The following is a 144,179-nucleotide window of genomic DNA, read 5'->3' as shown; positions in this document are numbered from 1 at the left end:
CCAGGTGGGTGATTTCGTAATGTTGAAGGTATCTCCATGGGAAGACATTATGCGATTTGGGAAGAAAGGAAAATTGAGTCCTAGATTTGTTGGTCCTTTCAAAATCATCCTGAGAATTGGTAAGTAAGCATACCGCTTGGAATTGCCTGAAAATCTGGCAGATATTCATGATGTATTCCATTATCCGAAGTGAAATTGGATAATAAATTAATATATGTAGAAGAGCCTAAAGAGATTATAAACGAGAAAACAACTGAATTGTGTAATAAAGAAATGGAGTTGGTACTTGTCAAGTGGAAACACCATCGGGGCCTAAATTATTATTAGTAAAATAAGAATAAGATAAGAGCGAAATATCCCAATTTGTTTAAATCGTTGTAATTTTGGGGATAAAATCCTCAAAAGGATGAGGTAATTGTAATATACACATTAATAACCTTGTATAATTATCATGTTTTAAGCTTGATAACTTAAAAGTGAATATTATTAAATAATATATATGAATTTGAACGTTGAATTCTAACAAGATAGTTTTATGAGATTTGAAGTAAGACTATGTTTAGAATCATTTGGAAAATATTGGAAGTGATGGGAAGTCTTATGAGATTTCGATCAAAAAGTCAATTATTGAAATTAACGAACATATAAGTTGGAAATAAGTAAAACTAATGTTATAGAAAGTTGTAAATTATCTTGTTAGAAACGTTTAGGTGAAAACCTCATCGAAATCCGAGTTATAACGAATAAATTATGACATATCAAAGTTTCACGACAAAACCGGCACGACGTTGTATGACGTAAAAAGTGAGTTTACGATTAACTAATTTTTATCTTTAGTGATCCAAATGAAAGTAGTAGTATTCATTAAACCGAGAACTTTCATAAAAAGAACGTCTAAATCTGACTTCGTATGAGGAAATTATGATTTTTCTAAGATTCGGCATAGCAATTTACAACTTGAAATTTGAATTATTGATCGAGCGATTTTCAGCCGACACAATCTAAACGAGAATCGAAGATCTTGTCGATTGTAGTTCAACGGTAAAATGATAGACAAAAACGGACGTCGGATGAAGAAGTTATGAATTTTTAACGGACTTTTCCTATCCCGGCCTGTTAAAAATATAATATTATAAATAAATTCAAAATTAGCCGACGGAGTCTAAATGAAAGTTGTAGAGTATAGTTTCACCTACACGTGAATATAAAGAAAATAAAAAACGGAGCGCGTATGCGAAAGATATGAATTTTGGTAGTTTTAGACACAAACATCGAGGCTTATCCAAAGAAGTAAGCCCAGCGTACTCAGACTAAGCCCCACGTACTCGAAAGAAAGGTCCGAGATAAACCACGTCGCCACTTTCTTCGGACGAAGGACACTAATCTCTTATCATTGACACGTCCGAGGCTTAAGAACCGAGCAGACTCCAAGTTAACTCCTACACCCAACGTACAAGATTACGCTTAGCGTAGAAGTTCTCAAGGCAAAACGCCCCGCGAACAGAATTATGCCATCGTAACTCAGAGCGTCGGATACTATAAATACGAGGCTGCCTAATTTAAGTTTACAATTTTCACACTTTTACACCCTCTACTTTCTCACAAACTACCCTAACACCCCCCTAAAGCCTAGGGAACCACCCCAACACCCGAAGTAAGCCTCAGAACACCCGAAGACTCGAGAAAATAATATTTTCAGTTGAAACTCTGCCCGCGCAAAGCCCTGTTTTCAACAAAAACTCCCGATTTCATCAAATAAAGTTATTTTTAGACACGATGTGCTGCCTAAATTATCATTTTATCATTCGGTTATTTTAAGGCGAGTTCAATATAGGGACAATTGTATGTTATGTGTTATATGTTCAATGTGCTTTCCTGTGTTATTCTCGTTTTTATACTTTTGATCATGTAGAGCATGTCTTGTAGCTCTTTCGGTATTGACTTTGAGCGATTGGCCATGTAGAGCATGTCTCATATTATTCTGGTATTGGTTTTATGCATTTGGCCATATAGAGCATTTCTCGTATCACTTCTGGTATTGGCTTTATGCCTTTGGCCATGTAGAGCATGAATCGTATCACTTTTGGTATTAGCATCGGGCTAGGTAGGGTTGAAAGCCTGTATATTTTAGCAAAATCATAATAAAAAATTGTTTATTTTCTGTGCCACTTGGGTTGAAGTCTTATTGGTGTATATCATGTTGAAATTTTTGTATCTCATTGATTTAAATCTTTGAATCAAATTATTGGTTGATACGGAAAGCCTATGATATGATACACATATGCCTTTGTTGTTATTTGTCCATCTTTACTTCTGTCATATTGTAATATATATGGCATAGTGTTATGTTGTATCTATTTTTAAACTAACTAAGCATCACCCACTTATCTCTCTCAGTGTTTAACTATTGCAGGTGATAAGCATCTAGTATAGTCATGTACTGTTGGAAGATTTAGAATAGTTAATATTATCACTTTTGTACTTAGTGTATAAATTCATGGGAAGTTATGTAATATATAAAACTTTGTGAAAATCTTAATAGATGGTTTGTATCCAGACTTTTGTTAATCATATTATGAATATGCATGTAGCATGTTTGTAGTAATATGGTAAAGTTTAGAGAATGGGTTCTCTCATTATGAGCATATGTTGAATATCTTTTGGTAGAGTTGTTACAAATCGGATATAAGTAACAAGGAATATTAATACCACATATAGATAATTTTATTTTGGTAGGAAAATCGTCTAAGGCAGCTCCCTATCGAAATATATTAACTTTATTAAGAAGGATTTTATTCTATTTGGTATTTATATAGAGCTATGTCACTTTGAGAATCCTTTATAAGATATTTCATACAATTATTAAGATTTATAATCTTAAGGGTTTCTTTGCGAAATATTTGTACAGTTAAGAATTTTTTTGGCAAATAATATTTCATGCTAACCTGGAAACCTGCTATTATAGGTAAAAAAATGTCAGACAAAAAGAAATAGCAAGTTTGCGGCATAAGCGAACCAAAAATCTATCGCTGGGTAAAACCGACATTTTCGGTCGAATTTAAGGTTTTTTATGGCGTTATGTTTATGTTTGTGAAGGAAAACATTGGATCTTGCTTTGTCTTTGGGAAGAGATATTGCTATTTCCTATCCATAAAAGAGTATTTTTACCATATCAAGTGATTATAAAGCTTATTTTGCCAAAACACGATAGTTTAAAATTTATTTACTAAAAGGAAGTAAATGTTGTGTCGGCACCAACTTATTACTAAAAGAACCACGTTTTTTTTCGTTTTTTTATAGATGTTGCATGTCCTTCTACAACGGTTTCTGTAACATAAATTGGCTAACAATCAATAGATATAAGGCTAAATTTATCAGAGAACTCAATGACGTTGGTTATGAACATTGAACTCATAAGGTGAAAAGCTACATTTCGGAGGCTTTGTACGAATATCAAAGTGAGGCCCCATAATTTTTATTTTGTAGAAAATTACTAGTTACTTTGTTACTGTTAAATTTAAAAGTTAAAGTTGCTAAGATAATATTTCGTAAATTCACTACTACAACATCATACCTTCAGTCATAAATAATAAGTTGTAATTGTTACGAACACCGTTTCAAAAAAAAAAAAAATCAGTGGATTATTATTTTCTAAGAATTAATCCTCTAACATTTTTATAAGAAAATTCATTTATTATATTTTCGTAATTAATATTATCAAGAAATTCGTTTTCATGTGAAATTAAAGTCAAAGTGTTTAATTTCTCTTAAGACATTGCCGAGTATAATTTTTTTTAAAAGCTTTAATTTAGAAAAGTTCTTTTTAATGATGCAACGAGAACAATCAACAATATTTTATATGCTAGACAAAAAAAATAGATAAGTGTTTATTAGTTTTAGGAAATTTAATATTTTGTTAACTTTGTTATATTCAACTACTAAATTTTTATAATAATTTATGTTTGTTGAATAAAACATCAACATTGATGTCTGTAATATGACCATGTCGCAACCTTTTTTAAAAATTTTTACAACTTTCATTCAACTCATAAGTATTCAGTGACATCAACTTTTCTGTTATAAATAAAATACCAAAAAATGTCTTCATATTGTTTGTGTCGTTCAAATATTCTCTCTAACGAACCAATAGTTTGATCCATTATATCCACACTATATTGAATCATAAATGACTCATGAAGGGAAAGTTCATATATCGGTTGTGATGACCCAACGTCACACTAGTCAAAAAGTATATTTTTTTTCCTTTTAGAACAGAAAAATATATTAAAAAGACACTTGTGGGAAGCTAAACCAATTAAATGCATATTAGAAAAAATATTTATTTGTTACTCTTAGTATTTTACATTTGAAAAAGAGTATCATTTATGTCATGTTAATAGTTATTTAACTAAATATCCTTTGAATTCTTTGTCCAATATCTAATGTCATTGTCCAATATCTAATATCGTTGTGAAGATCTATATGCCAAATACGTACATAGATATCTTGAAATAAAATATTCAAATTTTTGCATATTATGAGTATGTTTGTAGGGATAATGCCATAAAAAGTTTTTAGTTTGGTCGACAATGTTGTTTATACTCTTTGCCAGATTCTTGGTTTGTTTATACAGTAAATTTGTCACTTTTTTTTCGGTTTGCCCTTTTATTATAGGTTCCCAGATTACCATAAAATATTATTTTGAAAAACCCTTTAAGATTACAAATATTTTGCAAAAAATACCCTTAATATTATAAACATATAATATATATATATATATATATATATATATATATATATATATACATATATATATATATATATATATATATATATATATATATATATATATATTCAAGTTTTGATAAAACTAAATAATTTTTAAAATTTAACTATCAAATGTTTATATCAGTCCAATATAAATTTTACCGTGATTATATTATGAAACCAAAACCTAAATATATTTTTATCTTTAAGTGCGATATAGTTTATATTGGTTTGATATAAACTTTTATTATTTAAATTTTAAAAAGTTATTTAGTTTTATCAAAATTTTAATATATTTTTTAATTAATAATTAAATTATTCAAAACAAAATTAAAGAGACGTATGTTAACTAATAATTAACTATGCTAAAATAGTTAAACCTTTTATACATATATAATATTTATGTTTGCAACTTTCCTTTATGCTAGATTTATTCAAAAGAATTCGATTTAGCATTTTTTACTTAGTCAAATTTGCAAAACAATTACGGATTTTTCAATTAGATAACTAGAATGATCTAACCCTAATTCAAATGGCCAATAAGAATTACGATTAGAATCAAATATTCGATTAACACAAAAATAAATTCACTATATAGAAATTGAAAGCAAACATCAAATCATATGATTGAAATCACAACTAAAATGCCAAAACATGAAGTTAGAGCAACCAGGGTTCTAGCCACAGATGGCTAAAACAATCAACAAGAATATAAAAGATGAAATAATATGCATACGAGTCTTTCAAATCCAAAGACAAATGTTTCCAAATGATTACAATCGAAATGTGACATCCACAAATTCAAGGTCTTTTTAAAAATTTTACTTATGGTTATTTGAAAAGTAGAGTATCCTTTTTAAAGAATAATATTGCGGAATTTGTTCCCAAAAACGCATGATAAATATATTATCAAAGCGTTTCCAAAGAAATGTATTTTATTTATATTAAAACTTTGGGATGTCATTGTTAAATCAAAAACATATGTATAAACATACCTTACCTTCATTTACACTAGCGATCTATGTTTCCTTTAATCTCTCAGTGTAAACTAGCCTTGTATCGATACCTATGATACAAATAAACTAAGTGGGTCAAGTTGGGAAAATTGGTGAGTACATAGGCTTTTCAACCTACAATAATAAAGTTATTATGTTTCATCAGCAAACAATTAACCTAATTACCCAACCCCATTATCTTCTTTATTTCTTAAGGATCTACCCTAAGAATTATCAATCATTCACTCATTCATTCCTAAGGATTGTCCTAAGGAATAGACACGAAGTCCATCGCTGCCAAGGTTTATTTAACAGGTACTAAGTCCATAGCTACCGATGTTATTTGTTAGGCACTAAGTCAATAGCCGCCAATATCCATTTATAGGGCACTAATTCCATCACTGCCAACGTTCATTTCTAAGGCACTAAGTCCTTAGCTGCCAAGGTTTATCTAATTGACACTAAGTCCATAGCTGGTAGGGTTTATTTATCAAGAACTAAGTCCATATCTACCAATGTTCATCTATATCATCTTTCATCTCTCATCATTCATCTATCCATCTTTACCCAATATTTTTATAGGTATAAAATACATATACAGTCTAAATCAAATAGAACATATAAATTTTTTTCATCCAACATAGATATCAAGAACACAAATAATATGCACACATAGTACATAATTTACATTAAATACTTCATATCTATGTGCAAGATGAATGTAACTATGCACTCACTTGTTAAAGTGATGATCCCAACTAGGGAAACACTGTGCTTATAATAATTATATTTTCCTTCGACGAAACCTAGTATCGTCACCACTAGATTTCAGTCTAATATTTATTGCGACTATTTACGAGCGATATTATTTTATAAGTGTTAAAAAATAATTTTCAACCACTATGTACAAACAGGGGCAGACATGAAACATCGAAGGGCGGGACCATTTGCGCATTATAACACTTCTGAAATCCAACAACCCTATGCAGCACTTCACACCAGATTCCCCATACCGCAAGTAGTTAAAAGATATTATTACAAAACTTTGTATATTATATTTTATAATATATTTATTGTTTATAAGTTCATAATAACAATATTGAACTTAAACATAAACTATACTTGAAGTAGGGTAAGCATAACTGACTTGTCGGGAGGTTTGGCTAGGAACCGGGCTCTACGGGAGCAGAAATTTCGAGCCAAAAAGCTCTTCTTTTCGGAGCCTTCGTGCACTACGGGGCTTTCCTCTAGAAATTAGAAGTTACTAGGGCTTTGGGAGAGGTTTAGAGAGAAGTTAGAGAGAGATAGAGAAAGAGAGAGAGAAAGGTTGAGGTGTGAGGAAAATAAGTGAGCATTGCATTGTATTTATAGGCTAAAAAATGGCTTAACTTGGTGAGTTTTGAGCCTCCAACTCTTCGAGTTAGAGTGTCACATGTCACCATCCGGTGGCAAGGCATGGGGAGAATACAAGGGCTCAGATCGTGCATCATCATCCCCATCGTAGCAGTACCATTTTGACTGTTCAATTCTGTAACTTTTGCATACGAGCTCCGTTTTGGACGTTCTTTATATCCACACATAGGTATTGACAAGATCTACAACTCTCCTTTTGACTCCATCAGCTAATTCTCGACTTTATTAAATCTAACAGTATAAGAAAATTACACTATTTAATGACGGTGTAAAATTCATAACTTCTGCATACAGGCCCCGTTTTCGACTGTCCTTTTATTGTTGAACTCTTTTTAACGAGATCTTCAATTCTCATTTAGGTTGTGTCGGCTAAAAATTGGTCGATCTAAAATTCGAATCCCGGGCTGCATACCATTATGCGAAATCTTAGTAAAATCATAACTTCCTCATATGAAAGTCAAGACACGTTAATCTAACAATTAAAATACTACAAAGGATAAGAAATTCCGGACTCAGAGGTTGGAGGTGTCCAGAAAGTTTGTAGATTGAGATATGAGGAAATACAGATATTATTGGGAGCATGCAATGCCCTATAGATAGGTGCATTGCATATTTTGGCTATGAAGATCCTGTCAAATCGTGCCATGTGTCGGTATTGTGCAAGTATGCGCCATCCTTTTAAAAGTTGCAAGCCGTGCCGCGCCTTGCGCGTTACGTGTATGAATTTCAATTTTTCTACCAATTGTATCTTTCACATTTGAGCTTTATTTTTGATGTTATTTATATATACATGTCGGTATTGACGAGTACTATAACTTTCATTTAGACTCTATCAGTTAATTCTTAATTTATTTTTTTTATTTTTATAAGCTTAGACTGTTAAAATCTATATAAAATCACCACTCTTTCATATAAATTTTGTTCTCAACTGTCTTTATATCGATGATTATTTATTTACGAGATCTTAAACTCTCGTTTACATTGTTTGGCTAACCATCAACCGGTCTTAATTTCGATTTCAATTCCGTGAACTATTGTACTGAAACTTCAAAAAATCATACTAACTTCCTCATACGAAGTAATATTTTAATGTTCTTTACATGTATGCACTCACTTTTAAGATTACTAAGCCTTTTGTTTAGATCACTTTTACATATATGTACTCACTTTCACATTTTTACGATGCACTCTGCTATATGGGCTAAACATGAAACTTCGAGGAATCATAATTTCTTCATATGAAGTCAGATTTAAGGGTTCATTATATCACCGAGATCGCTATTACAACTACTACAACTTTAGTTATGAGCATTTATTCTAGATAATATTTTAATTTAAAACTTTATTTATTGCTCCTAACGCATACGACGAATAATTATCCGATTCGAGGATTTTAATTATAAAAATCGTCACTTATTATATTTTAATGTCTAGCCCGAACTTGCGGGCGTTATACTTCATACCCAAGGGAAACATTTCTCCTAATCTTTTGGATTTCAAAATTACTTTCTTTGATTCTTTATATGTTATTGCTGAACCTTCCTCATAAAATGAGACTTTTAATCTAGTAACTACAACCAATTTAGAAAAACTAATTAGATTATGTTGTAAGCATTCAACATATGCTACCTTGCGAATCATGAATTCTACATTAGTTATCATGTCATATCCTTTTATTTTTCCAGTTGCATTATTTCCATACATTACTCTCCCTGTATCATTCAAGCTTCTAAATTCTCTCATTTGTGATTTCCTCCCATTTAAATGACGAAAACAACTACTATCAATATACCACTATGAATCGTATTGCTCGTCACAAATCACCTACACAACTATGTTAATTCAGGAACCCAAATAATCTTGGGTCCATGTGAAAATTTTCTTTTGGAATTAACAACAGAGAAATTGTTGATCTTATCAACCCAAAATGATTTCATAACAAAATAATTATTCACATTTTGCACCTTTTGAAAACTTGAGTCTTTTTTCACACAAATTTATCTCAATAATGGTGTTTTCTTTTGAAAAAAAAAGCATTAGCTTTTGGAATTAAGCTTTTCAAAAAAAATCGCCATACATTCTTTTAAGTCGACATCTGTATCTAACATATTTTTCTTTTTAACATATGTTAGTTTAGATCCATTTTTGTTTGAAAAAGAACTTTATTTTTCAACAAACTTGGTTGGTTTCTCACTTTTTGAATAAAATGAATTTGGACATAAGTTAGATTTTGAATTTGTAACATGTTGTGAATAATCCTTCTGATTAAGAGGTTGTAATAGTTTGTTAGGCTTATGATTTTGAACATAAGATGCCGAACTGGTACTTTTATGAGAAACATCTTGAGATTTATTTAATGATTTACTCTTTTCTTCCAAAAATTCTTTCTTTCTTTCATCATCTTTTTAAATATTGCTTTTCTTTCTTTGAGCTTTTATTTTCTTACTTCATTTTTGTGATCAAAATCAACATTTATTTTTGATTTTTCCTTTCAAATCATTTGTCACACATTGTTTCTTTGAAACCAATTTCTCATTATCAACCACACTTTGTTGAATAGAGGTTACATTCAAAGATTCAGACATATATCTGTTCTTCACTCTCCATGAAGTATTCTTATAAAGCCCTTTTTTTCTCGTCGCAATTATCTATAGGTTTAGAAAAAACACTTGCCTTTTCTTTTAAATTTGTGTCTGATTTGTCAAGTCCTTTCATAACAAACACCTAATTAGGTATACATTTGACTTTTGAAAAAACACTTGCCTTTTTTTTCAAATTTGTTACTCCTCCATTTTCAACAAATATCTCAAATTCAATAGAGTCTTTAAAAATCAATTTTCTTTTTGGTTCATCAACCAATTTTATAAAAGAAGAACAATCAACTTCATCCTCAACTGAAATTTCACTAATTTTGCTTTCATCAAATTTAGAATCAGTCTTAGAATCAAGATTTTCTTATGAGTTCAATTTCTTGCTTAACAAGTTATATTTCTCAATTGATTTCTTTTTAATTTGTTCTTTATCTTCTTCCATTAACACATGTTTCATCATGGATTTATTTTCTTTTGGTTTCAAGAATACCTCAATCTTTTCTTGTCCAACTCTATATGTGTCACTCAAACATTCATCAGATGAAACTAAGTATTCACATTTGTGACACTCGACATTTGTTTCCTCTTCTTTAAATTCTAAGAAGGGAAACATATTTGTATGCATCTTTTTCAAAAGATGTCAACTTAAATAGATGTAACATTCCAATGATGAGGTACATCTAAATTTGACCATCTACTTGAATAATATTGCGTTTTGACCCCCCTGAAGTTGAAAGGATTGCAAGATTGGCCCATAGTAGCATTGTGGTAATTTTGGATAGGAGGTTTGTACGCTTGGCATACGATGTGTATGATGAGCAGACTAGGGAGTACCTTAGTACGTTGGGCATACATCTCGTACGAAGGTCATACGCGCAGTGTAATGCTCATATATTCAGGTTAGTCAATTTAGAGACAATAAACGTCAAAAATGAGTTTTTGACAGAATATTATTTAGAATAAATAATCTTAACCAAGTTATTGTATATGTCACAAGGGTAAAGTGCATATAAATAGCGCTGAAATCCAAGTTCTAACGAAGATGTTATGACCCGTCAAAGTTTTACGGCTAAACCGACACGACACCACATAATGTAAAAAGTGATTTTTTGATAAATTACTTTTCAGCCTTAGCAACATAAAACAAAGTCATAGTATACATTAACCTGAGAACATACCTAAAAATAACGTCCAAATCTGACTTCGTATGAGGAAGTTATGATTTTTCTAAGATTTAGCACATAGTACATAACCTCCGAAATTCAAATTTTATATCGATTGATTTTTAGCCGACAAAATCTAAATGAGAATTCAAGATCTCATTAATAAGAGCTCAACGATATAAATACAGATGAAAATGGACGATGAATGAGAAAGTTATTAATTTTTAACAGACTTTACCTGTCTAAGCCTGTTAAAAATAATTTTAAAAATAAAGTCACAATTAGTCGACAAAGTCTAGACGAAAGTTGTAAATCACGTCTCCACCTATGCATGGATATAAAGAACGTTAAAAACAAAGCTTGTATGAGAAACTTACGAAATTTAGAGACAATAAACGTCAAAAATGAGTTTTTGATAGAAGATTATTTAGAATACATAATCTTAACCAAGTTATAGTATATGTCACAAGGATTTCGTACATATAAAAAACACTGAAATCCGAGTTATAACGAAGAAATTATGTGTAACGACCCAATTTTCAAAAGAATAGTTTCATTTTTAAATAGTCAAAACACTTTTCTATAACCCATGAAATCTCAATACAATTGTTTTCAAATTCATATCCATAACAATATTATTTCCAAACATCAGAGTGTCCCATAAAAAATTGCCCGATAGATTGTACGCCACACTATCAAGCTTTGCCCTTGCCCTTGGGCTCAGATGTACCTAAAACAAATCCACAAACTGTAAGCTAATTCTTAGTGAGTCCCCCAAAGCATACCCCACATACAATCCACATAACACATCATATTAGCTATAAAAGCTACATATATCACATAAGCCATGCATACAACATATAGGGATGTCGTGGGATCGTCCGCAGGGTCTTACTCCAGGATGCCATGGGCTCCCCACATGGTCTTACACCTAAATGCCATGGGCCCTCTATGACATCCCCATTTTCACAGCCAGAAAAGACCGATTTCGTTTATGCTTTTAAAAATAAAATCAGAGTAATTTTTCAAAAGGTGTTGCGGAATTTGTCCCCAAAACAAAATGTAATAAATATTTATCAAATTATTTCTTAAAGAATCCTATTTTCATTTCATTACAAAACTCGGGATGTCCACTTCAATACAGACCAAAAGCATAAACAGAACTTACATTTATTTACATTAGTGATTTACATCTCGTTTAATCTCTCAGTGTAAAACAGCTTCCTATCGATACTTGTGATACAAATAAACTGAGTGGATCAGGCTTGGGAGCCTGGTGAGCATATAGGGTTTTCAACACACAAATAATAAATTTATTAATTTTCATCAACCAACAATAAACTTATCAACCCACAATAAATAAATTTATTATGTTTAAACATCAAACAATCAACCCGATTCCCCTTTCTCATAAATCCTATTTATTCTTAAGGATCCACCCTATGAAATCAACTTTTCCTCGTTCATTTATTCCTAAGGATTAACCTAAGGAGTAGACATAAATTCATCTTTGCCTATGGCGCAGCTGCCAATGTTATTTATTAGGCGCAACTACCAATAACATCATTTATTCTCTATTAGGCACAACTGAAAATGTTATTTATTAGGCGCAACTACAAATTACATCTTTTATTTTCTATTGGGCACAGCTGCAAATGTTATTTATTAGGTGCAAATACAAATAACATCTATATCATCTTTCATCCCTCACTCTTTATCTACCCATGTTTTACCCAACATATTTGTAGATATAAAATACATATACAGTTTAAAACCTGTATAAAACATTCTTTCAACATCAATCTCAAATAAACAAACAACATATATACACATAACACGTATTTTATATTTAAAATACTTCATATCTATGTGTAAGATTAAAGTTACTATACAGTCACTTGATAAGACGATGATTGGACAACACCTCGTCTCTTGAAATAACAGTTTCCGATAAAAACCGGGATGTTTTCTGGAAACTGGGCTTCACGCAGGGCAGAGTTTCGTCTTGAAAACTCTTTTTCTTAGGATCTTCGGGGCTTCGGAACTTGCTTCTGGTGTTGGGAATGGTACTAGGACTTTGAGGGGTATTTCTTGCAATATTGAAGAAAGTATAGGGTGAAAGAAGCAAAAATTGTAACACAAATCCAGATGGCCTCGGTTCCTATTTATAGGAGGCTGAATCTCCTTAGTATGTTGGGCGTAATGCTCAGGTACGCGGGAGTAAGGCTTTTTCAACGAGTACACTTGGCGTACGCTCGTACGTTGAGTATACTGGGTGGATCAGCTTGGTATCATCAAGGATACGACACGTGGCATTCATGCGATGGAGTAGGGCTACGTGGCCAATCTCCGGCCGTGAACACTCACAAGAGTACGCTGGGCGTACTCCTCCGAACCAACCTCGAAGTTTGTGCCCAAAACTTCAAAAATTCACCGAGCCCATGCATAAAACCCTAAAAAAAATCATATAAGTTAATCAATACCTGGAACAGGTGTTACATTATGACCCACGGAAGTTTTACGGCTAAACCGAAACGGCACCGCGTAACGTAAAAAGTGATTTTTTTTGATAAATTACATTTTAGCCTTAGCAACATAAAAGAAAGTCATATTATATGTTAAACTAAGAACGTACATAAAAAAACATCCAAATATGACTTCGTATTAGGAAGTTATGATTTTTCTAAGATGTAGCATAGTAGTGCATAGCCCCCGGAATTCGAATTTTAGATCGATCGGTTTTTAGCTGACACAATCCAAACGAAAATTGAAGATATCGTTAATAGGAGCTCAATGGTATAAATGCAGATGAAAACGGATGACGGATGAAAAAATTATGAATTTTTAACGGACATTACCTATCTAAGTCTGTTAAAAATGTAAATTTAAAAATAAAATCAAAATTAGTTGACGGAGTCTAGACGAAAATTGTAAATTATGTCTCTACCTACGCGTGGATAAAATCAATGTTAAAAACAGAGCTCGTAGGAGAAAGTTACGAAATTTAGAAATCAGGAATAGGTTGATGCGAAAGAGGGTGGCGTAGCTTAATCTTAGCTCTTGCTTCCTCCCCACGGCCTTGCTTTAGATGACTAACAGCTGCCACCTCGTACGCATAGCGTAGCCTCGTACGCGCAACATAGCGTGGTATGCGCTTCATACTGAGTAGGTGCAACATACCTCGAGGAGTACACCGAACGTAGTCCGAAGCCAGCTCTTATAAATAGGTGCGAGGTTTATCCCATTTCTTCACACCATAGCCTTTCTTTCTCTCTTAAACATCTCTCTGAACCCCTCGCAGTCCCTAGCACTTCCCTAGTGCTAAGAGGTGAGTCTCAGAGTTCCAAAAGGCTCCGAGAAGAAGAGCTTTCGGGTCAGAAGTTCTGCCCCCGCAGCACGGTTCCTCGTTAAACCTCCTAGTAAGTGAGTTATGATTACCCTTCTTTTAGTATAACTTATATTAAATTTATTATCATTATTATTAACCTATAAGAAATATATGTGCTAATTATAAATTATAAAAAGTGTTATTATAATACCTTTTAACTGCTCGCGATACGGGGAATCTGGTTTGAAGGGCCGCATAGAGTTCTCTGATTTCAAAACAACTTAAATGAAAAAATTGTCCTGCCCTCCGGTGTCTTATGTTTGGCCCCTGTATGTACATAATAATTGAAAAGTATTGTTTAACACTTATAAAAACAATAACACTCGTAGAACTTGAGTTAATTACTCACAATAAATTTTAGACTAAAACTTAGCAATATTAATGCTAGGTTTCGTCGAAGGAAAAGACGATTGTTAGAAGCGAAACGTTGTCCGAATATCGAATTATCACTTTAAGAAGTGAGTGCATAGTCCCTTTCATGAACATGATTTAATACAATTATTGATTAAAGTATTAAATATATATTTGTGTATGAAATATTTGTTATTACTTGAGATTTATGTTAAGAGCATATCTTGTAATATATGATGATTTAGGATACAAAACAAATTGAAATTAATTGAGGTGGATATCGGGTAGTATCTCCTTATGAGTGTAGTTAAGATATACATGAAGTGTCAAACTTTAAGATTTGTCATTGATCCGAGAGCATGGATTATACATAGTCATGTGTCCTTAGTCCGAGAGAATGGAGAGAACATAATTATTTGTCATCAATTCGGGAGCACGGATTAGACATAGTCAATTGTCCCTAGTTCGAGAGTATGGAATGAGCATAATTATTGATCTGAGAGCATGGTTTAGACATACCTTATCCGGGAGTATGGATTAGGTAAAGAGGTTAATTTCAGATCCGAGAGTATAGATCGTGTTGTCATGAGGATCGACGGGGTGGGGTAAAATAGCTTATATGAGGTGAAATTTTATATATTGTGATTTCTAGAACATATATATATATATATATATATATATATATATATATATATATATATATATATATGATGTAATATTATGGGATTGAAATCCGTATGTACTCAGAAGGTATTCCAACCTGACCTACTCAATTTATTTGTATCACAGGTATCGATACGAGGACATATTACACTGAGAGATTAAAGGAGATCTAAATCATTAGTGTAAATGAATGTAAGCTCTGTTTATGCTTATGTTTATGTATTGACAATGACATCCCAAAGTTTTAATATAAACAAAATATTTTTCTTCGGAAATGTTTTAATAATTTATTTATCATGTTTTCTGGGAACAAATTCCGCAACATATTTCTTTAAAATGGATACTCTGGTTTTTAGTAAGCATAAATAAAATTTTTAAAATGATCGTGAATTTGGGGATGTCACAGCTGGTATCATAGCATTAGTTTAAGCGAACTAGGAATAAGGATTTATTTCTCGACATAAACTTAGAATGCTAAGCAATGATTGTGAGATGAGTGCCTACTATATTTTAGACATAAGCACTAGCTTATTTTAGGAAAGATGCCTAAAATGTTTTTATGTGCTAAATGGATTGTGTTATAGCTATAAAGATGCCTTGTATGCTATTTATTGATTGGACCTATGTTCTGTTGCTAACAGGATCTGGAAACATAATATGTTCAGATTTCTAAACATTTAATTATGATATTAGAACTGGTACGTAAATTTTTAGAGTGATAAGGGGATTTATATGTCTATCGTAATTTTTTTCCTAGTTTAATTCTCGTCACTGCACACTGAATGTATGATTTGGTGTATAGATCGACATGATGAGCACTTGAAGCGGATTGGAAAGAGGTAACCTGCAGCCTGAGACACAAGTGATTGAGCGTGCACCAGAAGTAGCAGCTGCACCCGAGTTAATCACGATGACAGGAGTACAAGCAATGATGCGGATGATGTTGGATCGTCAGATGGAAGAGACAAGGCGTTTACTTCAACAAAATAAGGACGAACATACTGTGCCAATACGCGAGACACCTACTCTTGAGGCAACCATCTAGGTTTCTATGTCTGTTGAAGAAATGATCAAAGGAAGAACTGCCAACAAGGTTGAAGTTGGGAAGAAGAGGAAAACTGAGGGATTTTCAAGGTCCAACAAGAACTAGATGTTCTCAAAGTCTGGAGGAGGAGGTAAAGAAAAATGGTGTGAGAAATGCAAAAAGGAACACTCTGGAAAATTGGTAGCAAGGTGACTTGTTTCAAGTGTAGGAAGACTGGGCATTACGCCAATGAGTGTACATTTAACAAGAAGGTGTGTTACGAATGTAAGGAAGAAGGGCATATATCTAGGGACTTCCCGAAGAAAAATGAAGCAGCAAGAGCGAATGCGCCTCCAAAGCCAAAGGCTAAAGCATCTCAGATGATCCTTGACGAAGCAGGTGACAATGTAATAGTTTAGGAGTAAGGATCTATATATCCAAAGATCGGGATATGAAGTAGCCATATTGATAGTATCATGTGGTGTAGCCTATTATAATAGGCCTAGTGTAGGGTGAACTTAAACATCTATGTAATCGTTTCAAGAAATGATATAAACCTTAGTAATGTTACCCGATGTGTTAAATGACTATGTGAAATACTTGTATGGTGACTTGGAGAACTGCGAGACAATACTTGGGATGAGTATGAGTAGGTATGAAAGGTAGTAGAGGCCTATACTACCAGAAGCATAGGACTCATACTTGGATCAGGAAAAGTCACAAGGTTCCCAAGGCTCTAGTAATAGATTACGTTTTATTCATGTATTTCATTACCATCATTTCGGTAATGACTAAGAAGAAGATTTTTATTCCGACCCTAATGGTCATATCAAATCGATTCCGACTAAGACGAGTATGTTACGTGGTTTAGAGAACCAAGAATGATGTAGCATCTGACTTAAGCCAGATGATTGAAGTGAAAGATAATCGAAGCGATAAATAGAAGTATCGTGATCGTTGTAAGAGCTTGTATCTAGAAGTGCTACATGCTAGAATATGATTATATCATATTAGAACATGAAGGAAGTAAACTTCCATTCTGGAATTTAACTCTAAAAGACTCGATTCTAAGCGTTGCATCATACAATGAGAGTTCAGGACTTATCTTAATTCTGTTAAGAAAAAGAAGAAGGAGTCTCCAATAAGGATTGATTTGTAACACGAAGGTTACAATTGAAAGTCAAACATAGGTTAAAGAGCGGGTGCAAGATTGAGCACCGCCAACAGTGAAGATGTCCAAGAGTTAGAAACTCGTTAGAAAAGAGGTCAGAGTTACGGTTATTACCTAGGATGAAAAGATAATGTATGGATTCATTATGAAAACCATGTTTCGTTGACGACGTTGGGACGTAATCATCCTAAGGAGGAGATAACTGTAACTCCTGCAGATTCAGGCTAGTTAATTTAGAGACAATAAATGTCAAAAATGACTTTTTCATAGAAGATTCTTTAGAATAAATAATCATAACCAAGTTATAGTATATCTCACAAGGGTTCCATACATATAAAGAACGCAGAAATCCAAGTTATAATGAAAAGTTATGACTCGTCGAAGTTTTACAGCTAAACTAGCACTACACCGCGTAATGTAAAAAGTGAATTTTTGATAAATTACTTTTTAGCCTTAGCAACCTAAACGAAAGTCGTAGTATATGTTAAATCCATAACTTACATAAAAAGAACGTCCAAATCTGACTTCATATGAGGAAGTTATGATTTTTCTAAGATTCAACATAGTAGTGTACAACCCGAAACTCGAATATTAGATCAATCGATTTTTAGCCAACACAATCTGAACGAGAATTGAAGATCTCATTGATAGGATCTAAATGATATAAAGACAGATGAAAAGGAAGTCGGATGCAAAGTTATGAATTTTTAATGGACTTTACATGTCTAAGCCTATTAAAAATATAACTTTACAAATAAAGTCAAAATTAGGCAACAGAGTCTAAAAAAAGTTGTAGATTATGTCGCCACCTACGTGTGAATATAATTAACATCAAAAACAGAGCTCATACGCGAAAGTTATGAAGTTTAGAAGTCAGGAATAGGCTGATGTGAAGGAGAGTGATGTGGCTTAATCTCAGCCCATGCTTCCAATTTATGACGACTGACTAGTTGAACAAATCAAATCAGTCCAGGCTTGGCCAAGCACTTATGGGTGTCATCACTAAATCATCAAGGAGCCCACAGATATCGCTTTTATCTCGAAGGTAAAGGGAATGGAAAAACTTCGACTCATATGCTTGTACTGACTACTTGTCGAATCATACACAAAGGCACGTTTTGTAACATCAAGTTACCAATGCGTTTTCGTGCAATCAATGTATAACCAACTCATAGTCAACAACTCATATCTCTAGGTTTGAAGAATATAAGATATTATCGTCTCATGACTCACTCGTGATAATATCTATGAAGGGATTCAAATGAGCGTGGGTTTAATCCAATACTCAGAACTTATGAGTACTCATGAATGTTGTAGGAACCATTGCTATGTCTAATGCACATTAGACAAATCATACAAGCCGAATTCATGTCTTAAATCAATACCTACTTCCAAAGTATGATTGACTGTGGAGAGTTTGAATAACTTAGTCTTTCAGGAAGAACGACCTAGCTATTATGGAAGTCAAAACATGCAAATTGAAACACAAGAATAATACTAATCCTATATGGTCCCAAACTCTTGAGTGTAAATAAGAACCCTTTTATCTAAGCACCATATTGATTACTCATTATTCATTGTTTCAATTTATCAACTTTATACTTGAATTCAAATACTAGTTGTACGATGCTCCAAGCATGTACACTATGTTTTCCAAACAATAGTTATGCCATACTTCAAGTATGCACACTATGTTTGTCTTTACTTTGTGAAATAGACAAATTTGAACATAATTTCAATGATTCTAATTTCACAATCCCAAATCCTTTTTGTAAATGTAAGAATACCAAACTCTTGCCATTTACTGTAATCTGTTAGATTCTAAACTTATATGCAATGATCCCCTTGTAATGAGTATGCATAGAAGTCACAAAGACTTGGCAACAGACCTTACAGAGTACTCTAATGGAAAGCAATTTCATGAAAATGAAGTCTCAAATTCAAAGTACACTCCTTTGAATATCCTTCTTTGCATTAAGTTTTTCTAATCTTATACAGATTCAAATAATAACTTCCACCAATGGAAACAATTCCATATTACCATTTTGACTATCAATTCTGAACAAGAGTTGCCTCTTTTCAGAACATGTCAATATGGTCCTACCTATATACTTCCAATTGTCCATGACAATTGCTTAATCAGTTTAGTCATGTACAGTTCTATTCTCTTTTCCCTCTTAATGCCCTATGCATTTGGAACAATTTAGAATGGATAAATATTATAGCACATGTAATCGATCCTATACCCAAAGCATATGGGACACGATTCATGCTATAAAATTTTTGTTTGCCATGTTCTGATAATTCTAACTATGAAGAGGGATGCCGTAATCATAATCGAATTTTGAGAATGCAACATACATAGAATTTCCTTATGTCGAACCATTCCAACATCACATTCAAATATATTCTTGACTAAAGTTGATTAAAATCTCAATGTAAGCTTGTAGAATTGGAATGACGTATAAAATCCTTTCCCTTAATTATAGGAAAACAACTTTTCAAAGTGAATTGAAACTTTTGTTTCCTATAATTAACATTGCTAACTTGCAACATGTAACATAATAATCATACTCCTACTAGCATAATGATTATTATCTTACTAGCATAACACTTAAACTCCCATTAGCTTTGACATGTATCAAAAAAATGAACTGGACTTCTAGAAATCAATATTTTATTGATTTTCCTACCAAAGTTTAGATTTCTGATACGAGATTGCTTTGATAAGACTTTATCAAAATCATACACCTTTCCTTAGATAGCTCACATGTGTGTCTAAACAATTATGAAGAGGGATGCTGTAATCATAATGTTTAGACCTTTTGTCATTCTCACTAGTCCAAGTTAGTGTGCCGGTTAAACACACACGCTCCACTAATGACTTTGAGAATGCAAATATCATATTTGCTATCTACTGAAAATCTACGTAGTGAAAAACTTTCCTCACCATCATTTTCTTGAATCGGAGAGAAACCTTATGACACTTAGATTTTATGGTGTAAGTGTTCCTATCTATGTGAATTTGTCATAACCATAATCACAAGACAAGGTTAGTGACAAATCCAGAATCATATTGGAATTAAACTTGTGCAGTCTTATCTTCTTGCCACTTGGTAGCTCAAGGGCTTACCATTGTTTCCAGGTTGTTATGCAAACAACTGGGAACTCTTAGAACTCACATACATGGTCAACATAATTTGGAATAGACCAGAACAAGAAAATTTCAACATGATAGGTTACAAACCTCAAGTCGTGGGCTAGTGATTACTAATGCTCTTGATTAGTTCTTGAAACTATCTCAAGACTCCCACTGTCCTCTTGACATATAAGATTCTCTTTTTCAAGAACCAATCCTTGACAAAACAAATATCCAAGAGTTAGAGTAGATTCTTATCAGCTTAAACACTTCACACAATTGGACTTAATTAGTCTTTGTTTTATCCAAAACATCACAACTTACCAATTTCAAATGTACAAGAGTAAGAAAACATTTTACTCTACATTTGACAAGTGTTTTAAACCTTTCTTAAGATTATGTCACTCAAAGCTCAATCTTGGATTATGACTCTAAGATTTAACTTTAGAACGAAGTATGATTTATCTTTTGATTTAACCATTTCAACAATTCATGATTCCCCTCCTAAGGCAAACAAATGTACTAATGTGTCCTTAGAGGATCAATTGTGATATGGTTTTCCATAATCAATAAGATGATCACAAAACAAGATACTCAAGTACTCTCCCATCTCTTCAGATTGGAGAAACTTTAATCTTTCTGCCTTATTTGATTCTTCTCATCCATTCTACAATACATTGAAACTTTTCCAATGTTTCAGAATTACACTTAAGCTTGTAAGTATAACCATGTTTACTAAACTTTAGTAAATCATAATGAATAATCTTATCAACCTTTGTGGTGGACCTGACCAGTACACAACCAAGTGTACACAATCCTTTACTTGAATCATACATACATGTGAACAAGTACTTAGTCTAAATTTCCCAAAGATGAAAAACCTCATTCATATTATAATACAATTTACATGATTCCAAGTTTCTATCCAACTGAAACTTGGGAGATGAGAATCTTTCCATATTCGGTAAATTATGACACTACCATAAATAACATAATCAAATCCATTTTCCAATATTGCTTATCAATGGAAACATGTAAACAACAATTTTTCACAAATGCCATTGTAAGGATGATTAAAAATAAATAAAACAAAATTTTTCCTTTTATTTTAAAACTTGTGGAAAAACATATCCTTACAATGAAAATACATATGAAAAGAATTTTTTTGTCTATTCCTAAGCAATATATATCTTAACTCTTATGCAGCAACTCAAAATTCTGATCATCGAACCATGCGATCGAAATCCATCTTCGCGATCAGAATCAGCATACTCCTTTTCTTAAGCTTCCTTTGATTCTACAAAACATCAAAATGTAATTAGATTAGATTATGTCTTAAGAATCTCCAAAATAGGCTTAATAGAGTTAGATAATGGACGTTAACCAGAAGCAAAGTGAAACTTTTTGACTTTTACCATCCTTATGAACTTTCAGGTAAATTCGGCAGCTTCGCAACCAATGCCTCTTCTTTTGGCAAAAGAATCATATGGACTTTTTGGAAATGGTACACTTGATTGTCTTAGACTTAGCCTTTCTCTTTACCATCGAGTCAAACGACTTGACCATGGCCGATCCCTTTCTATTAGGAAGAGAAAGTTTTTCTTGACTTTTAAGGTTACCATTGTCAATGTCCATGGAAGTTTGGGAAGTAGATCTTCCAATATAATTTGCTTTACTAATGCCCCAAATCATTGCTGATTTAGCATCATCAAGCAAATAGATAAGATCACTAAGGGTCATGTCTTGATCTGTCATCAGGGAGTGACTAAAGAACCAAGTCAATAGCCAGTTACCTCGAGACTTCGACACCCGACTCTCCCGGCTTGCTAATAGGGATTAACTGACCTTGAACTTTTCAAGAACTTTTGGGATAGGGAGAATAATTAGAGGAGGTGGAGGAAGTGAAGTATGATTTCCAGTCCCATTAATGCTCATCAAGGGATTAATCTTTCACTTTGATTGCCATATAGGATATCAACTTTATTAGGAAAGCTTGTTCCTAAAGATTTGGGAAAATCATAGCTGTTTAAACTAGACATCTATAATGGGATAAATTCAAGTTTAGTTTATTTAAAGTCCTTAAAATAACACCGAATATGAAATATTAAGGCTAGGACCCAACAACCTACTTATAACTGGAAGAGGGATGCTGTAATCCGAGTTATAAAATAGCTAAAGGAAGGTAAATGATGATTTACCAATTTCCACCATTAAAAACGAAATATAATTAAGTTTTAATTGGATTTGAAACTCCTAGATCTTTTGAGGTACATTGAACTTTCAATGGCATGTTTAAATCTTGAATGTTCCCTCTCAAGTTTGTGACTGGGATGCCGAGGATCACAAACAAGGTGTGAATAACCATGTAAATTGACTTGGTACCCTTAACTATATTACCTAATCGATGTGCCGTTTAACCATACACGCTCCACCGATCTATAATAAATTCAAGTTACCCTTTGCCACTCTTACTAGTCCTTATTAGTGTGCCGGTTAACCACACACGCTCCACTAACGACATGGTAAGGTACAAAGTGTAATTTCATGGGTTAGCACCTTTTCAAATTTTCCTATGTAACTAAGATTGGGAATTTATAAGTGTTTAGTTACTTAGTATTTATCATTATACTTCTAATGAAGGGAGAATTATAGTCCTTTCCTACCCGTTCGGCTAACGACCCTCCACCAGTCAAGGAAGCGGTGGGTGAGAGTGGACACCCATTAAACTGTCATTTTATAGGCGGTAACCTTATACCCCCCTTATAGACGGGCTTCGTGAATGAGGCCTACTAATGGTAAGATTGACTTTGTCTTATACATATATATAATAATTAAACTCTTAATATTATAAAAGTACAAGGGTTGAATTTTAAACCCTTAAAATTGTAAGGCTTTAATTTAGAATTAAAGTATTAGGATATAAGACTTTACAAATTCCAAAACTTGAGGGCAAGTTTTGAATCTATTCAAAACCTTTCATATTCATAACTTATGAGTTTAATGTACATTAAAATGAAGACTCTTCATTTTATGTTACTCCTTATTCTTTAATAACATCTTTTAAAGAATTGACTCTTTAACATCCATAACTTGAGGACAAGTTAGTCATAATACTATTTAATGAAAAAGACTCTTCATTTTTTATGTAACCTATGACACTTTTATGAGTTTTAAGATTCATAAATATGACTTTTCATATAATTTGAAGACAAGTTACAAAAACATATTTTATGAACTTCTTTTAGATCAATATGGATTGAAAACAACTAAAACACAATTTTTTATCATTAATCTAAACTAACTCATAAATCAAGGAAACATAAAACTTTTGGTAATCCATAACTTGAGGACAAGTTATGGAGTTCATATAATTTCATTTAAATCAAGAATTATACTAACAAAACAATTTGAACATAATTCCTATGATCTACCAAAGCTCATAAGCATGAACATTCATAATCAACATTTTTTAAGAATTACATAAACACATATAAAGTTGAAACTTTGAATATATCATTGAAATTGGTTTAACATAATCATTACCACATTAAAAACAGGTTTTATAAGTCCAAAAAAGTCAAAGGTAATGATTCTAGACCAATTCCAACACCAAAACGCAAAGATATGCTGTTTGGGGGTCCAACTCGTTGAGTGCACGAACCAACTCGACGAGTTGGATGCATCTTTCCTTGGACTCGTATCTTGAAAGCACTTTGGATATGAGATTCCCTTCTTGTTTGGAACCTCCAGGAGGTAGTAAGTTTGCATCTTGAGCACTCCATCTCGTAGATCCAGATATTTCACTCCTTTAAGGCACTATTTGTCCAAAAATGATGATTCTTGAGCATGGCTTGTTCTTGACCCATTAAGTCATCCTTTTAGACCTTAGGATGGTATTAAGTCACAAAAATGTGGTCTTGATGGTTGGTTTTGATTCATGAATTCTTTAGAAGGTCTTAATGCATTAAGATGTTGAGTTAAGCACTTATTGGACATGCAAAATCATACAGGTTGAAACTTTATGACTCTTAGTGATATTTTGTCCTTGGATCTTCAATTGGATGCATTAAGTTGATGTATTAAGCTCTTAAGGTGAAAAAGAGAAGTTTTGTGAGTATGTCGTGCATACATATATGTTCGCTGAGCATACTCGATCAACAACCCTGATCATATTCAAGCTAGTGTATGCACCGAGTACCTCTAAAGTATGCCCCGTGTATGTGTTTTGTGTTGACTCGGCTGCATCGACTTGGATAGGTTGACTCAGTTGACTTGTTAGCTCTTACCATGTTTATGTTGGGCTTTGAGCATTCTAACACTTCCTAAGTGTACATGCAACCCTAATAAACCTTGGATCTATGTTTGTCTAAGGTACATGCAAAATATTATTTTCCAAGGTTTATAACCTATCTAGCATGGCATGGGGTACTTTTAAACATAAAAGAACTAGATGAATTACATACCTTTTGTTGATTGTTGATTCCTTGAAGTTTGAGAGCCAAGCACCAATAATGTGAATGCCTCAAATGGAAATCACAAATCACCACAAACATGGAAAATGTATGAGAGAGTATCCTAACACTTAGAAATCGGCCACCACTATTACACACACACTCTAGGGTGCTTTTCATGCAACATAAGCTTGTTTATATAGTGTGCATGGTTAGGGTGAAACCCTAATAACCCATGTCTTTTCCTCTTCCAAGGATACATGGGTTAAAAGCTCCATGGATCATCCATGGACTTCCATATAAGCTTAGCCCATTCCCTAATGAGTGTTAGCCCACACCATATAAATATAATAGCCCATTGTTTAATTAGTCTTCCTTTTAATCACTAAATTAATTCATAACTAATTCAAGATTAAAACTAATTAAGTAACACGACTTTTATACTAATATATTATAACTTATAATATATTAATAAATCGTAAGTATACAACTCTCATAAAATTATCCAGAAATATTTTGGGTGAAGTGCAACCGAAATGGACCATGCCGGGTCGGGTCAAGTATATACCAAATAAGTTATGAACTTAGACACCTTATCCAACAGACTCCCACTTGGATAACTCTAATAACTGTATTTTCCTATATTACTTTAGGAACCAACTGGCAATCGTAACTCTCGAAAATTATGTTGAACTATGAAGCGCCATTTCAGATAAGTGATCACATAATCCTCTGTTCTTATGATATCAGCCGGACAAATACATGGAACAATGTCTTACTTATTGTCTGGAAGTTGTTTCTCGATTTCCGATTTGTTTGACAAAGAACTTAACTGAACACATCAATTTAGTTCTGACCGGGCCCGGTACATGGGTCAACACAAAATCATCGAGGGGCCCATATATTGCTTCTATTTCTAGAAGGAACAGATAAACTTCGACACATATGGTTGTTCTACTACTTGTTGAATTGTACACAAAGGCACGTTTTATAACATCAAGTTACTGATGTGTTTACATGCAATCAATGCACAACCAACTCATAGGTAACAACTCATATCTCTAGGTTTGAAGACTTATATGACATTATCGTCTCACGATCACTCGAGATAAATTCCATGAAGTGATACAAGTGAGTGTGGGTTTATTCCAATACTCATAACTTATGAGCACTCATGAACGTTGTAGCAACCATTGCCATGTCTAAATACCTTTAGCCATCTACAAACCCAATTCATGACAATCTTGATTCATACCTACTTCCGATGTATGACCGATTGTGGAGGTTTGAATAAATTAATTATTCTGGAAGTCAAAACATGCAAAACTAAAACAATAGTAAATAATTGACAATGATAGTAACACTTTACTCATAAATAAATCACAAATTTTATTCATCATCAAACGTCGATTACATTTTACAAGTTTCAGAAAAGGCTATCTAATCTGTAAAACTAATATCATCCCTTAGCCCGATGCGCCTCGCATGCTGCAAATGCTTAACCCTCGCCAGTCCCTTCGTAAGGGGATCTGCAGGGTTCTCATCTGATGATACCCTCTTTGCCACGAGGAGCTCTTCTTCAATCTTGTGTCTTATGAAGTGATATTTTCTGTCAATGTGTCGGGATCTGCCATGATCTCTTGGTTCCTTGGCTAAGGCAACCGCACTATTGCTGTCACAGAAAATCTCCATAGGCTCCTTAATAGCTGGTACAACTCCATGGTCTCCGATGAAGTTCTTCAGCGATATCGCCTCTTTTGCTGCTTCACTCGCTGCTATATACTCTGATTTACAAGTCGAATCAGCCACTGTCTCCTGCTTGGAACTCTTCCAAGAGATTGCCCCTCCATTTAAGGTAAAGACCCAGCCCGACTAAGAGCGGAAGTTATCCCTATCAGTCTCAAAACTAGCATCACTATACCCTAATACTCTCAAGTCATCACTCCCACCAAGGGTAAGGATCCAATCCTTAGTCCTCCGCAGGTACTAGAGAATGTTCTTTACCGCGATCCAATGAGCCTTGCCAGGGTTCCCCTGATACCTGCTGAGCATGCTCAAAGAAAATGCCACATCAGGGCGGGTACAAGTCATAACATACATGATCGAGCCAACAGCGGAAGCATACGGTAATCGACTCACTTCTACTATCTCGGCCTTTGTACTCGGACTCTGAGTCTTACTCAGTTTGGCATTGCTTGGGATCGGTAAATCTCCTTTCTTGGAATTCTATATGTTGAACCTTTTCAACACCTTATCCAAGTAGGTACTCTGACTAAGCCCAATTAGTGTTTTACTCCTTTCTCTTAATATCCTTATCCCTAGGATATAGGCAGCTTCCCCTAGGTCCTTCATAGCAAAGCACTTCCCAAGCCAGGACTTAACCTCTTTCAATGTTGGGATGTCATTTCCTATAAGTAGTATGTCATCTACATACAGTACAAAGAAGCTAACTATACTCCCACTAGCTCTGACATACACGCAAGACTCATCTTCATTTCTCGAGAAGCCAAACTCTTTGACCTTCTCATCAAAACAAAGATTCCAGCTACGAGATGCTTGTTTTAATGCATAAATGGATTTCTCAAGCTTGCACACTCTATTAGGGTATTCTGCACTGACAAAAACCCTCTGGCTGATTCATGTACACATCCTCAGCCAACTTTCCATTAAGAAAAGCGGTTTTGACATCCATTTGTCATATTTCATAATCATGAAATGCAACAATGGCTAGCATGACCCTAATAGACTTAATCTTTGCTACCGGTGAGAAGGTTTCATCATAATCAATACCCTGAGTCTGAGTAAAACCCTTCGCGACCAGTCGAGCCTTATATGTGTGCACTTTTCCTTCCATGTCGGTCTTCTTCTTGAAGATCCATTTGCACCCGACTGTTTTACGGCCTGGTACATTGTCAACCAAGTTCCAAACTTGATTGTCATACATGGACTGTATCTCGCTATCCATAGCCTCCTTCCATTTAGCAAACTTCGGGCATGCCATGGCTTCCTTAACACTGCTAGGTTCATCCAAATTTACCAGCGTACTATCGCTGATAAATATATCACCTTCCGTAGTAATATGAAAACCATAATAAAACTCAGGTGTGTTCCTAACCCGTTTGGAACGCCTCGGAGGTACATACTTGTCAGCTGGCTCAACAGGAGTTTCCTCCTCAGGTTGATTGCTAGTGTCTGAGGTTCCTTCCCCAATTGATTCATGCATTTCTTCAAGATCAATTTGCCTCCCACTGTCTCCTTGGCTCATAAATTCTCTCTCACGAAAGACCCCACTTCTTGCTACAAAGACCACATTCTCACTGGGTCTGCAGAAGAGGTAACCAAAGGATTTCTATGGGTAGTCGATGAAAATACACCTTTCACTTCGGGGTTCGAGCTTATCATGAGTCTCACGCCTCACGAAAGCCTCGCAACCCCAAATCTTGATTTGGTCTAAATTGGGAACCTTCCCAGTCCACATCTCATGAGGTGTTTTCGTAACCTTCTTTGTTGGGACTAGATTAAGGATATGGGCAGCAGTCTCTAAGGCATACCCCCAAAAAGAGATTGGTAGCGAAGCTCGACTCATCATAGAGTGAACCATGTCTAACAAAGTTCGATTGCGCCTCTCAGCTACACCATTTAGTTGTGGTGTCCTGGGTGGAGTCAATTGTGAGACAATCCCACACTCCTTAAGATAGTCAAGGAACTCGGTACTAAGATACTCACCACCTCGATCGGATCGAAGCATCTTAATGTCCTGCCCAATTGATTTTCTACTTCCTGTTTGAATTCCTTAAACCTTTCAAAGGTTTCTGACTTATGTTTGATCAAGTAGACATAACCATATCTACTAAAATCATCAATAAAAGTCACATAATACCGATTAGCATCCCTTGTGGCGGTTTTGAATGGCCCACATACATCAGTGTGTATTAGGTCCAACAAAGCCTCACCCCTTTCACAAGTACTAGTGAAGGGTGATTTTGTCATCTTTCCAAGTAGACAAGATTCACAACTATCATCCGATTTAAGGTCGAATGACTCCAAGACTCCACTCTTTTGGAGTTGGCGTATGCGTTTCTTGTTTACATGTCCAAGACGACAATGCCACAATGATGCTTTATCTAGGCTAGTAGAAGAATCAATATACAACACATTATTTCCTAAGTTGTCTACAATCGACACAGTTTCATACACACCATCACAAGGTAATGCTTTAAAGTAAAACACATTATTAAAGAAAGCATTAATACCACAACATTCATTATCAAACGAAAAGGTAAAACCTTGTTTGTACAAAGCATGAAAGAAAATAATATTTCTCGCCATTTCAGACGAGTACACACATTTATTCAAATCTAATTTCAACCCATTATTCAACAACAAAGTATAAACTCCAATCTTGGAAACAGGTGAAGCCTTCCTATTCCCCATGATCAAGTTTATCTTTCCGTGCTCCACATCCTCACTTCTTCTTAGGCCCTACAAATTTGAACATATGTGAATACCACATCCTGTATCAAGCACCCAAGAGTTTGAATATGGTGAGTAATTAGACAATATTGTGTAAATACCTGCATGGGTGGGTTTTACTTTCCCATCCTTTAGATCCTACAAGTACTTAGGGCAGTTTCGTTTCCAGTGCCCCTTGTCCTGACAATAGTAGCAATCAGCATCCTTGGGAATGGCAGAATGAGTGACAGAACCGCTCTTGGTCCTTGATGAGGAGCCTTCAAGAGACTTTCCCTTGGTACCCTTCGAAGGGGACTTCCTCTTTTTCCCTTTGCCTTGCCCGATAGCCAAAACAAGGGTAGATGTTGGAGTAGGAGTAGTAGAGGTAACAACCGCCTTGCGCTTAAGACCGGTTTCAGCGGTCTTCAAGAGTCCTTGAAGTTTGCTAAGGGTAACCTCCTCCTTGTTCATATGATATGTCATACGAAATTGGTCATAACAAGAAGGTAAGGAGTGCAAAATGATGTCAATTGCCAACTCCTCAGGGAAGTTCACATTCAGCTTGAGCAAACGGTCCACATACCTTTGCATCTTTTGCATGTGGCCTATGATGGATTCACCATCCTTCATGCGGGTTGTTATCATGGAGTAGATTATTTCATACTGCTCCTGACGAGCACTCTGATGGTACCTTTCCATCAGGTCTTGGTGCATCTCAAAAGGGTAGAAGTCCTCATAGGACTTTTGGAGCTCGGCTGTCATCATGACCATCATGATGCATGCCACCTTAATAGCATCTCTCTCATGTGTCCTGAATTCAGCGATCTCCTCAGGAGTAGCAGTGGACTCATCAAGCTCCTTTAACTCCTTATCGAGGACATATTCCTTGTCCTCATAACGAGTAACCATCCTGATGTTCCTGATCTAGTCCATGAAGTTGGAACCATCAAAGATGACTCTCCCACAAAGATTCATGAGAGAGAAAGAGCCAGTTAGGTTAGAGCCCAAAACATTAGTGTTGGAAGACATCTGAAAGAAGAAAGCAAGTTTAGATTAGATATATAGAGTCCTTAATAAGACACACAAATGTAATATTAAGGCTAGGATCCAATCACAATATATTATACATAGAAGAGGGATGCCGTAATCTAAGTAATAATATATTTGAAAGGTAGGTGAATGACGATTCACCAATTTCCACCATGGAAAAACGAAATGAATTATTAGGTTTAATTGGATTTGAAATTCCTAGATTCTTTTGAGATTCATTGAACTTTTCAATGGCATGTTTCAATCTCGATTGTGCCCTTCAAGTTTTGTGACTGGGATGTCGAGGATCACAAAACAAGGTGTGAATAACCATGCTAATTCACTTGGTACCCTTAATATTATCACCTAATCAATGTGCCGGTTAACCACACACGCTCCAATGATCTATGACATACATTAAGTCACCCTTCGTGATCCTTACTAGTCCAAGTTAGTGTGCCGGTTAACCACACACGCTCCACCAACGACTTGGTAAGGTACAAAGTGTGAATTCCATGGACTAGCACCATGTTCACTTTTTTCCTAAAGTAACTAAGATTGGGAATTAAAATATTTAGTTACTTTATAATAATCATTATACTTTTAATGAGGATTTAAAGACATTGTCCTACCCGTTCGGCTAACGACCCTCCACCGATCAAGGAAACGGTGGGTGAGAGTGGACACCCATTAAGCTGCCATTTTATAGGCAAAAACCTTATACCCCCCTTATAGACCGGCTTCGTGAATGAGGCCTACTAACGGTAGAACGACTTATTCTTATACATACATATATATATATATATATATATATATATATATATATATATATATATATATATATATATATATATAATAATTAACCATTAATGTTATAAATAGTATAAGTGTTGAATTTTAACTATTAAAACTCTAAGGGTTGGAATTAAGGTTTATTAAAGTGTGTGAAACTTTACAAATTCCATAACTTGAGGGAAAGTTTTGTAACTATCTAAAATTTTTCATTTCATAACTTATGAATTAAAGGTTCATAAAATGAAGACTCTTCATTTTCATGTAACTTATGTGTTTTAAATGTGTGTTTAAAATAAGTGACCTTTGGATATCCATAACTTGAGGACAAATTATGGACTCCATTAAAACACATAAATGATCAAGAATTAATCCTAAACAATTCAGCAAATAATTCCTATCATCTTCTAAATTCATAAGAACATGAACATGATTATCAAAGTTTCAAGAATTATATGAACACATAGAAAGCATGAAATTTTGATATATGCTATTGTAAATGGATTAGAACAACCATTACACCAATTAAAACAAGTTTTAAAACACCAAAATAGTTTAGGGTAATGTTTCTAGTCCATTTCCAGCAGCAAAAGTCGAAAATCTGCATTATAAGGCTCCTACTCGCCGAGTGCACGAACCTACTCGCCGAGTAGGATGAATTTACACATGAACTCGGCGAGTCCCCCCATGGAATCGGTGAGTTCATCAGGCAGACAGCAAAAATTCGACCTTTTTTCACTATTTTGCATCAAGTATCAAATAAACAAGCCTAGGCTCTGATACCACTGTTGGGTTTTGAGCATTCTAACACTTCCTAAGTGTACATGCAACCCTAATAAACCTTGGATCTATGTTTGTCTAAGGTACATGCAAAATATTATTTTCCAAGGTTTATAACCTATCTAGCATGGCATGGGGTACTTTTAAACATAAAAGAACTAGATGAATTACATACCTTTTGTTGATTGTTGATTCCTTGAAGTTTAAGAGCCAAGCACCAATAATGTGAATGCCTCAAATGGAAATCATAAATCACCACACACTTGGAAAATGTATGAGAGAGTATCCTAACACTTAGAAATCGGCCACCACTATTACACACACACACACACTCTAGGGTGCTTTTCATGCAACATAAGCTTGTTTATATAGTGTGCATGGTTAGGGTGAAACCCTAATAACCCATGTCTTTTCCTCTTCCAAGGATCCATGGTTTAAAAGCTCCATGGATCATCCATGGACTTCCATATAAGCTTAGCCCATTCCCTATTGAGTGTTAGCCCACACCATATAAATATAATAGCCCATTGTTTAATTAGTCTTCCTTTTAATCACTAAATTATTTCATAATTAATTAAAGATTAAAACTAATTAAGTAACACGACTTTATACTAATATATTATAACTTATAATATATTAATAAATCGTAAGTATACAACTCCCATAAAATTATCCATAAATAGTTTGGGTGAAGTGCAACCCAAATGGACCATGCCGGGTCGGGTCAAGTATATATCAAATAAGTTATTGACTTAGACACCTTATCCAACAGTTTGACCAAGGGTAATTTAGTAAATTGTGATTATTTTATTAATAGTAAATGTTTGGACATTTAGGATTTAAGTGGGCTAGTACTCGGGATCAGAGTATTAACCAGTTTTACGTCAGGCTGTGAGGTGAGTTTTCCTCATTGTATTTATGGGTCGAAGGCACCAAGGCCGACCCACTGGATTGATATCCTTCTATCCATTGATATGTTGAGTATGGGATATATCTATATGATTATATGCTGGTTGCTGATATGCGTGGACCGATAAACCTATTGGACTAAGCGTGATTTCTGATTGCATGATTATCTATCTATTGATTTTATTGTTATCTGTTACATTTCAACATATTGTATGGGGTTAAGGTTGTACTGCTTTGTGTTGTAGTCAACAAATCCAGGAGCATTCCAGAATATGAGTTGAGGATTGATTGGCATGCCAGACTTATACGGGCTGAGGGCCGGTTGGTTTGCCAAAATTGTACTGAGGGCCTGAGGGTATTCCAGTCTGATGACTGAGTGGACCCGATGTATATTGACATTCCAGTAAGATGACTGATTGAACCAAGGGTAATCCAGACCGATGGCTATGGACCCGGGGGTATTCCAGTTCGATGACTTATTAGACCCAACATGCATCTTCATTTATGTTATGTGTTCTATCTGGTGGAACTTTGGGGGAACTCACTAAGCATTGGGTTACGATTTTTACTTTATTGTTTTACGTACTTCTAATGATCACCGGAAGGCGAAGGCATGACCGTACACATCCTTTATTAATGGCTTTATGTATAACAACGTGAATTATCAAAACAATTTTTCGTTTTTCCAATAACGTAACACTCATTCGATATTCTCAATTCTCAAGTTTAACAAATGTCATTATGATAAAAACATATCCCAAGATCATAAAATAAATCTCCTGCTAGTGTGTATGGATCATGCTGGTGCCTTCCCGCGATCATCGCTAGTACCTGAAACACATAACACATAACATTGTAAGCATAAATGCTTAGTGAGTTCCCCAAAATACCACATACAACACATACGCCACTCAAGGCCATAAATCTATGGGATCTTCCGATCCATGTGTCTCAGGGGACTTCCATCCCAACTCTGGTAGACCATCCGACCCTACTCGTATGACCTTCCGGTCCTCATCATCTTGACCTTCCGGTCCATACAATGTTGATCTTCCGGTCTATATCATGGTACTCATAACATAGCATAGGACATACATATCACATAGCAACACATATCACATACTCTGCATAGCATATAAGACCTTGCGGTCACACATAGTTACCACTCTAGGTAAAGTATAGTGAGAAGACTCACCTTATATGTTGTCTAGTAACTCACGTGCTCGGTATCCTAGAACCTCGTAACAATGACCTAACCCCACCTAAACATATAAGCAATCATCTCAAATCAATAATGGCTCTCCAGGCTAGACTAGTTCGTTCCAATGTTCTCTCAGAAGGCTAAAAGACCATTTTACCCTTCTAATGGCCCAAAAGTACAAGTGTTGACCTAACCCTAAAAGTTAATGGTCAAACTTTGACCAGACTCGTCGAGTGCACATAAGTGACACGGCGAGTCTAAGCGTGCCTTCTGGATCTTTCTAAACATCACTCGACTTGTCGAGTGAACCTTCCACTCGATGGGCTACAACCGGTCACGAGTCGCAGGGCAACCCGACTTGACTCGTCGAGTCCCCTTATGGACTCAGCGAGTTTCTTCCATGACAATCACCCAATCGAACTTCTGAGGTCAGATCTGCTTCTCTAACCTATAGATCTGACTTCCCCATGTCTAATAATCACATACAGGTCAAATCTTGACACTTATGCAATGCATCCAAAGCTTCTTTTGGTGAAATGGCTTCTAAAATGGCATCCTAGGTTCATTTCCTCCATGGAACAACATAAAGCTTGATAGATAATGCTCTCTGGACCTCTAAAGGTCCATATCCAAAGTCTAACACTAAAAGGGACAACATATGCATCAATTCAAGCCAACAAAGGGTATAGAAAACCCTAGATTCAAGGATTTGTACAAAACAGAAGAAGGGATCGATTTTCTATCTCAGCAATGAAGACCCAAGCTTGAAAACCACATAATCACAATCCCCTTGACCTTCTCTTGTTGGAAACACCTTCTGTAAATTAGGATGTTACAGTTCTCCCCCATTAGCATTAGACTTCGCCATCGAAGTCTCATTATGCAAACAACTCTGGGTGCTGCTCCCGCATCTCCGCCTCCGGCTCCTAAGTCAGCTCGGACCCTTTTTGATGTTGCCACTGGACCTGAACCAGGGTCACCTCCATGGTTTCCCAAATACAAGGGTAACCAGACCCTAAGTCAACAGAAGTCGAACTCGAGTCAACATTCCATGTTGATCCTACTCGTCGAGTGCACTTATGGGACTCGACGAGTCTGCTTGCCATCCACAGAATCACTCAAAAGTCTGGCTCAACTCATCGAGTTGACCCATCAACTCGTTGAGTTGCTGCACATTGAAAACCACCGGCCAACCCCATCCGACTCGTCGAGTCGGATCGTTGACTCGGCGAGTCCATTTAGACTCATATCTCATTTAGTCGATTTCATGGCAGAGAAGCTTCCTAAACTCTAGATCTACACTCCCAAGGCTCATCTATCACATAAAGTCACAAGCTTTACGTTCATGCATGACATTTTTATCATAAAATGCCAAAACACACCTCAAAAAGGGTTTTTCACTCAAGATTACTATTATGGTTGGATAAAGCAGGGACATTTGGACTCTACGGACCTCACATGGTCCAGATCTGAAGTTCAACCCTCTCAATGAACATAAAACACTCAAGGTACTCATATTTGGGTGGAAAACCCTAGATTCACAAAATCATGAGATCTATACCAAATAATGAGAAAGTTGCAAGCTTTATACCTTTCCCAGAAGCTCTGAAGTGAAACAACCTCAGATCTAGCAATACCTTCTTTTCCCTTGGCACAAAATTCTTCTCTTCTCTTCACAAGATGCACCAAACACTCACAATTAGCAAAGCACACTCTCTCTAAGCTCAATGGCCGTTTATGGTTTTCTCTCAACGAAGTGTACCCGCAAATGAGGCTATAAGTGCCTTTAAATAGGCCCCAAACCTGGGGATTTAGGGTTTCTCATCCCAGAGCCTACTTGGCGAGTCAGCTCCTCGGACTTGTCGAGTAGGTCATTAAACCCACTTGGCATATCGCGACTCTACGTGACGAGTTTGAGAACTGACTCGTCGAGTAACTCAAGAGTTAAATTAATAAATCAATAAAAAATAATATACATGGAAGCTCAGATGTTACAATTTTCCATACTAGTATCAGACTTCGCTGCTGAAGTCATGATTTGAAAATAACTCTTGATACTGCTCTCGTATCTCGGACTCTGGCTCCCATGTCAACTCGGACCCTCTCCAATGTTGCCACTGGACCTCAACCAAGTGTACCTCTTTTTTCCTCAGAACCATCACCTTTTGATCCATGATCGCATTCGGTCTCTCAATTTAATTAAGGCTCGTATCCACCTGAATTTCCTCTAGTGGTACCACTGCTGTCTCATCGACTACACACTTCCTCAGATGAGACACATGGAAGGTGTTATGAATCTGACTCAACTCCGTAGGTAGCTCTAAACGGTACGCTACCCTACCCACTCTGGTGGTTACCCAAAAAGGACCGATGTATTGGGGCCCCAGCTTGCCCTGTTTCCTGAATCAGATCACCCCTTTCCAAGGGGATACCTTCAGGAGTACAAAATCTCCGACTTGGAACTCTAGCTCGGATCGTCCCCTATCTGCATAACTGTTCTAGTGACTCTAGGCCGTCAGTAACCTCTGTCTGACCTGCTATATCTGCTCAGTCGTCTTCAGCAATATCTTAGTGCCACCTATCAATCGCTGCCCCACTTCTCCCCAACAAATGCAAGTCCGGCACTTTCTCCCACAAAGAAGCTCAAAGGGAGGCATACACTCGAATGATAGATTTTGTTGTAAGAAAACTCATCCAAACGTAAATAAGTGTCCCAACTTCCCCTGAAATCCATAACACATGCACACAACATGTCCTCAAGCGTCTGAATCAGCCGCTCGCTCTACTGGTCTGTTTGCGAATGGTATGCGGTACTGAAGGGTAACCGGGTACCCAACTCCTCATGATATTTCATCAAGAATCTGGAAGTAAAACGCCCGTTTCGATCTGACACTATGGAGGTCGGCACTCCATGTCGAGCTACCACCTCCCTCACATAAATCTCAGCCAATCTCTCTACAGAAGAGCCCTCGCTAATGGCGAGGAAATGAGCGCTCTTCATCAGCCGGTCCACAATCACCCAAATCACGTCAACTCCACACAGTCCTCGGCAACTTGGTGATAAAGTCCATGGAAATCTATTTCCACTTCTACTGGGGAATCTCCAGAGGATGCAATGGACCATGAGGACGCTGGTGCTCGTCCTTAACCTGACGACAGGTCAAGCACCTCTCGACTACCCAAGCCGCATCCCTCTTCATACATGGCCATCAATAATCTCTCTTCAGGTCCAAGTACATCTTAGTGGCTCCTGGATGGATCGAGAATCTCGATCTATGTGCTTCCTCCATCAAAATCGGAGAGCTCCGCTGGTGATGGGCATCCAAATTCGCCCTCGGAAAGTCATAAGCCCTCGACTATCTGGAAAAAACTCGGACACTTGCCCGATCACCTCCTCCCTATTGTGATTCTCTGGTCTCATGGCCTCTACCTGGGCCTCTTGAATGGTATCTAAGATTGGAGTCATCACTATCATTCTCATGCACACATCTCAGATCGGAGCACTCTCTGCTCTATGGCTCAGGGTGTCAGCTACCACATTAGCCTTGTCCGAATGGTCGAAGATCTCGTAGTCATAATCTTTCACCACATCCAACCACCTTCTCTGTCTCATATTTAGGTTGGGCTGATACATGAGATAATTTAGGCTCTTGTGGTCCATGTAGATGGTACACCTAACATGATAAAGATAGTGCCGCTAAATCTTGAGGGAAAACACCACCACCCCTAACTCCAAATCATGTGTGGGATACATCGTCTCGTGAGGCGTCAGCTTCCTCGACGCATATGGAATCACGTGACCCCTCTGCATCAACACTGCACCCATCCTTGAGATAGATGTTGGAATAGTGTCTAAGGCTGCAACTATATTAGGCAAGTATTTGACCCGATTGTGCATGGTCCTTTTGGGTTGCCTTCACCATAGCAACTTCATAGGATGATTTATTATGAGAGAATAAATATTATTTATATATTATTAGAATAATATAAGGAATAATAATATTGTTATTTGATTAATATAAGTCATAAATTAATTAGTATTAATTTGGTGACTTAAAGAGATTAATCAAATAAGAGGGTATAAACTGTCAATTGTTTGATAGTTACACTTTAGACTGTAAATCCTTAAGAGATAGGGATTGGACGGATTCTAGAGCTTTGGATAGCTCAAAATCGTCCATGACTTATCTATGGTAAGGATTTGGATTGCTTTAAGGAAAGGATTATCCAACTAGGGTTTAAGGTGAAACCCTTAAGGAGTCTACAAGTATAAATAGACCCCATGGCATAGGGAAATCGGACCTCGCTTAAGAAGAAAGAAACCCTGACCGATTTCCTCCTCCTCTCCTCTCTCTCAAATCATCTTCATTTCTATTTGGTGTTTGTAAGCCATTAGAGGAGTGACAATTATGACTCTAGAGCTCCAAGACAACAAGATCAAAACAAGAGATTCAAAGGTAAACTTCTAGATCTGATTTTGTATTGTTTTATACCTAATTAGTTGTTATAAGTCTTGGATTCAAAGCATGTTTAATTAGAAAGCCTAGATCCAAGCATTAGGGTTTTGCATGCGCACATAGGAAAGTTCTTATGGCTAAAACCCATCAGTGGTATCAGAGCCTAGATTGGTTTCTATTAAATTGTTGCTTGTTTGTTTGAAACTTGTGTGCAAAATTCGATTTTTGTGTTTCTGAGTCATGGACTCGGCGAGTTGGCCTGACTCGGCGAGTCCCTTGGTGCACTCGGCAAGTCCGAGCGTCAGGAAAGCCCAGATTCGGGATTTTTTGATGATTATCTTATGGAAACTTACCTTAATCATATTAGATCAACCCAAATCCGATTTTTTGATATATATGACTATAATCTTGATCTATTTAAAGATATTTATCAACTAATAAAATATTTAATTTCCTTATGTAATAATTAATTAATTATTTTGATTAAATTGGTAATTATCTTGCAAGAAATAAATTAAATAAATCAAATATGGATAATTATGGAATTAATTGTTAATTGGGATTATTTGTTATTTGATCCTTCATGTTTTAAATGTTTAAAACTTGTCCTCAAGTTTTGAAATTTATGTTTTGTGATTAAAAGTTATAATTTAGACAATTTAAATTTCAAACCCTAGATTTTAAAAGTTTAAAATACAACCCTATACTAACATAATATTACAAGATTAATATATATATATATATATATATATATATATATATATATATATATATATATATATATATAACTAAATGCTAGTCTTACGTTAGTAGGCCTCATTCACGAAGCCGATCTATAAGGTTGCGGCCTATAAAATGGCGCTTAATGGGTGTACACTCACACCCACCGCTTGCTTGATCGGTGGAGGGTCGTTAGCCGAACGGGTAGGATAGGGCAACCTCATCCTCTCATTAAAAGTATAATACGAAATACAAAGTAACTACATGTTTTTAAAATTTCCCAATCTTAGTTACTCTAGGAAAAGTGAATTGATACAATCCCATGAAATTACACTTTGCACCCTTGCTAAGAAGTTAGTGGAGCGTGTGTGGTTTACCGGCACACTAATTGGTTCTAAGCAAAGGTGGCAAAGGGTGATTCATTGTTTATCATAGTTCGATGGAGCGTGTGTGGTTTACCGGCACATCGAATAGGTGATCGTTACAATGAAGGCACCATGTGAATTTGCATGGTAATTCACACCCGCTTTGTGATCCTCGGTATCCCAGTCACAAACAAGAGGGGCATATCGAGATTTAAACACGCCATTGAATAGTTTCAATGAATCTCATCCGAACCTAGGAATTCTCAATACATTTAGGACTTAAAGTTATGTTTATATGATGGAGAATTAGTGAATCGTCATTCACTTACCTTCGTATTATTTGCATGTTAGATTACGGCATCCCTTTTCTAATATGTAAATATTGTTGTTGGATCCTAGCCCTAATTTTTCTTATTGGGTGATAATTAGGGATTCATAATCTAATCTATCTTTGTCCTTTCTATTTGTAGATGTCGAACGCAAACGACGCTGCTACTAGTTCTTTCACATTGATGAGCCTTTGTCAAAAGGTCACTTTCGATGGGACGAACTTTAGTGAATGGATAAGATACATTCGCACCATTGCTCGCTATGAGGATAAGGAGTATGTCCTCGATGAGAAGCTCGAGAAAATCAACCCTGAAATCGCTACTCCGGCTGAAATGACCGCTTTTGAAACTCACGAGCGAGATGCAACGAAGGTACATTGCATCATGATAGCCACCATGAACTCCGAATTCCAAAAGTCCTATGAGGACATGTACCCGTACGAGATGCATCAAGACTTATTGGAGAGATACCACCAAAACGCGAGACAAGAGCGTTATGAGATTTTCACTAACATGATTTCTGCTAAGATGGGTCATGGAGAGTCTCTTACCGTGCACCTGCAAACGATGCAAAGGTATGTCGACCGCCTTCGCAAGTTAAATGTTGACTTTGGGGAAGACTTGGCGATCGACATGGTGCTTCACTCTTTGCCTCCAAGCTACAATCAATTTAGGATGACCTACCACATGAACAAAGAGGAGGTCACCCTAAGCAAACTCCAAGGTCTCTTGAGGGTCGCTGAGAGCAACTTCAAGGACAAGTCTGTTGAACCAACTCCCAATCCGCCCGCTGCTCCTGTCTTGGCAATTGGACAAGGAAAGGGAAAGAAGAGGAAGGCTTCGTCTAAGAACTATCGCAAGGTTAAACCCCGAGATGGTGCCTCATCTAGTGGGACCAAAGTTGATCCTGCTAAACCCTGCCCTAAACCGAAGGAGGCAGAGTGCCACCACTGCCACAAGATAGGACATTGGAAGAGAAGTTGCCCAGAGTACCTGCAAGCCATCAAGGAAGGAAAGATCAAGCCATCTTTCGAAGGTATATACATAATTAAATCTAACGATTCTAATCATGCTATTTCTTGGGTTCTTGATACCGGTTGTGGTTACCACATTTGCTCTAATGTGCAGGGACTAAGAAGAAGTAGGGATGTGGAGCAAGGAAGGATCAATCTAATCATGGGGAACAGAAGATCGTCGCCTGTGACCAAGATTGGAGTGTATTCTTTAGCGCTTAGGAATAGTTTATGTTTAGATTTGAACAATTGTTGCTATTCGCCATACATGGATAGAAACATCATTTCATTTCATGGTTTGTTTAGATAAGGTTTTAGATTTTCTTTTAATAATGAGAATGGTTCTATTTTAGCTTATCTGAATGGTGTCTTTTATTTTGAAGGTATACCATGTGATGGAATATATGAAACTGTTATGATTGTTGATAACTTAGGAAATGATGTTTTAAACATAGATTCTTCCAATAGTGTGGATAGAGCATCCTTGTGGCACTGTTGTCTTGGACATGTCAACAAGAAACGCATAGCCCAACTCCAAAAGGATGGAGTGTTGGAGTCATTTGACCTTAGGGAAGATGACACGTGCGAGTCTTGTTTACTTGGAAAGATGACTAAGTCACCCTTCACAAGTACGTGTGAAAGGGGTGAGGGTCTATTGGACCTAATACATACCGATGTATGTGGACCGATTAGATCAACGACGAAGGATGGGAACCGCTTCTACGTGACTTTTACCGATGACTATAGTAGATATGGGTATATCTACTTAATCAAGAAAAAGTCAGAAACTTTTGAAAAGTTGAAAGAGTTCAAGAATGAAGTGAAGAATCAATTGCGCAGGAAAATCAAGATCCTTCGATCCGATCGAGGAGGAGAGTACCTAAGTCTTGAATTCCACGATTATCTCAAGGAGTGTGGAATAGTTTTACAATTGACGCCACCTAGGACACCACAATTGAATGGTGTGGCAGAAAGGCATAATCGAACCTTATTGGATATGGTTCGCTCTATGATGAGTCGTGCTTCACTATCAATCTCTTTATGGGGGTATGCCTTAGAGACTGCCGCCCGTATCCTTAACCGAGTCCCTACTAAGAAGGTTGCCAAAACACCTCACGAGATGTGGACAGGGAAAGCTCCCTCGTTAGCACATATCAAGGTTTGGGGTTGCAAGGATTTCGTAAGACGAGATACTCACGACAAGCTCGAACCTCGTAGTGAGCGATGTATTTTCATCGGCTACTCGCAGAAATCCTTTGGATATCTCTTCTATAGACCGAAGGACAATGTTGTCTTCGTTGTGAGGAGAGGAGTTTTCCGAGAGCGAGAACTCATAAGCCAAGGAGACAGTGGGAGGCAAATCGAGCTTGAAGAGATTCAAGAGTCGATAGATGAAGGAACATCCACCACTGGCATTTAACTCGAGGAGGAAACTCCGGTTGAACCGATTGACGAGTCCTTACCTCTTAGACATTCCGATAGAGTGAGAGTTCAACCCCAGTTTTATGGTTTTCATATTACTACCGAAGGGGACACGTATATTAGTGATGGTACACTAATAAACCTTGATGAACCTAATAGCTATAAGGAAGCCATGGCAGGCCCAGAGTCTGCGAAATGGAAAGAGGCAATGGATAGCGAGATCCAATCCATGTGTGATAACCAAGTTTGGAATTTAGTTGATAATGTGTCCGGACGTAAGACCGTTGGGTGCAAATGGATGTTCAAGAAGAAGACCGACGTGGATGGAAACGTACACACATATAAAGCGCGATTGGTAGAGAAGGGCTTTACTCAAACTCCTGGAGTTGACTATGATGAGACCTTCTCACCAGTTGCGAAGATAAAATCTATTAGAGTGATGCTAGCTATTGCCTCATTTCATGATTATGAGATTTGGCAAATGGATGTCAAGACCGCTTTCCTTAACGGTAAGTTGGCTAAGGATGTTTACATGGCTTAGCCAGAGGGGTTTGTGGATCCAAAGCATCCGAACAGAGTGTGTAAACTTGAGAAGTCAATTTATGGACTTAAGCAAGCATCTCGCAGATGGAATCTTTGCTTTGATGAGAAAGTCAAAGAGTTTGGATTTATACGAAGCGAAGATGAATCGTGTGTATATGTCAAAGCCAGTGGGAGTATAGTAAGCTTCCTCGTTCTATATGTCGATGACATATTGCTCATAGGAAACAACATCCCGACTCTGCAGGAGGTTAAATCCTGGCTCGGGAAGTGCTTCGCTATGAAGGACCTCGGAGAGGCTTCTTACATTTTGGGAATAAGGATAGTAAGAGAGAGAAGAAAGACACTAATAGGACTTAGTCAGAACACTTACCTAGAGAAGGTACTAAAACTTTTTAGTATGGAAAACTCGAAGAAGGGAGAATTACCGATACAAAGTAATGCCAAGTTGAGTAAGACTCAAAGTCCGACTACCGCAACTGAGATAGCTGAAATGAGCTGAGTACCATACGCTTCCGCAGTTGGCTCAATCATGTACGCTATGACTTGTACTCGCCCTGATGTAGCCTTTGCTTTGAGCATGGTTAGTAGATATCAAGGGAACCCTGGCAGAGCCCATTGGATTGCAGTGAAGAATATCCTTAAGTACCTTCGGTGGACGAAGGAATGGTTCTTAGTCCTCGGGGGGAGTGATGACTTGAAGGTGCGAGGGTATAGTGACGCCAGTTTTTAGACCGACAGGGACAACTACCATTCGCAGTCGGGTTGGGTCTTTACCCTAAATGGAGGAGCAGTGACTTGGAAAACTTCCAAGCAGGAAACCGTAGCTGATTCAACGTGCGAATCAGAGTACATTGCAGCAAGCGAAGCATCGAAGGAGGCAATATGGCTGAAGAACTTCATCGGTGATCTTGGAGTCGTACCTGCCATAAAGGAGCCTATGGAGATTTTCTGTGACAATGAAGGAGCGGTTGCCTTGACCAATGAACCGAGGGATCATGGTAGATCTAGACATATCGACAGAAAATATCACTTTATTAGACATCGTGTAGAAGAAGGACAACTCATAGTGAAGAGGATATCATCGGAAGATAACCCAGCAGATCCGCTTACGAAGGGACTGAGTAGGGTTAAGCACTTGCAGCATGCTAGGAGTATTGGGCTGAAGGATGATATTATCATAGATTAGATAGTAGTAGAAACGTGTAATAGATAAATGTAATTAACATTTGATGATTAAATAAATGAGTTTTATTTATGAGTAATGTTACTGTCTTATGTTAATTGTTTAACTATTGTTTCATTTTGCATGTTTTGACTTCCAGAGTAATTGAATTTGTTAAGAATAATCGAATTATTCAAATTGTCCACAATCGTTCATATGTTGGAAGTAGATATGAATGAAGATTGTCGTGAATTGGTGCGTGGATTGTCTAAATGGTATTAGACATAGCAAAAGATTGTTGCGACGTTCACGAGTGCTTATGAAATAGTTTTGAGCTTTGGAACAAACCCGTGCATGCTGGAATCACCTTATGGAATATGATATAAAAGGGTGATCGCAAGACGATAATATCATATAGTCTTAAAACCTAGATATATGGTTTGTTATTTGTTAATTGGTTATACATTGATAATGCGAAAATGCATCAGTAACTCAGTGTTATAAAACGCATTGTTGTGTATAGTTGATTAATGAATAAGTAAATGCATATAAGTCGAAGTTTATCTGTAACTTTTATACTAAGAAGGTAAAAGTGATATCTCGGCCGCTCGATGATTTGATTTGACTTATGTGCCGGGCCCGATCAGAACTGAATTGATGTGTTTGATTAAGTTCTATTTCAAATAAATCAGAGATCGAGAAACCAAAATGCTAGACTAATCATTCCATAGAATTGTCAGCATGATATCTAACAGAGGACTGTACGATCCCTTATCTAAAGGACAAGATTGATTAGATCAGAGTTTGACAATGTCTTTGAGAGCTACGATTGCAGATCGAGTTGTACTTGTGCATATAGTTACTAGACTTATCCAAGTAGGAGACTGTTGCAATAGTGTCTAAGGCTGCAACTATATTAGGCAAGTATTTGACCCGATTGTGCATGGTCCTTTTGGGTTGCCTTCACCATAGCAACTTGATAGGATGATTTACTATGAGAGAATAAATATTATTCATATATTATGAGAATAATATAAGGAATAATAATATTGTTATTTGATTAATATAAGTCATAAATTAATTAGTATTAATTTGGTGACTTAAAGAGATTAATCAAATAAGAGGGTATAAACCGTCAATTGTTTGATAGTTACACTTTAGACTGGAAATCCTTAAGAGATAGGGACTGGACGGATTCTAGAGCTTTGGATAGCTCAAAATCGTCCATGACTTATCTATGGTAAGGATTTGGATTGCTTTAAGGAAAGGATTATCCAACTAGGGTTTAAGGTGAAACCCTTAAGGAGTCTACAAGTATAAATAGACCCCATGGCATAGGGAAATCGGACCTCTCTTAAGAAGAAAGAAACCCTGGCCGATTTCCTCCTCCTCTCCTCTCTCTCAAATCATTTTCATTGCTATTTGGTGTTTGTAAGCCATTAGAGGAGTGACAATTGTGACTCTAGAGCTCCAAGACAACAAGATCAAAACAAGAGATTCAAAGGTAAACTTCTAGATCTGATTTTGTATTGTTTTATACCTAATTAGTTGTTAGAAGTCTTGGATTCAAAGCATGTTTAATTAGAAAGCCTAGATCCAAGCATTAGGGTTTTGCATGCGCACATAGGAAAGTTCTTATGGCTAAAACCCATCAATAAACACATCACAATAGACTATAAAGTCCTCTACTCCCTCCGGAAAAGCTAACACCGGAGCTTCGCACAATCTCTGGCGAAGGGTCTCGAAAGATGCCTGTTGCTCAGGCCCCCAAACAAAAGTAATGCCCTTTCGGGTCAACTTGGTGAGAGGAACCGCAATCTTGGAGAAATCCCTGATAAATCTCCGATAGTAGCTGGAAAATCCTAGTAAACTCCGGATCTCGGATGGGTATCTCGGCACCTCCCATCGCATAACTGCCTCAATCTTGGCCGGATCAACCAATATCCCGCTGTGATTAACGAGATGTCCTAGAAACTGGACCTCTTGTAGCCAGTAATCACACTTGGAGAATTTGGCATACAGCCTCTCCTAGATGCTCCTCATGTTACTCCCAAGAACCTCTCCTAGATGCTCCTCATGCTGCTCCCTAGATCTCAAATACACTAAGATATCATCAATGAACACAATCATCGACCGGTCGAACATAGGCCTACATACCCAATTCATGGGATCCATGAATGCCGCCGGTGCGTTCGGGAGTCCAAAAGGCATCACCACGAACTCGTAATGCCCATAACGAGTTCTAAAGGCCGTCTTCTGAATATCCTCCTCGCACACTCTCATATGGTGATATCCGGATCTCAAATCAATCTTGGAGAACCAAGATCCCCCCTGCAGATGATCGAATAGATCATCAATCCTCGAAAGTGGGTAACGGTTCTTGACCTTCAACATGTTCAACTCCAGGTAATCAATGCACATCTGGTGGCAACCATCCTTTTTTTTTTGAATAAAAGGATCGACGCTCCCTATGGCGAGCTACTTGGTCAAATAAATCCCTTCCCTAACAGCTCCTGAAGCTGTGAGGATAACTCCTGCATCTCTGGCGGCGCAAGGCGATAAGGTGCCTTGGCGATAGGTGCCGCCCTGGAACCAAATCAATCCGTAACTCCACTTGCCAATCGGGAGGCACACCTGGTAATGGCAGAGCAGAAATCTGATCCAGATTTGGTACCCTCTCCATACACTGTAAGCACTCCCTCACTAGGGTCTCGTATAGTCACCAACTAGCGCCCGCAGTCGATCACTGCTCCAAAACGACTCAACCAATCCATGCCCATGATGACACAGACATCACCCATCGCGATCGGTACCAGGTCAATTGGAAACTCGACGCCAAAAAATCACATGCTCATGTGCTATAGAAACCCTTAGAGGTCGACTTAACGCCTCACGCTGGTTGCCAATATGACAACTAAAGGCTATAGACATGAAGGATCGACTCGCACCCGAGTCAAATAACACTAAAGCAAATACAGAAATCACATGAAATGTACCTAAATATAGCACATGATAATCATAAAGAGAAGCTCATAATAAATAAATGAATAAATAGGGAAATACATACCAACCACGACATTAGGTGCTGCGCGGACCTCCTCCGTTGTCAGTTGGAAAGCTCTCCCACGAGTATTCGGAACCTCGGCCTTCCCCCGCCTAACATAAGTAGCACGGAATGTAGTAGGAGTGGAACCCTGGGCTACTCCCTAAATAAGCTGAGGGCACTCGGCCTTCCGATGGCCGGTCTGATTGCTATGGAAATAGACTGCAAAACCCTTGAGGAAATCCTTCGCCATATGCTCCTCCTTGCCACATTTGTAGAAAATCCCCGCCCGACAAGATCCCTCGTCACTCTTGCCACAGTAGCCACAAGTGCGGACCTTCTGGCCTCCTGATATCGAATCAGCGGGCTTAACCCGCTTGGCTGCTGGCTGCAACTCCGCCGGCCGCTAGTCTCTCCCTTGAGACTCCGTGTCCTCCCTCGCCTGAGTCTCTAGCTCGATCTCCCTCCTCTTGGAATTTGCATTGAGCTCAGTAAATGAATTGTAAGACGAGTTCTCCATGAACTCCCGAATATCCCTCCTCAGAATGCTCATATACCGATTCATGCGTGCCTACTCATTCGCCACATGCTCAGGGCAAAACAACACCCTGTCGTGAAACATCTGCGTAATTACAGTCACCGACTCTGTCTTCTGCTTAAGAAACAGAAACTCTTGGGTCAATCATTCCCTCTCCACCAGGGGAACATACTCATCTCGAAACATCGCAACAAATCTCTCCCAAGTCACCGCAGCATGATCTGCAGGAGTGAAACTGGTCGTCACAAACTTCCACCTGTCCTTCGCGTCCAAGCGAAGCTGGTTTAGCGCGAACCGCACCCTAAAATGCTCTGGGCATGAGCAAGTGTAGAAACATCCTCTAATATCAGAGACCCATTTCATCATAGCAATCGGATCTGGTGTCCCATCAAACTCTGGTGGCTTCGTGTTGCTCAACTACCGGTTCAGCAAGAAGTCACCCCCTGCGGTCTGGCAGTAGCGACAGTTGCGGTGGCTACAACAGCAACCTCCTCGGAAACAACAACATATCAGTCATCAAGTGTCTCGATCAAGGTGGAATTTATAGACCCAAACATCTCTGGAATAGCCTCTCGGATGGCTGCAGCCACCTCGTCGTGAATTATTTTGTGAATCTCATCATTGCTAACTCCACTGCTCCTTGGGGTGTGGCGCGTACCTACCATGATGTCTCTGAAACACAACACAAAATAATCAAAGACTCGCTCGAGCATACTCACACTCTACTACTCATCCCTACTTGCTCGTTAGCATCCTAAGGATTCTTACTTGGGTTTCCTGCAGATCGGGTGATTCCAGTAGTATGGGCACAATACTACCTTCCACACCCCACCTGTAGTCACCCCAACTCCTCCTCCTAGGATTCTAATTCACAAATACTCTATATCTCACAAATCACAAACTACTTTCTCAGAAGACCCCCATTAATCTCATCTAAGTATCTCTTCCAAGATTATTTCCTGACCCAGAACTCAACACATACTCAAGAAAATAACAGATAACACTGATCAAAGCATCTCCTAGGCTAAGGCATCATAGATCCGGCAACTCTCGCCCTAGAATGTGAAATACCTAGCTTACCCTCTAGCATGAAATTTTAGTAAAATATGTCATAAATATCACGTAACACACAAGTAAAGATATTTCGGGAAATCATCGTTCGGGCTCTGGCCGATTGTACACACCGCTTGAACTTGTTTTCTCTTAAAACTCATTCTCGTTTTGGAAAAATTCTTTTCTTTTGAAAATTCTTCTCAAATCCTCAGTTTGAGTCCAAGCACAAGAGGAGGTGTATCTGAATCCCTCAAACCAAGGCTCTGATACCAACTTGTAATGACATAAAAATTTTGACCATTTTTTTAAATTTCAAAACACATTGATTTTAACAAATAAACCATAAAATGCCACAATGTCAATTCACCAAAACTCATGTTCAAACAAAACAATATATAAAACTCCAGGATCCTCTAAATCAAAAACCAATCTCCGGTGTGTGTACAATCATGTGACCCCTCTGCATCAACATTGCACCCATCCCTGAGATAGATGCATCACAATTGACTACAAAATATCCTCTACTCCCTTCGGAAGGGCTAACACCGAAGCTTCACAAAATCTATGGCGAAGGGTATCGAAAGATGTCTACTGCTCAGGCCCCCAAACAAAAGTAACGCCCTTCTGGGTCAACTTGGTGAGAGGAACCGCAATCTTGGAGAAATCCTTGATAAATCTCCGATAGTAGCCGACGAATCCCAGAAAACTCCGAATCTCGGATGGGGATCTTGACACCTCCCATCGCATAACTGCCTCAATCTTGGCCAGATTGACCAATATCCCATTATGATTAACGAGATGTCCCTGAAACTGGACCTCTCGTAGCCAGAAATCACACTTGGAGAATTTAGCATACAGCCTTTCCGACCTCAAAACCCCAAGAACCTCTCGTAGATGCTTCTCGTGCTGCTCCCTGGATCTCAAATACACTAAAATATCATCAATGAACACAATCACCGACCGGTCCAACATAGTCCTACACACCCGGTTCATGGGATCCATGAACGCCGCCGGTGCGTTGGTGAGTCCAAAAGGCATCACCACAAACTCATAATGCCCATAACGAGTTATATAGGTAGTCTTCTGAATATCTTCCTCTCACACTCTCATCTGTTGATATCCGGATCTCAAATCAATCTTAGAGAACCAATATCCCCACTGTAACTGATCGAATAGATCATCAATCCTCAAAAGTGGGTAACGGTTCTTGACCGTCAACTTGTTCAACTCCCGGTAATCAATGCACATCCGGTGGGAACCATCCTTTTTCTTGACAGAAAGGATCGACGCTCCCCATGGCAAGCTACTCAGTCGAATAAATCCCTTCTCCAATAGCTCCTGAATCTGTGAGGGTAACTCCTGCATCTCTGGCGGCGCAAGGCGATAAGGTGCCTTGGCGATAGGCGCCGCCCCCGGAACCAAATCAATCCGAAACTCCACTTTCCTATCGGGAGGCATACCCGGTAACTCCTCTGGAAAAACATCAGGGAACTCGCATATTATCGAAACCTCAGATATAGAACTTGGCCTTTCTGACACAGTTCGTGAATCCATCATGTATGCCAGGAATGCCATACAACCCTGTTGTAAACTCTACCTTGCCATGGTGGCAAAGCAGAAAGCTGACCCATATCTAGTACCCTCGCCATACACTGTAAGCACTCCTCCACTAGGGTCTCGTATAGTCACCAATTGGCGCCCGCAGTCGATCACTACTCTAAAACGACTCAACCAATCCATGACCACGACGACACATACATCAACCATCGCGATCGGTACCAAGTCAAGCGAAAACTCGACGCCAAAAAGTCTCCAGTACGCATCCTCGGAATACTTCGGTAGCTAAAACCACATGCTCATTTGCTATATAAACCCTCACAGGTCGGCTCAACGCCTTATGCTGGTTGCCAATCTGACAACTAAAGGCTATAGACACGAAGGATCGACTCGCACCCGAGTCAAATAACAGTAAAGTAGGTACATAAATCACAAGAAATGTACCTAAATATAGCACATGATAATCATAAATAGAAGCTTAGAATACATAAATGAATAAATAGGGAAATACATAGCAACCATGACATCAGGTGCTGTGTGGACCTCTTCCGCTGTCAACTGGAGAGCTCTCCCACGAGCCTTCGGAACCTCGGCCTTCACCAGCCTAACATCAGTAGCATGCAATGTAGTAGGAGTGCAACCCTGGGCTAATACCAGAACAAGTTGAGGGCACTCGGCCTTCCGATGGCCGGTCTGATTGCAGTTGAAATAGACTGCAAAACCCTTGGGGTAATCCTTCGCCATATGCCCCTCATTGCCATATTTGTAGCATATCCCCACCCGGAAAGATCCCTCGTGACTCTTTCCGCACTTGCCACAAGTGCGTCCCTTCTGGCCTCCTGATCTCGAATCAGCGGGCTTAGCCCGCTTGGTTGCCGGCTGCAACTATGCTGGCTTCCAGTCTCTCCCCTGAGACTCTGCATCCTCCCTTGCCTGAGTCTCCAGCTCGATCTCCATCCTCCTGGGATTTTCCTGAAGCTCAGCAAATGTACAGTAAGACGAGTTCTCCACGAACTCCTAAATATACCTCCTCAGAATGCTCAATTACCAACTCATGCGTGCCTGCTCATTCGCCAGATGCTCAGGGCAAAACAACGCTCTCTCGTGAAGCATCCACGTAATCACAGTCACCGACTTTGTCTTTTGCTTAAGAGACAGAAACTCCTGGGAAAACCGTTCCCTCTCCACCATGGGAACATACTTATCTCCGAACATCGCAACAAATCTCTCCCAAGTCACTGTAGCATGCTCTACAAGAGTGAAACTGGTCGTCACAAACTTCCACCAGTCCTTCGCTCCCAAACAAAGCTGGTTCAGTGCAAACCACACCCTAAAATGCTCTGGGCATGAGCAAGTATAGAAACATTCCTCAATATCAGAGATCCATTTAATCGTGTGAACCATACCAACCATGAAGTCTCTGAAACACAACACAATATAATCAGAGACTCGCTCGATCATACTCACACTCGAGTACACATCCCTACTTGCTCCTATGCATCCTAAGGATTCTTACTTGGGTTGCCTGCAAATCGGGTGATTCCAGTAGTACAATCCCAATACTACCTTCCACACCCCACCTGTAGTCACCTCAAGTCGTCCTCCTAGGATTCTAATTCACAAATACTCTATATCTCACGAATCACAGACTACCTTCTCAAAAGACCCCCTTTAAGCTCATCTAAGTATCTCTTCCCAGATTATTTCCCGACTCAGAACTTAGCATATACTCAAGCAAATAACAGATAACACTGATCAAAGCATCTCCTAGGCTAAGGCATCATAGATTAGGCAACTCTAGCCCTAGAATATGAAATACCTAACTTACCCTCTATCATGAAATTTTAGTAAAATATTTCATAAATATCACATAACACAAAAGTAAAGATATTTTGGGAAATCACCGTTCGGGCTCTGGCCGATTGTACACACTGCTTCAACTTGTTTTCTCTTAAAAATTCATTATCGTTTTGGAAATATTCTTTTCTTTTGAAAATTCTTCTCAAATTCTCAGTTTGAGTCCAAATACAACAGGAGGTGTATCTGAATCTCTCAAACCAAGGCTCTGATACCAACTTGTAACAACGTAAAATTTTTGACCAATTTTTTTAAATTTCAAAACACATTGATTTTCACAAACAAACGATAAAATGCCAAAATTTCAATTCACCAAAACACATGTTCAAAGAAAACAATATATAAAACTACAGGATCCTCTAAATCACAAAACAATCTCCGATTTGTGTACAATCAAGCCGGCGCCTTCCCGTGATCCTGAGAAGTACCTGAAACACATAACACATAACACGGTAAGCACAAAGCTTAGTGATTTTCCCAAAATACCATACACAACTCATTAGCCACTCTAGGCCATAACTCAATAAGACCCTCCGGTCAATGTGTCTCAGTGGAACCCTCGGGTACCAAGTCAATAAACTCATTGCAACAATATTCAACATAAATCACAAAGACATGATGCATAATATTACAATATATAGGTAAACACATAAAACTGCTCAATCACATAAAGATATCACTCTTGGTAAGTATAGCGAGAAGACTCACCTCGTAAGTAAGCTAAGTGAATGAATACTTCTCGCACACGAATCACCAAATCTTGCCGCCGCCTAATCACATAAGATAATTATATCTAATTAACTCTTTAAATCACACATTTACTAAGTTATATATATATATATATATATATATATATATATATATATATATATATATATATATATATATATATATATATCTTGAAGTAGGGAAAAGACCATTTTACCTCTCCATGGTTTCCCAAAGAAAAGGTTGACCAAACCCTAAGTCAACAGAAGTCGAACTCGAGCCAACAGTCCATGTTGACCCTACTCGTCGAGTGCACTTATGGGACTCGACGAGTCTGCTCGCCATCCATAGAATCACTCAAAAGTCCAGCTCAACTCGCCGAGTTTACCCGTTAACTCGCCGAGTTGCTGCACGGTCAAAACCACCGGGACAATCTCCTCCGACTCGTCGAGTTGGCTCCTTGACTTAGCGAGTCTATTTAGACTCATATCTCATTCAATCGATTTCAAGGCAGAGAACCTTCCCAAACTCTAGATCTACACTCCTAAGGCTCATCTATCACGTAAAGTCAAAGGCTTTACGTTCATGCATGGCATTTTTAGCTTAAAATGCCAAAACACACCTCAAAAAGGGTTTTTCACTCAAGATCACTATTATGGTTGGATAAAGCAGGGACTTTTGGACTCTAGGGACATTACATGATCCAGATCTGAAGTTTAACCCTCTGAATGAACATAAAACACTCAAGGTCCTCATATTTGGGTGGAAAAACTCTAGATTCACAAAATCAAGAGATTTATACCAAATAATGAGAAAGGTTCAAGCTTTATACCTTTCTCATAAGCTCTGAAGTGAAACAACCTCAGATCTAGCAACACCTTCTTGTCCCTTGGCTCGGAATTCTTCTCTTCTCTTCATAAGATGCACCAAACACTCACAATCAGCAAAGCACTCTCTCTCCTTAAGCTCAATGGCCGTTTATGGTTTTCTCTCAGGGAAGTGTAGCCGTAAATGAGGCTATAAGTGCCTTTAAATAGCCCCCAAACTCGGGGATTTAGGGTTTCTCATCCCAACGCCTACTCGGTGAGTCGGCTCCTCGGACTCGTCGAGTATGTCATTAAACCCACGTGGCATATCGCGACTCTACCCGACGAGTTGGAGCACCGATTCATCGAGTAGCTCAAGAGATAAATAACTAAATAAATAATAAATAATATACCTGGAAGTCTGGATGTTACACTGATACTAGTATGGAAGACCCTGGGGGTTCCCGTGGCAGTAGACTAAGACCATGCATGAGTTCCTATGGCATTCGGTGTAAGACCTTGGAGGGTTTCCATGACATCCTAGTATGTTTGCATGTTTAGTTTGTATGATATTTCTATGTTAAGGAAGACCATATAGCGGTTCCCATGGCATGCAGTTAAGACCATGTGGGGGTTCCCGTGGCAGGAAGTTAAGACTATATGGGGGTTCCCATGACAGAGGGTTAAGACCATATAGGGGTTCCAATGGCACTCGATGTAATACCATGAAGGGTTTCCATGACATCCTTATATGTTTATATGCATCTCTTATGTAGCTTATGTGGCTGATATGGTTTATGTGATTATGTGGATTGTGTAGGGTATGTTATGGGGAACTCACTAAGCGTTAGCGTACAGTTCGTTGATTGTTTCAAGTATTTTAGGAGATAAGGGCAATGACTCGGGTTGATGGCGCGACATGCACTCTCGGATGTTTTAGTTGAGACACTCTAATGTTTTTGGATAATTTATTTGATATTATGGATTTTTGAAAAACAAATGTGGTTGAAATATTATGTCTTTTGAGAATGATTTTGTTATTTAAAATCAAAAATTTTATTGAAAATTTGGGATGTTACAGTTTTAAGAAAAAAAATTTGGTCTTTATTGTGTAATAGTTTATGGCCTTCGGAATCTAGGATACAACTATTTATAATTAAATGAGAATTTAATTTATGACAGATTCTATTGTATGCATTCATGAAAATTGAGAAAAAAATGAGTACGCATGTGGTGTGCGTACATCCAAGAGATCCAAAAAAAATCACATTTGACTTGATTAAATAAGATTCGTTATGAAACTGTGAAGACACATTTCCTATAACTTTTCAAACCAATCTTATTTGATAAAACATAAATTAATTATAAATAAAAGTAAAATTAAATTAAAGACCTGATGTTTGAATTATCTCTTGAGACCGCAAGACCATTTTTAATTTAAACAAAATAAAATAAAATTAAGAGTCTATTTTCGAATTATCTATTGAGAATTTGAGACCCTAAGACCATTTTTTTATTTAAAACACTAGTAATTCAAAGCCCATAAAACCATATTAGCCCACTTCATGTTGTTAGTTTATTGTGGTAGTAAAAGTTAAAGAAGAAGCTTTTAAACATACAAAACAAGCCCATGAAGCTCTTAGTCCATTGTGATAAAATTAGAGAAGAGAGAAGAAGCTTTTTAACCACACACAAATTTGATAGTTCATTGTGATAAAAGTTAAAAGAAGATGCTTTTAACCATACAAATTACAAAACTAGCCTATGAAGCTCTAAGTCCATTGTGATAAAATTAGAGAAGAGAGAACAAGCCTTTTAAACATACAAAAATTTGGTAGGATTGATAGGACAAGTAACTTTGAGAAAAATATACAAACACCGATACAAAGTGCACATACTGGCACACTTCATGCTCTTAATCCATTATATTAAAAAGTCAGAGAACAAATCTTTTAAACATACAAAAGTTTGATCTTCCCACCTATGTGTGACAATTAACTTTGACAAAAATACAAAAACTACACCAACATATATATATTATGTATGTACGTATAAGCTACATGATGCTGCAGGCAGCATTTGTATTTTCATCACTAAAAGCAGCACCAGTCTGGTGTCCAATTAAACCTGATGACTGGACTGGGTTATAACCCTCGTGGTTATCATAACCGTGTTTGTAGTAGTTGTATGAAGATGCCGATGATGGCTGCCTGGTGTAGAACGTCGCTGAGGGACCTGGGCCATGGCCAGAACCACCGTTTTGTGGTTGCTGTTGAGCATATTGATTAACGTTGTAGTTATGGCTTCGGAGATCAGGGTTGTAGGGTACGTTCCAGATCTCAGCTCGGCGGCCAGTCTTTCTCACGGTCTTCAACACCTTTTTCTCTTCAGCGTATCCAGTCACCGTCACCTTCTGTAACCCCATGTCTATATCTACGTTCTCAACACCTTCAACAAATCGAATGAAACCAAATGATCATGTTTCTTTTAATATTTTATTCGTAGAGGAATATTAAAAAGTAGTTGTAAACACGTACCTTTGAGTCTTTGAAGAGCTTTTCGGATCTTGTCCTCACATCCTGGACAATCTACATGTACTCGCATTTCTATGATCTACATGCATGCAAATCAAAACTTGTTATATGTATAATCGACTTGTAGGATATATATATGACTCTAAGAAACGTGAATTTAGAGCTTACTCCCATGGTTGATTGTGTTGTTCTTGATTGATTGATGGCTGATTTTATGTGCAGATCTTATCAGAGGCGTTTTGAAGTTCGATTGATCTCGTACATATAGATACATACTTGTATTTATTATATATATGAGTGCATATCTGCATGTGTCTGGCCCTTGATGTATGGTGTGTGTAGTGTGCTGGTGGGCACCGACTTGTTCCTTGTCTTTCGTTTGCACAAAAGTGCAGGAAAAAAGCAGATAGGTAACTTGAATTAGTGGTGACAATATTATATTTGATTCTTTGGGTTTCATGGATTTTTTTTTTCTCGCGTTAAAAAGAAGGGATTGTTGAAAAATAAAATATCAAATTCCAACTTCCTTAAGACTCTTGCATAGGGATGGAAATGAGACGGATTTGGGACCGGGTTGACTATCTCTGTCCCATCCCTGAGTGTCTAACCACGTTCCCATCTTCATCCCCATCCCCAACAGACACGGGGAATCAAATACTCTCCTCTTTGTAATTTGGGCTTTTCCCCAACCCATCCACAATCTATCAACATAACAAACTCAACTTAAAAAAAAAAAAAAACAAGTTAAATAAGCAATTAAAACCAGATGCTATAATCATATTCTGTTTACATCAATCATAAAGTTTAACTAACATCAAAACCAAAAGTTATGATTTGGTATACAGATCGTCAAACGAAGTGACGATTGACAAACTCTTAGAATTAGGAACATAATTTGACATACGAACTCTATCTCTGACGGTCTAATATAGATCGATTCATTTTAGTAGACTTAATTCAAATTTAATAAATGATATATATATATATATATATATATATATATATATATATATATATATATATATATATATATATATATATATATATATATATATATAGGGCCGGTCTGATCATATCTGAGGCCCAAGGCAAAAATAAAAAAAGACGCCCCTTAAGTCACCAGTTAATCAAAGCTCATTATTGATTTCATATATACTTACACACTATATTATGGAAATCTTATAAAAATAGTTCATCTGCTAACTTTTTAACTATTACAAACTTCCTAATATTTTCATAGTTTAAATGTTTTTTACCAATAAACCGATGTTAACTGATGTAAAATCATTGATTAAATTGTTGATTAACACACACAATCATTGATCAAATTTAAAAACTTCTAAAGACAGAGTTTTACAACTAGACCGAATACAAATCATTTCAAAATACAGGTGTCATAGTTATCAAAGTACAAAAGACCATGTCCTAGTAATAAATTCTCAGTCCGTGTGTACAATCAAATATTCGGTGTTATATCCCCAAACCATGATGGCGGAAACGTCTAGAGTTGGATGACTTCATTAACAGTATCACAACATAATGTACAATAGTGATCAAAATAAACATAACCATCATAAATGTAATTGAAAATATTACATTGTTTCCAAGTGTTGTATGTTTCAAAACCAATTACATTATGATGAGAAAATAAATAGTACGACGACGTAGCATTCCATCCTCAAAATCCTTGTGTCTATCTGTTTAACGGTTTCCTAAGAATACAAGTAGTTTTGAAAAGTGTCAACAATTAAGTTGGTGAGTTCATAAGAGTTTTGTATATGAATAATTTGTAATTCTTTCTTTGTAAAATGATAGTGTTTGTTCCCAGAAAATCCAATATTTCCTGAAAAACGTGTTGTAGTCTTTAAAACCCTAAGACCAAAAATGTATAAGTATTTCTATACTTAAAATAGTATTACGTAATTTTATTCTTATATAAAACCATCTGATAGCATGTTAGCCCGTAAACTAAATGTATCGTTGATTTCTCATGTGAGTTATTACAACCATACTAAAACTGAAGTTGGCATGTTGTGACGTTCTTCAGGCGTCAGAAAATATTAGACATTTGTCACCCAGACCTGTCGGCCTAGCTGTTGCTAGCAGCTTAGGTGCGGGTTAGTCAATTCCGTATAGATCTATATACAAGGATCACGCTTTCTTACCGATATTTTGTTTATAATTCAAGGATTTAATGTGTACTCTAGAAGTTACGGTGAAGACTTTGCCTCACATAATTGTTTTAACATGTTTACGTTTTGTTGTAATGAAAACCCTTGTATGTGTAATTATCACTTTTCCATGGTATTAATATAGTGTATAATAATTATATACTTTTATATAATTATTCGTCTTGTCCCACAAAAACGGTGTAATAACTTGGTTATAATTATTTTTGTTAGAAAAGTAATAGTATGTTCATAAAAACCATAGGTTATTTTTATTTTTTTTTTTTATACTTTTGTTTTTATGACTTTTTCATAAGAACATATAGCATGCTTATACTTATTTTTCATCGATTTGTATTTTAAAGAACATACCACACATAAATGTTCATAATACTAGGTAATAACATTATTTCATGTAGATAAAATTTTTACACAACATGAAAGTAAAGCATGCATAACAACTTGTACATTTATACAAGTTTACTTGTATTCCCCCCTCCCCCTTAAAACTGGGATAAAGATGAAAATGCGGGGTGTGAACTCACCTTGAGTGTGTTTCTTGGTGGATAAAAGATGAACATGAAATTTTTCAAGTTAAGAACACTTGAGGAAAACTTACCAAAAGATCAAGAACCAACTTATGAAAATTAGTCTTAAAGAAAGAGAGCTTGTTCTTGAGGAATGAGATGAACAAAAAATAAAGAAGATGGGATGGGGGGGGGGGGTTTATGGGGGCATGGAAAGGACTTCTTGAATTTAATATTCAAGTATGTCTTCTTTACTTAAATAATAATATTTTTATAAAAGGGTAGTAATCATATAAGGCAAATGTGGTCTTTAGTTTATTTGTATAAAAAAATAGGTAATTTTTATAAGAGTTGGTGATTTTTATAAAAAATGTGGTAAAAATAATGTATAATTACTTAATTTGAATCATATAAAGTCAAATTATTATAAAATCATTATCATCAAAAGTAATAACACATTACACGAAAATTATGATGATTCCTAATTCTTTTCATTAACGTTTGATTATTTAAGTCGGGTAAAGAATTTGTCGCATTTAGTGAAGAATTTACCAAGAATTTGAATATGTAACCTTTGTTATGAATTTTTCATGTAGTATAAGGTTTATGAACTCAACTATATTTTGTTAAGAATATTATTTATACCTAAATATTATATAATTGAATTATTGAATTTTTACGTTACTAACCCTAAGTAGGGTTTATATTTAATAATTGGTAAAAAAAGAGGGACTTTGTATTATAACTTGCTAATAGTACATTAGAAACATTAGGGAATATCACATTTCACTTAAAATTCTAATATGAGTTGAGTTGACCTGATTGACTTTTGTTGACTTTGTTTGACCAAAATTAACGGTTGTCATAGCATCTCCCTGTTAGAAGGAATTTCGTCCCGAAATTAGCACTCCGAGTGGGTTCTCAAGAGTTAGGGAAAAGATGTTCATATTTCTGTTTCATTTAGTCACACATTCCTAGGTAAATTCAAGGAATCGCTTGGCGTTCCAATGGACCTTTACTATTAGTATGCGGCTTTGCTTCGTTCTTTTGACTTCCCTGTCCATGATTTCCACAGGTTCCTTGACGAAGTGGAGACTCTCGTTTACTTCGATGTCATCAAGTGGAATAATGAGAGTCTCCTCGGATAGGCATTTCTTCAAGTTGGACACATGGAAAGTGGGGAGCACGTTGCTGAGTTTTTGCGGTAGCCGATGTCTGTAAGCTACCGGGCCAGTCCTGACAAGGATCTCGAATGGCCCTATATACCTTGGATTTGGTTTCCCACATTTTCCAAAATGTATCATTCCATTCCAGGGTGAGACTTTAAACAATACACAATCACCAACCTGAAATTCTAAGGCTTTGCGTCGTTTATCCGCATAGCTCTTTTGTCGGTCCTGAGATGCTTTTATTCGTTCATGGATCTGAATGATATTCTCTGCCGTTTCTCGTATGATCTCAGGGCCGGTAAGAGTGTTGTTAGGCACTTGTCCTCTAGCTAGCTGAGTGTCACCCACCTCAGCCCAACACAGATGTGATTTGCATTTGCACCCATAGAGGGCTTCAGATGTAGCAACTTTAACACTAGTGTGATAACTGTTATTGTATGAGAATTCAATGAGTGGTAAGTGGTTATCCAAAGCTTTACCGAAGTTTATCACACAAGCTCTCAATATGTTTTCCAGCGTTTATATAGTTCTCTCGCTTTGCCCATCGGTTTGTGGGTGATAGGCTGTACTCATGTCGAGTCTAGTTTTGAAGGACTTTTGTAATGATTGCCAAAATCGTGAGGTAAACCTGCTATCTCTATAAGAGATAATGGATATTGGCACACCATCTAATCGTACAATCTCCTTGATGTACTTCCTTGTTAGTTTCTCCATTTTGTCTGTTTCCTTTATTGGTAGGAAGTGTGTGAATTTGGTTAACCTATCGACAATTACCCATATGGTGTCAAGTCCACCAGTTGTCTTGGGCAATTTAGTTATGAAGTCCATGGTTATCCGCTCCCACTTCCACTAGGGTATATCTGCTTGTTGTAGCAAACCCGAGGGCTTTTGGTACTCTACTTTGACCTTGGCGCAAGTCAAACACTTGCCCACATAAGTAGCGATTTCCACCTTCATGTTTGGCCACCAATATAGTTTTTTGAGGTCTTGATACATCTTGTCTGACCCGGGATGAATGGAGTACTTGGGCTTGCGAGCTTTGTTCATCATAATATCTCTATACCCGCCAAATCTTGGTGTCTAGGTCCGATTCATGAGGTAATAAGCTCTGTCACCCTTGACCTAAAGGTTTTTATCTATTCCTCGCATAACTGTACTTGAGACATTCTCAGGTTTAATGGCCTCAAGTTGCGCCGCCTTGATCCGAGTGGACATATGTGAATTGATAGTCATTGTCAATGATTTTACTCGGCAGCTCGAGTACTCCTTTTGACTTAGGGAATCTGCTACCACGTTCACCTTGCTCGGATGATAATGAATTTCACATTTGTCATCATTTAGTAACTCTACCCATCGTTGTTGCCTCATATTGAGGTCCTTTTGATTGAGGATGTGCTGGAGATTCTTATGGTTAGTGAAGATTGTACAGTTTATACCATAAAGGTAATGTCTCCAGATCTTTAAGGAAAACACTATTGCCCTTAATTCAAGGTCGTGTGTGGTGTAGTTGATCTCATGAGTCTTAAGTTGTCTTGAGGCATATGCAATGACCTTTCCCCGTTGCATGAGTACACAACCTAGACCCTGTTTGGACGCATCATAGTAGACCACAAAGTCTTCCGTTCCTTCTGGAAATGACAAGATCAGAGCACTGCATAAAGCTTGCTTTAGCGTCTGGAAGGCAGTGTGAAAACCCAAAATTTTTTATCTTGTAAAGTAAATTCAATCAACCAAAAGTCAGACTTAATTCTATTGTGTTCTAGCCTTGTTAAGGGTCATTCTAATGAGTCTAAGCCTAGTACACTTAAGGATTGAGTGTTAGTAAGTATTGGCTCGAGATCAGAAGGCTGCACCCAAACCAGAGAACCCAACACTTAAGGTTCACGACCGCAAACCTAGTTCACGCTCGTGAACTCTCTTCTGGCCGTGATCTACTCACCTATATATATATATATATATATATATATATATATATATATATATATATATAAGATCACTTCACTTTTCTTCATTTTTCCCCCTTGGCTGCAAACTCTCTCAAGTATCATAATTCAAGAACACCATCTTTCACTCCTAAACACCCCTTCCCTTTGATACTTCATAGAAGCTTACTAGGATCTTCAAACACTCACCAAAACACCTAGATCTTCAAGTGTTCTTCACATTTGGGTCATGAACCCTTCAATATTTGGTGGCCGTGAACTCCCAAGGTATCCCAAATCATAAGTGTTTCATCATTTATCTTTTTATACTTGAAGGACTACTAGATCCTAGCCTTGATTCTTCATAATTCATCAACATCTTCATGAGCTTCAGGTGTTCACGGCCGTGAACCCTTTATAGGGCCATGAACCCTTCATAAGTTCATACATGGTCATGAACACACCATGTGTTTTATGTCCGTGAACACTTTCCTTTGGCCGTAAACTCCCTTTGATCAATCACCTGTGATTTTAACACTTCATTTCAAGTGTTTCCTAGTCCCTAAGGTAGCTTCCTTGAATGATAGTTGTTTTAAAAACTAATTACATGCCTATATATGCCATTATATGTCATTTAGGACTTGTTTGTGTCTCGAGAATTCATTCGTGGGACTTCTCATCCTTATGCGAATCTTCATTTGCATCACCCACATAAGGTGAGTTCATACCCCTATAATCAATCTTTAAATGTTTTAAATGCTTTTAGGGGGGGGGGGGGGGAATACAAGTTGAACACAATGATAATTTTGTAAATGTTATATGTGATAAACATCATTTTAAACGATTTCTTATGTGTTATAAGTGATCAAATCATTTCAAAAACTCTTTTAAAGTTATGTCACTTTGTTGTTTATAAAACTCTGTTTTTAAAGTACAATCCTAACTCAGTAGATAAATGAGTCTTTTCTTCAAGTCAGTAACATTTCAAGTAATCATACTAGTAAACTATAGTAAGTATAGTTTAAGGGTTCAATACATAATATAACTAGGACAAGGAGTAACAAACTATAAAGATAAAGAGGGAGGAACATACAATATTCTAGAACAAAAGAACAAATCATGATTTACAAACTTATACTAATTATTCCTAGTAACCTAGGAAGGGAACGTATCATTAACTCATTGTTCTAAACAAAAGATGATAATAAACATGGTATAAGGTTATATATATATATATATATATATATATATATATATATATATATATATATATATATATATAGTAAGTATCAGATTATTTATAAAGGGTACATCTACAAAATACCGGACAATAATAAATAAAACACATAAATATATACAAAACCTCACAACAGTATCGACAAAGGCGTTTAGATTACACGATTTCATCACTTCTAGTAGTCATCCTAACATGTTGAACAACGCCACATAACCTCCTAGTAACATGAACATTCAGTAAAAATGGGGCCTATAATGCTAACTTTATGATTCCTCGGTAGATACATCAGGGATATATATTAATCTGATCTGGTAGACGGTAGAGTGTGGGCTTTCGGCTTCATTTCCTGTTCCTCGTTTGGTTGTGTGGGTTTAGAGCAAATTCACCCAGTCTACTATCTATTCGATCTTATATATATATATATATATATATATATATATATATATATATATATATATATATTCCGTATATACCCAATAATCATAAGGAGTACCAGGTATGCGCTAGGTCATAGTATACAAAATCAATACACCATTTTCTAATACAAAAACATATTTTTTGGTTAGAACATTTAGTAGGCTAAACTAGAAACTTATCAAAAGAAAGGTTTAATCTATTTTATTAAACCAGTATAACTTAAAGGATCTTTAGTGGTTAATTCTGTAATACCTTAGTTTATACATCAGGGTTATATATAATTAGTATCCGATAGGCAGTTTGATGTATGCTTTCCGCCTTACTTCCTGTTCCTTGTTTGGTTGTGGCTGTAGGGCAGATTCACCCATTTAAGTGTCCATTCGATATTAGATTATATATAGTTTGTATAAACTATGTTATTATAGAAGGAAGTATTGTGGTTACTATTTTTAGTAAAGGGAATATATGATTTTCTTAAAGAATGTTTTCATCAAATATAAAGAACTATTACAGTTAACTTCGTAAGTACCAAATGAATACACCATGGTTATATACAATGAAGATCTAACAAACAATGAGATGTGTGACTTCCGCCTCATTCCCTATTCCTTGTTTGGTGGTGGGCTTAGGGCAGATTCAGACAATTGATTGTATGTTTACTCTAAATTGTATATAACTTGTATCCATTTAGTACTCATAGAAGGAATTATAGATTCATTTTTAATTTCATTCATCATATCACAAAATATAGGATTTTCTATAAGAGCGTGCGAACTTTTCTAAAATACCTTACAAACATACTTTACATCAATTAAATACTTATGAACTCACCAGCTTAAATGTTGATCTACTCTTTCAAAATAACTTGTATTCTTACGTAACTAGTAGATAGGTACGCGCACTGCAATTCAGAAGATGAAGTATAGTAGATTCATGTCTTGTTTTGTTATTTGATGTGGCATTCAATCTTATTTGAACCACAGACTTTGTAAACACTTTCATATTAATGCAATGGTTGTTTGTTACTTTGATTACTATGATGCATGTGTTGTGATACTAAACATGACGTCCTCCGCCCCCGAACGTTTTCGTCGTTCCGGTTTGGGGGTGTGACAAACAGTTTCTTGTTTATCTTCTCAGTTGAAGGTCACTCCTTTCTGGGTCAGGGCAGTAATTGGCTTTGCGATGTTGGAAAAGTTATGTATGAACCTTCGGTAGTATCCAACAAGGCCCAAAAACTGGCAGTTTTATGTTGGTGTCCTCAGCGCTTCCCAGTTTTTAGTTGCTTTGATTTTGGTGGGATCCACATGTATCCATTCCACGTTGACCACATTTCCCAACGAGTCCACCTTTCGAATCCAAAATTCACATTTTGAAAACTTTGCATATAGCTTTCCTGCCTTTAGCGTCTCCAAGACTTGTCACAGATGTTGTTTATGCTCTTCCTTACTTCGTGAATAAATTAGTATGTAATCGATGAACACTATCACAAATTTATCAAGGTAAGGTCGGCGTGGTTCATTGAATCCATGAATACCGTAGGTGCATTAGTCAATCCGAAGGGCATGACAACGAACTCGCAGTGGCCATCTAATCGGGTAAAATCGTAAATTCCGTTTTATGTCGGGATTGGGTGGATCCCCACCTGGCCGTGAACTCAACCCTATATAAGGGTTGGGTGGTCACCATTTGAACCTTTTTCACACCCTTAGAGCTTTCTCTCTCTACTCTCTCTCTAGAAAAGTTGGATTTAGTCAAGAATTGCCCCCTATCAAGCTTCATAACTGTAAGTTAACCTTCCTAGCCTGATGTTTAGCATAGCATACTTACAAATTCGTGGTTTAATCAACCAAAAACCCCAAGAACATGTGTTTACAGTTTGGGAATGTCCCAAAACCGTAAACACCCTAAAAGGGGGTTTTGATGCCCCAAAACCCTTCCAATGCTTAGCTAATGGCCTAGGGACTTGCTTGAATGATCTAAGAACCCCAAAACATGAAAATAGAAGTGTAAACATGAGTTTATAGTTTGGGAATGTCCTAAAACCGTAAACACCTCCAACGGGTGTTTAAGTGCCCTTAACAACTTGTATGTCTTATATTTGGGTCTACAACTTTGTATGCTTAACCTACAATCACCAAAACACATGAAAAGTTGCCAAACATGAGTTTACGGCCGTAAAGCCATGTGTTTACGACCATAAACTCCCCAAGGAGTGATTCAGAAACCGTAAACTCCATTCAAGGGTCATTTCAAGTTCCAATCACTTCCATAGCCCTTGCTTCAACCCTAGGACCCTTCCTTGAGTGAGATAAGACCTTTGAGCACCCAATAACACCACTCCCATGAGTTTACGGCCGTAAACTCATGGAAATATGTTCTTTGGACCGTAAACACCCTTAAGGGCTCACACTTGAAGAGTAAACTCCTTAACGGGGCCATACACTCCTTAGATGCAACTCGTATCATTCATAACACTTGAAATAAAGTGTTTTCATGCATTAGAGTGTATCTAATTGCTTAATTAGTGGTTTAGTGACTAATTAGATACAATTATGTATCACTTGATGTTACATAGGATCCTTGCGTGTGTTCAAGTCCTAAATTGACACCTAGCATCTTACCCGACACACACACGTCAGGTGAGTTCATACCCCTACGCTTTTCCGAGTTTTTCATGTTTTTGAGGGGGGGGGGGGAATACAAGCAAATCATAAAGGATTTCGTAATTAAAAAACTGATGTAATTATAACGATTTTCAATCAAATGTTTACATACCTTTATCCCTTTTGTACTATGCAGAGCATAAGGGACACTTTCTAAATATAATTACATAGTTTTCTAAACAACGTGGGAACCTATCAAACCATTCAAATTATTATGGGAATAATTTGGGATCTTCATTACTTTCTTTTAGATTCTAAATTCATGCAAAGTCAATATATAAACTATGTCTGATTTAGTTTATCCGTTATTAACATAGACTATCATACTAAATAATTACCTGGTGTTTAATTATTTATACTCGAATTTGTTCCAAACGACTTCCAAACTTGATATCAATGTAAATATTCTTATGTAATATAATGGTTGTGTTTACTATGCTTACTATGTACAATGGTTGTGATACTACGCATGACGTCCTCCACCCCGGAACGTTTCCGTCGTTGGTTTCGGGGTGTGACAGATTGGTATCAGAGCTTTTGTTTATAGTGAACTAAGTATACCAAGCCTTACATGGTATATAACTATAAACACTAAGGGGCCGAAGTGCTCTGAACTAAAAGTATACTTTAAAATACAAGTATTTTACAAAGAGTATACAAGAATACCTAAATCTCAGAAACAATAACCACGAGTAGAACAAAACAAAAGTAATTGGGTGTTGGGCGCTGCGGTTAAACCTAGGCAGTTATGTAGTCGTGTCTAGGGTCAATATAGCCTGATCAACTATATTCATTCAAGACATGGCCAACATGTGCTTGGGAGTGATTGTGGTGTACAATAGGCCTAAAACTTACCAAATATCCAAACCTCAAGTCATCATCGCAACAAAACATAAAATACTATAGGGGTATTTTAGTCAGAGCCAAATACATTGTAGAAATTCATTCCAAGTGTTGCTACTCATTCTTTCCTTAGCGATAGTTTTCTTGCTTTAGTAACTTTTTCCTGTCATATCGCTTAGTAGAACACTCTATATGCCATATTGAGATATCACTTGTTTCGTATCTTTTGATTCTATCCAGAGGACTTACCATCCTCTCTTTCCTGATCATTTTAGATCAAGATGCCTCCAAGGAGAAGACCCAGCTCAAGGAACAACAATCCTCCTCCACCACCTCCTCCGTTTGATCCCGCCATGTTCCAAGCAGCTGTTACTGCTATTGTGGCTGCTGCAATGTCCCAGATGAAACCCGATGGCTCTAGTGGGCCAGGAGGTGGTACTCATCCCCAAAACCAGGAAGGTGGTCAGGGACACCAGAAGGAGTGTTCCTATAAGGACTTTATGAATGCGAAACCCACATATTTTAATGGTACTGGAGGTGTTATTACTCTGAATCGATGGTTCGAGAAAATCGAGTCTATCTTCGAAATATGTTCTTGTTCGGAAGCCAACAAGGTGAAATTTGCAGCCTGCACTTTCACCGAAAAAGCATTGACTTGGTGGAACGGCCGAGTTAAATCCTTAACCCTGCCTGTAGCAAACGCTATGGGTTGGGAGAGCTTGGGGAGTACTGCCCGCGGGGCGAAATGCAGAAACTGGAGCATGAACTCTGGAACCTAAAGATGAAGGGTTCCGATATCACTGCCTACACTTCTAGGTTTGAAGACCTAGCACTCCTGTGTCCGGGAATGATCACACCGGAAAGCAAAAAGATTAAGAGATTCATTTGGGGGCTGACCCAGCCAACCAAGGGAAATGTCTCTGCTACTAGGCCAAACACCTTTGACAGCGCTAAGTGCCTGGCACAGACTCTGATCGATCATGGAGTCGATCTCGATGAAGTAACAACCACTTCGGAACCAGCAAAGGAGAGTGGGGAGAATAATAAGAAATTCTGGAACAAGCGGAAGGGTTAGAGTTCGCAAGGATCCTCCAAAAAGCAACAAACTGTGACAGTCCATGCTGCTACTACTCCTGTCGCCACTCCTACAGCTCCAGCACCTACCAGTGGATATACTGGTACCCTGCCGTGGTGCAATAAGTGCAATTACCACCATCGTATCCCCGGCCAATGTTGTGAAATGATCTGCAACAATTGTGGCAAGAAGGGTCACCTTGCGCGAAACTGTAGAACACCAGCCCAACCAACTAATCAAGCATCCGGAGAAGGTGCCAGTCAAGCCTGTTATGGTTGTGGTGAGGTTGGGCACTACATAAGGAACTTTCCCAAGGCAACATCAGTTGGCGGCACAGGGAAAGTTCTAACTATGGGGAAAGAGGAGGCAGTCGCCGATCCAACCATTGTCACGGGTACGTTCCCTCTCGACAACTCTTATGCATGCATCCTTTTCGATTCTGGTGCTGAAAGAAGTTTTGTTAGTCATGCATTCAAACATCTTCTTAAACATAATCCTCAACCATTAACCGAAACGTTTACCGTCGAGATGGCTAATGGTGAGAAAGAAAACGCTAACGATATATTCATAGGCTGCACCCTTACCCTGAATGATCATTCTTTTCCCATCGACCTTATACCAGTTTCCATAAAGAGCTTCGATGTCATCATTGGCATGGATTGGTTGAGCCCCAATCATGCTGATATCCTTTGTTATGAAAAAGCAATCCGTCTCAATCTTCCCTCTGGCCAGACCCTTATAATCTACGGCGATAAACTTAGTTCCAATCTTCGCATCATTTCATGCCTTAAAGCTCAAAAGCTTTTGCGAAAGGAGTGCCATGCATTCCTAGCTCATGTAATCAATGAGAATAAGGAAGTTAAAGACCTCGAGAGCATCCCCGAAGTTTGAAACTTTCCTGATGTCTTTCCCGAAGACCTCCCGGGAATTCCTCCCGAACGCCAAGTCGAGTTTCGCATCGACCTAATTCTCGGAGCTACCCCCGTAGCCAAGTCCCCATATCGCTTAGCGCCAACAAAAATGCAGGAGTTATCCAGTCAGCTTAATGAACTACTCAGCAAAGGGTTCATCAGACCGAGTTCCTCACCCTGGGGAGCCCGGTGTTATTTGTGAAGAAGAAGGATGGATCCTTTCGGATGTGTATAGACTACAGTGAATTGAACAAGCTGACCGTAAAAAACCGTTATCCTCTTCCTCGAATAGATGACCTTTTCGATCAACTTCAGGGAGCCAGTTACTTCTCAAAAATAGATCTTAGATCAGGGTACCATCAGCTACGAGTTTATGAGAGTGATGTTTCCAAAACAGCATTCAGGACTCGATATGGACACTACGAGTTTGTAGTGATGAGCTTCGGTCTAACCAATGCACCGGCAGTGTTCATGGACCTGATGAACTGGGTGTGTCGTCCTTTCCTTGACAAGTTTTTTATAGTGTTCATTGACGATATACTCATCTATTCCAGAAGCGAGGAAGATCACAAGAAACACTTGAGGTTTGTACTGGAAACACTTAGATCGGAGAAGTTGTACGCGAAATTCTCCAAGTGCGAATTCTGGATTCGGAAGGTAACCTTCCTAGGTCACGTGGTAAGCGAGGAAGGCATACACGTGGACCCTTCCAAAATCAAGGAAATAGAGAATTGGTCGGCACCAAATACGCGCACAGAAATCCATTAATTCTTGGGTATTATCGTAGATTCATCCAGAATTTTTCTAGAATCGCCAAACCCCTAACCAATCTGACTCAAAAAGGTATTCCCTTTTATTGGAGTGAAAAGCAAGACGCTGCATTCCAAACGTTGAGGCGAGCCTTGTGTAGCGCACCTATCTTGTCCCTGCCCGAAGGGACAGAGGACTTCATTGTCTACTGTGATGCGTCCAATCAAGGCTTAGGCTGTGTACTTATGCAGCGAGGAAAAGCTATTGCTTATGCCTCAAGACAGCTGACGGCACACGAGGTCAACTATACAACTCTTGACCTGGAGTTAGGAGCAGTGGTCTTCGCATTGAAGATTTGGAGACATTATCTTTACGGAACCAAGTGCACGATCTTCACTAACCATAAAATCCTACAACACATCTTCGATCAGATGGACTTAAACATGAGACAATGGCGATGGGTAGAGCTGCTCAGTGACTATGAGTGCGAAATTTGTTACCATCCCGGCAAGGCCAATGTGGTGGCAGATGCCCTTAGCCGAAAGGAAAGCTCAATCAACAAGGCGAAGACACTGACAATGACCATCCATTCCCATTTATCCGCCCAAATCCAAGAAGCTCAATTGGAAGCCCTAAAACCAGAAAATGTGTTGAATGAAGCCCAGAGGGGAATGGATAAGAATCTCGAGATCAAAGGAGATGGAGTTTATTGTTTCATGGACCGGATCTGGACCCCAAAGTTCGGTGGTTACAGGGAGGTTATCATGAACGAAGCTCACAAGACCAGATACTCTGTTCACCCAGGTTCGGATATGATGTACCTGGATCTCAAGAAACTATACTGGTGGGAAAACATGAAAGCCGAAATCGCTACCTTCGTGGGCAAGTGTCTGACTTGCGCCAAGGTGAAGGTCGAATATCAGAAACCCTCGGGCCTGCTCCAGCAGCCCGAGATACCTGAATGGAAGTGGGAGATGATTTCTATGGATTTCATTACCAAATTACCCAAATCTCCAAGTGGGTACGATACCATTTGGGTAATTATCGATCGATTGAAGAAATCTTCTCACTTCCTACCGATTAAAGAAACATTAAAGATGGAAAGACTCACACGAATCTACATTCAAGAGATAGTCCGACTGCATGGTGTGCCTGTATCCATTATCTCCGATCGAGATAGCAGTTTTACCTCAAGATTTTGGCAGTCCCTTTAGAAAGCTCTTGGAACTAAGCTGGATATGAGTACAACTTATCACCCTCAAACAGACAGACATTGTGAGAGAACTATCTAGACCTTGGAAAACATGTTGAGAGCATGTGTCATCGATTTTAGAAACTCGTGGGACACTCATTTACCCTTGGTTGAATTCTCTTATAACAACAGCTACCACACCAGAATCAAGGCTGCCCCGTTCGAAGCCCTCTACAGTCGCAAGTGCAGATCCCCTCTGTGTTGGGCCGAGGTAGGGGAAACGCAGCTAGCCAAGGGTCGAGTCCCCGACAGTACTCTCACTGGTCCTGAAATCATCCGCGAAACCACCGAAAAGATCATTCAAATCTGAGAACGACTAAAAGCTTCACGAGACAGACAAAAGAGCTACGCCGATAAACGACGAAAACCTTTGGAATTCCAGGTTGGAGATCGTGTCCTGTTGAAGGTCTCGCCCTGGAAAGGCATGATACGCTTTGGAAAGCGCAGGAAATTGAACCCAAGGTACATAGGACCATTCGAGATCCTTGCTAGGATCGGCCCCGTAGCCTACAAACTCCGATTACCTCAAGAGCTTAGCAACATCCACCCTGTTTTCCACGTCTCTAACCTTAAGAAATGTTTATCCGATGAAACTCTTGTAATCCCTCTTGATGAGATCGAAATCAATGAAAATATGAACTTCGTGGAAGAACCAATAGAAATCATGGATCGTGAGATCAAACGAACGAAACAAAGCCGCATCCCAATAGTGAATGTTCGTTGGAATGCCAAGCGGGGACCCGAATTCACTTGGGAGCGCGAAGATTTAGTGAAACCGAAATATCCGCATCTCTTTCCAAATCCATGATTGTATCTTAATTCTAAATTTCGGGTCGAAATTTCCTCTAACGGGGGAATGATGTGACAACCCGGAATTTATTCCGTCAATGTAACCCACTTTCGTTAATAAAAAGTGATTTATATTAAAGTTTTCCGTTAAAATTTTGAGTTAGGTAAATACATTTGGGTTATTGTTGTATTTTCATATACGTCTGAAAGCAATAAAATCACGTAAAATACCCTCGATTTCTTTCGGAAAAATTTCTAACTCACGACTAAGTCGGGTTACGGCCATCTAATCGAGTAAAATCCTAAATTATGTTTGATGTTGGGATTGGGTGGATCCCCACCTGGCCGTGAACTCAACCCTATATAAGGGTTGGGTGGTCACCATTTGAACCTTTTTCACACCCTTAGAGCTTTCTCTCTCAACTCTCTCTCTAGAAAAGTTGGATTTGGTCAAGAATTGCCCCTTTCAAGCTTCATAACTGTAAGTTAGCCTTCCTAGCTTGATGTTTAGCATAGCGTACTTAAAAATTCGTGGTTTAATCAACCAAAAACCCCAAGAACATGTGTTTACGATTTGGGAATGTCCCAAAACCGTAAACACCCTAAAAGGGGGTTTTGATGCCCCAAAACCCTTCCAATGCTTAGCTAATGGCCTAGGGACTTGCTTGAATGATCTAAGAACCCCATAAAATGAAAATAGAAGTGTAAACATGAGTTTACAGTTTGGGAATGTCCCAAAACCGTAAACACCTCCAACGGGTGTTTAAGTGCCCCTAACAGCTTGTATGTCTTATATTTGGGTCTAGAACTTTGTATGCTTAACCTACAATCACCAAAACACATGAAAAGTTGTCAAACATGAGTTTACGGCCGTAAAGCCATGTGTTTACGACCATAAACTCCCCAAGGAGTGATTCAGAAACCGTAAACTCCATTCAAGGGTCATTTCAAGTTCCAATCACTTCCATAGCCCTTGCTTCAACCCTAGGACCCTTCCTTGAGTGAGATAAGACCATTGAGCACCCAATAACACCACTCCCATGATTTTACGGCCGTAAACTCATGGGGATATGGTATTTGGACCGTAAACACCCTTAACGGCTCACACTTGAAGAGTAAACTCCTTAACGAGGCCATACACTCCTTAGATGCAACCCGTATCAATCCTAACACTTGAAATAAAGTGTTTTCATGCATTAGAGTGTATCTACTTGCTTAATTAGTGGTTCAATGACTAATTAGATACAATTATGTATCACTTCATCTTACATAGGATCCCTGCGTGTGTTCAAGTCCTAAATTGACACCTAGCATCTTACCCGGCACACACACGTTAGGTGAGTTCATACCCCTACGCTTTTCCAAGTTTTTCATGTTTTTCAGGGGGGGGGGGGAATACAAGCAAATCATAAAGGATTTTGTAATTCAAAAACTGATTTAATTATAACGATTTTCGATCAAACGTTTAGATACCTTTATCCCTTTTGTACTATGCAGAGCATAAGGGACGCTTTCTAAATATATTTACATAGTTTTCTAAACAACGTGGGAACTTATCAAACCATTCAAATTATTATGGGAATAAGTTGGGATCTTCATTACTTGCTTCCAGATTCTAAATTCATGCAAAGTCAATATATAAACTATGTCTGATTTAGTTTATCCATTTATCCATTATTTATACTCAACTTTGTTCCAAACGACTTCGAAACTTGATATCAATGTAAATATTCTTATGTAATGTAATGGTTGTGTTACTATTCTTACTATGTACAATGGTTGTGATACTACACATGACGTCCTCCGCCCCGGAACGTTTCCGCCGTTGGTTTTGGATCGTGACAAAAATTGCAGACTTGTGGAATATCCTTGATGTCCTTCACTTCCCTCTTCTCATCAACAACATGGGCTAGGAATATGTGGTACTTCTTGTGCAGGTACCTTTGAGCCTTGATGGAAGAGACGATTTGGAGGTTTGTGTCGGGTTTGTCAGCATAGATTAAAAGGGTTTCGTCATCTGATAAGTTAAGTTGGACGACCCTTTCGTAACACATGATATTGGCATAGTGAGGGCTTAACCAATCCATTCCAATGATCACATCAAAGCTTGCTATTGTAACATGCAGTAGGTCGATTTGGAAGGAGTGATTGTTTAGGGTTAGGGTGCATCCTATATATATATATATATATATATATATATATATATATATATATATATATATATATATATCTTTGGTACTTTTAGTTTTTCCATTAGCAATCTCTACTGTGTATATTTCATTGAGTGATTGAGGTTTTTGTTTGAGTATGTGCTTAGACTTGTGGCTCATGAAACTCCTATGTGCAGCACTATCGAAAAGTATGCATGTATATGAGTTATTGAGGAGAAACGTATTGGTAACCACAGCAGGGTCCTTCATCGCATCCTGTTGCCCCATTGTCAAGACCCTTCCTACACCTCTGACATTCTTGTGCTTAGCCTTTAGGCACTCCCTTTTGAAATGACCCGTCTCCCCACATATGTAACACGCCTGACTCACTCCAACATTAGTGGATTGGGTGGTCTGTTGAGATGGCGCCTTACAGAAACGAGCGGTATGCCCCTTCCTGCTACAATTGTTGTAGTGCATCTCCCGACAAGCTCCATTATGATGGAAGTTGCACTTGTTGCATTTAGGTAGGTTCCCAACATATTGTTTAGTCAGCGCTGGGGCAGTAGGGACAGTTGCAACATGGAAAACCACAATTTTTTGTCTTTTGGCATGCTCTTGATTCGGTTGGCCCTTTTTCTTGTTTTAGAGATTTTGCTTGTTATCTCCCCCTTTGATTGATTAGGTGTGGGTGTCATAATGCCCTGGAGGACTCCGTGGTCGATAGCCTTTGTGCCAACCGTTTGGGACTATTATAGGTGATTGGGTTAGTAGATACAACCATTCCTTGAATCTGGGGGGATAGTCCCCAAATGTAACGTTCCAACTTCATGTCTTCCGAGGTGACCATCTCGGGGAACAGAACTGCCAAGTTGTTAAACCTAGTAGTATAGGTGGTCACATCATAGCCCATCATTGTATGGTTCCAAATCCCTTGTTCTAATTTCTGAATTTCGCCTCTTGGGCAATACTCCTCCAGTATCATGACCTTTAGATCTTCCCAACCCATAGAGTTGGCCATGATGAGAGTCAGGTTTTTAATATGGCCATTCCACCAGGATAAGGCAGTGTCAACGAAACTGAAACCTACGTTAAGGTGATGACACCGTCGTCGCCATGAAAAGTCTTGGGCCAGCAGTTCATGAAATCCTTGTAGTAGCATACTCGTTGGTGTCCTTGGCATTCACCATGATTGGAACTATTGGCATCGTTCCTGTTTCAATTTCTGTGTCCATTTTCGTTTGTGCCATTATGCTAAGTTGTGCCATGGAGGTTGCCACGATGATATGGAATGTAGCGGGGTCCACCTGTGGAGTTGGTGTTATGCCGACATGTCGATTAATTTTGTGTGGCGGCATTCTTCTGCCTTAGGGATTAGAGATGGGATAATGGTAAGTACTTGATATAGTTATAATTCGGGTATTATCAAAATAGAATGTCTTGGTTATATGTCTGTTATACCTTGCCTTTATTGTAACTTGTAAAGAATTTATAATTTCTTTTATTATAATAAGTAAACAATTGCATAGCAATTTATGAATTTAGAAGTAATACCCAATGAAATAAAATGCAAACCATTTCATTGATAATGTTTCAAAGTAGAACATAGTTTTGAAAAATTGACCTTCATAGAGGTCTACAATACACCTGAACCCAAAATAAATCAGCAGCATAACGACCCTTAGAATAGTGAAATCACTTATTCGTAGGGTTAAACCTACATACATGACGAAGTAGCACCAACGAAGTGTGACATCCTCACTCAAAAGACCTAGTCTATAACAAAAGATGAGTAACATAAACACTAATCATGACGAGTGACATACTTTGGTCCTCGAAGTGTGGCTATACATGCTCGCATCTCTCTTGTTCCCTTCCTGGCCTCCTCAGCTCGACACTTTGCCTCGATCATACTCTACTCCAAGTCGGCCTGCCTATCCATGATCAACCTAACCTCGACTCGGACAGTCGTGACATCCTCCAGAAGAGAATCGATAATCTTACATGCTTGATCACGATTCTCATCTAGATGACAAAACCGAGCAGCGGTGACCTCAGCAGTGGCACTTACATCTAGGATCTGGCTTGTAGACGCCCTATCATGCTCGTCAAGGCACGCAATGCAGCAAATCATGACAGGGAGAGCTCTTTCGGCTGAACCGCCAATACAGAGGTCATGGAACTCTCGACACATACCATACGAGGGTTTCTGGCCATGCTCGTGGCTTCATCTATGTAGGTCCTCTGCCCAGCGGGGTGTCGGATCCTAGAGTGTTACACTTATCAGAAAAATCTCAGGTCTATAAAAGGGAGGTATCCTCTTATGAGGAGTGCACATCTACAATATACCCCCTGGATGGCGGTATACCTGAAAGCTCGGCTCGGGTATAGGATCGTGCAGGTTGTGGAAGGCAAAGTGTGGGTCGCTAACCTCAGAATCAACATCAGAGTCCTCCTCCATCAGATCCTCGTCAATGTCCTCATCATCATCTTGACCCTCCTCGGGGTCCTCCTCAGCGGCTGGTGCGCCAGCCTCGACTTGCTCCTCGGGCACCTCCTCGATCCATCCACCATTCCCATTATCGGGAAAGTAAGGATCTCTAGGAAGTAGAAATCTGACGATGTCGACTATGCAAAGATAGAGGTATAAGAGGCACATAAGGAGTCTTGGTGTATGGTTCTATAGTATCATAAAATACTCCTATAGTATTTTACACTTTATGTTTGGTTCTAGAGTTTCTCTGTATGGGGTGTCAGTAAGTTTTAGACTTGTTGTTCACTATGACTGTTCCCAAGCACATGTTAGACATATATCGGACAAATATAGTTGATCGGATCTAACTATCCTATATCTGATTACATAACTACCTAGGCCTATTTGTAGTGTTCAAATTATCCTATTACTTTTGTGTTGTTCTTGTTATCACACCATTCTAGTATGTAGATATGTATTTATACTTTATAAAAAAAATATCATTATATTTTAAAAGTATACTTGTACAAAATGTTTTAGTCAAAGAGTTTTAGCCCCATTGTGTTTATAGTTATATATCTTACATGGTTTGATATACTTAGTTCACTATAAACAATACTCTAATACCAATCTGTCACACCCCTAAACCAAGATGGCGGAAACGTCTGGGGGTGGATGGCTTCATGAACAATATTACAACATAAGGTACAATAGTCATCAAAGCAAACATAACCACCATAAATATAATTGAAAATGTTACATTGTTTCCAAGTGTTGTATGCTTCAAAACCAATTACATTATCATAAGGAAATGAATAGTACCATGCCATAGCGTCCCATCCACAAAATCCTTGTGAGTATTTGTTTAACAGTTTCCTGATAATAGAAGTAGTTTTGAAAAGTGTTAAAAATTAAGTTGGTGAGTTCATAAGAGTTTTGTATGTGAAAAATCTGTAATTCTTTCCTTGTAAAATGATAATGTTTGTTCCAAGAAAATCAAATATTTCCTTAAAAATGAATTGTAGTCTTAAAAACACTAAGACAAAAAATGTATAAGTATTTCTATACTTAAAATAGTATTACATAAATTTATTCTTATATAAAATCATTTGAATGCATGTTACCCTGTAAACTAAATGTATTCTTGATTTCCCATGTGAGTTATTACAACCATGCTAAAACCAAAGTTGGCCTGTTGCGGCGTTCTTCAAGCGTCAGAATGTTAGACATTTAACACCCAAACTTGCCGGTCTAGCTGTAGCCAATAACTTAGTGCGGAATCGTCAGTCTCGTATAGATCTATGCACAAGTATCACATTCTCTTACTGAGATTCTTGTAATAATTCAGAACTTTAGTGTGTACTCTATAATGTACGGTGAAGACTTTGTCTCGCGTAATTGTTTCAACACGTTTATGTTTTGTTGTAATGAAAACCCTTGTATGTGTAATTATCATTTTTCCATGGTATTAATACAATGTATAATAATTATATACTTTTATATAATTATTCGTCTTGTCCCAAAATGTTATAATAGTGTTAATAACCTATAAACTACACCTATTATAGTTTATTATAACTATTTCGTTGTACCTATATATACACACACACACACACACACACACATATATATATATATAGGTTAACATGTTTAGATGTTCATAAATAACGTATATTATACATCTAACAAAAGTGTATGAACTTTTAGTATGATAAAGTCAGTTTTCTAGTTTTTGACTTTTTACGTCACCAAACGGTAATATTGAATTATAAACTTTTTATGAAAGGACTTCTAGGGTTTGGCCAAAATAAATAAAAGAGGGAGGGACGGTGAGGGGGGGTGGGGTGGGTATGGGGACATGTAAAGGGTAATAATAATATAAGACAAATGTGGTTTTTAGTTTATTTGTATAAAAATCTGTAATTTTTATAAGAGTTGGTGATGTTTATAAAAAGCGTGATAAAAATGATGTATAATTACTTAATTTGAATCATATAAAGTCAAGTGATTATAAAAATCATTATCATAAAAGTAGTAACACATTACACGAAAGTTAGGCTGAGTCCTAATTCTTTTCATTAACGTTTGGGTGTTTAAGCCGGGTAAAGAATTTGTCGCATTTGGTTACGAATTCACCAAAAATCTGAATATGTAACCTTTTTTTTATGATTTTTTCATATAGTATAAGGTTTATGAACTCAACTACATTGTGTTATGAATAATATTTATATCTAAATAATATATAATTGAATTATCGAATTTTTACGTTACTAACCCTAATTAGGGTTCATATTCAATAATTTATAAAAAAAAGAGGTACTTTGTATTATAACTTGCTAGTAGTACATTAGAAACATTAGGGAATATCACTTTTCTCCTAAAATTCTAATACGAGTTGAGTTTTCCTGGTTGACTTTTGTTGACATTGTTTGACCAAAATTGACGGTTGTCACATTCGCCTTCCAGCAGTCCTACGAAGTACCTGCCACATACAAATTAACAACTTTAAGCACATATCTTAGTGTATTCCCCAAGATACCACATACAACAAAACATAAATTAAATTGCAATGGGTTATCAGCAACCCATGGACTATATGCAGTCCTGGTGAGCTAACAGCATGCTCGGGAGATTATCCGCAACCCCCGATTGGCTAACAGTAACCCCAGTTACAACAATTATCATATCAAAACATAACTTAGCATAACATAACATAACAGCTAGACCCAGCTGGTCATAGTATCATAGCTATCCTACCACACAGGTAAGAGTACATGAGGAGACTCACCTGATATTGATGACACAAAAACCATGCACCTAAACTGCAAGATCTAGACTCCGCCTAGTTAACAAAATAATTAACCTCAATTAAAATTATGGTCTAAAGCACTCACGAGTCCAAGATCCATGGTTAATCCTTCTAGGGGAAAAATGACCATTTTGCCCCTCCCTAGGTGCAAAACCCTAAACTTTGACCAAATGTCAAAGTCAACAGAAAGCCAACACCCAATGAGTAAGTTGGGCGTACAACCCTAATATTGGGCGTACTATCAGATTAAGCACTCGACAGGGATCCCACACTCTACACTGCGCATAGTTGTAGGTACGCACGACATACTCCACAGATTTCCATTTCCTCACATTTGGGGTCCTAATCCGTTAATACAACCATTCCATCCATAGATCTGACTAATTTAAGGCCTCTTAATCCATAAAGTCATGGGCTCTAAGCCTTTGCATGGCTAAGAGACTCTAAAACACCATTCCACTCATTCTAATCTACCTTACTCATGCATGGCGTCAAAAGAAATATCAAGCAAGCATTTTTATCAACCTAGGTGCCTTAGGATACATGTAGGGGCAGCTTAAACTCTCTAGAGAGTCTCAATACTCAAAAGGTCCAAACTTCGGGACTTCAACTCATTAATCTTACACTAAAAAGATCTAGAAGAACATTAGCCAAGGTATACGCTTTATACCTGAAAATGATGCACAAAGTTGGGGAGTTTCTAGATTTCTCAGTTGGATGGCATCTCCTTCTTCTATAAATTTATTCTTCTTCTACAAGATTCAAGAACCACTCAAAACTTGCAAAAACACACACTCAAGCTACACACACGAAATTAGGGTTTTAGATAGGGTTGGACGCTGATAAGGGTGGCTAGAAATGAGACCATAATGTTCCTTATATAGGGAACAAAGAAATATTAGGATTTTGCATCAGAGCCTAGTACGACTAGTGTACTCACTAGTACATCCAACGTACTAGGTGACCTCCGCGATCTGTGTGGTGTATGAGTATGTTGCGCGTACTTATGTGTACGCCTGGTGTACTGATTTGCCAACTTATTATATTAAGGGACTGATTTTGATATAAAAAGGAAATATTCAAGGATAATAATTGTACCTCGTTTTGGGATGTTACACTTCTCCCCCACTAAAATAAGACTTCGCCCTCGAAGTCATCCTCCGGAAACAGCTCAGGATATTGTTCACGCATCTCGGTATCCGGTTCCTATGTCCACTCTAACCCTCTACGATGCTGCCACTGAACTTTGACCAAGTTCGCTACCTTTTTCCTCAAGGTTTTCACTTTATGATACAAGATGGCCACATACTTCTCCATATAATTTAGGAGATCATCGACCTGAATGTCCTCTAAGGGAATCACAACCGCCTCATCGGCTATACACTTCCTTAGTTGGGATACATGGAAGGTATTATGGATCTAACTCAACTCATTCGAGAGCTCCAACCAGTAAGCCACATTGCCCACACATGCCAACACTAGAAAAGGACCAATGAATATGGGGCCCAACTTTCCCTGCTTCCTGAAGCAGATAACACCCTTCCAGGGTGACACCTTCAGGAGTACAAAATCCCCCATCTGAAACTCCAACTCAGAGTGCATCCGATCCGCATAACTCTTTCCATGGCTCTTTGTAGTTAAAAAACTTTGTCGTACTTGTGGTATAAGCTCTGTAATCTTGAGCATGACTTCCGTGCTCTTTTTGACCCTCTTCCTCACTTCGCCCAACAAATAGGAGTTTGGTACCTCCGACCATAAAGGAGATCGAAATTGGGCATATCGATACTGGCATGATGGCTATTATTATAAGAGAACTCAACCAAAGGAAGATAGGAGTCCCAACTCCGACCAAAATCAATAACAAATGTGTGCAACATATCCTCGAGTGTCTGAATCGTCCGTTCGCTCTGCCCGTCCGTCTGCAGATGATACGCGGTGCTAAAATGTTGCCGGGTACCCAACTCCTCATGGAACCTCTTCCAGAATCTGGAAGTAAAACGCACATCCTGGTCAGACACAATAGATGTCGGCACCCCATGCGGAGCCACCACCACACAAACATAAATCTTGGCCAACGTCTCTGCAGAAGATTTCTCACTTAGATTGTGTCAACACCACACTCTTCATCAAACGATCCACTATCACCTAGATTGTGTCAACACCCCTCACAATCCTGAGTAACTTACTAATGAAATCCATAGTAATATGTTCCCACTTCCATAGGGGAACCTCCAGAGGCTGTAACTTGCCATGAGAGCACTGGTGCTCCGTCTTGACCTTTCAACAGGTCAAACATCTCTCCACAAACCATGCCACATCTCTCTTCATGAATGGCCACCAATAATTTTGCTTCATATCAATATACATCTTTGTGGCCCCCATATGGATAGAAAATCTCGACTTGTGGGCCACCTCCATCAAAATACATTGCGCCTCACCTGCATACGACACCCGTAATCGCCCATGGAGAGTCAAAAGCCCACTGATGTCCATATCGAATGTCGAAACCTGACCGATCACTCGCTCACTCTTACAGTTTTCTTCTTTTATGGCCTCCAACTGTGCTTCCTTGATTATCTCCAAGATCGGAGTCATCACTGTCATCCTCATACATACATCTCGCATTAGGGTACTGGCGACCCTCTGGCTCAAGGCATCGGCCACCACATTGGCCTTGCCTGGGTGATACAAGATTTCACAATTCTAGTTTCTCATATTTAAATTAGGTTGATCCATAAGATATCTTAGGATCTTATGATCCGCGTAGATGGTACAACAAAAACCATAGAGATAGTGACACCAAATATTGAGGGGAAAAACCACTACACCTAACTCCAAATCATGAGTGGGATACCTCATCTCGTGAGGCTTCAGCTGCCTCGAAGCGTAGGCTATCACATGCCATCTCTGCATGAACAAAACACCCATACCCACAATGGATTTATCACAATAGACTATGAATCCTCAACTCTTTCCGGGAGAGAATGTACTGGGGCATCACACAATCTCTGATGTGGAGTCTCAAATGATGCCTGCTGCTCAGGCCCCCACCTAAAAGCAACTTCCTTGCTGGTCAACTTGGTAAGCGGAACATAAATCTTAGAGAAATCTCTGATAAACCTCCGACAATAGCCTGCCAAACCCAGGAAACTCTGAATCTCGGATGGAGATCTCGACACCTCCCATTGCATCACCGCCTTAATTTTGGCTTGGTCGACCTAAATACCATTCTTATTAACAAGGTACCCTAGAAACTGGACCTCTCTCAACTAGAAATCACACTTGGAGAATTTGTCATAAAGCCTAACCATCCTCAAAACCCCAAGAATCTCTCGCAAGTGCTCCTTATGTTGTTCCATAGTCTTCAAATATACCAGAATGTCATCAATAAAAACAATCACTAATCGATCCAACATGGGCCTACATACCTGGTTCATGAGGTCCATGAACGTTTTCGGTGCGTTGGTGAGCCCAAAAGGCATCACTAAAAACTCGTAATACCCATAACAATTTTGAAAGGTCGTCTTCGAAATATCCTCCTACCATACCCTCACCTGATGATAGTCGAACCTCAAATCAATCCTGGAAAACCAAGATGCCCCTGTAGCTGGTCAAAAAGATCATCTATCCTCGAAAAAGGGTAACGGTTTTTCACCGTCAGCATGTTCAATTCATGATAATCAATGCACATACGATGCGAATCATCCTTCTTCCAGACGAAAAGGATTGGAGCTCCCCATAGAGAAGTACCCGGTCTAATGAACCCTTTCCTTAACATCTCTTGCAGCTGAGAGGATAATTCTTGCATCTCGGGAGGTGCAACACGGTACGGTACCTTGGCAGGGCGCCATATCCAGAATTAGATCAGTTCAAAACTCCACTTGCCTCTCAGGAGGCACACCCGGTAACTCATCGAGGAAAATATCCTGAAAATCACATACCATCGGAACATGAAAAACAAAAGTCGACCCCTTCTCTTCAACCTGAGTGTCCACCACATATGCCAGAAAACCCATACACCCATGCTGCGGACTCTGCCTTGCCCTAGCGGCACAACAGAAGGCTGATCCTGATCTAGTAACCTCACCATAGATAGTCAACACTCCCCCACCAGGATCTCGATCTGTCACTATTTAGCGCTCACAGTCGATAAGATTCCCAAACCGGCTCAGCTAGTCCATACCTATGATTATGCAAACATCCCCATTCGGGATAAGAATGAGATCAGTCGGATATCCTACACCAAAAATTTCCAGCAAGCAACCTCAGTAGACATCTGTAGCGAAGACATGACACTTATACAATATTGATATCCTAAAGGTCTTGCTCATTGCAGAATGCTAAAACTGCGACTAAAGGATGATGACACAAAAGACTGACTCGCACTCGAGTCAAATAGCATAAGCGCAGGCGAAGAGTTTACAAGGAATGTACCTACAGAATCGACAATATAAAAAACATAAATATAAGGAATACATACCAGCCATGAAAACTGAAGCCGCACGGTCCACCTCTACTATCAACTGAAAACCTCTGCCCCGAGCCCTCGGTGACTCGGCCTTCCCCTGTCAGCCATCGGTGATACGCAGTGTCGGTGGGGCGGGAGTCTGAACCATCCTGGATGCAAGCTATGGATAATCAGCCTTCACGTGGCCTGTCCGATTACAACTGAAACAAACTCAAAATCCCTTTGGGAATTCCCTAGCTAAATTCCCTTCCTTGCCACACTGGTAGCAAGCCGACCTGGACCGACATGATCCCTCATGAGCCTTGCCGCACTTCTCGAAAGTGCGGCCCTTCTGGCCTCCAAATCTCTGATCTATTGGCTTAGCCCGCTTAGTCACCAGCTACGACTGCACTCGCCTCATATCCCTACCATAGGCCTCCCTTTATTCCCTAACCTCAATCTCCAACTCGATCTCTCTCCTCCTGACATTGGTCTGAAGCTCAGCCAATGTCCTATACATGGTGATCACCACAAACTCCCTAATAACCCTCCTCAAAACACTCAAATACTAGGCCACACAGGGCTGTTCTGTCTATTCCTGCTCATGGCAAAACAAAGCCCTCTCATGGAACATCCTCGTGATCTTAGTCACCATCTCTGTCTTCTGCTTCAGGAAAAGGAACTCTTAGGTTAACCTTTCCCGATTAACCGTGGGCACAAAATCATCCCTGAACATCATATTAATCCTATCCCACGTCATCGCAACATGATCTGTAGGCATTTAGTAAGTTGTCACAAACTTCCACCAGTCCTTCGCTCCCAAGCAAAGCAGGTTCAAACCGAACTGAACCCTCAAATTCTCCAAACAGGAGCAGGTATAAAAACATCCCTCGACATCAGAGAACCATATCATAGCGGCAATCGGATCCTGAGTCCCATCAAAATTGGGTGGCTTCGTGTTGTTGAACTCCCTGTACCACAACGAATCTGATAAGACTAAATTCTATTATGATCGATAGCTTCTAAATAGAAAACAAGAACAATAATGTAAAGAACACAAGAATGTCTCAAACGATATCGAATGATTAAAATTTAACACCTCAGAAGAGCTCGATTAAGAACTTCGACTATAGAGGTGTTTAGGGTTACAATATTGCACTTTAACAAAGACATGCATATCTAAGACTATACATGCATGCACTATTTATAGCTTAACCGTAATCAAAGATCACGGATGGACAGGCCCAATCCGGATATACAAAAAATATGAAGACCAATGAGACAACCCCAACACTCAACAATCTCCCCCTTTATGTCAATTGGAGCGAAAGCTCAGTTAGGTTGAGTCCGGGAAAACTTCTTAATAGTCTTAAACACATTTGGTATAATGGCCAAAAGAGTTTGACGAAGAGTAATATACCACGGAAGCATGCCAGTAAAGTTCTTCTTATCTGACTCAGTGTTTTTCTTGCATCGATGAATGATATTGAGAATGTGTTCCAAACAGTCCGAGGAGAATAGGTGCTTGTCAAGAAGAGCGAACAAAAACTTGTTACCTTCGCTTCTTGTGAACATGACAGTGAGATGTGTTGAATCAATCTGGCCTAACTTCATTTCGTTTACATCTCCTAGCTTTGCCGTAGGCTTTACTGTCAGTCTTTTCCTTAACACATGAGCAACTTCCTGATCCATCTTCGCGACCTCATAGATGTAAGATGCCAAAATTCTCTTAAGGTGATTGAGTATTGGTTCATACTCCTTAGAGTTGGTAAGCAGAATGTTGTAGAGCAAAATCCAATCATGAGGATTAAGATTTGGAAGATCAGCCAACGAAATCATATGAACCGAATTGTTGGTTCCTCGAGTTACTCTGAACTGAACATTGATGAACTTCCCAGCAGGTGAAGGTTTCAATACCTTAATGGAGGTTATCTTTTGGGCACTCCATGTTAGATATTAAGGTTGATCGCGATCAACCTGTAGGTTAGGAGAGGGAACTTCAACTGTTGAATCAAAACAGTGAAAAATAAACGCCTTTCTGGTTATAGGCATATCAAATTGAGAGTCCCTTGAGTTGTCACAATCAAATGAGACAACGGGTTCCATCCAGTAAGCGCTTGGGAACTCAATTACTTATTTGATCAATCCATCCCTAGTCTAGGGAGGAAAAAGCGCCTGTTTGCAAACCAGAGCATCATGCTCTTCATTTATCTTTCATTTTGTCTCTTCTTCTTCCCTGACGAATCGAAGATTATCATCTAACTCTCTATCCCTTTGCTTTTGTTTCAAGGCTTCAATGATCGTTTCATCATCTTCGTCGCTTTCATTAGAAATACCCTTCTTTTTAACATCAGAACCCGAAGCTTCATTACCCTTCGGTTCATTTTTGAAGATGAACTTAGGTGGAACAAGTGAAGTCGTCACATTACCTTCTCCCCCTTGTTGTGGAGGGACAAGTGGCTTCGTAACACCCTTCATTTGGCTAAGAATTTAAATCTCTGGAAGAAGTTTGGAAGTTAAGTGATTCTGGATGGTGAGAGTAAGAATGGGATCATAAGCATTAACAATATTACTGAGAACATTCAGAACATCACCCGCACAACATTTAAGAACTGCACACTCTGTTTTCAATGAATCAATCTCCTTATTCGTCTAAAGAAGTTGAACTTGTTGGACTTCAATCGCAGTAGTTTTGCGAGCAAGCTCATCCATAATCCTGTTTTCCATCGCTAAATTAGCATGGAGCTTTTCTAAGAGAGTATCGATAAGAGAGGAGTTCTCAGCTTGAATGTTGGACCGAACGACATCAAATTTAGCTTTCTCCTCTTGAAGAGTCTTTGAGAGGGAATCAACCGAGGCACTCACTTTAGTTGCATTCAAATCAGCATGAACCTTAAGGGATTCTAGAAAGAGCTCTGAAGTACGAATAATTTCTGCCATGTCAGTTGTAGCCTTTTTACAGGAAGATGTGGATGCATCAACTGCCTTTGTTGATTTGTCAATGGAGTCCGTATACTGCTCAAGAGCAGTGTCTAGGAAAACTTTCATCACCACATCATTATACTTTGAAGAAGAAGCAAGCAGACGATCAAGCTTCTCATCAAGACCCTGCAATTGTTGTTTTGTGACTAGAGCTTCATCTTCCACATCACTGGGAAGTCGATAAGGACTGTAGTATGTTGAATAAAAGTCAAATTTGTCACCGCCTAGAATAGGAGCAGAATCAGATGAAGGTGAGGGTGAAAGAGGTTCAGATGTGACAGGGGCTTCGGTTTTAGTAGTGACCTCCGTATCAGATACGTTGACTATTACTGGTGGTTCGATTTTAGTTGTGGTTATTGGGGTAGTTGTGATAGTAGCGTGAAAAAGAATTAGAGGTGGAAGTGAAGTTGTAGAAATTGGGATAGTAGTAACAGGTTGAGGTAATTGAATGGAAGAAGTGTGTTGAGTTGTGGGATGTAGTGAAATTCGAGCAACCGAAACTAGAACAGTAGATTGAGGTGGAGATTGAGGAGGAGTGGGAACAAAATTGTTAGGATTTACCTATGGAGTTGGAGACCGATTAGGTGTATTACCCCTTGGTGAACGATCATGATGAACATCTTCTTCCTCATCTGCAGATTGCTCCTCATTACGATCAGAAGTAGAGGGTGAAGGAATCTTTCGTCTCCTTGCCATCTTCTTTACTTTCTTTGGGAGCGAAGAAGCAGCTTTATCATCTTTTCACTTTTTAGACTTAACAGCCTTAGTTGAAGGACCTTCGGTGTCCACCTTCTTTGTCTCCGGCTTCTTCCTTCTCTTAGCCGGCTTCTCAACAGCTTCCAATGCCGCCTGCATTTCAGGAGTTAGATCCAGTGAAGGAATACTTGGATGAATCAGTGATGATAAACTTTGTGGTGTGAAAAGTGGCCATAGAGGAGAGCATAGCATCTTTCATAACCGAAATCTGAGAAGACTCGATGGCTCTGCGAGTAACTTTAGTCTAGAAAAGACAACAGGAAATCTCAGAATGTTTGGTGGAGGAGTTGAGACTTTACACCAGTTGAGATTAGATGAGGGAACCATAATCCAGATTGATGCCATCATAGATACCATATAGAATGGTCATAAAACCTTTACTAGTTCCTTCCGACCCAGCTACCCGTTCTGCTAATCCCTTGTTGATAAGAGTAAGTAATGCATTCCATTGTGGTGGCAAACATGACTTCTTGAATTTTGTCATTGTTGTCAGAACATCAGTAAAACCCATCTTGTAGAACATTGAGAACAATTGAGTCGTAGTGATGAAATCAGGAGAGATGACAGACGCATCAGCAGGAAGCCCTAGCAATGAACTGAAGTGGGCTTTGGAAACGGAGGTCTTGTGATTAAAGATGTCAAAGAAGATGCATTCCTTGTTCTTGTCATAAGAAGAAGTGGTATAGACTTGGGATCATAGGGACATTGGCACATATTCAACTTGTGTAAGAGCAATCACCAATGGAGAGTATTTGAGACACTCGACCACGTGTAGCATGCAGACATCATACAAACAAGGATTCACTTGGATAATAAGATTCTGATTCGATTTATAGGAAGCAAGTGAGATGACATAGTCTGAGCATGTTAAGAGGATTCCGCCATTGGTGCAGTAAAGAAGAAGATGAATAGTAGAAAAGCGTCTGTTGTATTTGAGAGAGAAGGCGGAGAAGCTAATAAGGTACAAGATGTGTGAGAAACCCTTTATATATTGTTGCTAGGAGAGAGAAAAAATTGTCTGTGATGATGATACGATCTCTGAAATGTCGCCTGAAAAAGCACGATTTGACAGCTTGGTTTCCCCAGATAGATGTCATCAAGCGTGGGTTTAGGAACTGTTTCAAATTCACGCACCCAATTTAATGCTTATCAGATGACTCGGTTCAGATTCTTATCCATAGATTATCTCTTTAGAAAGGATCTTCAACATTCAGCACAAGCGATGTTTAATGTGACTCAACCTTTCACTTTACATTTAGTTACCTTCGATCCAAGCACAATTCAACCTTTCGCTTTTCATTTAAATCCACAATCACAATTTTAAAATGAGCCGTTAATACCACAAACAAGAGTTGAGGAAAATCTTAAATATTTTTGTGCAAGAGTGTGCCAAAGATAAAGAAGTAAAGAAAGATGTGTACGGGATGTGAGTGATGTCTAAAAAGACACGAAACAGATGATCCCGGGCACAAATCTCTTCCTTCAAAGTCAAGAGAGACTTGAAGTGCTTGTGTGGTTCCCCAAAAAATATGCTCGAATGTTTGTTGATAAACATCGAAAAGCTTATTTTCATAGATAGGCTTTAAAATGGTGGCTTATCTTCAACCGAACTTTGATACTTAATATAAGACCGAAAATTGGGTGAAGTACTTCTGAGACCGATGTGGTCTGTTGAACAAGCAGGTAAGTTATAGTATGTAGTGACAGGACGTTTATTTGAAATCTCAAAAAAAAACGAAACTGGATCTTATTGGGTAGAAATGCCTTGTGTTAGACCGTTTCATAAAGATAAAAAAAATAAAGTGAGACTTCAAAAGGTAACAAGTAATAGCTTGAATAGTAAAATTCACCGTCAATTCATTTTAGGTGTTGAATTTTGGGTTTCACTTAGCACGTGGTGAATGTGTCTAAGATCAGAAACATAGAATTTGTGTAACCATAAACCTCAGTGGTCATAGCTGAGAGTCTTAAGGGTAACTTTGGTGGAACGAAACTTAATGGAGAAAATAGAGCAGGTGGTTAAATAACCGAAAGTACCTCTGCTATATAAGAATGAAAAAACAGAAAACTCTTGACTCATATGAGAAGAGTAAAGTAGCTCATGACTTGAGTGGATTTAGCAGCCTAATTGGGAAGAAACGATTGGTATGGACTGAATCATTACGGCTTCACTCAGAGTCTTGGAGGCTTTGGTCAACATAAAACAACATACTTCTAGGGACACCTAACTAGTTGATGGATAAGATAATTATACCTTCCCTCGCTCCACTGCATGACCATTCGGTGTTCTTGAGACCTAAGAAAGAAAAGAAACCACACAAAATACAAAAGTAGAATATTTTTGGGATTTGGTAATGTTTGAAACAGAAAATAACTTGTTTTTATATTTTTGGAATTTTTGAAAAATAATAAAAATAGAAAATAAAATATTTTTGTATTTTTGGAATTTCTGAAAAATAATAAAAACAGAAAATAAAATATTTTTGTATTTTTGGAATTTCTAAAAAAAATAATAAAAACATAAAATAAAATATAGTAGAGAGGTGAGCAAAAGGACGAAACAAAATTTACAAGATATACAGCCGAGACCTAACCTTAGAAAAGATGAAACGAAATAGACCGAGCGTTTGGGTCATTTCGGCTCCCGAAAATTTCGGAGCCGAAATAGACCAAGCATTCGCTCTATTTCGCATGTATAATTTTTTTTAGAGAGAAGGAAGGGGTTTCGGTACCGACTTAACATCCATCATTCCCAAGCCTTGTAATATTTTATTAAAGCTTGCTTCTGGTAAGGCCTTAGTGAAGATGTCGGCTAGTTGATCAGAGGACCGAAAGAAATGAACTTCCACATTGCCATCTTCAACATGGTTCTGATGAAATGGTATCTTAGTGCAATATGTTTAGTCTTGGAGTGTTGCACTGGATTGTGACAAATCCTTATTGCATTTTCTGAGTCACAGTATAGAGGAATTTTCTTCATGCTAAGTTCGTAATCTCTAAGCCGGCTTTGTATCCAGATGACTTGTGACGTACAGGATGTTGTTGCGATGTACTCAGCTTCGGCTGTTGAAAAAGACATGCATGTTTGCTTTTTAGACTTCCAACTAACGAGTTTACCATCATGAAATTGGCATCCGCCAGTTGTGCTCTTTCGGTCCAGACCACATCCACCAAGATCTACAACAGAAAAGGCTTGAACAAAGAATCCGGATTGAGTTGGATACCATAGACCGAGAGACGAGGTTTGCTTCAGATACCGGAAAATATTTTTCACAGCAACCATATGAGGTTCTTTTGAATTTTCTTGAAACCTGGCACAATAACACAGAGTGAACATAATATATGGTCAACTGGTTGTTAGATACATAAGAGACCCTATCATTTGACGATAGAGAGTCACATCAACAACCGGTTTATCTAGAGACGGTGTGAGCTTCATGCCAAACGCCATGGGAACCTTCACTTTAGAATCTCCCATCATGCCAAACTTCACTAACAAGGTCTTAGTATAAGCTCCTCGTTAATAAATAAGCCTTCTGGTCCCTGTCTAATATTTAGTCCAAGGAAAAAGTTAATTGGACCCATTGTGCTCATTTCAAACTTAGTCTCCATCAACTTCCTGAATTCAGCTGTTAAGCTAGGATTCGTGGAGCCGAAGACGATGTCATCCACGTAAATTTGAACTATCATTAAGTTTTCGCCTTCTTTCTTATGAAAGAAGGTTGGGTCAACCGAACCTTCCTTGAATTTCGACATTTTGAGAAAGCGAGTTAGAGTTTCATACTAGGCTCTCGGTGCTTGCTTCAGACCATAGACTGCTTTTTCCAAAACATAGCAATGATCAGGATACTTCTCATTCACAAACCTAGGTGGTTGCTTAATGTACACTGTTTCTTCTAGTTCTCCATTTAAGAAAGAACATTTTACATCTATTTGGAAAACTTTGAAGTTTTTATGTGCAGCATATGCTAGAAAGATTCTTATAGATTCCAACCGTACAACAGGAGCGAAGGCCTCCTTATAATCTATCCCTTCTTCCTAACAATATCCTTTCACCGCCAGCCTTGCTTTGTTGAAAATGACATTACCCTGCTTGTCAAATTTATTCCTGCAGTCCATTTTAAACCTACCACAAATGCATCCTTTTTTGTTGGAGTCAGTTTCCAAACACGATTACGTTCAAACTCATGAAGTTCGTCTTGCATTACATGTACCCAATCAGAGTGATTAAGGGCAGCATTGACTGTCTTCGGTTCAATTTTGGAGACAAATGAATTAAAGATGCAATATTCAACTTGAGAGAACAAAGCAGTTTGTTTCGCTTTAAGTTGGGAGCGTGTGAGAACTCGCTCAGAAGATTCACCAATTATTTGTATTTTAGGATTATCCTTTGTCTATTTCGTTAGAGGAGGGTAGTTCGGGTCATAAACAGGATCCAACTCAGCATTTACTTCTTCTTCAAGTTCTGATTGTTCGCCTTCGTCATTTATAGTTCCATTCTCCCCCTCAATTGGTGAAGCGTAATACGTATCAGGTTCAAGACTCTCCCCCTCGGTTGGACCATCATTGTTTGCGGTAGGAGTTGAATTCTCCCACTCGAAAGGCAATTTGGCTGATTTTGATACTGACGAATCCTCCCCCTTAAATGTTGAGTTATCACTTGTGGGGTCATTTGGGGGTTGATTTTTGGTTGGTGTGGGAGGATCACTTTCCATGTCTTTTGCAGCATCATCGATAATCTTTTTCAGGTTGTCAATTTTGTTATCTACTGCTTTCGCTTCTGAATGTATTATTTTCTCAGGTTCATCAAAGAGCAACATGTACTCTTCGAACATGTTTGAGATTGGAACCGAGACTTGGCCTGAGTCTGGAAAGATGTCTTCTCCCGTAATTTCACTTGTGTTAATTTTCTTCATATAATTTTCATGAAAAGTCACATAGTAGGTTTCTTCAATCTTCCTGGAGCGTTTATTCAAAACTCTAGATGCCTTTTATGTAAGGGAATAACCCAGAAATATCCCCTCGTCTGCTTTTACGTCGAACTTGTTTTAGTTCCCTTTGGAGTTGAAAATGAAGCATCTTGAACCGAAAATGTGGAAAAACTTTACGTTGGGTTTACGGTTGTTTAGAATCTAGTACGGAGTAATAGAGAATCGCTTGTTGAGGAAGGATCAGTTTTGAGTGTAGCATGCAGTTACAATTACATCAGCCCAGAAGTATAGTGGAAGATAAGCGAAACTCAACATGGTTCGGGCTGCTTCACATAGAGAACTATTTCTCCTTTCGACAATCCCGTTCTGTTGTGGTATGTAGGGAGCAGAGAAATTGTGAGTTACTCCCGTTTCAACCAGAAAGTCATCAAAATCTTTATTTTTGAACTCAAGCCCGTTGTCGCATCTTATGTTTGTCACCACCTTTAGCATTTGCACTTCCACTTGCTTAATGAATTCTTTCAAATTGGGAGTTGCCTCTGATTTATGTTTAAGAAAGTAAACCCAAGTGAAGCGTGAAAAATCATCTACTATTACAAGAATGAACTTATTACCACTGATGCTTTCAATAGCCGAAGACCCACATAAGTCGATATGTAGATGTTCAAGTGGTTCGATGATCTTTGTATTGATACGAGTAGGATGGCTTTTTCTGCTTTGCTTGTCTATTTTGCACGTTGCACATAAGTGTTCTTTATCAAACTTGAGAAGAGGAAGACCCCAAACATGGTCACCAAGCACCAGCTTATTGATGTATTTGAAGTTCAGGTGCGAAAGCCTTCGGTTCCACAACTAGCTCTGATCATATTTGGATTTGGTCGGCAGACACATTGCTGGTTTTCCTCGAATTGGGTTGAGATTTAGAGGACACATATCTCCCTTGCGTTCAGACTTTAACAAACCCTTTTTAGTTTGCTTCTCAATTATCTCAGAGCCTTCATCATTGAATGAAACTTTCAAACCGGTTCCCACAACTAGTTGAGAAACACTGATAAGGTTGTGCTGCAGTCCTTCCACAAAAGCCACTTTTCGTATCGAAAATTATCCATTAGTTATCATGCCATACCCTTTGATAGTACCATAAGAGTTATTTCCATACTTGACACATCCACCATCCTTAAGGGACCGAAACTCCCTTAATTCCTCCTTCGTTCCTGTCATGTAACGAGAGCAACCACTTTCTATATATCATTCATCATCGAACTGCTCGTCACTAATCACCTGCAAATTTAAGCAGATTTAGGAACCCAAAGTCTCTTGGGCGCTGGTGAGTCTTTTACAGAAAAGCGATAGAAACAGAAAGATTAACCATATATGTTCGTTTAATTAAATTGGTTTCGTCTTTTCTTTTGATGGTGTACACTTTTATTTTATTTTTATCTTGTTTTAGTTGTGGTGTATCAGATGGTTTCTTGTTAGTTGGTTTTTTGGGTGAAGTTTTCCTTTGAGTCCTATGGTTAGCTTATTGACTTTAGAATCCGAGACCAGCTTTCCCTTGCCTTTGAAATCCTTCTCTGAGTTAGGCTCTGGTTTGGATTGAGGAGAATGGGATTTATGACCTAAACCTAACATTCGGTTCTGAGCTCTGTTGTTGGGATCGAAACTGAGCTTTTGATTTTGAGCTATGGTATTGGGACCGAAACTAGGCTTTTGGTTCTGAGCTTTGGTATTGGGACCAAAACTGGGCTTTCGGTTCTTAGAGTAGAAAGAGTTGGGACCGAAACTTCCTTTTCGATTCATTTGACTGTTAGACCCTGTTTGGTCATATGGTTTAACCTTGGTCTCTTTCTTAACAGGGATAAATTTAGGATTTTTGTACTGCCAAAACTGTTTTCTCTCATTTAGATTCTTCATGTATCTTTTGTTCCTTTGTCATTTTTGTTCAGCCAACTGCTCTTGAGAATTGTGGATATTGAGTTTTTGTTTTGGTTCCTTCTTTTGAACTTCGGTTGTCTTGGAAGATCACTAGATTCTTTCTTTCATACTTTTGGTATATCTTTTGTGCCACTTGAACTTGGTTTTCAAAGTTTGAGGGTTTGTTGATGGGTTCTGCGACGTATCTTCCCCTGACTCTCTATGATGTTCGTCCTGACAGGCCAACCGTTTCATCAGAATTGTCAATAGGAGCGGACCAAAAGTAGTCATCGCACCCTTCAACGTTTTCTTTTTCAACCAAGGAGTTCAACTCAGTTGTTTGTTTCTTGGAAACACCTTCAACAGTACACACTTGGTTCGACACCGTCTTAACCTTCTGATAAACAATAGCCTTTTCTCTGAGTTTCTTTGATTTGTCCTTTGACATGCGAGCATATTCAATTGAGTTTTCAGATATAAGTGGTTTTGCATGATCGGTTTCGCTTTTAAGATATTCTAAACAATCAACTACATCATCCACAGAGATTTCACTCATCTCACTTTCCTCATCAAATTCAAAAGAGTTTTCTACATTCATTTTATGTTCTGAACTTAATTTGGCGTTTGAAGAGTCAAATTTTTATAAGGTCTTGTACTTTATTTTCAACCTATCATTTTCATCCAAGAGATTTTTAAGCATGCATTTGTGTTCCTTAGGGTCAATAAAGGTCTCAATCTTGTCTAGTCCATATATGTAGGTGACAGAGATCTCATTTGAGGACATTATGGGTTCACATTCAGCAATAACTTCATCCTCCTTAAATTCAAGGAAGGGAAAAATCATCGTATGGATCTTTTCCCTATGTCACAATCTATGTGCAACTGAGTAATATTCATATATAAATGTTTTGTAATTAGACAAAAAACATTTCGTTGCTTAAAAAACTTTAAATTGTCTTGTTGTAAATAAATAAGTTTGTCCGTAGCTCTAACTAACTCTTGTTCCTTCAGTTGTATCCAAATCCTCCTCTCCTCACTCTTGGAAGACTCCCTGCTGAGTTGGTCAGTTAGGTTAGAATTCTCTAGGCGAGTTTGCATGAGACTACCGCTTAAGTTACAAAATTTAAATTTTAATTCATTTAAATCTTTTTTGTAATCTTTTACCGGTATTTTAAGTGATTCAAGGATGAATTTTACCTTTTTGATTAGCCGGTCACAGTCGTTGATCTTTTCACTGACGGGCTTTGTTGCAAAACATTTGTCTTCATGCAGGTTCGGTTCCTCATGCTTACCTTCGGTTGACACTCCAGCAGTCACCATCAAGCATTTCCCAACCGACTCAGCAACATCTTCTTTCTCCATATAAGCTCTTCCATGCGTGGGTTTTTTAACCTCTTCATCCTCAGATCCTGTGGTCCAGACTTCTACACCCCCGAACTCATCTTCCTCAATATTTTCCTGCACAATTAAGGCGTTCATCGAACTAGTGGTTGCCTTCTTTTTCTTTATTTCCTCAAGCTTTCACATGCAATAAGCTTCATCATCTTCACCATCCCTTTTCTCCCCCATCTTCCTCAGCATGCAATCCTTGGCAAAGTGGCTTTTTCCATGACAATAGTTGCAATCGTACCCAGAGTCTCCAATAAGTTTGCCTCTTTCTTTTCGTCGTCCTTTTGAGAAGTATTCTTTGTTTCTTCCTTCACCTTCTCTGAGCTATAACTTCCTTTCCAGTTATGATTCTTATTGACAATAATTTTTTTTCGAGCAAACTTCTTTGGGTTTGTGACCATCATAGCATATTCTTCACTGGTTAGATCACATTCTGACATTTATGAATCCTCCTCTTCATCTGCTACATTCTTGCTTTTAGAAACAAGAGCTAGTGATCCCACACCCGAAAATACGTTCACTTCCTTCGTCACTACGCTTTCATGAGATTTGAGTATACCCATCAGTTTCGCCAGCGAATAGTTTTTAAATTGTTCATGAGCCTTCACTGTTGAAACCACTGACATCCATTCGGGTCTTAGACCATTCATGAATGTAACCTTCTGCTCGATTACCTTTCTTTAGATACCATGCTTGATCATCTTACTAAGTAGGTGGTTAAAACGATCGAAAGTCTGAAGGAGTTTCTCTTCTGGTTTTTGTTCAAATGCACCGAACTCAGAGAGCAATAGGGTTTGGATCGAGTGTTCCAGATCCTTATCCGTAGAATAGAGTTCTTTCAACCTGTCCCAAATTTCTCTAGCAGTGGTGCATGAACCAACTAAACGAAAAGTGTCAGATTGCAGGGCAAATCTAATCATTCTCATGGCTTTCACGTTACATAGTATATTGTCTTTTTCATCTTGAGGGATCTTCTTGACGTCCACCAAGAGCTGATTATACTCCTTCTGAGTCTTCACACTCCAATTCATTCCAGAGTGAACAAATGGACCCAATGTAATCGCTTCCCATATAAGATATCCATTATCTTCAGATCCCACCACATAGCATTCAAAGTGATGTGCCTAAACTTCATAGTTTTGTGTGTAGAGAATAGGAATCCTGGTGGTGGATCCAATGTTGTTGGAGATGTTGATGGGATTGGTTTGAGAGTCGTCTTGAGACATGTTGAGCCTTTCTTTAAATCAACTAGAATCAGATTTGTAAACTTGAGATTAGGGTTTTATCGAGCACTAGAAATACCATCGACAGAAAGAAGATGGGTACTATATGTTCGATAAAAGCGGAAACCCTAAAAAGTTCTTCAAATATAAGGAATGCATATGAGTTACATAGTCTCCTACTCTTATACCAATTGATAAGACTAAATTCTAATATGATCGATAGATTCTAAACAGAAAACAAGAACAATAATGTAAAGAATACAAGAATGTCTCAAACGATGTCGAATGATTAAACTTTAACACCTCAGAAGAGCTCGATTAAGAACTTCAACTGTAGAGGTGTTTAGGGTTACAATACTGCAATTTAACAAAGACGTGCATCTCTAAGACTATACATGCATGCACTATATATAGCTTAACCCTAATAAAAGATCACGGATAGACATGCCCAATCTGGATATACAAAAAATATGAAGCCCAATGACGTAACCCCAACACTCAATAGAATCACCACCCTATGGTCTCGTAATAGCAAGAGTTGTGGTGGTTGCGGCAACAACAATCTCAGTGACAATGGCACGACACTCATCAAAGGTCTCAATCAGCATGGTCTTGATAGACCCAAATATCTCTGGAACAGCCTCTCGGATTGCTGTGGTCACCTTCATGGCAATCATCCTGTGAATTTCACCATTGCTGGCACTCGGCCTCTCAGGGTCGCTGGAGCCTGAACCTCAAGTGACCACCATACTGAAATGCAATAAGAAAATCATTAGCACAAGCTAAACACATATATCAACTCTCACACCTTTATATGCTCTCTAGTCCCTTGAGGTTATTTCCCAAGCTACGTACGGATCCGGTGCTTTCAGTAATACAGACCTAATACTACCTTTCATACCTATCAGTATTTGTCTCAGGTCGCACCCTCGAGACCCCAAGAACTCTAACTCATCATAACAACTATGGACTCGCCCTACTAGTTCCTAAGAACCTCAAAATATGTCTACACACTAGTTCTAGACCACTCCTAGCACTGCTCTACCACACGGGATCTTCGCTTCCCTCGCCATTTGCCTCGTGTATGCCAATCATACATAATACGAGACTCGATAGACATTTGAATAAATGATCCTACCTCAAATCCACAACCAAAAAAGGAACACGAAGAAATGCCAAGTCAGGCAATTTGTGGCTATAAAATACTAACTATGTATAATTATAAAGCATACGCCAAACAAATAATTAAGGCAAATTCGATCTCATAAGGAATGAATTCTTAGGCTAAGGCATCATTAATAAGGTAACAACCATACTATTTCAGAAAGATTCCTTAGACTACACCTGGCTAGCATGCAATCCTAATTGCTCATAATGCCATATTTCTGCTCTGCAATACTAAAAGTAACAATGATGTATTTTGGGGAAACTGCCACTCGAGTGCTGGTCGATTGTACACACTGCTTCTCTTGGTTTTCCTCTTGTAAAAAGTCTTCATTCCTTGTTAAGTTCTTAAAAATGTTCAAACCCTCTGTTTGAGTTTGAAATCATCCAAAGTTTCCCTCAAACTAGGGCTCTGATACCAAACTATAACACCTCAAATTTTAGACCAAAATTTTCAAATCTAAAAACTTCCAAAAAAGAGTTTTACAACTAGATCGAATACAAATCGTTTCAAAACACAGGTGTCATAGTTACCAGAGTACAAAAGACCATGTCCCAATAATAAATTCTCAATGCGTGTGTACAATCAGAGCTTTGCCTTCCCGCGGTCCTGCGAGGTACCTACCACATACAAATCAACAACTATAAGCACAAAGCTTAGTGAGTTCCCCAAGATACCACATACAACACAAAATAAAATAAACAATAATGGGTTATCAGCAACCTTGTGACTATCAACAATCCTGGTGAGCTAATAGCATGCTTGGGAACACCGTCCCTACCCTGCGGTTTTGGTCAAGGTTTAGCCGAGCTCAGTAACATTTTGTCGAGTTTCTCTCTTCACTCACCCCTTCCAACGACTACTTTTGCATTAACTTGTTTTTCAAAATTTATATTCTCTAAATACCAATAATCCTTATAATTTTAAACCACACCAATACCTCTATTTTTCTTAAAATCATCAGAAAATGTTGTCATCTTCGTCTTCTGAAGAATTTCACGTTATGCTTGAAGCTGTTGTCGGGAATGCTAAAGTATTACAACAAACGTACAACACTTTATGCAATGATGAAGCCGAAAGTTAGCAATGGAGATTATGAAAATATATATCGAGACACCGTGAAGCTACCACCAACATTTTATGTAAGACTACTTTGACGAGTATTCCACTTTTTAAGGTTACTATTTTTGAAGGCAGTTAATAATGTTCAAACTTTTATATTAATGTATAGTAGAAGATATGACGATGGATTTTCATTAATTCCATCAACGTTTTGATGCTCGAGGTACACTCGGTTTCACTCCCCTACAAAAATCCACAGCCACACTTTGACAATTACCATATGGCATCCCTCTTGATTGATGCGTTGAAGCTGTGACATCATAGGATTAGTGGACTTGACATGCCATTTTTGGTTCTTCGAGTTCGATTAACAACATCAACGTTCTTAATCGTTCACTGCTATTCAACAACATATATGATAAATTTGCACCAAAATTTTCTTTTCAAGTGCATGAAACGTCATATAAGTATGATTATTATCATGTTGATGAGATCTACCCTGAGTATGATGTTTTTGTTAAATCAGTTTTCATGTCCACATGATTCTAGACGAAAAAAAATCAAAAGGGCTCAATAGAGAGATAATAAGGATGTCGATCGAGCCATTAGAGCTCTTAAGAAATGTCGGTTCTTACTGAAAAACGAACACTTTTTATGGACGAGGGAAACTTCAAGATGTTACATATACATGTCTCATATTGCATAATATGATTATTGAAGATGTAGGAAGAATGATATGTGCATATGACGAGTATGAAATCATCCCCGAGACATGACCAGTAATGATTGGTGTCGATAAGTACATGGATCAAAGAGCAAATATACGTAGCACTGAAACACATCGAAATTTTCGCATGAGCTTGATGGAACACATTTACGAGGCTCAAAACATTGATCTCAATATGGGTCCCTAGATGATTCGAAAGACAAGTTCTTCGATGAAGACTACATATAGTATGTTTTAGCTATTTTATTTGTGTACCTTTTTTAATGTTTTTTTCTGTGTTTTTAAGTTTTAAGTTTTGATAATTATATTATGCATTTTTTTTTTCATTTCAGTTAATGAAATTTTATGTTTGTATTTAAATTAAAATGTTAAAAGAAATAGTACAACATGTCATGGTTTCCATTACTGATGTGTGGCAAAGAACCATACTTTTATAGTAAAAATTGACATAATATTAAGACGATTTTTATGTGACCGAGAAAAAGTTATGGTAACGATAACATCTCACTCTCAGCCTTAAGTGAACTTGATATACATCTTTCTCTAATAAATGAAGTTTTTTTTTTTGTTACATGTCTTCTTCTCCTTCATTTTATAACATGACTTCTTTTGTTTTTGTTTTTTTTTCATTTTCTTATTTTCCATTTGTCATTTTTTAAGGTTTTTTCAATCTTATATTAAATTTTCAGAATTTACGGTTATATATATATATATATATATATATATATATATATATATATATATATATATATATATATATATATATATAAAATGTTTTCATTCTATTCATGTAAGGTTATCATTTTATTAATTTGAAAATAAATTCACATAAATGTTGCAAACTCATTGATTTATTTTTTTTTTCAATTACTTTATAAATGTTTAATGTTTACATATTAATATTAAACTTTATATTTTTAATAAACTCGAATAGTATACGATTCTTACACCTAATACCTAATACCTAACTAAAAAACAATATAAAACAATATAGATAACAATTTTGGTATATCTTTTAATATTAGGTTCAAATATTAAAAATTTGAAAGAAGTGGGGTGTTTGACTTATTGATTGTAGTATCTCTCAAGCCACGCACGTGACTGACAGGAAAGTCAACCTTATAGGATTACTTGGTTCCCAATAATGCGCATCTTGATTTTAGTGTAATTTTAAATAATATTTTTAATTGAAAAATTAGATTAAAACTATGATATTGTAACTATTGCGTAATGAATTTTCCCATAACTTCTACTAATCAATAATATATACAAAATATAAGGGTTATTGAACCAAATATAATAATATAATACGCTGAAAGTATGTTTAATAAGGGGGTGTTTGGCCTAGCTTTTCAAATGCCAAAAGACATTTTAGTAAAAGATCAAAGCCAAAAGATGTTTGGCAAAGGACTTTTAAAAACAACTTTTAGATTTTGGATAGAAGAAAAAACAACTTTTTGAAAAAGTCAGGAAAATCTGACTTTTTGTAACTTTTAGAAAAAAGACTTTTGGCTTCTAAACAGCTAAGGCAAACACCCCCTAAATACATACAATATAATCTATTCTTAATTCATGTTACATGTATAGGTTGTAATCAATATGCTTAAGATTTTCATGGATGCATTAGAAAAGATATCTTGGGACGGCTGCTTGCTTCAAGAACAAAAACAAAAACAAATATTTATGTTGGTCGTAAGAGAAGTGAATCCGCATGCCCAACATATTTCTTAAGCTTTTAATTTTATTTACGACATGAAACAACCCTTAACATGTGTATAACTTATTAATACGTAATAGAAAACCCTACTTGAGCCATTTCTTACCACCAAAACGTGTGCTAAAAGGTATCGTATTTTTAGGCATAATTTTTCTATTCCATTTGTATCCGATCTTTACCATAAAAACATTTTCTTAATTAACAATAATTACAGTTTTCCAAATCTTTATGAGTTCCTATATTTTATTTATTCCACATAAAGGAAATAAGGTAACAAATTAGACAATACACTATATGTATATGCATAAAAGGCATCTGAATGTTTCATAGACCGAAATTCATGAAATATAATGATTGAAACCCATCAGTGAAGGTATTTGAATAGAAAGAGCTGAAAGGAACATCAAAAGAGAGATGATGGAAGCCCTTTAGCGAAGCTATATATATACCAAGTGTTAACGGATAATTATTTATGTATTATACTTGTTGTATTCTAAGTCCATTACTTAGTCCATTGTATTATGCAGATCGGCCCAAAATGGAGTGTATTATATATATATATATATATATATATATATATATATATATATATATATATATATATATATATATATATATATATCTGTGTGTGTGTGTGCGTGTGTGTGTAACACCTCGACCCTCAGGTATTAATTTTATATCTTTATTTTCATATAGAAAGGTCTACTCGACGAGTTGGATGTCCTGAGTCATTGAGTAGGAACGTTTTTGGCCCCGTGTTTAAGTGACCAACTCGCAGAGTCGGAGGCATGACTATTTAAAGGATCCTTTGCCTCCTTAGCCTCCCCTTACATCCTCTTGTGAGTCCAGAAACCCTAATTCGTGCGTGTTCAATTCTTGTGTGATTTTCAAGCTTGGAAGGTGATTTGCAAGAAGAATACTTGAAGTATAAGATTAGTGCAAGAGGAGCTAGCGAATCTGACTCTTCTGCTTCTTGGCATCAGTTTGAAGGTAACAAGTCGTTACCTTAACCTTCTCTCTTTCTATATGTATGTATATATATATATATATACATACATACATACATACATACATACATATATATATATATATATATATATATATATATATATATATATATATATATCTTAACCATCTTCGAGTGTGAGCTAGGATCTGAGGTTGCAACTTCAGATCTGAGCTTATCTTGGTCTCTAAAGCTATAAAGTCTCTAGCTTTAGAAAGTATGAACCCTTCCTTTCGAGTTAAACCCTGTTATAAGCTTGGAATTGACCTCCTATGCCTTTAGAGCCTTGCATGCACGTAAATTTTGAAACTTTACGTGATAAACATGCCTTAGGAAGCTTGATTTGCAATATGGAGCTTTGGAATAGCTTAAAAAGCATCTGAATGGAGAAAGGACTGAAGGGACTCGACAAGTTGCATGCAAACTCGGCGAGTCCGATGAAGGTTGTCGTGCAAGGATTTCTACATGGACTCGATGAGTCAGTAGGAAGACTCGGCGAGTCAGCTAGGGTTTTACCGACTTTTGAACATGCATGAACTCGAACTCGGCGAGTTGCAGGGGAACTCGACGAGTCAACGGGGGATTTCACGACTTCTCGAGTTCATGAAGGACTCGACGAGTCAGTGAACTGCACTCGACGAGTTGGGTCAACATGCACTTTGACCAAGGGTTGACTACTTAACTCTCGGGGTATTTTAGTAAATTCGAAATTTATGGAAATGGTCCTATGGTAAATATAGGTGGTGGAATTCGTGGCCGTGGTTCGAGAGTTTGAGATTATCACTTTGATTCTATAGTTGAGAGGTGAGTTATCCTCACTACTCATTATACTATGGGGTCTATGGCACCAAGGCCGACCCATTGGATTTGATATCCCAGTAGTTGATGGCGTGTTGAGTATGAGATAGTTATACATGCTAGTTTTCTATGCCAGTTAGGTAGATCTGTAGGACTACCTGTGTTACCGTTTGATTATCTATATGTGTAATTAGTTGTATATATAGACATGTTGTGTGGGTAGGGTTGAGGTTGCTACCAGATACGAGCTGAGGACCAAGTGGTATGCCAAACTTGTACTAAGGGCAAGTCAGTTATGTTTCAGCTTTAGGACTGAAGATGGGGTAAGCCAGTCATAAGGTGTTAGATCGAAAGCAAACCAGACTTAAGTTGTGGGCTCGGAGTCAAGCCATATGTGATCTGTGGGCCCGGAAGGCAAGCCAAACTCACACTGTGGGCCCACGGGGTAATCCATTATGTAGAGATGTGGACCCATTACATGTTGTTATTATGTGTTCTATTTGTAATGTATTGGTATTTTAGGGGAACTCACTAAGCTTTGGACTTACAGTTTTAGTTTTGTTTCAAGTACATCATATAATCGTGGGAAGGCAAAGGCGTGATCGTACAACTCCTCACATTTATGACTTTTTTTCTGGGATACTCTGATATTTATTATTATGAAAACAAGTTTTGTAATGATTAATGGTTTTGACACGCTTTTAAAAGTTTAAATTTGGCATGATTTTTATTGGTCTTACAAGTTGGTATTAGAGCCTTGGTTTGAGTGAATATGAGGAACACTCGTGTGAATTCAGTCTCAAATCAAAGAAAGATTTTAAAAATGATTTTTAAATGGTTTTCGAAATAAGTAAAGGAGGATGCAGAGTGTACGATCATCCGGAGCCAGTAAGTAGACCCCAAAATACCATGTCGTTATTTTATTATGTAGTACTAGGCTAAGGATTTTTAGGAATTGCATGATAGAATTGCCTGATTGTATGATGCCTGATAGCCTAGGATTTTCCTTATATGAGATTGACATAATTACTGTAGTTGCTTAGGGTATGCATCACGGTTGTACATAATTAAGATCTTATAGCCTGAGAATGTTTGGTTAAGCTTTATTTCATGTTCCATGTTTGGTTGTAGGCTTAGAGTAGGACCTAGTATTCAGATGTCTATGGGGTCCAGTGTTATGTATGGCTAGCATACACGAGTGCTACAGGATTGGTGGAAGTTTCATGGATGGTTGAGTTGTGCGAGGTTAATCGACCAGTAAAATTTATGTCCTATCACACATATATTAAATTCCCTAGACTCACTTTTTAATATTCCTTTGCATTTTACCCTACTATTATCCGAGGAAGAATGTAACGACCGTAAAATTTAAGCCAAATTAAAACATTTTAATTCATTCAAAAACCATTGAGTTCATACATCTTGTTATCAAAATAGCTTAAACATCAGAGTATCCCCCAGAACCATATCTCATAAATCATAAAACATGAGCGGTACGATCACGCCTTCACCTTGCCACAATCTCCTGAAGCACCTGAAAAAAAAAACATTGAACTGTAATCCCGAAAGCTTAGTGAGCTATCCCCAAAATACCAACCACACATAAACATACTCATAACATATCACAAATAGAACAGCATGCACATCGGGTCTACTGTGGGACTGGTCCGCCACACCGGGCCTTCAGTCCACCTGGTCCACCCTCCAAGTCTAGCCATGTATATCGAGTCTACAGTGTGATTGGTCCGCCCGCACCTGGCCTTCAATCCACATTGTCCACTCTTTGAGTCTACAGTATGACTGGTCCGCCCGCACCGGGCCTTCAATCGGCCTAATCCACTCTCCAAGCCTCGGCACTTCTGGTCACCCTTTTGGGGCCTTCATCCTATTCGGACCGCTTGATGGGCCTTCAAAATATCCGGTCCGCCCTGGGTATGTTGGCCTACAGCATAAAGCAGGACCCGCCTGAACCCAAACCCCCGTCAAACAACCATGTGCACATAAAATAATTAATCACATAACAAATCCTTAACCAGACAACAGTCTATCAGATCACATAGCATATCAACATCCTTACCAGGATTCCGACCTAACCGGTCACTAGTATAACATTACACTATATACGGGTACTGACCTTAACCAAGTCACTAACATAAAACCATCCTAAATACCAGGATACAGATCTAGCAAAGCAATAACATAACCAACAATACCCGGATTTCCATCCGATAAAGGGTCGGCCTTGGTGCCGTAGACCCTGTCGATATAGTGAGGATAAATCACCTGTAATTGCCGACTCAAGAGATAAGACCAAGCTGCTCTGACCACCGATATGAACCTCACCACAGAAGACTATCAAAGAACCAATTCCATAAATTTTAAAATTGCCAAAATACCCTTGGGAGTCAAACTGGTCAACTCTTGGTCAAAGTCAAACTCCTCAGTCAAAGTCAACCTTCCTGGTTGACTCTACTCGCCGAGTTACCCGGTCGACTCGCCGAGTTCCCATACCCAGAAAAATCTCATTACACAACTTAACTTGCTGAGTCGCCCCAAGACTCGCCGAGTCCAACGATCTCTGAGTCCCATCCTGTCCGACTCCCTGAGTCACCAACCGACTCACTTAATCCAAGGCTTTAACCAAAAGAGGTTGGCTTCTGCGACCAGACTCGCCGAGTCCAAGAACAGACTCACTGAGTCCAAGGAAATCTTCAACAGACTCGCCGAGTTGTTCTTCCAACTCGCTGAGTCCATTCACATGTTCATACAATTCGTCGAGTACACCCATGTGACTCGCCGAGTCTCTCCAGTTCTCAACCCATTCAGAAGCTATTCGATCCATGCAGAGGCTCAAATCCATTGATCCACCCTTCTACAATCTAAACCTCACTTAAAGTTGCAAACTTTAAGTGAAACCATGGAGATTAAGGCCCAAAACACACTAGGGCATGGGTTTTGGACAAAGGGGCTTCACCAACAACTCAATGACTGAAACTTTATGACATTATGTACCATCACATGCCTAGATCTGAAGTAGCAACCTCAGATCTAAGCCTCTAACATGAAATAGCCCTTAATCATACCAAAAATGCCCCAAAATTTCAAATGATAACAGATCTAGATGCAAAAGAACCCAAGCAACAAATTATTACCTCCAATATAAGCTCCAACTGAAGTAGATCCCGGATTTACACCACTCCTTTGCAACAAGCCTTTAATTCCTCAAGCTCTTTCCCACCAATTTCCTCTTCCAAGCTCAATTCTCCTCAATAATGAAGCCTCACACGAAATTAGGGTCTTTTGGAACTCTTTGGGGGAATAAGAGGCTGGGAGAAGGACATAAAGTCCTTTAAATAGGGTGTGAACCCTAGGATTAGGGTTTTTCTCATTCCAGCACCAACTCGTCTAGTCCAGCTTCCGACTCGGTGAGTTGGTCACTTAATTCGTGACCCAACCCCCTCCGACTCGGCGATTAAGCGTAGCTACTCGTCGAGTCCCTTCTTCGAAATTACACTTTAAACCCTTAAATTACACAACTTGTAACGACCATAAATTTGAGCCAAATTAAAACATTTTAATTCATTCAAAAACAATTAAGCTCATACATTCGTTTTCAAAATAGTTTAAACATCAAAGTATTCCCTAGAACCATATCACATAAATCATAAAACATGAGGAGTGGTACGATCACGCCTTTACCTTGCCACGATCTCCTAAAGTACCTGAAATAAAACACTGAACTGTAAACCCGAAAGCTTAGTGAGTTACCCCTAAAATACCAACCATACATAAACATACTCATAACATAGCACAAATAGAACAGCCATGCACATCGGGTCTACTGTGGGACTGGTCCACCGCGCCGGGCCTTCAATCCACCGGGTCCACCCTCCGAGTCTAGCCATGTATATCGAGTCCACAGTGTGATTAGTCCACCCGCACGGAGCCTTCAATCCACCTGGTCCACTCTCTGAGTCTACAGTATGACTGGTCCACCCGCCCCGAGCCTTCAGTCGGCCTAGTCCACTCTTCCAGCCTCGGCACGTTTGGTCCGCCCTCATGGGTCTTCAGCCTATCTGGACCGCTTGTTCGGCCTTCAAAATATCCGGCTTACCCTGGGTATGTTGGCCTACAACACAAAGCAGGACCCGCCTCAACCCAAACCCCCGTCAAACAACCATGTGCACATAAAACAATTAATCACATAACAAATCCTTAACCAGACAACAGTCTATCAGATCACATAGCATATCAACATCCTAACCAGGATTCCAACCTAACCGGTCACTAGCATAATATTACCTTATATACCGGGCACAGACCATAACCAAGTCACTAACATAACACCATCCTAAAGACCATGATGCAGATCTAGCAAAGCAATAACATAACAAACAATACCCAGATTTCCATCCGATAAAGGGCTGGCCTTGGTGTCGTAGACCCTGTCGATATAGTGAGGATAACTCACCTGCAATCGCCGACTCAAGAGATAAGACCAAGCTGCTCCGACCACCGATACGAACCTCACCACAGAACACTACCAAAGAACCAATTCCATAAATTCCAAAATTACCAAAATACCCTTAGGAGTCGAACTGGTCAACTCTTGGTCAAAGTCAAAGTCCTCGATCAAAGTCAACCTTCCTGGTTGACTCTACTCGCCGAGTCACCTCTTCGACTCGCCGAGTTCCCATACCCAGAAAACTCTCATTACACAACTTAACTCGCCGAGTCCAACGATCTCTGACTCCCATCCCAACCGACTCACTTAATCCAAGGCTTTAGCCAAAAGAGGTTGGCTTCTGCGACCAGACTCGCCGACTCCAAGAACAGACTCACCGAGTCCAAGGCAATCTTCAACAGACTCGTCGAGTTGTTATTCCAACTCGCTGAGTCCATGCACATGTTCATACAACTCGTCGAGTACACCCATGTGACTCGCCGAGTCTCTCCAGTTCTCAACCCATTCAGAAGCTATTCGAGCCATGCAGAGGCTCAAATCCATTGATCCACCCTTCTACAATCTAACCCTCACTTAAAGTTGCAAACTTTACGTGAAACCATGGAGATTAAGGCCCAAAACACACTAGGGCTTGGGTTTTGGACAAAGGGGCTTCACCAACAACTGAATGACTAAAACTTTATGACATTATGGACCATCACAAGCCTAGATATGAAGTAGCAACCTCAGATCTAAGCCTCTAACTCGAAATAGCTCTTAATCATACCAAAAATGCCCCAAATTTCAAATGATAATAGATCTAGATATCAAAGAGCCCAAGCAACAGATTATTTCCTCCACTGAAGGATATCCCGGATCTACACCACTCCTTTGCAGCAAGCCTTTAATTCCTCAAGCTCTTTCCCACCAATTTCTTCTTCCAAGCTCCAATCTCCTCAACAATGAAGCCTCACACGAAATTAGGGTTTTCTGGAATTCTCTGGGGGAATAAGAGGCGGGGAGAAGAACATAAAGTCCTTTAAATAGGGTGCAAACCCTAAGATTAGGGTTTTTCTCATTCTAGCACCAACTTGTTGAGTCCAGCTTCTGACTCGGCGAGTTGGTCACTTGATTCGCGATCCAAACCCGCTCCGACTCGACGAGTTGGTGCTGGAATGAGAAAACCCCAAATCTTAGGGTTTGCACCCTATTTAAAGGACTTTATGTCCTTCTCCCAGTCTCTTATTCCCCCAGAGAGTTCCAAAAAAACCCTAATTTCGTGTGAGGCTTCATTGTTGAGGAGATTGGAGTTTAGAAGAGGAAACTGGTGGGAAAGAGCTTGAGGAATTAAAGGCTTGCTACAAAGGAATGGTGTAGATCCGGGATCTACTTCAGTGCAACATATCTAGGAGGTAATTTTAGAGACAAAGAACATGGTTTGGCATGCGCAATTTAAGTTTGCACCATTAAACATGGTGATTTGGGTGTTCAAGAGATGTATTGATTATATATGGTTTTACACAAAAATGATCTAGATCTAGACTACATAAATAACACACACTTACACACTCAACTTTTACATCTCTCAAGAACACCTCTATAAGTGGACAAACCCACCTTATATAGAGGTGTTTACATGTCTCTCTCTCACTCTCACTAACACATGTGTCAAAAGGCTAATACTCCACATGCAAGTGGGTTTTACAAAAGTCAAACATTTACAAAGTCAATCATGAATAACTTTGCACCCCAACATTCTCCCCCTCAAAGTTTGGAATGAATGACCCAATTTAAATCTTCCAAAGTCGAGCAACTATGCGGTTCGATCCTCAAAGGTGACACATGTCGAAATGAACTTCAATCTTCAATTATTCCATGATTCTTCAATTTGGGCTCTAGGATGTAAGACCATACAATCCGAGCAGCAACGAATGATTAACTCCAAATAATCACCCTAAAGTTGCGCATAAAAACACATCCCAAAAATCATCAATAAAACCAAACGCATTTCAAATACATCACTTCCGAACTTCGAATTGCATCATCTCGTAAGCTTCAAAACTTCAAGATCACTTCGGTCATCAAATCCGCGTAATATGAAAAATTCAAGTTCGAATTTCCATATAAAACTTCTCCCCCTTTTTATAATCGAAATTTGATTATAAAACTCCAAAGGAAAAAGAACATGCTCTATTTGGAATTTTTCATGTCAAAACTCCCCCTTAACATGTGGCATAAACTTTGTGCTTCAATCCGGAAAATCCAAAAAATAATCAATTTTTAGCTTCGTTCAAGGATTGCCTTTGACAAAACTTCTCAAAAATGGGTAGAAATTGTCAATTTCAAAATTCTGCAGTGACCCGTTGCACCCAAAAATGTAAAATATGCAAAACTCTCCCCTTTTTTCAAATCTGGGTAGAAAGCATCGATTTGCACAAACTGCAGGGGCCTGAAATGCACAATCTTCAATTTCCAGCAAAAATTCGTCCTTTTTTCGAATTTGGGTGCAAACTGCCAAAAATTCAAAGTCTCAGGGACGATTTTAGAAAATTCTGCTCTTTGTGCTCAAATCATACGAAGCATCCCCAAAATATACGAAGTTCCAAAAAAATTTCGAATTTGGGTGAAAAGTGTCAAACATTCGAAAGTTGTGTTAATGTTCCAAGTGTCAAAATTTTGAAGATTCAGGGTACAAATTACCAAGTTGAAGCAAACGTCTCTCTATATCCTGAAGAACTGAAGATGCTCGTTGTTGCTCTGAAAAACTCTGATTTATCAAAAGTCATGTTCAACTCATTCTCTGTTCCTCTTTCATGGCTGTGTCAAGTTGGATCAACAACTACTTACTCGAAAGCTTTGGATGTAGTTCTTTTTAATCAAGTGACTGATAAGAAGGTTAGACTCTCAAAGAAGCTTTTCTTCCAAATTCACGATATACCTAATTCTCCGCCATACGTCACTTTTACATTCCCACAAATTGTTCACATGTTCAATGAAATGGGTCATCAACCCCAATTGTCCAAGATAAGTGATTTCAAGAAGTAAGGACTTCCAAGTGTTTGGAATTTTTTGTTCGGCATTTTTCTAAGATGTTTAGTTGGAAGAATTGTTGGCTTAGACAAGGGGAGAATGGAAGTTTATGCTATGGCCGCAAGCTTATACTATGATCTATTATCATTTGAAATTTACTTGCCACGATCTCCTGAAGTACCTGAAACAAAACACTGAACTGTAAGCCTGAAATCTTAGTGAGTTACCCTCAAATTACCAACCACACATAAGCATACTCATAACATATCACAAATAGAACAGCCATGCACATCGGGTCTACTGTGGGATTGGTCCGCCGCACCGGGCCTTCAGTCCATCATGTCCACCCTCCAAGTCTAGCCATGTATATCGAGTCTACAGTATAATTGGTCTGCCCGAACCAGGCCTTTAATCCACCTTGTCCACTCTTTGAGTCTACAGTATGACTGGTCCGCCCGCACCGGGCCTTCAGTCGGCCTGGTCCACTCTCCGAGCCTCAGCACGTCTGGTCCGCCCTCTTGGGGCCTTCAGCCTATCCGGACCGCTCGATGGGCCTTCGAAATATCCAGTCCGCCCTGGGTATCTTGGCCAACAGCAAAAAGCAGGACCCACCTCAACCTAAACCCCCATCAAACAACCATGTGCACACAAAACAATTAATCACATAACAAATCCTTAACCAAACAACAGTCTATCAGATCACATAGCATATCAACATCCTAACCAGGATTCCGACCTAACCGGTCACTAGCATAACATAACCCTATATACCGGGTACCGACCTCAACCAAGTCACTAACATAACACCATCCTAAATACCAGGATACAGATCTAGCAAAGCAATAACATAACAAACAATACTCGAATTTCCATCCGATAAAGGGCCAACTTTGGTGCCGTAGACCCTGTCGATATAGTGAGGATAACTCACCTGCAATTGCCGACTCAAGAGATAAGACCAAGCTGCTCGGACCACCGATACGAACCTCACCACAGAACACTACCAAAGAACCAATTCCATAAATGCTAAAATTACCAAAATACCCTTGGGAGTCATACTGGTCAACTCTTGGTCAAAGTCAAACTCTTCAGTCAAAGTCAACCTTCCTGGTTGACTCTACTCGCTGAGTCACCCCATCGACTCACCAAGTTCCCATACCCAGAAATATCTCATTACTCAACTTAACTCACCGAGTTGCCCCAAGACTCATCGAGTCCAACGATCTCTGAGTCCCATCCTGTCCGACTCACTGAGTCGCCAACCGACTCACTTAATCCAAGGCTTTAACAAAAAGAGGTTGGGTTAGGCAACCAAACTCGCCGAGTCCAAGAATAGACTCACCGAGTCCAAGGCAATCTTCAACAGACTCACCGAGTTGTTCTTCCAACTCGTCGAGTCCATGCACATGTTCAGACAACTCGTCGAGTACACCCATGTAACTCGCCAAGTCTCTCCAGTTCTCAACCTATTTAGAAGCTATTCGAGCCATGCAGAGGCTCAAATCCATAGATCCGCCCATCTACAATCTCACCCTCACATAAAGTTGCAAACTTTACGTGAAACCATGGAGATTTAGGCCCAAAACACACTAGGGCTTGGGTTTTGGACAAAGGGGCTTCACCAACAACTCAATGACTGAAACTTTATGACATTATGGACCATCATAATCCTAGATCTGAAGTAGCAACCTCGGATCTAAGCCTCTAACTCGAAATAGCTCTTAATCATACCAAAAATGCCCCAAAATTTCAAATGATAATAGATCTAGATGCAAAAGAACCCAAGCAACAGATTATTACCTCCAACATAAGCTCCAACTAAAGTTGATCCCGGATTTACACACTCCTTTGCAGCAAGCCTTTAATTCCTCAAGCTCTTTTCCACCAATTTCCTCTTCCAAGCTCCAATCTCCTCAATAATGAAGCCTCACACGAAATTAGGTTTTTTTGGAACTCTTTGGACGAATAAGAGGCTGGGAGAAGGACATAAAGTCCTTTAAATAGGGTGCAAACCCTAAGATTAGGGTTTTTCTCATTCCAGCACAAACTCGTCGAGTCCAGCTTCCGACTCGGCGAGTTGGTCACTTAATTTGCGACCCAAAACCCCTTCGATTCGGCGAGTAAGCGTACCTACTTGTCGAGTCCCTTCTTCAAAATTACACTTTAAACACTTAAATTATACTTCTGAAATTCGGAATGTTTCAAAGAACTTCTACTAATATTAACTAATTATCAGACGAATACGATTACACGCCACCAAAATCAAACAGTCTCTCGATTGAAAGATTTCACACTACAACGGTTACACTCATACGAGAGTTGTGAAATAGCGCCAAATCAAGCAATCTAAAACTATATAATTTTTGGAGTATGCATGTAACAATTGGGAATTTATTTTCACCAATCATCACTAGAGATTAGCATCAGTTAATGATAATGATAGAACTTTTCATATTGAAGGAAAGTATGATCAGTTAAATAATAATAATAATAATAGAGTTAAATAATAATAATAGATTAAAAAATTAGTGACCAAAAAGTCATATCACTTTTTATGATGTTTGGTGTATTAGGAGAATACACAACAAAGTGATCCGAAGGATATAACCGTTGCAAAAATTTGACTCTGAAGGAGTTACGATTTTATAAAAGATAAAAACCAACCGCATTAACAATGCTATTACCGTCAAAATGGCATAAAGAAATCGGTTGAGTTTTGACTAACATCACTAAAAGAAAGATAGTAGTATTCTTAGAGATAAGGACTTTAAAAAGGAAAAGGTCTAAAATGGATTTCGTTTGAAGGAGATATAATTTTTAGATAAATATAAAATACAGGTTAAAAATTAAAGTTAAAATTTGGCAACGCAACCTTAAGAAAAGTTGTAGTACTAGTAGAGAACTACAAAAATATATAAAGAGGGTAAGACACAAGATTCATATAAAGAAGATATGAACTTTTATAAAGGATTTAGAAGTTCATGCCAAGTGTGCGCCATGATCGTCGCGCACGTCTGACACCTAGATTCGTTGAGATTAGGGAGACGTGGAACTTCAGAAGTGTGACACGTGGCAAGCTCTGGATGGAGCCACAAAGCGAGTTCACGTCGCACATGAAGTGCGCTGCACACACAACCACTATAAATATCGGTTCTCACTTTCTGATTTTCTCATCCCAAACATTCTCTCGATCTTCTCTATATACCTCTCGAGCTGTCTCGGAAGTCCACTCAATGGCACGAAGCTTCGGGTGCAATGGCTTGGATGCTTCAGAATACACTACTAGAGTGAGTTCACTTCCCCTATTTTACTATTTTAAAGTTTTTAAGTGGGGGATACATGCTTATCAAATGGTTTTACCAAAATATTTATATCTATAAATCGCAACTATTTATAATGCTTAAAAGCATTAAGATAATGTAGCTATAGATATTATACCTACTTGTAAGCTATGCTATTATGCCTAAGAGTTATGATACCTAATAGACTAGGAAGATATAATACCTAGATGATATAATGACCAAAACCATAGAATAACATAGTACCTAGAAGTTATGCTCGTCAAATATAAGGATATGAACTATACCTAATGTAACGACCCAAATTTTACAAAGAAAATTTTCATTCTTAATTAGTCAACCATATTTCATAAAACATGAAAATCCCAATAATTGTTTTCAAAACCACCAATATTACAACATTATTATTTTCAAAACATCAGAGTGTCCCCCAACCCATATTGAAAAAGAGAGATAGAGTGCACGCCGCATCATCACACCTTTCCTTTGCCTTTGGGCTCCAATGTACCTAAACAAATCCACAGATGGTAAGCTGAAAGCTTAGTGAGTCCCCCAGAGCATACCCCACACAAACCACATATCACATTAGCTATAAAATCTATCTTTACCACTATCACATGTCCATTAGCTATGAAGCTATCTCTACCATTAGCCACAAGGCTATCTCTACCATCAGCCATAAAAGTTGTCTCTACCTTTAGCCATAAGGCTATCTCTACCATTATCCACAGAGGCTATCTCTATCACATATTATGCATACATACATATCGCACCTTTACATAGCAAGTAAACCAACTAACATAAAATGGGTCGTCCTTGGTGCCTTAGACCCATTGGTATGGTGAGAAAACTCACCTCACAAAGTTGAACCGGCAACTAAATTTAGGTATGACCTATGTTGCTCCTCCCAAACTGCCTATAACCAACAAATAGTTAAGCTTAAATCAGCCCCTAAGGCTCCTTTAAGTCAAACCTGGTCAAAGTTTAGGTCTGTAGTCAAGGTCAACAGTCCATATTGACCTTGAATCGACGAGTGCAATCAGCCACTCATCAGTGTCCTTGCTTAACTCATCGACTCACCGAGTCATCTGAGGGACTCATCGAGTTCCTTGATGTTTACGTTTGTAAACTCCCAACCGAACACCCTTGACCATGAACCCTTGGCCATGAACCCTTGGCTGTAAACCTTTGGTCGTGAACAAGGAAACCCTCTCGACTCTCCGAGTCACTTGCACGACTCGTCGAGTACCCTTAGTCCTTTATGTTTACGGCCCTTTTCAGTGGGACTCAAGGTCCCAAACTTCAGATCTATACTCTACTAATGTGGATAACACGTAAAGTTGCAAACTTTACGTGCATGCAAAGCCTCACATGGCCATAACACCAAAACTAACCTTCAAACAAGGTTTTCATTCATGGAGAGGGAATGAGCTTAATAAAAGGTGCAACTTTATGATTTATTTGGGACCTAAGAAGGTCTAGATAGGAACCATATCCTTGTGATAGGTCCAGATCTAAGCTTGCTTCCATTTCCTCAAATTTGGTCATAACTCTCAAATAGAAGAGGCTTAAGGTAACAGATTCATACCTCAATTCAATGCCCCAGACGAGCTAGGTGCTAGATCTAGTGTTTTCCCCTTGATACTTCTACTTCAAGCTTGGAATTCCTTCCACAATCCCAAGGTTTAAGCTCCTAAAGCTCTTACTTCACACACCCAAGTGTTTGTAGATGTAAAAGATCTCTTATGATCTTAGGGGAGGCTACAAAGGAGTATAATGCCGTTTATATATAGGGTAAACCCCATATTTAGGGTTTTCTTTAAACAGCTTGGACTCGCGAGTCGACCCTTTGACTCACTGAGTCGGTCCCGTCCCGCGTTCCATGATATCATGACTCTACTCGATGAGTTGATCTCCCAACTCGCCGAGTCCATGCATAAAACCTTTCCAAATCAAACCAAGTGTTACACCTGATCGTTATTCTGCTCAAATATCTTGTTTTCAAATAACCATAATTAAGGTAAGGAACGACGTCAGTCGAGCCGCCATCCCAGAATCGTATGCCACTCTCCAGGAAAGAGCCTGGAGAATACCGATCTTATTAGACAGAAGAGCAGTCGGGAAAGATACAAAAGAGCACCGATCACGAAGATCATCGGGGAACTCTTGAAAAAAATATGTAAAGGCCAGTTAGGAGGTAACTGATCTGCAGCTTGTCAACCTCGTCTCGCTATATATGTATAAAAAAATAGACCAAAAGATAGATAGGAATAAATAAGAAAAAGATAAATGGTGCATTAGGTGTTGAAATGGACTAGACGTGCTAGATGCGCGCTACGTGCGAATGCATGCAACACACATTAATTTGTGTGACGCGCTCCAAGAACACGAAGAACAACAGGCATGGCAACCTGTTGTTTCGTCTAATTTTCAACAGAAAAACCATATAGGGATGTTGGACTGGTCTTCTAGAACACGAATAGGTAACCCATTTCATCTAAAACATCACAAATGTATAGATTTGGTTAAAAAATTTCGAAAATTTAAAAATTCAAAATGTGGATCAATGGATGAATTAAACCCAAAATTGAGTATATAGGAAGTAAAATCAGTAGTATAAGGTGATTAAGTGATCATCTATTTCACAAAAAAACTAACCCAAATTCATCAATTGATTAAAACCTCAAAAACCTTGAAAACTCAAAATTTAGCCCAAAATTCAAGATAGGATTAGGCAATAGTTACCTGGAAGTAGAGAGATTGAATGAGATGAAGAAAATCGAAGATTTGAGGCAGGTGCAGGAAGTGTGCGTCATGCGTGTGCGACCAAGTTGAGACAAACCAGATAGGAACCAAAAGGAATGTTGGAAAAGTTTCAAATGAAGCCAAAATTCGAATTTAATGTTGATCTGCAAGTGTGCGGCACACTCATCATATTCCCGACACTCATGTTCAAGATTTTTAAAATAGACACTTTTCATCCCCCAAAACCATTAGGTACCCTAGATAATAAAGATCTTTATGAGTTAAATGTAATTAGCAGATCAGGAGCAAGGAAGAGAGATTTCCTTATAAAGATTTTCATAATAAGAGCTGTTAAGGAAGCAAAAATAATGAGAAATTTCATAATAAGAGTTTCTAGGGAAGAAACAATAATAAGAAACTTAATAATAAGAGTTGCTAGGGAAGCAACACTAGTAATAAGTTTCATTCATAATAAGAGTTGCTAAGAAACCAACAATAACATGTTGTGATAAGATACAAAACGACAATAAAAGAAAAGATACAAGTAAAGTCTCTATTTAAACAAGTAATAAGGAGACAGGTTACTAGGAAAGAAACTATAGTACCCTACAAACGGAAAAGTTGGTTTAACCCCATTAGTAACAACAAATAACCTTATTGTAGTTATTTCAGGACAACAAACTGCTATGTTAACCTTGATTGATCTGACCACCATTTAGACCATGACTCAATGTCAAGTCTCCGATTCATTAAGTAATCTTAGAGCTAGTAAGGATGATGGAATCAATAAGGAAGGTAGTCAGTTGACAAGGACCTATCAAGATTTTCTCAATAGTAAGTCGAGATAATTTTATGGAGATAAGGGAGTAGATTGTTTGATCCATTGGACAAAAAGCGGTAGAGAGAAAGTGTGCTAGTGAACATAGATTTAAGTCTGTAACTTGCATGTTCATGGGAAGATCTCTCATTTGGTGGAATATTCAGATCAAGGATTTAGCCATATATGAAGCCTATGCAACTCCCTGGGAAGAGTTGAAGAAACAGATGATAAAGGAATTCCATTGTAATAGATACATGACACGAGCCAAGTAGGAATTCAATCATCTGAGCACCAAAGAGTCAGACTTGAATTTCTATATGGTACACTTTGTGTACCTAGTCATAATATACATTGAATTGGTTATCTCGGAGATCTAGAAGATCAATGCATATCTTCAAGGGTTAGTTCCCCATATCAATGTCGAAGTGTGGTCACACCAGTCTAATACCTATGAGGAAGCTAAATATTTAGCTATCAGTCTCAAGGATCATGTCCCCCAAAACCCAAGAAGGAATAAGAAGAAGTACAAAGAGATTCGGAACAAGTGGGGATGAAGCATCTAGGGAAAATCTAGCCGACCCTTGTGGAAGGAAAAAGAGAAAAGGAAGTCTCATGAGAGATCACCCACTTCACCAAGGAGTTACTTGGGAAGACTCCCCTTATGCAGTAATTTTGGACTTTACCATCTGGGAAAATGTGAGAAGTTTAGGTGTAACAACTGCGGAAGACCAGGGCACATCGCCAATGTCTATAATAGTCAACTAGGACAGTAGAAGGAAATATTGGATGTTAGAATAAAGGGGTTTAGTAAAATGTTCAATAAGAATAATTATGTAATGTTTGAAAAAGGGAATTGGAAACCCTTGAAGTTGTATTCAACATTATTATATATAAAGGTCTATTTTGAGAGCGTGTAGTGATAGACACATAAAACTAGAAATCCTTCCATAAATCCACACCAATATTAAGATAAAAGATTTAGGTTTCCTATTGGTTTAAAATAAGGATAAGATCAAATAGGAATTCAAAAGACAAATATAAGATGCTAATGATAAAGTTAAAGATTTACATGTAGGAAACAAAAAAGGGAGTTTAACTGTCACAATAAGTAGGAAAAAGGAATCTATTTCCTGATTAAGAAATCGGTCTCCCCGCTTAAGATTACCGTAAGGTCCGAATTTCGAGTACGAAAGTCCTAAAACATGAGGAGAAGGTGACAATTAGGAATTTCGTATCACCAATTGTCACTGATATTAGCATCAATTGATGATAATGGTAGAACTTTTCATATTGAAGGAAAGTATGATCAGTTAAATAATAATAATAGAGTCATAAATGAGTGACCAAAAACTCATAACACTTTTTATGATGGTTAGTGTATTTGGAGAATACATAACAAAGTGATCCCAAGGATATAAGTGTTGCAAAAATCTTACTACGATTGGAGGAGTTGTGATTTTATAAAAGATAAAAACCAACTGCGTTAACTACAAAATTAACGAAAAAATGGCATAAAAAATCGGTTGAGTTTTGACTAACGTCACTAAAAGGAAAATCATATTACTCTAAGAGATAAGGACTTTGAAAAGAAAAAGGTCAAAATGGAGTTTGTATGAAGGAGATACGTTTTTTAGAGAGCTACACAAATATATAAAGAGGGTAAGAAACAAGAACCATATAAGCAAGATATGAATTTTTATAAAAGATTTAGAAGTGTATGCCAAGTGCACGTCATGCTCGTCATGCATGTCTGAAACCTAGATTCGTCGAGATTAGGGAGACGTGGAACTTCAGAAGTGTGACAGATGGCAAGCTCTGGATGGAGCCACAAAGTGAATGTATGGCGTGCATGAAGTGCGCTGCAAGCACAATCACTATAAATAGAGGTTCTCACTTTCTGATTTTCTCATCCCAAACCCTCTCTCTATACCTCTCGAGCTGTTTCGAAAGTCCTCTCCGTGGCACAAAGCTTCAAGTGCAGTGGCTTGGATGCTTCAGAATACAATACTATAGTGAGTTCACAGCCCCTATACACACACACAAAGTAATTATAAGATCAAAAGTCCATAATTATCAAATATAATGTAAAATATTTATATTGTGATAGTTATAGGAAAGATAAAAGATAAAAGATAAAAGATGAATACCTAAGGTTAATGTGTTAGTGAGCTGAGAATATTCATCCAAAGGCCTTGATTAAATTTGGCTTCCCCGATACCTATAATCGTTAATCTTGTGAGTGCTAGAAAGATATGTATAGATCTATACGGGGATTGATACCTCCACATGCGATTTCTAGCTATAATCCCAACAGGATAAATTTCTTACTACCCACTATTCGACGTCTGATGAAGCATCGTGGCGGGACAATTATTATTCAAACAGCGTCGATTATGGGTCTCATGGTAATACATTACAAAAGAATTAGGGATCAGACTATAATTACGGACGCCTTGGAATGGTTGATAAAAATACGATAGGGTTGTTAGATATCCTAAAACGATAGAAAATTAGGATTAACAATACCCTAAAAGCTAATAAGATAGGATCGTTAAGTATCCTAAAAGATAATAAATTAGGATCGTTAGGTATCCTAAAAGATAATAAGATAAAATCATTGATTACCTTGAAAAGATAGTAACTAGTGTTGATAAAATATTTTAAGAAGTTTTTCTAAAAGAAAATGGATTCTTAATTTAATACACCCAGATAATCTAAAAGGTGATATAATAAAACATAGGAAACTATGAATCTAGGAAAGTAAAGATTTCTAAAAAGTTTTCAAAAGATTTTATTATACTTTTTACCTCAAAACCTATGAACTCACCGACATTAAGAAGGTGTTTTCAAAAATCGCATGTGTTCCTAGGATGGAATAGAGATCAAGTTAGGAAAGGATTATCAACATGAAGACAAGTAGATTTTTTTAGATAGGTAATTATGATTGGCACTCTGTAATTTGGGAAATCTATGTACCGTCACCACCCGACATTTTCCGCCATTGGCCGGAGAGGGTGTGACAATGCAACCTGAAGTATCTATCAAATAACTAATTAGTGTTAATATAGGTTCTAATAAGCAAATAACAATAAATTTTCTAAATTCTAAGGAATCTTAATTATCAGGCAATCCTAAGCAGCAATACGTGAAAGATCCCTAGCCTACATACTAGCATGCATTTCTAACATTTCATATATTAGTAAACATATCAAATATGAATATTTTGGGAATCACTTTCCTTTTGATCTTTGGCTGACTGTACACATCACATTCTTTTCTTTTGAAAAAATGTTTTTTTTTTCTAAAATGATTTATTAAGATACTCAGATCCTCGGTTTGATTCTAGAATCATATGGATGTTCATCCAATTCTCTAAAACCAGGGCTCTGATACCAACTTGTAACGTGCAAAGTTTCAAGGCAAAAATTTTCATTTTTATAAAACAACATTTCATTTATTTGTGACAGATACCAATGCTCTACATTCAAAAGTCATTTATCTTATTTCAGAGTCTATGTGGATACAGGTTGTTAATGTGTGGTTACAGTCGAGCTTCGCTCTTCTGATTATCGAATGGAGTACTTGAAAAACATTTATTATCAACTGGGTAAGCACGAAGCTTAGTGAGTTACCCAAATTACCATACACCATAATACATATATTATTAGTTTAAATTTAAAAGATAAATAAGCAGTTTAATTTTATTAATTAATTATTTTTCTTTTTTTTCTTATAAAATTAAATTTTCTAAATTGTTATATTTTTATGTTTGTGTTTTTTTGGGTAAACCCATGTAATACATGGTTCTTACAAATAGTATGTATGTATGTATGTATGTATCTATGTATGTATGCATGTATGTGTGTGTGTATATATATATATATATATATATATATATATATATATATATATTGATATGTGATGAACTATACATATTTTTAGAATCATATTTAATACTTTTTTATATATTATTATAGATATTTGATACGTAAAATAGATAAATTTGTATTTTGCAGATTATTAGGGATAAAAGATATAAGAGTACATATTTAGAGGTTTTTCTGGAAGAAATACATGGCTTGAAGACTAAGCAGGATTCAAATTAAAGATATCACTAAAATGGTAGATGATTTCGAAGATTTATGAAGATTTAGTAATCTGATGCGGAGCAATTTAGGCCGTTCTTAAAAGATATAAATTTAGTTGATTTTCATAAAATCATATATGTTAGAAGATCTGGAGAGGTTTCTGATCAAAAAAGAAGATTTGGAGAGTAATGGAATATCAAGGATCATAGTAGAAGAATAGAATTGAAGATTTATGCAGTTAAACTTCTAAAGAATTTTGGTTTGCATTATGTTCAATTTCTTTGTTCTTTTCATCTATTTAGTCATGATTATAGGCTAAGTCCCTAAACTTTCGTTTAGATGTTGATGATCCAAGATTGATTATGTTTTAATTCATTGAAAGTAGTTTGATAGTATTCAGTTTATTATGTTAATGCTTAACTAAAGATACATGAGTACTGATAATTATTTTGTTATGTTTATGTAAGTGAGTGCATGATTAATGATTAGGTTTGGATTACATATCCTAAATCTCATTGTTTTGTTTACTTGTCCAAGTTGAAAAACTGAGTCAAGAGCGTACGCAATTATGAATAGTGGGGTAATACCCTAGGTTAATCATAATAGAATTGATATTGATATGTGTGATCGTTTCAATAATTTGAACAATTTTAGAGGTTGCAATTGACCCTAAGACTAATCATACATCTTATGTCATTACATAATATGAATGAATAGAAGGAATCTAGGAAAGTTATCATTGTTGGTAGATAACTTAGAATCATAGGCTTAATGATATTAGCATTGAGTTAATCACTTTAGAAATCAGTAATTGTCTACTAAATTCCATTGCACTTGAATGAATTAAACGTAATCATTAGGAGATTCGAATTCTAAACGAAAGTACCTTTATTTATTAGTATGACAAGATTAGTATATTCCTTATTTGTAAAATTATTTTTTCTCATTTATTTTAATTAGTACACTTTGATTCCCCTTGTTTTCAACACCCTTAGCTATATCAAATAATGTTATATCTGATTAGGTATGCTGCCTGGTGCTAATAGTCAGTTCAACTCGTTAGTAATTATAAATTTAAAACTGACAAAATTGCAAAAATGGTCCCTATGGTATCCATTTTTCTGAGGCTTAGTCCAAATCTCGACTTTTTGGGTCCTTTTTAGCTAGTTTCATTGTGAAATTGGTCCCTGTTAAACTTGAAAAGATAAATGTATCCTTTTAATTTATTTTTCCATTTTCTTAAACAATTTATTTTTCTTTTTATTTAAATATTAATGCTAAAACTGTAGTGACCCGATTATGATGACTTATGCGGAATTGTAAAGATCAAGTGAATCAATCAATCATGAAGAACACAAAGAGTAAATATAATCGTTTAAAGCTTCATTAAAATAGCAAGATATTACAAGTGGGTAAGTAATAATTCTCTCACTAGAGGGTACGCCACATCTAAGGGTTTGCACCCTAACATTCTCCCCCTCAAATTTAGGGTTGGGTGTATCGGCTTAAATTTCCAAACGAACTCCAAGCGATCAAAACCAACTCCCCCTCGAATTAACATCGGTCTTAAAATCCGCTTTGCAAAAGAATATCTAAGAATCTTCAAATATCCATTTCAACATTCTCCCCCTTTTTATAATCAACAAATGATGATAAAACCCACAAGGGATGAGAAGCGCTCGAGGAAAAAACGTGACGAAACTCCCTCTCGATGTGTGACAAAAATGTAACACTTTAATCCGAGAAAATCCAAAAAATAGGTCGATGTCTTCAAATCTTTGACCTTTGGGACATGAAAATCAACACTCAATTTTCATATACCATGAAAAACTTGCACAAAAAACAATCATGAAAAGCCAAGAAAAATCTTCAAATTTTGTGAAAATTTTGACTTTTGTGTGAAAGTTGCAAGAATTTCGAAAACTGGGTATAAACTAACAATTTTGCAAATTCTGCAGGGACCCGTTGTGAAAAATTGCGACCTCAGCTTCCCATTTCACTCCGGATGCAAAAATACTCCTTAATATCAAAACTGGGTAGAAATTGTCAGTTTCGCATATTCTTTAGGGACTGAATTTGAAAAATTTACCCACTTCACAGAAATTTAGCTCCAAGTCAAAATTGGGTATATTCTACCAAAACACTGAATTTGCAAGGACTAGATTTGAAATGTTCAAGTGTTCTTCCCCAATTGATATGGACTCGAAACGAACAAGAACATCAGTCGAAATTGAGTTCGACATAATTCAATTCAACACCGTTGAACTTAAATTCAACTCCAAGCGTAAGACTTTCGACTATCAACATCATGACAATTTCGACTCAAGCCTTGTTAAGAATTCAACTTCAACGACTCCCATCAAGTGATTTCGACCATGAAGCCCATCGAACCATTTCAATCATCATTGAAGTGTCATCGAAGTACCCAATTTAATATCAAAACACGGTTTAGATACTTGATTGAAACAGGTTCTAAACAATGAGCATAACACTTGCATGTATCAACAAAAATCGATGAGATAACTTTACTAATGAAACGTCCTCAAAGCATTTGAAGTTTGGGCTAAATAAATCAAGAATTATCTGTCCATGAACAGTTATTGATCAAATATATGTTGACTGAAAAAAAACAAGATTGGGCATTGAATTAGGTTGGGCTCTCAAGGTAGATCATATGAACGGTAAGAAGATTATGAGAATTTTGGTATTGAGCTTGATCTAAAAAATGTATTAGATCATAGCAATCGGGTTGAAACTAATTTGATCCAATGAATCAAAATGATCTAAAATCTATAATGAAAGCAGGAATTGAGAATATGATTGAATTTGAATTTCGAGAAAATTTGGATCGTTCATTAATGGATCTTCAAAAACAAGGTATCAATCTCAACATGAATTTTTAAGAATCCATTTAAAAATTTGTAAAATCTTCGTGATTATCCTTTTTCCATTTGTAATACTTGAATTGATCATTAAAGATCTCGGTTCCTTGGTTGGAAGTAGAAAATTTCCCAATTGCACATTGTACCACCCACGATACACGTTGTACAATCCATGGAACTTCTCATTTCTCCAAGATCATTCTTCATCTTCATAACGATTTGAGAATCTTCAACAATTTTGGGTTTGGAATTTGAAATCATTGCAACATTTGATGATTGTTGCTTAGTAACCCAAATTTGCTTCATTGATTACGGCTTCAAGACAACATTTGAAGAATTTTGTTTAAAAAAGCAAGTTTTCTTGTTTTTTATATTCTTCTTCTTCTTCTTTCTCTTTTTCTTCATCTTTTTGGATCTTGAAGATTTGAATTCAAGAACAACATCATTCTTGACAACTTCAACTTTTCAATATTGGATCAAATCTTTTGGAGTTCGATACATTAGAACTTTTTGGATTAAAGGCTTTCTATATGTCACCATTCCTTCAAACAAATCACAAGAACTCATACAATCATCGGTTTGAACTCTAATTGAACAAAAATAAATTCAAATCTTCATAAGAATCACATTGAATACCCTTGTCTTGAACATCAAGAACATCATGAACATGATGAACATCTTCAAGAACATCTTCAACAAATTCAAGAGCATGAAGATCATTTGGATTTTCAATAAGAAAAACATATTCCTTTTTGAATGATTTTGTTTCTTTTCCTTCCTTTTGGTTACCAAACCAAGATAACGTATTCATGGAATTTTCATCCAAACTTTCAATCTTACAAAGAGATTGAAAGATCAATTTTCCATGATCATCTTTCTCGTCTCTATAAGAAATCAAAGTTTCCCATGTAATAAACCTGCCTTTCGACAATGATCCATAGAATTGCATCTCATTGACTTTGAACTTGACATCTCAAATTATCACAATCCAAGAATCATAAACCAAATACACCATCTTTGATCAATTATCAAAAAGATCACAAGAACTTGGATTTTTCTAGAGAGAGAAATCATATTGATCAAAATTCTTGAGAGAGAAAGTGATTTCGATATGAATTCTAAAGAGAGAAAATGAAAATAACATGAATTCTAGAGAGGGAAAATAGAATTTGAATAAAGATCAAAGAACAATTCGATTTCTATAATAAAAAACACTCTAAAAAATGAAGAACCTACAATAATTTGTGATTCACCAAATCATGTTGTCATCATGGATCAAATTATTTAAAACTTTAACAACATCCATTCTGATACCAATTGTAGTGACCCGGATATGATGAATTATGCGGAATTATAAAGATCAAGTGAATCAATGAATCATGAAGAACATAAAGAGTAAATAAAATCATTTTATGCTCCATTAGAATAGCAAGAGATTACAAGTGGGTAAGTAATAATTCTCTCGCTAGACTAATCTCTTAAAATAGGTTCCATACATAAATGGGAGTCACTTACTTCCTATTTACAGGAAGGACTAACTCATTACACATCACAAGAGGGTAACCCACATTCAAGGAGAACTTTGCACTATAACAAAAACAAATAAAGAAGGGGCCCACTACTCTCTCTCTCTCTCTCCTACTGACCCCACATTCTCTTCTTTCCTTTTCCCCATCCATTCCGTTTGACATCTGCATATTTGAAAACTAGTGAAGCTAGCATTCCCTCTACTACTCATCCAAGCGAAGGTCTATGTGTGTGTGTAACATCTCCATTCTTATGGCAAGAAAAGACTGATTTCGTTTATACTTTTTAATAAAATCAGAGTATATTTTTAAAGAAAATATGATAAAGATTTATCAAAGCATTTCCTTAAAGAATTGTATTTCCATTGTATTACAAAACTCGGGATGTCAACATTGATACAGATTAAAAGCATAAACCAAAAACATCCTAGGCCACAAAACAAAATTTGGCCTAAAAAACAACATACGCCTTACAACATTCTATTTATTTTCTACTAGACTAAAATCCATAATCTCTCATCAAATCATCCAATTATGCTCTTGCCACTACCTGTAATACAAGAAACTGAGTGGATCAGGCTGGGAAGCCTGGTGAGCATATAGGGTTTTCAACCCACAATAAATAAGTTTATTAATTTCATCAAACCAAACAAACCCGATTACCTGTTCCCGTTATCCTCACTTTACGTCCTTGAAGCATCTAATAAAAGGGACCTAGCCTAAATAATTTCATCAGGGTGACAACACTGCTTAGGGGATTCTTGAGCAATTTATGTCAAATATGGACACAATGAGGGGGATGGAGTACAACTAGTGAGCACGCAGTTCAAATAAACACCTATGGGTTGCGAGCCTACTAGCGTTCCACTGGACTGTCTTGAAACGTTTGTGGTCATCATCCATATTCCGCTAGATGATTGGATCATCGTCAAACCAAGGCCTCTCATCATTTTATTTTGTCACACACCACTTATTACATCTACCCATGTTTTCCGAACATATTTGTAGATATAAAACACATATATACTTCAGATATGAAAACGAAGTTTACATCTTTCATACAGCATAGATTTCAAGTATAAAATACATACATACATACATACATATATATATATATATATATATAGTTTAGATCTGAAGTGAGAAAGTCTAGATCTGAAGGAAAAAGTTTAGATCTAAAAGAATAAGTTTAGATCTGAAGGAAAAACTTCAGATCTAGAAGGAAAAGTTTTAGATATGAAAGAAAAAGTTATGATCTGAAAAGAAAGAGATTTAGATCTTTCATCCAACATATATCTCAAGTAAACAGATAATATATATACACATAGCACATAATTTATATAAAATACTTCATATCTACGTGTAAGATGAAAGTGACTATACACTCACTTGATAAGGTGGTGATTTCAACTTGGACAGCGCTTCGCTTCGACAAAACCGGGAGGTTTGCTTGAAAACTGGGCTCTGCGCAAGCAAAGTTTCAAACCAAAAATCTCTTTTTCTCGGAGCCTTCAGGCACTCCGCAGCTTTCTTCAAGTGTTAGGGAAGTTTCCTAGGATTTTGGGGATGTTTTGGGAGTTTTAAAGAGTGAGTAGAGAGGGAAAGAAAGGGTAAAAAGTGTGAAAAATGAAGGAACTCTCGGGTGGTATTTATAGGCTAAAAAAGTGTTGAACTCGTCGAGTTTCTGGCCCAACTCGTCAAGTTTCTGGTCCAACTCGTCAAGTTGGTGCCATGTTTCATCATCTAGTGGAGAGAAAGCAATAGCTCAGATTGCGCCACGTCACCCACTTCGCTGCAACACCTTGCCGACTTCTAAACCCTGTAACTTTCGCATACGAGCTCCGTTTTCGACGCTCCTTATATCCACACGTAGGTAATGACAAGATCTACTACTCTCCTATTGAATCCATTGGCTAATTATTGACCGGCTTTAAATTTATTAGTATGAGAAGATTAGACTGTTTAACGGTCATGTAAGATTCATAACTTTAAGCAATAACGAATATCCAACTTTGAATGTCATCGGTCGTCTTTGCTTGTCAGCATAGCTCTTTTGATGATTGTGAGTTGCTAACATCCTTTCCCTCATCACTTTCAACTTTTTAGCAGTCTGATGGACTATTTCAGGTCCCATAAACTGTTTTTCTCCAGCTTCAAGCCAACATGACGGCGTATGACACTTTTGTCCATACAAAGCTTGGTAAGGTGCCATCTTGATGCTCGAATGGTAACTATTATTGTAGGAAAATTCTACCAAAGGTAAATGTTCATCCCAGTTACCTTGAAATCTATGGTACACACTCTTACCATATCCTCCAGCGTTTGAATCGTCCTTTCGCTCTGACCATCAGTTTGCTGATGGTATGCTGCACTTAGACACAACTTCGTACCTAATTCCTCTTGTACACTCCTCCATAACCTTGACGTTGAACGACTATCATGATCTAATACAATTTTTAAAGGAACACCGTGAAGTTTTACCACTTCCTTCACGTAGGCATTTTCAAGCTTACCCATAGACCATCTTTCATTGGCTGCTATGAAGTGTGCACTCTTAGTGAACCGATCAACGACCACCTACATCATGTCGTGACCATCCTTCATTCTGGGCAGTTTAGTGAAAAAATCAATGGTGATGTCTTCCCATTTACCCATGGGTATAGGTAAAGGTTCTAAACTCCCATATGGTTTCTGATGTTGTGCCTTAACTATTGCACAGGTTACACACTCTGCCACATACTTTACAACATCAAGCTTCATCGTTGACCACCAATAGTAGGGTTTCAGATCCCTATACATTTTAGTGCTGCCGGGATGAATCAAGTACATGGTCTTGTGAGCTTCTTCCATCAGAATATCTCTTATTCATCCCGTTTTAGGTACCCAAATCCTATCTTGGAACACCTTCAATCCTTGATTATTCGTACCGGACTCCAGTGTTTTGCCGAAACACTCTTACTTTCGGTCATTTTCTCTAAAGCTTCTTCCTAAGCTTTCTTGATGTTTTCAACAATCGTTGAGACAACTTCAATTCTTAACGCTCTTAGCCTTCTCCTTTCAAGGCTCACTTTTCGGGCTAAAGCATCAGTTACGACATTTGCTTTACTGAGGTGGTAAAGTATCTCACAGTCACAATCCTTGAGATAGCCATCTTCATTGTCTCATGTTCAATTCCTTTTAATTAAATAGATACTGAAGGCTCTTATAATCAGTGAAAATTATGCACTTTGTGCCATAAAGATAATGCCTCAATATCTTTAGGGTGAATACCACCACTGCCAACTCCAAATCATGAGTGGGGTAGTTCTTTTCATGCTTTTTCAGTTGTCTCGATGCATATGCTATCACCTTATCCCTTTGGGTCAGAACACAACCTATCCCAACTTCAGATGCATTTCTATAAACTATGAAGTCTTCGACTCCATCAGGTAGAGAAAGAATCGGTGTTTCACACAACTTCTTCTTTAGCTTCTTGAATTCTTCCTCGTGCTTCTCACTCTAAGTATAAGTAGCTCCTTTATGGATCAAAGCTGTCAAAGGAGCAGCTATCAAAGAAAAGCCTTGGATAAACCTTCGGCAATATCTGACTAATCCCAGAAAGGTTCATATCTCCATGGGACTCATTGGTCGTTCCCACTTCATCACAGCTTCAATCATAGTTGGGTCAACCATGATCCCTTCTTGGTTAACCACATAACCCAAGAATTGGACTTCTCGAATCCAAAAATTACATTTAGAGAACTTTGCATGCAGCTTCTCCGTCTTCAGAACTTCTAACACTTCTCGCAGGTGATTTCCATGCTCCTGTTGGCTCTTTGAGTAAACAGGAACGTCATCTATAAACTCTATTACAGATTTATTGAGGAATGGTTTACAAACCCTATTCATCAAATCCATGAATGTTGACGGAGCATTAGTGAGTCCAAATGACATAACCAAGAACTCATAGTGTCCGTACCTCGTTCTAAATGCGGTTTTCTCAATATCATGCCATCTCACCTTCAGCTGATGATATCCTAACCTAAGATCGATCTTGTAGAAATAGCTCAAACCTTGCAGCTGATCGAACATGTCATCAATCCTTGGCAATGTGTATCTGTTCTTCACTATGGCCTTATTTAGCTCTCTGTAGTCTATGCACATCCTCATGCTTCCATCTTTTTTCTTTACGAATAACACCAGAGCTCCCCAAGCTGATGAACTTGGTCTAATGAAACCGTTTTCCAACAACTCCTGAAGTTGCTTCATAAGCTCCTGCATCTCCTTTGGTGCTAATCAGTATGGTTCTTTTGTTATTGGTGTCGTTCCTGCTAACAAGTCTATTTGAAACTCTACTTGTCTATCAGGGGGCAATCCAGGAAGATCTTCGGGAAAGACTTCCAGATAGTCACACACCACTGGTATATTTTCCATCTCCTTCTTAGCATCGATCACAAACACCAAGTATGATGTGCATCCCTTAGACAAACATTTTCAGGATTTCATCAGGGAAATGATTCCAGAATTTACTCTACGTTTGACCCCAAACACCACAAATGACTCTTTTCTAAGCAGGTTTACCCTTACTATCTTCTTTTTGCACAGTATCTCTGCATCGTTAGTGCTAAGCTAATCCATTCCTAGTACGATGTCGAAACCATTCAGCTCAATGGGTAACAGCTCCTTGTGGAATTCGTTTATTCTGAATGCAATTGCTAACAGGTATGAATTTGCCACTGACAACTTCTAAAACTAGAGCATTATCAAGTTTTCCTATAGAAATGCTAGTCTTCCACCAAATTTATGTGATATAAAGGTGTATTTTGCTCCAGAATCAAATAATATCTTGGAAGGAAATCATTTACAAGAAAGGTACCTGAAGCAACATCTGGTGCATCCTTTGCGGCTTCCATGGTCATATTGAACGCTCTTGCCTTCGGTTTTAATGAAACATTGGGCTTTGTTGCCTCCTTCTTCTTCAGGCAGTCTTTCAAAATGTGACCTTCCTCGTGACACCCATAGCATACCCTTTTACTGGCGGTGCACTTGTTGGCATAATGCCATGTCTTCCTATACTTGTAGCAGGCACCTCCTCTATACATTTCCTGAAGTGTTTCTTTTTACACTTCTCGCACCACTTTGCTTCATTTCCTCCGCCTCCAGACTTCCTTGAACCAGACTTGTTCTTCTTGTTGGACCTTTTAGATCCCTCAAACTTCCTCTTTTCGCCAACCTCAACCTTGCTGTCGGCTCTACCCTTGATCAGCTCCTCAACAGACTTGGCAACCCAGATAGCTTCCTCTAGAGTAGGTGCCTGGCGGACTGGCACAGCGTACTCCCATGGAAGTCCTTTTGCATATTTATCAACTTTCTTCAGCTCGTCTGGAACGATGCAAAAAGCAAACTGCATTTTGTCAGTGAAGGCATTGGTGTATTCATCAATGGACATACTTCCCTTTTTCAATGTCAGGAATTGGTTCTCTAGCTCAAGCAGATTTTAGGCTGAGCAATACTTACGCTTGAAGTGCACCAAAAACTCTGCCCAAGTCAATTGCAGGGGCTCATTGGGGCTTATGGTTTTCCACAGAGTATTCCACCAGTGAACAACGCCACCTCTGAACTGTCACACCGCAAATGTGGTTTGTAATTTGCCTTCACAACTGCATGCTATGAAGGCCAATTCGATTTCCGATATCGAGTCTATAACTCCAATTGGATCTTTTTTCCTAGTGAAATTCGACGGCTTTCAAGTCATAAAGTCCTTATACTAGCATCTGTTTCTCTCGACTCTATGCTATTGGTTATTTCTCATGATCACTGGCGGTTCAGCTTGACCAACGGTTCTATTGTAGTTTCCCTCCTCCGATTGTCCATCATTCAGTTCTAGTTGTTCAATGGGCATCGAAGGCTCATCCCTATTATTCAGCAACAGTTGCCTCATTTCTTCCCTTTGTTCGGCCATCATAGCCTAAATGATGGCTTGTACTCTAGCAATTGTGTCTGGCTTAGGTGCAGCTTCTACTATCGGCATCTAATAAAAGGGACCTTGTTAGATGTCATTTTATGCATCTTATACGGTAGTTTTTATTATCATTTTAGCATCATATTTTGTACATTTTTATGTCATTTATTTAAATAATTTTCAACTCTTGTCTTTCTCTAGAATTCCCGTACTGGTCATGTTTTTATGTCAATTTCAGATAGTTTGAGTGGAGCAGTGCTTTGGGAGCAGTTGGATGCACGTTTGGAGCTTAAAATAGAGTAATAACTTATGGAAGATGTTGAGTAATGCATGAAAGATGTTGAGTAATGCATGGAAGTTGTTTTGGTCAAGAAAATTTTGATCGAATTGATCACACAAAGATAGAATCTGCAAACCGAAGTTAAAGGATGTTGCTGCCATCTTTGACCCCCTGTCAGTATTTTGACCATATCTCGAGAACCGTAACTCCGATTGACGTGATTCAAAATTATCTAAAAAGTAGACGAAATTTCAGACGTTATAGGATAAACGTGCAATTACATGATTTCACTATGCGATCTCATGGGTTCTTTATGCGATCGCAGGTTTGGTCCCAACTTGTCTTCGAGTTTTTTTGTGCCAAAAATTCATCCGGGAGGGAAAACTCAATACATGCGATCGCAGGTTGTATACATGTGATCGTAGTTTTGCCAAAAAATTCCAAAATAGCATCATATTTCATTAAAAAGGCCCAAGACGCGTTTTCTTCAAAACCTGCGATCGGAGTTTGTGCCCATACGATTGCATGCGCGTCGCTTTTGCTGTTGGGCGTATAAATAGACCCTGATAGCATTCCAGTAACCTAATTTGGCAATTCCAGAGATACTAGAAGACAAAAATATGATTTTAGAGGCGTTTCTTCTCCGATTTCAACGATTTCTGAAGATCTGAAGACTGTGGGTCATCTCCTTCAAGTTGATTAGTAAGATTAGTTGGTTGATGTCTCTTTTCATTTGTTTTCGTCAGATTTTAGCCATGTCTGGCTAAAACCTTAGTTTTCAGTTCTGAAAAGACAAGTAATTTTCATTTGATTGATCATTACACCTGGTCTTTGATTTGTTCTTTTATTTTTAGATTCTTCAGTTTTGTTCTTAATAAATGTTTGATTTTGATTCTTGTTAGCCTAATCACCTAGCCGGGGTTTTATCATTCCAGTTAACCAGTTAATAGAATCTTTAATTGTTCTTGTCAACTGGTAATAAGTAACAAGTAATAAATCGGTTCCATGTTTGGGACAATGCATCTGTAATAAAATATGTAATAAATCTACCAACTTATCAGGTATATTCATTTCTAGCTGCACCTTTCTGCCATAATATTCTTTATTGAGTTGTTCATTCATCTATGAGCATTGAGGACAATGCATCATTTTAAGCTTGGGGAGGGGGTTGGTGTAAAATTTTGCATTTCTTTGTTAAAAATTTTAATTTTTCAGTTTTTCATTTAAAAATTTTCAAATTTTATTTTATTGTTTGCACTTTATTTTCTACATTGCATTTAAAAAATCAAAAACCCCCTAAAAATATTTTTATTTCTAGTTATTTCTTATTTTTTGCATATCAAAATTAAAAAAAAATTTGAAAAAAATTACATGAGATGAGGATATCTTTTTACATTCGATAACTCGGTTAAGATGAAGTATGATAGTTACCAAAAATAACGGTCTCAATACAATCAATTTTAAGAATTATTTTTTCAAGTGCTTTAAATGTTTTCAGTATGAATCAAAATAAGAGTCAGATTATTTTTACAATGGAAGTGTAGGATGGAAAACGAACAATGTTTTAAAAATAATTTCCTTGAATGTCTTAAAAAGAAACTAGATTGAATAATCCTTATCATTCCTTAAAGTATTGAACCCTATAGTATATGCACCTTTTGATGTTAGGAGGGAACTCTTGTTATACCCACAATTTATTATCATTTTTGAAGTATTTAAGATATGTGGGCCTCTAAGTAAAATCCGCGCCTAGTCAATATATATGTTAGAAATGGTACATCAAGCACCTTGAAGAAATTTGCAATTCAAATTTAAATCCAAATCAAGTTCAAGTCAAAACCAAGAAGCAAGCAAGTTAAATACGAAGAGTTGATCAAGACAAAGAATATGTGTGGTATAATGAGATTGATCCCTCGATAGTGCAATCATAGGAGTAAGCTTGGATTTTCTGTCCATAATGGAGCTCACCGTGTTTACTGGACGAGTTCGGAAAAAAAGGAGGGGTTGGTCAAACTATGTTTTTATAAACGAATTTCGTGAACTTATTTTTAAAAATACATTGTTTTTACAAATTTAATTTGGCGTAAAAATTATTTGCTCAAGCATGGTTTAACTTGTTAAATATGAAATCTGAATCCTTAATATGAAAGTATTGAGACTGTTGTCCAGGTAGTGATTTCATTGGAGCTTCCTCGTTGTGAAATCTGATCATGTGACAAAAAAAAGTGAAGTATTTTGATAAAGTTTAAATTTTTAGTTTCCTTAATCGTGTTTTAGTTTTTATTCTGAGTTTCTTTTTATGTCATCTACATCTTTCCATTTGATTATAATGTTTTATCTTTTTCTTACTTGAGGGCAAGTAAGGTTTAAGCTTGGGGAGATTTGTTAGATGTCATTTTATGCATCTTATAGGGTAGTTTTTATTATCATTTTAGCATAATATTTTGTACATTTTCATGTCATTTATTTAAATAATGTTCAGCTCATGTCTTTCGTTAGAATTCCTGTACTAATGTTTTTATGTCAATTTCATATAGTTTGAGTGGAGCAGTGCTTTGGGAGCAGTTGGATGCGCGTTTGGAGCTTAAAATGGAGTAATAACTTATGGAAGATGTTCAGGAATGCCTGGAAGTTGTTTTGGTCAAGAAACATTTGATTGAATTGATCACACGAAGATAGAATCTGCAATCTGAAGTTAAAGGATGTTGCTGGCAGCTTTGACCCCCTGTCAGTATTTTGACCATATCTCGAGAACCATAACTCCGATTGACGCGACTCAAAAAGATCTTAAAATTAGACGAAATTTCGGACGTCATAGGCTAAATATCCGATCACATGTTGTCACTATGTGATCGCATGAGGCCTTTATGCGATCATAGGTTTGGTCGCAACTTGTCTTCGAGGTTTTTTTGTGCCAAAAATTCATCCGGGAGTGAAAACTCAATACATGCGATCACAGGTTTGCCAAAAGTGCCAAAATAGCATCGCACTTCATTAAAAAGGGCTGAGACGCGTTTTCTTCAAAACCTGTAATTGCAGGTTGTGCCCATGCGAACGCATGCGCGTCATTTTTGTTGTCGGGCGTATAAATAGACCCTGATAGCATTACAGTAACCTAAGTTGGCGATTCCAGAGATACCAGAAGACACAAATATGATTTTGGAGGTGTTTCTTCTCCGATTTCAACAATTTCTGAAGATCTGAAGACTGTGGGTCATCTCTTTCAAGTAGATTAGTAAGATTAGTTGTTTGATGTCTCTTTTCATTTGTTTTTATTAGATTTTAGTCATGTCTAGATAGAACCTTAGTTTTCATTTCTGCAAAGACAAGTATTTTCATTTGATTGATCATTAGATCTGGTTTTTGATTTGTGTTTCTATCTAGATTCTTCAGTTTTGTTCTTAATGAATGTTGATTTTGATTCTTGTTATTCTGATCACCTAGCTAGGGTTTTATCATTCTAGTTAATCAGTTAATAGAATTTGTAATTGTTCTTGTCAACTAGTAATAAGTAACAAGTAATAAATCGTTTCTGTGTTTGGGATTTTACTTTATTATAAACTGTAAAAATCATACCTTTACGCTTCCGAGCTTGTGAGAAGTATTGGGTATTGTTGGGAATTTTACACGGATCATGAAGTTGTTTTTCTGATTTAATTAAGAGCTTGTTTAATTGAACAGTACGAAGTTAGGGTTAATTTAAGAGCTTGTTTTGGTTAACTAAATAAGGTAAAAGAGAAATTACTAGAGCTTGTTAGTTTTTCTCAGTACCAGCTTAGATTGAACGCATCTCAAATAACCGGATCTGGGTTGATTGCATGATTAGGAAAGTCGCAGCAGAGCTGAAACCACTTTTATTATCGATTTTCAGTAAATTTTAATATCGCTGCATTTTTTGTTTTTAATTCATAATTAAATCCCCCATTTATATTTTGTTTCTTGACTATATTACGCCTGATGCAAAAAGGCATTGACCATTAGGCTGTGTCCCTGAGGATTTAACCCTGCTTCCCTGTGCTATATTTTTAGTACAACCAGCAGTGATAAATTTATTCGTTTAATACGTGCGCAACAACGTGTTAATAGACCTAACCAAAAGAATTTCATCGGGGTGACAACACTGGTTTGGGGATTCCTAAGCAATTTATGTCAAATATGGCAACCATGAGGGAGTTGAAGTACAACAGGTGAGCACATAGTTCAAATAAATATCTATGGGTTGCAAGCCTGCTAGCGTTCCACTGGACTGTCTAGAAAAATCCGAGGTTGTCATCCATACTCGACTAGATAACTGGATCATCGTCAAACCGGGGCCACTCATCATTTTATTTCATCACAAACCACCTATTACATCTGCCCATGTTTTACCGACATATTTGTAGATATAAAACACATATACAATTCAGATATGAAAACGAAGTTTAAATCTTTCATACAGCATAGACTTCAAGTATAATATATATATACATACATACATACATACATATATATATATATATATATACATATATATATATATATATATATATATATTATAGTTTAGATCAGAAGTGAGAAAGTCTAGATCTGAAGTAAAAAGTTGAGATCTGAAAGAATAAGTTTAGATCTGAAGGAAAAAGTTCATATTTGAAAGGAAAAAGTTTAGATCTGAAAGAAAAAGCTCAGATCTGAAAACAAAGAGTTTTAGATCTTTCATCCAGCATAGATCTCAAGTAAACAGATAATATATATACACATAGCACGTAATTTATATAAAATACTTCATATCTATGTGTAAGATTAAATTATACACTCACTTGATAAGGTGGTGATTTCAACTTGGACAGCGCTTTGCTTCGACGAAACCGGGAGGTTTGCTTGAAAATCGGGCTCTGCGTGGGCAAAGTTTCAAACCGAAAAACTCCTTTTCTCGGAGCCTTTAGGCACTTCGGGGCTTTCTTCAAGTGCTAGGGAAGTTTCCTAGGCTTTTGGGGATGTTTTGGGAGGTTTAAAGAGTGAGTAGAGAGGGAAAGTAATGGTAAAAAAATGTGAAAAATGAAAGAACTCTCAGGTGGTATTTATAAGCTGAAAAAGTGTTGAACTCGTCGAGTTTCTGGCCTCAACTCATCGAGTTGATGGCCCAACTCATCAAGTTGGTGCCACATTTCTTCATCTAGTGTAGAGAAAGCAATGGCTCAGATTGCACCACGTCACCCACTTCGCTGCAGCAACCTATCGACTTCTAAACCTCGTAACTTTCGCAAAGAAAGTCCATTTTCAATGTTTTTTATATCCACGCGTAGGTAATGACAAGATATGCAACTCTCCTTTTGACTCCATCGGCTAATACTCGACCGATTTTAAATTTAACAGTATGAGAAGATTACATTGTTTAATGATTGTGTAAGATTCATAACTTCTAGATACAGACTCGGAGTTGTACACTGTTATGACAAATCTTAGAAAATTATAACTTTCTCATACGAAGTCAGATTTGGACGTTCTTTTTATGCATTCTCTCGATTTAAGATATACCATTACTTCCATTTAGATCGTTAAGGCTAAAAAGCACCTTATCATAAACTCACTTTTTACATCACACAACATCGTGTAGGTTTTGTCGCGAAACTTCAACATGTCATAACTTCTTCGTTATAACTCGGATTTCAGCGTTCTTTATATGATCGGAATCCTTGTCATGATCATTACAACCTTCTTCATAGATATTGGATTATCTAATGTTTTATTTTTGACACTTATTTTTATTATATATTTACAAACAAGTATATAATCACATAATTAATTCACATAATACTCAAATAATTCCTTTTTATTACTTCAAAATAAGTTACATGTGTTGACCCTAACTATTACATCATCGCATTAATTCTTAGCCTAGTAACACGGGCATTACAGTGTGTGGGTATGTCGATTTCAACCAATTCTACCATGGAAGTGCAGGTGTGTATGTGTGTGTCGATTTCCACCACAACCTTCGTCGTCGTGGGCTACTACCAGAAAACGCTTGTAGCTAAAGCTTCCAATTATAAGACTTGGAGATGAAGTTTCCAAATTACAAAGATCTTGAGATGAAATCATTCTCTCTCTGCGGCTATCTGTATTCATTCTCCTTATTACAGATCTATCACTGCCATCCATCGATTTGTTCTAGCCATCGGTTCAACCATCATGTGTCGCATCTGCGACCCTCTCATCAGAAAAAAAAACTTGCACCTAGTTAGGGTTTGATGGGCAGGAGATCTTCTAAAAGAAAAAGCGATGCAACTAAGTTTGATACATGGTTTCAAATTTTGATGAAATTCTGATTTTTTTAATTTTTGGATTGAAATCATTGATTTGTTTACACCATTCACAAGGAATATAAGAAACAAGAAACTGGGGTTGGGTAGAAAATACACCCTTATCATCTGTGGGGGGTTTCTCACGGTTTCAACAGATTTTGATATAAAAATTTGATTTTTGTTAGCTTAAAGTTTTGTTTCTAAGTTCGATTTTGATATCAGGTTTGATTATGGTTTTGGGTTTAGTCGAATAAGACGCAGTGGTTTGATTTTAGATGGTGGTGATGGTTGTGGTGGGGTAATGAGCAGCGATGTTTATAGCTTCTGAAAGTGTTCGAATCTGAAGCCACTATAATCATCGATATATAAGACGATGAACGGTACAATCCCCGATCAGGTATGCACAGATCTACTCGTTTTTTTATTCCAAATTTTTTGATTTGGATGGGAAGATTAAGATCATCACAGCTAGCCATCACCACCAGAGATTGATTTTGTTCCTCACCAACTTCGTCTTTTCCATATCTATATTATTCCATGGATTTAGAAAAAAAAAAGAGAAGGGAAACGAAAATATTGGGTAGGGATTGGGAACAATGATTTGGGTTGTGGGTTGTCTCATAATGGTGGTTATTGGTAGGTTTAGTTGCAGGGAGCAGGAACAAGGGGAAGGAGTGTGTGTTTTGATTTTTTGTGTATGTAAGCCTTCTCGCATATCCAGATCGATATATATATATATATATATATATATATATATATATATATATATATATATATATATAGAGAGAGAGAGAGAGAGAGTGTGTGTGTGTGTGTGTAGTGGGCCCCCGTTATTCGTTTTAGCATTAATATTTAAATAAAAATAAAAATAAACTGCTTAAGAACATGAAAAAACAAATTAAAAGGGTAGATTGGTCTTTCAAGTTTATCAGGGACCTTCACAATGAAACTAACTAAAAAGGACCTGAAACCAAAAAAATCGAGGTTCGGACTAAACCCTAGAAAAATGCATACCATAAGGACCATTTTTGCAATTTTGTCTTTAAAACTAAATTTATGGTTAGAACTAAGTTTATTTTAGACAAAATTGCAAAAATAGTCCCTACGGTATGTATTTTTTTAGGGGTTTAAGTCCAAACCATGACTTTTATGGCTTCGTGGTCCTTTTGGACTACTTTATATGTGAAAATAGGCCTTCCAAAAATTTAAATGACTATAATACCCTTGGGGTATTTATTTTTTATTTTTCTTTCATTTTTCTAAATCTAATAATAATTATTTAATTATTTATTAAATTAAATAATAAGTGTCTCTCTCTCTCTCTCTCTCTCTCTCTCTCTCTCTCTCTCTCTCTTTCTCTTCACAATAATATTGATAATAAGAAACCACCCTAACTCCACATAATTGATTTTCGGGGCTTCTCTCTTACACAATTGATTTCCAACACTCATACAATCGAAGGGTTTCTGATGGTAGTCTTTTGTGACATCCCCATTTTCACGGCCAGAAAAGACCGACTTTGTTTATGCTTTATAAAAATCAGAGTACCTCTTTTAATAAAAATGTTGCGGAATTTGTTCCCAATAAACATGATTAATATGTTATCAAAGCATTTCTGAAGAAAAGTATTTTTAATTCGTTTTAAAACATTTGGGATGTCATCGTCAATACTGAAACATAAGCATAAACAGAACTTACATTTATTTACACTAGTGATCTACATCTCTTTAATCTATCAGTGTAATGTGACTTCATCTCAACACCTGTAATATAAATAAACTGAGTGGGTCAGGTTGGGAAACCTGGTGAGTACATAGGGTTTTCAACCCACAATAATATAATTATTATGTTTAAACAATCAAACAATCGACCCAATTACCCATCCCCATTATCTTCTTTACTCTTCAGGATCTATCCTAAGAGTCATCTATCTCGCATTCATTCATTCTGAAGTCCTTTGCTTCCAAAGTTATATGACTGGCACTAAATCCGTAGCTGCCAATGCTCGTTCGTAAAGCACTAATTCCATAGCTGTTGGGTACTAAATCCATAGCTACCAATTCCTAACAGGTACTAAGTCCATAGCTACCAGTGTTTGTCCAATAGGCACTAAGTCCATAGTTGTCGATGTTATTTGTTAGGCACTAAGTCTATAGCTACCAATGTTTACTCACATCATCTTTTATCTCTCATCATTCATCTACCCATCTCATACCCAACATACTTGTATATTTAAAATACGTATACAGTTCAAATCATTTAAAACATGTATAAAAAACGTTCATCCAGCATAGACAGCAAGTATTCAGATAATATGCACACATAGCACGTAGTTTATACAATATACTTCATATCTATGTGTAAGATGAAAGTAACTATGCACTCACCTGAGAAGGTGGTGACTCGGTACTCAGACAGCGCTTCGTTTACTTTAAAATAATTTCCTTCGACGAAACCTAGTATTATTACCACTAGATTTTAGTCTAATATTTACCATGACTAATTATTAGTCTTATTATTATTATTATTATTACGTAAGCGTTTAAACAATACTTTCCAACCACTATGTACAGACAGGGGCCAGACATAAAACACCGGAGGGCAGGACCATTTTGGCGTATAGCACTTCTGAAATCCAACAACCCTATGCGGTCCTTTAAACCAGATTCCGCGTACCGCGAGTAGTTAAAAAGATATTATAACGACACTTATATAAGTCATAATAATAACTCAAATATTTATTATAAATTTATAATAACAATACTAATTTTAAATATAAACTATATTTAAATTAGGATAAGCATAACTTACTTACAAGGGGATGTTAGCTTGGAGTCGGGCTCTGAAGGGGCAGAACTTCGTCGCTGAATCTTTCTAAGAAAGATTCGTGCAGTGCTTGGGCGCTCACTTTACTATACTAAAACTACAGAAAGAGAAGTCGAATCACAACGGACCGAAATGCTCGGGGGATAAGGAGAGAAAGACTCTTGAATCAAGAAAATGGTGCTAGAAATATGAGAGCCAAGGCTCTTATTTATACTAATTGAATTTTCAAAAACTACCCTCCATAATTACTTAATGACCTTTTAGTTATATAAACAGCTAAACACCTCTATAATACTATTTTAAATGGATTTAATGATATTTGTACTAAACTAATGTCGAAAGAACTCAACATTAGTATTATAATGACCGCATCGTCGATACCTTTCTAATGATATATACATATGTATATATATATATATATATATGTGTGTGTGTGTGTGTGTGTACGTATATATGATTTATACTTTATTTTAATACGTAAATATGTTATTATAATTTGTAACTCGTTCATACGAACTCCATTTTTGACGTTCTTTATATCCACGCGTAGGTGGAGACATACTCTACAACTTTCGTTTAGACTCCGTCGGCTAATTTTGACTTTATTTTTAAAGTTATATTTTTAACAGGCCGGGACAGGATTGGTCCGTTAAAATCTCAAAACTTCTTCATCCGATGTCCATTTTCTTCTCTCTTTTTATCGTTACGCTACTAATAACGAGATCTACGATTCTCATTTAGGCTATGTCGGCTAAAAATCGCTCGATCTAATACTCGAACTTCGGGTTGTACACTGCTAAGCCGAAACTTCGAAAAATCATAACTTCCTCATAAGAAGTCAGATTTGGGCGTTCTTTTTATGGACGCTCTCAGGTTAACATATTCTACGACTTTCATTTAGATTACTAAGGCTAAAAGAAGCTCTATCATAAATTCACTATTTACGTCTTCGCGGTGTCGTGCTGGTTCCGTCGCTAAACTTCGACGGGTCATAACTTCTTCGTTATAACTCGGATTTCGGCGCTCTTTATATGTACGGAACCCTTGATACATATTCTACAACTTGGTTAAGATTATTTATTCTAAATAATATTTTGTCGAAAAGTCGTTTTCGACCCCTATTATCTCTAAATTGACTAGCCCGGATCTACGGGCGTTACAATTATCTCCCCCTTAGGATGATTACGTCCCGGAATCATCAACGAAACAGTACTCACATGATGACTCCATATGTTATCTCTTCATCCTAAGTAATAACCGTAACTTTAATGTTTCTTCGAATGAGTATCTAACTCTAAGACTTCCTGACTGCAGGCGGTGCCCGATCTTGGACTCGATCTCTATCTCATGTTAGACTTCCAAATCATTATCTTCATGGCACGATCTTGATATTTATTGGAGACTCCTTCTTTAACAAACTTGAGATAAGTTTCTTACTTCGATTATCATAATAGACCGATGGGTCATGTTCTAATAACCTCCCATCGCATGATGCATCGCTTGGACTCAGGTCTTTTAGAGTCAAATTCCAAAAAAGACTATACCTTCCTTCATGTTCTAACCACATCTTAAAAGCTAGCATTTCTAGCTACATGCAACCTTTTGTAATACCTCTACTGATCGTTTTTTATTTCAATCTTTCGTCTTAAGTCAGACGCTACATCGAACCTGATTCTCTAAACCATATAACATACTCAACGTAATTGGACTCAATTTGATATGACCACTAGGGTCAGAATAACAATCATCTTCTTAGTCATTACCGAAACGATGGTAATGACATACTTGAATAAAACGAAATCAGTTACTAGCTTCTTGGTAACCTTGTGACTTTCCCTGATCCAAGTGTGAGTCTTGTGCTTCAGGTAGTATATGCATCTACTACCTTTCACACCTACTCATACTCGTCCCAAGTATTGTCTCGTAGTCCCCAAGTCCTAAAATCACGAAACAATTTAACACATACGAGTGTGTCCAAATAATCATAAAAATTTCCCTAGACTCTACCAGGACTTCTTCCATGCATATCTTCAATCATCAATTCTGCTTCAAATCGGTTGGTGATGGACATTCCAGATGATAGGAAAACTTTAGGAATTACATCAATCATTCTATCATCCCGCCAATAAAATGTGTACATTCAGATGCACCCTACTTCTATAGACATACTGCTATTTTATCAGACGTATTCTAAAGGCAAGATATCTCTCTTATGATATCTTTCGATAGGTATCATTTAGTATCGTAAGCCATCTCATTTCCTCTATTTTCTCAGTCTATCATGGTTTGCATCACTTCCTGAACTTCTGCCAATGTGATAGGTTCGAGTGCAGGCGCAACGACCGATGCATGACCC

The 144,179-nt window shown here is 37.6% G+C and overlaps 1 protein-coding gene across 1 annotated transcript; it reads right to left on the bottom strand.

Annotated features, from left to right (window-relative positions):
* Positions 1-55,709: 55,709 nt before the first annotated feature.
* LOC145062660 (heavy metal-associated isoprenylated plant protein 28-like) lies at positions 55,710-56,639 on the bottom strand. The gene is made up of 3 exons (XM_079010240.1): positions 56,555-56,639; positions 56,390-56,465; positions 55,710-56,300 (listed from the first exon to the last, which is right to left on the bottom strand). The coding sequence occupies exons 1-3, from the start codon at positions 56,558-56,560 to the stop codon at positions 55,909-55,911; spliced, it is 474 nt and encodes a 157-aa protein (XP_078866366.1). The 5' UTR covers positions 56,561-56,639; the 3' UTR covers positions 55,710-55,908.
* Between the last annotated feature and the right edge of the window lie 87,540 nt (positions 56,640-144,179).

This window comes from Lactuca serriola, chromosome 7 (assembly GCF_051521515.1).
Source record: "Lactuca serriola cultivar US96UC23 chromosome 7, Lser_US96UC23_V15, whole genome shotgun sequence".
Taxonomy (NCBI): Eukaryota; Viridiplantae; Streptophyta; class Magnoliopsida; order Asterales; family Asteraceae; genus Lactuca; species Lactuca serriola.
The sequence above is the reverse complement of the archived record's forward strand: the minus strand, read 5'-3'. Positions and strand labels throughout refer to the sequence as shown.

Excerpts from the sequence above, each read along its gene's own strand:
- LOC145062660 (XM_079010240.1), bottom strand. Across the intron at positions 56,301-56,389 it reads AGCTCTTCAAAGACTCAAAG|GTGTTGAGAACGTAGATATA; the intron begins GTACGTGTTTAC and ends GATTTGTTGAAG.